The 144,179-nt window shown below is 42.7% G+C and overlaps 1 protein-coding gene and 1 long non-coding RNA gene across 4 annotated transcripts; both read right to left on the bottom strand.

Annotated features, from left to right (window-relative positions):
• Window positions 1–83,809: 83,809 nt before the first annotated feature.
• On the bottom strand, window positions 83,810–87,985 carry LOC115162722 (uncharacterized). The gene is made up of 3 exons (XR_003869625.1): window positions 87,939–87,985; window positions 87,345–87,540; window positions 83,810–83,895 (listed from the first exon to the last, which is right to left on the bottom strand). It is a non-coding gene; the product is annotated as an uncharacterized LOC115162722 (long non-coding RNA).
• A 17,333-nt stretch (window positions 87,986–105,318) lies between these two features.
• On the bottom strand, window positions 105,319–137,966 carry LOC115162230 (protein jagged-2). 3 transcript variants are annotated; one of them, XM_029713344.1, is made up of 25 exons: window positions 137,581–137,966; window positions 136,658–136,978; window positions 126,908–126,968; window positions 120,183–120,437; window positions 119,984–120,044; window positions 117,258–117,388; window positions 116,792–116,911; window positions 116,001–116,114; window positions 115,795–115,908; window positions 114,592–114,705; window positions 114,140–114,186; window positions 113,833–114,006; window positions 113,582–113,732; window positions 113,196–113,360; window positions 112,897–113,010; window positions 112,580–112,807; window positions 112,309–112,425; window positions 112,188–112,215; window positions 111,429–111,514; window positions 110,957–111,070; window positions 110,682–110,797; window positions 110,331–110,588; window positions 110,030–110,161; window positions 105,996–106,155; window positions 105,319–105,879 (listed from the first exon to the last, which is right to left on the bottom strand). In XM_029713344.1, exons 1-25 carry the CDS (start codon window positions 137,647–137,649, stop codon window positions 105,377–105,379), a joined length of 3,753 nt encoding a protein of 1,250 aa, XP_029569204.1. In that variant the 5' UTR covers window positions 137,650–137,966; the 3' UTR covers window positions 105,319–105,376. The 3 variants fall into 3 exon arrangements, with proteins under 3 accessions (XP_029569204.1, XP_029569206.1, XP_029569207.1); XM_029713346.1 differs by lacking the exon at window positions 114,592–114,705; XM_029713347.1 differs by lacking the exons at window positions 126,908–126,968; window positions 136,658–136,978; window positions 137,581–137,966 and adding an exon at window positions 123,632–123,790.
• Between the last annotated feature and the right edge of the window lie 6,213 nt (window positions 137,967–144,179).

The raw sequence follows: 144,179 nt of genomic DNA, 5'->3' as shown, positions 1-144,179 counted from the left end.
TCAATAATCATCTGTCTTATTGAACCATACCAAACATATCATACTAAATGGAGCATCTCGGATATACGTACAGAATAATACAAAATGCTCCGAGACCAGGTTGCAGCGTTAGGTGCCTGCACACTTGAATTAAAGTGGTCCACTTATGTGGTTCAAGCACTGTTATGGGAAAACAAAGTGTGACTTTAACAGTGAAAATCTGTAAAAATGGGGGAAAATCTGAAACCTGTTCATTTCTGACCTAGTTGACGGCCTCATTTATCTGTTTCGATAGTAGGCCTACTATTAGCCAGTACAGCTTGGGTTGGCCTGACTGTGAAAGACCATTATGGGATTAATGATTTTAGATCATTCAGAGTGTATGTCACTGTTTCTCATAGAATTTGTCACACTGGGCGCCTTTCCTTCATTGGGCGGGCTGTTGGAATTTTTGGGGTACAATTAGAGTATACACACTTCTCCAAGCACCTCTTCACTACTGCCCATAGGCCTACATGTTTCGATAAGATTTGTTTCACAACTAAAGTGGCTAAATAGCTCCAAATGTAGCCTATAGGCCTAGGACCCCTGGAACACAGTTGGAGAGCCCATAGCCTACAGAGCCCAGTGTTCTTATAAGCCCAGTCACTGAGCAATTGCGTGTGAAAATAGAGTTTTGACTGGCCAGTATTTAGAAGACGATCCCAGCTTTCTTGTGCTGCTATATTCATTTATCAATTCTTAAAATTAAGCAAATTCATCCACTTTACAATCAGTGTAGTGTACCAGGCATATTAAAAACGTAACTGCACATAACCTCCATTCGCAAGAAACAGAGCAGAATGCATGCCTTTCATGCAACATTTTTTCAAATCATAATTTGAGTTGCATCATGCAGCCTTAGAATGTAATAGAAATGAAAAGATATACCCTAACGTTTGTATCACAACTAAAGTTGCATAAATAACTCAAATTTAAGCAAATAGGGGGACCTGTTTATTTGTTAAACGCTCAACACACAATAGCCGCATGAGCGCACTCACTCGGAAATTGTTTAGGAAAAACATCCTTTCTATTTTATTCAGCTATGTTCAATTGTATTCTTCTTAAATAATATTAAATAATGCCACAGGAATTATAAGCAAATCTTGTCTGCTAAATGAACTAGTGTACCCACAGCCATACGACATAGCCAGATCAGGGCCAAACATAAGGATGACTTAGAATATGCTATTCTGTTCTTCTGAAACAGACTACATTTTCTTAATATCATAATGTTTCTTTATACCTGCTTAAAATAAATAATATATATATTTTGATGGTGTAGGCAAAGTTTCCCAAACTTTTTAGAGTCCCATACCCTTTCAAACATTCAATCTCCAGCTGCGTACCCCATCTAGCACCAGGGTCAACACACTCTCAGATGTTTTTTGCCACCATTGTAAGCCTGCCACACACACACTATATGCTACATTTATTAAACATAAGAATCAGCGTGAGTTTTTGTCACAACCTCACTCATGGGAAGTGACAAAGAGCTCTTATAGGACCAGGGCACAAATAATAATATAATTACAATCAATAATTTTGCTCTTTATTTAACCAACTTACATATAAAACCTTATTTGTTCATCGAAAATTGTGAATTACTCACCACAGGTTAATGAGAAGGGTATGCTTGAAAGGATGCACATAACTCTGCAATGTTGGGTTTTATTGGAGTCTCGATCTTAAATAATTTTCCATACGTTCTGTGACTGTATTTAGTTTTCATGCTAGTGAGGGCCGAGAATCCACTCTCATATAGGTACGTGGTTGCAAAGGGCATCAGTGTCTTAACAGTGCAATTTGCTAAGGCAGGATACTCTGAGCGCAGCCCAATCCAGAAATGTGGCAGAGGCTTCTGATAATAATTTTCACAGAACCGCTTGTTGCAATTTCGAAGAGGCTCCCTTGTTCAGATATCGGTAAGTGGACTGGAGGCAGGGCATGAAAGGGATGACGAATCTAGTTGTTTGTGTCATCCGTTTCGGCAAAGTACCTGCGTAATTGCGCACCCAACTCACTCAGGTGCTTTGCTGTATCACATTTAAAGTTGTCCGTAAGCTTGAGTTCATTTGCACACAAAAAAATCATACAATGATGGAAAGACCTGTGTGTTGTCCTTGTTAATGCAGACAGAGAACAGCTCCAACTTCTTAATCATAGCCTCAATTTTGTCCCGCATATTGAATATAGTTGCGGAGAGTCCCTGTAATCCTAGAATCAGATCATTCAGGTGAAAAAAAAGACATCACCCAGATAGGCCAGTCGTGTGAAAATTATGGTCAGTAAAGAAACTTTAAGCTTAACTCTCAATTAAAACGGTTGGTGCGACTATTCACAAATGGAAGAAACACAAAAGAACTGTCAATCTCCCTCGGCCTGGGGTTCCATGCAAGATCTCACCTCGTGGAGTTGCAATGATCATGAGAACGGTGAGGAATCAGCCCAGAACTACACGGGAGGATCTTGTCAATGATCTCAAGACAGCTGGGACCATAGTCACCAAGAAAATAATTGGTAACACACTACGACGTGAAGGACTGAAATCCTGCAGCGCCCGCAAGGTCCCCCTGCTCAAGAAACCACATATACATGCCCATCTGGAGTTTGCCAATGAACATCTGAATGATTCAGAGGACAACTGGGTGAAAGTGTTGTGGTCAGATGAGACCAAAATGGAGCTCTTTGGCATCAACTCAACTCGCCGTGTTTGGAGGAGGAGGAATGCTGCCTATGACCCCAAGAACACCATCTCCACCGTTAAACATGGAGGTGGAAACATTATGCTTTGGGGGTGTTTTTCTGCTAAGGGGACAGGACAACTTCACCGCATCCTTTGACCGGGCCATGTACTGTCAAATCTTGGGTGAGAACCTTCTTCCCTCAGCCAGGGCATTGAAAATGGGTCGTGGATGGGTATTCCAGCATGACAATGACCCAAAACACACGGCCAAGGCAACAAAGGAGAGTGGCTCAAGAAGAAGCACATTAAGGTCCTGGGGTGGCCTAGCCAGTCTCCAGACCTTAATCCCATAGAAAATCTATGGAGGGAGCTGAAGGTTCGAGTTGCCAAAAGTCAGCCTCGAAACCTTAATGACTTGGAGAAGCTCTGCAAAGAGGAGTGGGACAAAATCCCTCCTGAGATGTGTGCAAACCTGGTGGCCAACTACAAGAAACGTCTGACCTCTGTGATTGCCAACAAGGGTTTTGCCACCAAGTACTAAGTCATGTTTGGCAGAGGGGTCAAATACTTATTTCCCTCATTAAAATGGAAATCATTTTATAACATTTTTGACATGCGTTTTTCTGGATTTTTTTGTTGTTATTCTGTCTCTCACTGTTCATATAAACCTACCATTAAAATTATAGACTGATAATTTCTTTGTAAGTGGGAAAACGTACAAAATCAGCAGGGGATCAAATACTTTTTTCCCCCCACTGTATATACAGGAAATATTTTAAAGTCAGCTTCAAAACCATATTTGCAAGTGCAGGGATACTGGAGCGATGGAGGTGTATATATGTATAGGGGTAAGGAGACTAGGTAACAGGATATAAGATCAACAGAGTAGCATCAGCTTGCATGTGAGTGGGTGTGCTGGTGTGTAGTCAGTATAAATATGTGCATATTATGTTTGAGTGAGCAAATTATGGAGTTAGTGTTTGAGTGTGTAGGGCCCTGCGAGTGTGCAAATACTGAAATAAAAGGTCAATTAAAGATACAAGGTAAACTCGGTCTGTGTAGCTATTTTGTTAGCTATTCATCAGTCGTATTGCTTGGGGATAGAAGCTGTTCAAGAGCTCGTTAGTGTCAGACTTGATGTACTGGTACCTCTTGTACTGGTACTTGAAGCTGTCTACCTGCTCCACTGCCGCCCCGTCGATGTGGATGGGGGCGTGCTCACCCCCCCCCCCCCCCCGTTTCCTGTAGTCCACAATCAGCTCCTTGGTCTTGCTGACGTTGATGGAGAGGTTGATGCTCCGGCAACACGCTGTCAGGTCATTCATCATCGCCGTTGATCAGGCCTACCACAGTCGTGTCGGGGTTACGAAACTCCACTTCATAATGATGTGTAATTACTTTAATATTTTTGTTAGTAATATAACCTGTTGGGGCTAGGGGGCAGTATTGTCACTTTCGGATGGAATACGTGCCCATATTAAACTGCCTCCTACTCAAACTCAGAAGCTAGGATATGCATATTATTAGTAGGTTTGGATAGAAAACACTCTAAAGTTTCCAAAACTGTTTGAATGATGTCTGTGAGTATAACATAACTCATATGGCAGGCAAAAACCTGAGAAGATTCCAAGCAAGAAATGAACATCTGGTTCCTGTAGTTTTCTCAAGTCCTTGCCTTTCTGACACACTGAGTTAGGACTCAAATAGCACTTAGAAAGTTGTTTGAGCCTTTTGCGGTAAACACAGACCGAAGGAGAACGCTGGTAATCAGGTGAACAGAAAATCCCTTCAGTTCATAGGGCGTGTTCACGTTAGAAGATACCTGCGTTCCAAAACTTTTTTTCAAGACAATGCATGGGTCCGGTTGGAATATTACTGAAGTTTCACGTTCTCAAGGCCCTAAAGATTGATGCTATACAACGTTTGACATGTTTGAACGAACGTAAATAGTACTTTTTTTACTTTCCGTCGTGAAGGTTTCCTCCATTTTGAGTAGCCTACTGAACGCGCAAACAACATGGAGTTATTTGGACATAAATTATGAACTTTATCGAACAAAACAACATTTATTGTGGACCAGGGATTCCTGGAAGTGCCTTCTGATGAAGATTATTAAAAGTAAGTGAATATTTATAATGCTATTATGCGTTTAGATGACTCCAAGATGGCCGGTGTCTATAATTGCCTGCTGTTTTTTTCTGAGCACAGTACTCAGATTATTGCAAACTGTGCCTTCCCAGTAAAGTTATTTTGAAATCTGTCAACGCGATTGCATTCAGATGTTAATCTATAATTCTTTGAATAACAGTTTAATATTTTATCAAGGATTCTGAATAGTATTTTTTTAATTTGTTGTGCTGATTCACCGGCATTTTTGGAGGCAAAATATTTTCTGAACATCACGCGCCATTGTAAAATGCTGTTTTTGGATATAAATATGAACTTGATAGACAATACATGCATTTTTTTGTTCTAACATAATGTCCTAGGAGTGTCACCTGATGAAGATTGTCAAAGGTTAGTGCATAATTTTAGCTGGTTTTCTGCTTTTGGTGACGCCTGTCCTTGTATTGAAAATGGCTGTGTGTAATGTTTTGTCTATGTACTGTCCTAACATAATCTAACTTTATGCTTTCGCCGTAAAGCCTTTTTGAAATCGGACAACGTGGTTAGATTAAGGAGATGTTTATCTTTCAAATGGTGTAAAATAGTTGTATGTTTGAATCTGAATTATGAGATTTTGTTGTTTTCAAATTTGGCGCTCTGATATTTCACTGGCTGTTGATAGTGTGTACCGCGGGACGCATAGAAGATAACATTTCCTAAAGTCATACTACAGATGTAAGATCTTAATTTGAGCCAGTTTGCTACAGAAGGAAAATAATCCTGCAGCAACAGGAAATGTGAATTACTATGTTGATTATAATCAGAGCTTAATTTGTAAATCGGGAGGTCACGGAACACATAGTGAGCACGAGGGAGGGGGGCTCTGAGGTATCGGAACAAGTTGAGAAAAAAAGTGACAAACACTGTAGCAGCTGAAGAAGACAGAGTAAACAGCCAAGTAGCCTACTATCTATGGTGGTGAAATGGAGGGCACTCTCCAAAGTGTTGATTTATTCAAAGCATTTTTAGACCTCGCTGCAGTATGCCCATGTACTTGATTGTAGCTGCGGGGCTTACACAAGTCTGAATTTCTTATAGCCTAATTTTCTAGACACCAGTGTATATCAACATTTTTAGACGTTACTGCAGAACACCCGCCATATGCATACGCACACATACTCAGCTGTGGGGCTTACAAGACGCGAATGTCATATAATTTTCATGTGATCAATGTAGCAGTAAAACAAATATCACAAATATCCAAGGCCCCACGCTGTTCTCAATATACATCAACAACAGCTCAGGCAGTAAGAAGCTCTCTCATCCATTTATTTGCAGATGATACAGTCTTATACTCAGCTTTCTTAATGTCCAACAAGCTTTCTCTACCCTTAATCTTGTTCTGAACACCTCCAAAACAAAGGTCTTGTGGTAAGAAGAATGCCCCACTTCACACAGGTGTTATGACTATCTCTGAGGGTTTAGACCTTAAGAAAGTCACCTCATACAAATACTTGGGAGTATGGCTAGACGGCGCACTGTCCTTCTCTCAGCACATATCAAAGCTGCAGGCTAAAGTTAAATCAAGACTTGGTTTCCTCTATCGTAATCGCTCCTCTTTCACCCCAGTTGCCAAACTAACCCTGATTCAGATGACCATCCTACCCATGCTAGACTACGGAGGCATAATTTATAGATCGGCAGGTAAGGGTGCTCTCGTGCGGATAGATGTTCTCTACCATTCGGCCATCAGATTTGCCACTAATGCTCCTTATAGGTGTCACGTCCTGACCCTAGTAAGATGTCATTTTCTAAAGTAGAGTAGGTCAGGGCGTGAGTGACAGGGGGTGTTTGGGGTTTTCTATTTCTATGTTTTAGTTCTAGTTTTTCTAGTTCTATGTTGGGTTTGTTTGGGTTAATCTCCAATTGGAGGCAGCTGATCCTCGTTGCCTCTGATTGGAGATCGTGTTTAAGTAGGGGGTTTTTCTTCCTGGGTTTTTGTGGGTAGATTTCTGTTTAGTGTATTTCACCTGATGGAACTGTTGTCGGTCGTTTTGTTTTGTTAACCTCTTACATATATATATCAAAAACCAGCTTTTTACATTAGCATGTTTTGTTCAGAACTAGCATACCCACCGAAAACTTCCGGTGAATTTACTAAATTACTCACGATAAACGTTCACAAAAAACATAACAATTATTTGAAGAATTATAGATACAGAACTCCTTTATGCAATCGCGGTGTCCGATTTTAAAATAGCTTTTCAGTGAAAGCACATTTTGCAATATTCTGAGTAGATAGCCCGGCCATCATGGCTAGCTATTTAGACACCCACCAAGTTTGGTACTCACCAAACTCAGATTTACTATAAGAAAAATTGGATTACCTTTGCTGTTCTTCGTCAGAATGCACTCCCAGGACTTCTACTTCAACACCCAATGTTGTTTTGGTTCCAAATAATCCATAGTTATATCCAAATAGCTGCGTTTTTTTCTTGCGTTCAAGACACTATCCGAAGGGTGACGCGCCGGTGCATATCGTGACAAAAGATTTCAAAATATTCCATTACCGTACTTCGAAGCATGTCAAACGCTGTTTAAAATCAATTTTTATGCGATTTTTCTCGTACAATAGCGATAATATTCCGACCGGGAGACGTTGTATCCGTTCAAACACTGAAAGTAGAAAATGGAGTCATCACATGCACACGTGCGCCAGTGTCATTGTTCTCAGAACGTCCACTTTCCAAAACCCCTACTGTTTTTCGCCCAGGGACTGCAGAGTTATCATTCCACGTTCTGGCGCCTTCTGAGAGCCTGTGGGAGCCTTAGAAAATGTCACGTTACAGCAGAGATCCTGTATTTTCGATAAAGAGGCTACAGAAGGCCAAGAAATGGTCAGACAGGGCACTTCCCATATAGAATCTTCTCAGGTTTTGGCCTGCCATATGAGTTCTGTTATACTCACAGACACCATTCAAACAGTTTTAGAAACTTTAGGGTGTTTTCTATTCGAATCAAACAACTATATGCATATTCTAGTTTCTGGGCAGGAGTAATAACCAGATTAAATCGGGTATGTTTTTTATCCGGCCGTGAAAATACTGCCCCCTATCCTAAACAGGATAATTAAAAGTAAATGAGCACTATACACGCTGCGCCTTGGTCCCCTTTATATGACCCGTGTTACAATAGGACACAACACTGCACTCTATACTCCTCTGTAAACTGGTCATCTCTGTATACCCGTTGCAAGACCCACTAGTTGATGCTTAAATATAAAACCCTCTTAGGCCTCACTCCCACCAACCTGAGATATCTACTGCAGCACTCATCCTCCACATACAACACCCGTTCTGCCAGTCACATTCTGTTAAAGGTCCCCAAAGCACACACATCCCTGGGTCACTCCTATTCAGTTCGCTGCAGGTAGCGACTGGAACGAGCTGCAACAAACACTCAAACTGGACAGTTTTATCTCAATCTCTTCAAAGACTCAATCATGGATACTCTTACTGACAGTTGTGGCTGCTTTGTGTGATGTATTGTCTCTACCTTCTTGCCCTTTGTGCTGTTGTCTGTGCCCAATAATGTTTGTACCATGTTCTGTTGCTACCATGTTGTGTTGCTACCATGCTGTGTTGTCATGTGTTGCTGCCTAAGTCTCTCTTTATGTAGTGTTGTGTTGTCTCTCTTGTTGTGACATGTGTTTTGTCCTATATTTATATTGGATTTTAATTAAATTGTTTTAATCCCAGGCCCATCCCCGCAGGAGGCCTTTTGCCATGCCATCACTGTAAATTAACTGACTTGCCTAGTTAAATAAATAAAAAAAATGGGAAAATGTACCTTCAAATAAAGTAAATCAATGTATGCTATAGCAGAACAAACATATGAGAATATATAGGCATCCTGCCTATGTGATAATATGAAGAACATATTCAAATTAACTACAGAGTACAAAACATCTTTGTAAAGCAATTTTCCCACCTTAGTTTTCCAAACCTCTCACAATGGCTCTTCCCATGTCAAGTCCAATTAACTCCTGACAGTTAATTTCTTGCTCAAAACGATGAGCAGGCCTTTGGCTGTGACATTTACTCTCCTAAAATGCTGACCACACCGCTCGCATCGCAAAAGAAATGTACACATACATGTTATTCAATCATTGCACCCACACTGCTCGCGCGCCTCAGCGAGCGTCTGCGTGACCAGGCGCCAAAATTGAAATAGGTTCTATTTGAGACACTCAACGCACTGCAAATCCGACCTCTCCCATCTCCTCATTGGTTTTTAAGACATCCGTTGTAGTAATGCACCGTAAAGTTTGTTCCAACCACCATATAAAGTACAAAGAAGTAAATAAGCGGAAGGAGGAGAGATGATGAGAAAGGAATTCGGTTTACTGTTTTATCTGTGGATTAATTGTAGGAGTAGAGGACCTTGTGCATTTCAAGTAAAATACACACCTAATGTTTATATCCCATGAAAAATTAGCTAGCAACAGCAAGCTAGCTAGCTAAATTGGCATAAATGTTTAATGCTTTTCGACCTGTTCCCAAATTAATATAACTGGTTCAGAGATGTTTTGATATTTCAACCTGCGTGTCCTGATCGTGTCTGGTGTGGGGGTACAAAATCAACATGCACAATTAGTTGATAACTACAAAACAAAAATTCTGGATATTGTAGAGAATCTGGAACTATTTATTGATCAGCATTTTGATATACTCGAAAAAGAAACGGACACATCAAAGCAAACAAGAGAAGGCCTTTCCTCAAGTTCTGTGAGCGAAACCGGAGGGAAGCCGCCATCTAAAATTCCTAATTTACATGTAATAGAAATAATAACAGCACAATCGTATAAATGCGTACTCGTATTAGAAAGTCCTAGCATGGCTATAAACTTGTCAGCCCAGCCTGCTCAGTTCATTGGATTAAATTGTTCGGTTTTTTTAAAGATATGAAGAGAGAACTTAAATATATAGCAAGACCAGTCCTTTTTTATGTCCATTTACATGCAAGACATATTTCATGTAGTCCTCATTATATCCTGTTGTAGTCCGACACAAAAAAAGGAAACAGATTCTAACGGCTGCTAATGACTGCAAGTAAAAATTTGTCTTAAGCATCACATCCTGTTGTATCGTGCCATGGCTGTGCCAGAGCCGACCGCAAGCACCCCTTCATGGGAAGGCATACCCAAGTTCAACTCACAATCGATTTCGATACAGCCACGGCACGACACATGCAGTACTGACAATCCAGAGCGAGTAAACCTGTAAAACGAACCCTCTCTCCACCCACAACACATTTAGAGCAACCACCCTGGAATAAAAAACTATCACCTCGGCTGTTTTACACCTAGGCCTATATCATTAGGATCAAGAATTTAAAAGGTAGCTTATATAGAAATATATAATATACCTTTCTCTCGCTTAGAGAAGTGCTTCCATAAGCCAGTTATTGTATTAGTTCTACCGTTAACTTTAATCACTTTATCCCAGTGTTAACCAGCCCGCCACACACTAGAGACAACAACCCTGTTGACAATAGCTAATCCATCAATTTGCCGGTGTGTATCAGAAGAATAATCATCCTTTACATTTTTTATATTGAGATTTATTTTTTAAATGTAAAAGGGTAATAACACCAATTATTTTAGGATCATATAGGCCTATTGCAATAGAGAACATAGGCAGGTTTTTAATTATATAGTTAGTCCTAACCCTATAATAAATCTATTCATATTTATTACGTCTTATTTTAAAAGCTAATCGTTCCGATTCACATCGGCGAACATGGGCCGCACTATATAACAGCTTTTAAGTCATAATATACCTGACCTCTACAACTAGGCCATATTATATTAAACTTAAAAAAACAACCTTGGTATTTCTAATGTACAATGTTCAAATTAAATAAACAAAAAATCATAAAGAGGTAAGGCTGACCTTTTTTTATCTTCGCCTTCCCTTAAATCAAAACCTGATATTACGTCCATATAGTCCAAAGTTCCATATTGCCTAAATAGAAAAAGGATGAATTTATCATACCCATTCTTCATTACCATAAATCCCACCTTATTCTAAATCCACGGTTCCATACGGCATGAATATAAAAAAAATCAAACAAGTTTATGCATTCATGCAAAAAAGTTTTTGTAAAAAACAAATTAATCCATATTTCTACTGTGTAATGCGGTTCAAATATGTATCCGGGACTACTTCAACAAGAGGTAGCTACACTCACAGCCACGTTGTAATCTTCGAGTCCTTGAACATTTGGTTGTTTACACATAATTTATCTACCACTAGACGAAACATTCTGCTTCTCTGCTCAGAGCCTTTTGAAAGTGGGGTACAGGGTACGTCGTCTCTCCACTATTTCATGGGGAAATGATTCATTAATAGAGAAGGGGGTGTTCTTCTATTCCCAACCCTGTTGTAACAAGTCAATTTTCATGTTGTAGTGGGTTAGCATAGCTACGATCCGACGTGGATCCCCCAGTAGCTCAGGCAATAGATCCAGATTTTTAACTGCTCGCTCATGCGTGTAAGCAATGCTCTATTTTCTGGAGACAGTTATAAAAACGTCCCCCTCCGATGTTAGTTTTTCTCAATTGGTTTGGCTCATTTCTTGAAACAGAAATTACATTCTCAAAACTCTAAGATAATTTGGCAAAACAGTCTTACAGTTCAGCACAACACTATAGCTCACTTGCAAAAGCTCATATCTCTCCTAAAACTGTTCACTCATGCTTCAAAACTAAATTCCTTTCCCACATAAAGAGTCAGTGCCACGAAAATGGCAAAGATCCTTCTCAATTGCTTTGGCTCATTTCTTGAAACAGACCGGATGTTCTCAACACTCTTGGTGCTTTAACCAAAACTAAATTTCCTTCTCATTTAATAAACAGTCAGTGCCCCCAAAATGCTTCGTCCCTTTGGCATTGTGTAAGCACTGCAAGTCAAAATGTTTAGATGTTTTGTCACTATGGCAGAGGACCATTGAAATATCCCTCATGTCCACCTTTCAGTCTTAGCCCAGTCCTTCATTGACAATGGTTACTGTACTGTTTTTTTGTCCAGCTAACAGAATACAATTGTGTATAAAACTGAAAAAAAGAAATAGGATTTTAGGGTAAGAGTAGCCTCCAAGGTTTGACATCACACATTGCACTCATACTGCCAAGGAAATTGTAACCATTATCATTCACACACATAAAGTAACTTCCATACATCAGAGTAAAAAGAAAATGTATACAGCATAATATACTGTAATATAAACACACAAACAAAAAACAATGAAAATGATATGCAGCCTACAGTGCTGTAAATAAAGCTGGAGTTTCACAACTAACAGTTCTTCACTGGTCGCTGTCCTCACCCTCCCTCTCCTGGCCACCATCCTCACCCTCCTGGCCGTCCACACGCTGCTGTCTGTCTGGCCACAGATTCTCGTCCACATCACAGCGTATATTCTCCCTTGCGATGTAACGAGGGAAGAAACGGCGTGCATGTCGCAACCATCCCCTACACTGATCTCCTGTAATATCCTCACACGCAGCGGCCATTGCATGGAGCAGGGACCTCTGATCTTGAGCCCGATGCTCATACACTCTCCACCTCCAAGCGGAGAAATACTCCTCAATAGGATTGAGGAAAGGAGAGTAAGGTGGTAGGAACACCATGACCATCCTTGGATGAGTAGTGAACCAGGCCCTGATGAGCGGGCCACGGTGAACCAGGCCCTGATGAGCGGGCCACGGTGAACCAGGCCCTGATGAGCGGGCCACGGTGAACCAGGCCCTGATGAGCGGGCCACGGTGGAAATTCACATTGTCCCATACAATGACATATTGTGGTAGGTGAGGCCCTACGAGACCTCTCTCATTTTCAGGGATCAAATCAAAATGAAGGCAGTCCAAGAAGATGAGGAGCTTCTGTGTATTGTATGGGCCAAGACTGGGGATGTGAGTGGCCACACCATTCTCAGATATGGCAGCACATATAGTTATATTGCCCCCTCGCTGGCCTGGGACATCCGCCGTGGCCCGGTGGCCAATAATATTACGGCCACGTCTTCGGCCCTTGGCCAGGTTGAAGCCAGCTTCATCCACAAACACGAGGATGTGATGTGTCTCGTTTCCTTCCAATGCCATCATTCTCTATAATAGCGTAAAAAAAGAAAACATCAAATCAGTCAAATAGAAGAGTCATACACTACAGTTACAGACAATTACATAGGAATGTTCTATGTTCTCCACAAGTTCAATATACTACTGGCCACTACTCCAGTGGTTCCAAACCTGGGGTACATGTACCCCTATGCAGAGGTACTACAGGGGGTATTTGACAGAAAGGGGAGGGGGGAAATCATCAATGACTAGACTTACTGAAATGTTACAGTAAAACCCACAGTATTAGATTTACATGGGAGGCACTAATTGCAGCTCTTTGACCCCTTTTCTTATTGTATGTTATATTCTTCAAAATAAGGATTATAATGATAATTGCATCATACAGTAAGCTGCAGTTTTTAGGCGAAATGTTGAAGTCAGATAAATCAAATACTTCCATACCTGGATTACCTGGATACACAAATCAGGTAAAGTGGGTACTGAAGCCAAAACAAGTTTGGGAACCACTGCTTAATTGTAAAAAGGTTATAATGATGGACAACCAGTAACTGACTTACATGTACATACTGGTACCGCAGCTCTTTCACTCTATCAGAGTTCCTCTCAAATGGTACCCTGTAAATTTGCTTCATTGTCATCTGATGCTTCTTCAATATCCGATCTATTTTGGAGATGCTTATAGAGTTGACATTTTGGAATATGGCATTGTCTTGTAGGATTGCAGCGCGGATCTGTCTCAATGTGATGGCATTATTTGCCATCACCATGTTACAGATCTCTTGTTCTTGTTGTTCATTGAGAAGTTTTCCTCTGCCACCCGTGCAAGGTTGTCGTCCAATCCTAGATATAGAAGTCAAAGGACAACACTCCATTCGTAATGTATACCTTATGTATTCCTTACAGAATTAGTTACCTATGTAATTGTATTGTTGTTTTACTTACAGTAACTTTACCACAATTCTAATGCATCACTGCACAATGACTGGAATACTACTGTAAAAACTGTATATTCCATAGTTTATTTTCTCCAATGTTTTTCTTGTCATTTTTAGTATCATAACATCCCATTGAGGTAAGATATTACTGTAGGCCTATCACACACACACACACTAAATGAATAGGTAAATGTGTAAATAAATATATTTCTTGCTCTATGCACAGTGTCCTGTCCTATACAACATATAATTCCATCATTGACTGACTACATACCTGTTTTCCCTGCGAAAGGTTTGGATGATGGAGGAGACTGTTGAGCGAGGCACATTAGGCTGCACTCGGCGACCTGCCTCCGCCATTGTGAGGCCATGGTTGATGACATGGTCTATAATTGTGGCCCGAATTTCATCCGGGACAGCATGGTGTCTTCGTGCTCCTCGGCCTCTTCCCCCTATTCCACCACCACGCACCCTAACTCCTCCTCCTCCTCCTCTTCTTCCTCCTCTTCCTCTTCCTCGAGCAGGCAGTTGCCCTTGTTCATTTACTTGGCCAGGTGCCTCCATGTTCAGAAATTGTACTGGTCCTGCATGGTCAAGCTCTTTACATACATGTTTGGCAGAATTCACAGTCATGGACAGCACCTGTCAGGTAACTAAACATATACTGTTTGATTGGTCATCTGAGATGTGTGAAACTCCTCCTTCGTTAGTCAAGTTCTAGTTTCACCTGACTGTCAATTGCTGTAATAAATGTACCAAATGTTCCAAGGGATTCATATATGGTATTCATGGTATTATGTTCTTGACTAATTTTGACAATTGAACAGACTATTGTGCATGTGATGACTTATACAATGAAATGACGCTGACACGTTTTGGAACGAACAACCATTAGACTGAGAATCAACAATCAGTTTAGATCGATAAGATCTATTCACTTGGAAATTGTGCTAAATGTAGGCTACATGTACTTAATCATTAGCAAAGATGTACTGAGACATGTACTTAGACATTTGCAATTTGATGAAATGAATGAGAAATTCAATTATGTTGTGAACAATTGCCACGTGGTTTGGAGGTTTGTCCATGTAGTTTTGAGAATGTAATTTCTGTTTCAAGAAATGAGCCAAACCAATGGAGAAAAACTGTAATATTATTTATTTTTACTATTCATTTTTTTTACTGTTTTCAATGTTATTGGGTTAGTTCTCTTAAGCATCTTCATAGATATTTATGTTATCATGGGACTGCCCATATTTCCCTCTGGCCAATGCCAATTGTCGGCCAAGGGTTTGCATTAGGACGCAAAGTGCGTCATGAGTCAGGGAGATGGAATGATGGTCTTAGTGACAAGAGACCTAGATATGGGGGGAGGTTTAAGTGGGTGGAATATTAGGACAATTGGAGGTTTACAAAGTTGCAGCTACAGTATGCCTAACAGTGCAAATTATCATGCTACAACTATATGGACACTTAATCATCATGGTGCTTTTTAATGGTAAGTTTACAAACATTGGTTGTGGTAAGTATAAATGAAACTTGGGTATTATTATGGTAAGTGGGGAAATACGTATAGCAAGTTATAATTGTAATGGCTTAGCAGATCATAAAAAAGAGTTTTACATGCTAAAAGAGAAAGAATATAATATCTATTGTTTACAGTAAACTCATTCTACAAATATAGATGAGGTTGGGTGGAAAAAGGACTGGTGAGGGAGAAATATATTTTTGTCATGGGCAAAGAAACTCAAAAGCTGTAATTATACTAATTAATAAAAATGTTGATCCGATTGTGCAGACTATGCAAACAGATTCGCAAGGATGATGGATTATTTTAAATATGCTATTTGACCAAAAACAGATATGGCTAGTTCATATATATATGGGCCAAATAATGATGATCCACACTTTTTGGGGAAAATATATGTAATAATCTATTGAGCTCACAAGCAATAAAATAATATATTATTATGGTGGGGGATTATAATACGGTTTTAAGTATCTCAATGGATCGTAAAGCAAATCACTTTACAAACTATCCCCGTCAAGCACTTAAGGAGATCACAAAGATCATGGATACATTAGAACTAGTGGATATATGGAGGTTGAAAAACCCTGACCTATTGAGAAATACATGGAGTAGGCTTAGGTGCAGACATGAGTAGGCCTTTGAGGGCATAGGCCCACCAACGGGTGAGCCAGCCCCAGCCAAACAGAATGAGTTTTCCCCCACTGAAGGACTTTATTACAGATAGAAATACTCCTTAGTTTCATCAGCTGCCCGGGTGGCTGGTCTCAGACGATCCTACAGGTGAAGAAGCAGGATGTGTTCACATGTATTTCTATCCCAGTCGTGAAATTGTCAAAGACCCCAGCCACCCCAGTCATAGACTGTTCTCTCTACTACCGTATGGCAAGCGGTACCGGAGTGCCAAGTGTAGGACAAAAAGGCTTCTCAACAGTTTTTACCTGCAACACTCAACAGTTCGGCTATTAAAGCGCTCTCAAAGTTGGCTCCCTGGTCTGAGTGTATACGGCGAGGCATCCCGTAGACACAGAAATAGTTGTTCCACAACTGATGAGCTACTGACTTAGCAGACTGGTTCGGACACAAAAAGGCATGAGCCAATTTGGTAAAGTGGTCAGTAACAACGAGCACATCCAAGGACTTGTTTGAAGAATCTTCTGCAGACCAAAAGTCTATGCACACTAGTTCAAGAGGCTCAGTTGTAATTATGCTCTCAAGAGGAGCTCTTGCTTCCGGATCAGGAGTCTTGCTCACGACGCATCTCCTGCAGCACTTCACATATGCTTTAACCTCCCTCTCCAGGCCATGCCAGAAGAACCTCTGTCTTGTCAGGTAGACTGTTCTCTGTTGGCCCTGGTGGCCAGCTTCATCATGGACACCCTTCAACACCATTGCTTTCATGGAGGTTGGAACCACATACAGATACATTTTCCTCTTTGTAACCACATTCTTCGAAACACGATACAGTACACCCATCCTCATGGTCAACTTGTCCCAACTTCTGAGAAGACACAAAACCTCAACACTCTCATGGGCACGCTCTCTCCGGGATGGTCTTCTCCCCCTCTCCACAAAGAAGATCACTCTGCTGATCACGTTGTCATCACGCTGCTTACTCATCAGTAGGTCGTGTGGCAGAACATCGACATCGGTCTGCTCTGATGGCATAACAGCCTGTGGAAGCTGTGGCAACAGTAGTGCATGTGAGTCCACTTCACCCTCCCAGCACATGTGTGAATGAAGAACAGCTGCAACTTCATGTCTTGATAAAGCACCAGATGGGGGTCAACAGTAGTCTGACAGCTAATGACCACTTCATTGGAGTCAGAGGCTTTGTCAAAGGGGTGGCTGGACCAGCGAAACACATCTTGCACTCTGTCTGTGTGCACAGCTTTAGCTTCAGCTAGTAAGTTCTCGTACGGGACCCTTGTCAGGCGATGGAGTGCACTGGGTCGTATGAAGGGCTCTCTGCTCAAAGCATCTGCAACAACATTTATTTTTCCAGGGATGTACTTGATGTCAAACTCATACGGTGCCAGCTTGGCGACCCATCTCTGTTCACAAGCATCAAGCTTTGCTTTGGTCAAAATGTATGTCAAGGGATTATTATCCGTCCATACCGTGAACTGCTGTCCCCGTAGCCAGTGGTGGAACTTGTCACAGATAGCCCATTTCATGGCAAAGAACTCGAGCCTGTGCGAAGGATACCTCGACTGCGCATAACTGAGGGACTTGCTCGCGAAGGCTATAGGTCTCGCTGTAGCTCCCTGCACCTGGGACAGCACAGCACCTAAGCCGTTGCTGGACGCATCCACCGAGAGTATAAAGGGTTTGTCGAAGTTGGGGTGGGCCAACAAAACCTGGTCCAGTAAGGCTTGCTTTAGCTGGAATAAGGCCTGTCTGCATTCTGGTGTCCAGTCGGCAGCCGTCAACTTCCTGACTGGTGAGCATTGCTTCTTTTTCCAGCATGGAGCCTTGTGTCCAGTAGTCAATCCAAAGAGAGGCTTTGCGATGGTCGAGCAACCTTCAATGAACTGTTGATAATACACCACCATCCCAAGGAATGACCTCAATTTCTTCTGAGATGGAATGTCAGTGCCATCTTCCATCAGATCAGCTTCTGTTACTCCTGTAATGGCCCTCACCTTCTCAGGGTCTGTAGCTACACCATCCGCACTAATGATATGCCCCAGAAACTTCACAGACCTCTGCAGAAAGTTACACTTTTTAGGCGCCAACTTCAGGTTGTGAGCCTTGAGACGCTCAAAAACCATTTCCAGGCGCTGTATAGCTAGATCTTCAGTGGGTGCATAGACCAAGACATCGTCAAGGTAACAAAGCAGGCTAAGAAAGTTCTGATCCCGAAAGATGTTTAGCATCATCCTCATAAAGGTTGCAGGACTATTACATAACCCCTGTGGCATACGATTGTATTCGTACAATCCAAATGGTGACGTAAAAGCTGTGAATCTCCGTTCATCCTCATGCACTTCCACATTGTAGTAGCCAGAGGTAAGATCCATTGTCGAGAAAAAGGTATTTCCACCTAAAGCAGCCAGCGCGTCAGCCTGGTGAGGGAGTGGGTGTGCGTCCTTGATGGTGCGAGCATTGAGCAAACGAAAATCAGTACAGACTCTCAGGTCTCCAGACTTCTTCCAAACTCACTACTAGACTTCCTTATGATTTCACGTTCTTCCATCTCATTCAATGCTTGCTTGAGCTTCTCATAATGAGTTGGTGAAAGGCGTCGGTAGGGCATCCAAAAGGGTTTCTCATCACTCAGTTGAATGCGGTGAAGACATCCAGAAGCTTTTCCACAATCCAACTTGTGCCTGGAAAAAATGGACTGGTACTCAGCTATGAGCTGGATGAGTTTCTTCTTACCAGCAGGAGACACTGGACAGGAGTCGACATCAATATCAGTCAAACCTAAGTCACGTAAGACCCTCAGGACTGCTTGAACTGTCAGGTCCGTCAGTTGGCTGAAACCGTCATCAGTCAGTGTCAAGTCATCTTGGCAGTCAGTGAGTATATCAGCCGTTCTCTGCACTTTCTGCTGATGAATCATCATTCACACACGAACAGTCAAAGTCCTCTAGAGCCATGCAAGGAAAGACATCGGCTAGAGTGGCGTTTCGTCTCAATGTCACTGTCTTCTGAGAAGGGTTTATCACTCTAATAGGGAGCCACCCATCCCCCCGCAATAGAGCTACTGTCCTCCCTACCAGGATTGACCTTGGTGTTGACCTTGAACTGCTGGGCTCAATGAGAACAGCACTGCCCGCTGATAGATTCTGAGTGTTTCGTAGTCTGCCCCAGACTAAGTGCACCTGCATAGGCTCTAGAGTCACAGCCCCTTTTAGTCTCACAGTTCCAACTTTGTCAGGTACTTCACTGTCTCTCCATCTCTCCACATTAGCCATCATGTTGATTAGCTTGCTCTCCTCACCCCCATCACACACAGGAGTATGAGCCCTCTTCCAGAGATCTCCATTAGTCTTCAGATGGCGAATCAAGTGCTTTAGGAGATTGCTGCCCAAGATGAAGTCATCACTCTGGCATTCAACCACCAGTGTAGGCACAGAAACTTTACAGCGTACACCTCCATCTCATTTTTTTATATTTTAGTAATTTAGCAGACGCTCTTATCCAGAGCGACTTACAGTAGTGAATGCATACATTTCATGCATTTTATTTTATTATTTTTTTGTACTGGCCCCCCGTGGGAATCGAACCCACAACCCTGGCGTTGCACACACCATGCTGGCATTGCAAACACCATGCTCTACCAACTGAGCCACAGGGAAGCCAGCTCACATACTCCCAAAGGCCTCGTCTTCAACCCACCACAACCAACCAAGACTACCTCTGTAGGACTCAATGATGGACTTTTCAACACTCCTGCATGCAACAGTTCAGGTAAGACCCTAGAGCTCAAGGTACAAGCCATGGACCCACTGTCAAGCATAGCTCTCACTTCTACTTCTCCAATTAACGCCTTGGCATTGAATAAATCATCATATGGGGAAAGTCTCTGTGTGTTCTGCATTATGATAAACTTCTCAATCTCCATTTCGTCACAAACAATTATATACAGACTCCAAATCAACAGCTCTCACCGATGGAGACTCTACAAAAGGCCCAACACTCTCCCCTTCTACATGCAGGCCTGCTAGTTTTCCGGGAGCTGAGCAGTGATTACTGTAGGAGCTCCACCAGCTGTGCTCAGAGCTGCGGCCTTGGGGCACTGAAAGCGTGTGTGGCCAGCTACATGACAAAGAAAGCAGAGGTGATTGGCCCTGCAGTGCAAGTAGAGTGGGGGAGAAAAGTATTTGATCCCTGCTGATTTTGTACGTTTGCCCACTTACAAAGAAATTATCAGTCTATAATTTTAATGGTAGGTTTATATGAACAGTGAGAGACAGAATAACAACTAAAAAATCCTGAAAAACGCATGTCGAAAAATGGTATAAATTTATTTTCATTTTAATGAGGGAAATAAGTATTTGACCCATCTGCAAAACATGACTTAGTACTTGGTGGCAAAACCCTTGTTGGCAATCACAGAGGTCAGACGTTTCTTGTAGTTGGCCACCAGGTTTGCAAACATCTCAGGAGGGATTTTGTCCCACTCATCTTTGCAGATCTGCCCCAAGTCATTAAGGTTTCGAGGCTGACTTTTGGCAACTCGAACCTTCAGCTCCCTCCATAGATTTTCTATGGGCATAAGGTCTGGAGACTGGCTAGGCCACTCCAGGACCTTAATGTGCTTCTTCTTGAGCCACTCCTTCATTGCCTTGGCCGTGTGTTTTGGGTCATTGTCATGCTGGAATACCTATCCACGACCCATTTTCAATGCCCTGGTTGAGGGAAGGAGGTTCTCACCCAAGATTTGACAGTACATGGCCCGGTCAAATGATGCGGTGAAGTTGTCCTGTCCCCTTAGCAGAAAAACACCCCCAAAGCATAATGTTTCCACCTCCATGTTTAACGGTGGAGATGGTGTTCTTGGGGTCATAGGCAGCATTCCTCCTCCTCCAAACACGGCGAGTTGAGTTGATGCCAAAGAGCTCCATTTTGGTCTCATCTAACCACAACACTTTCACCAGTTGTCCTCTGAATCATTCAAATGTTCATTGGCAAACTTCAGATGGGCATGTATATGTATTCTTGAGCAGGGGGACCTTGCGGGCGCTGCAGGATTTCAGTCCTTCACGGCGTAGTGTGTTACCAATTGTTTTCTTGGTGACAATGGTCCCAGCTGCCTTGAGATCATTGACAAGATCCTCCCGTGTAGTTCTGGGCTGATTCCTCACCGTTCTCATGATCATTGCAACCCCAGGCCGAGGGATATTGACAGTTCTTTGTGTTTCTTCCATTTGTGAATAATCGCACCAAATGTTGTCACCTTCTCACCAAGCTGCTTGGCGATGGTCTTGTAGCCTATTCCAGCCTTGTGTAGGTCTTCCCTGTAGCTCAGTTGGTAGAGCATGGTGTTTACAACACCAGGGTTGTGGGTTCGATTCCCACGGGGGGCCAGCACAGAGAAAAAAAAAAAAAAGTATGATATCTATGAAATGTATGCATTCACTACTGTAAGTCGCTCTGGATAAGAGCGTCTGCTAAATGACTAAAATGTAAATGTAAAAAATGTCTACAATCTTGTCCCAGGCATCCTTGGAGAGCTCTTTGGTCTTGGCCATGGTGGAGAGTTTGGAATCTGATTGATTGATTGCTTCTGTGGACATGTCTTTTTTACAGGTAACAAGCTGCGGTTAGGAGCACTCCCTTTAGGAGCACACTCTTAATCTCAGCTCGTTACCTGTATAAAAGACACCTGGGAGCCAGAAATCTTTCTGATTGAGAGGGGGTCAAATACTTATTTCCCTCATTAAAATGCAAATCAATTTATAACATTTTTGACATGCGTTTTTCTGGATATTTCTGTTGTTATTCTGTCTCTCACTGTTCAAATAAACCTACCATAAAAATTATAGACTGATCCTTTCTTTATCAGTGGGAAAACGTACAAAATCAGCAGGGGATTAAATACTTTTTCCCCCACTGTAGTATGCTTACCTACTTTATTGTGTATTTCATATTTCTTATTATTTCTCATGTTTTTTTTCTTTCTACTATTACAGTGTTATTGATTATTGCATTGTTGTGTTTTGAGTTTGCAAGAAAGGCATTTCACTGTACTTGTGCATGTGACATTAAAACTTAACTTGAAACCAGATATTTATATAAACACTCACTATACTTCCCAGATTTGACTGATTCACAGGGTATTTTTTCTTTATAGTTTGTAAACTTACTGTAACACCCCTGCTGACCACCTAACCCTTTGTGGCTCAACAGTGACGACACGACAGTCAGGGAGTTAGCCAGAGCCTCCCTCTTACTTGACCTACGGAGGAGGAAGGTCCCACTGGCCACGGACATTGAGGACAACTTCCTGCGCTTCTGGAGGAAGGCCAAGGGAAAATTGGACACTCGTGCTTTGGAGTCTGGTCAGACTGGCTGGACCTCAACGACCTGTGCAACCGGACTGGAGTAGAGCTCAGATGGACACGGACTCACTATTAAGATGAGGCTGCAAGTTCAAACAGCAAAATATAATCTAGCACTGTGGTACCCTGGAAATAATGACCCATTTTGTATTCTACATGAGTCATATGTAATGGAGTCTGTTGCCCATATTGTGATTGGTTGCTGTTCATAAAAGGATTTGTACATTGTTAGACATGACCGCATTGTTGACCTGATAGCCAGCGAGGTGACACGGGTACTCTCACTAACAGCACACACCAATAAACATTCATGTGGAAGCTGGTTTGATGTTGATGATGTGCTTTTCTGTGTGCCAAATACACCAGATGTTGTTGTGAGGGGAGGCCAGGGGGAGGTGCTCATTTTGTAAATGGGCTGCTCATTTGATGGCTACATGGAGCAGGTATTTGCCGACAAGCTTCTTAAATACCAACCCCTCATGGCATGCTTTGACAGCCTCGGGTGTAGTTGCAAGCTGGTGGCGCTGATATTTGGCATGAACACCGGTAGGTAGCCTAGTGGTTAGAGTGTTGGGCCAGTAACCAAAAGGTTGCTGGATTGAATCCCCGATCTGACAAGGTAAAAATCAGTCGTTCTGCCCCTGAACAAGGCAGTTAACCTACTGATCCCCGATAGGCCGTAATTGTAAATAAGAATTTGTTCTTAACTGACTTGCCTAGTTAAATAAAGGTTCAATTTTTTTTTTTAAGTGCGTGTCCTCTACATTGAGGCCTGCCAAAAACTAGGGAAAAGCAGGTGGCTAGGTACTGCTCTGTTTCAGCTGTTGTGGGCAGACTAGCTGTTTGAAGAAGGGGGTGCTTTCTGTACCCTACAGTGCCATGCATACAGGGACCTTTTTTAATGTCAATTTGATTGGTGGTTTCAAATTCAAATGGTGTGCAATGTCCCTCTTCCAAGCCCTGTTGTGCACCTATGATTCACTGATGCAATCCGGACAGACCATGCAACTGTTTCATAAATGACAAACTGATTGCGCCGTATCACAACTTTACTTCACATATCACAGACTGACTTGGCATCTCATGGAGGAAACCACATGGAGGAAAATTGACAATGGAGAGGCTCAATTGCTCCCTCTACTGAAACCACATCCTGAGATCTCATCTCAGCTGATTTGTTTCTTGTACATTTATTTTTTTGATTATTCTTGACATTTAAATGAATCCTGCATGGAAAGCAATTCACAAGAAATATAGGTTGCAGAGGATTACATTGTTTCATCTCTGTGTTTGGTACCATTCTAAAAATCACTTGCATTAGGATGAGCTTCCTGGAAACAAGGAGCAGACCAATTACATCCAGAATTATTCAGCAGACTACCAGACTGGTTGGTCCGTGAACCCAGAACTGGAACAAAAAACAATCGCTTCACTCCACAGTGTCACACAGACAAATAGGTTGCTGGCCGCTCTCTAATTAGGCCTACAAGAGAGGCTACACTCTCAATGGGGACTCACTAAAAATAAAATAAAATTGTATTAGTCCCGTACACATATTTAGAAGATGTTATCATGGATGTAGAGAAATGCTTATGTTCCTAGATAAAACAGTGCCGTAATATCGAACAATACAAAACAATATAAATATGTATATGATGTCGTGTATAGACATTATGGCCGGTTTATGAATAGAAAAGGTGCGTACAGCAGTAGTTATATAGAATGACTAGAATACAGCGTATACATATGAAGTGGGTAAAACAGTATGTAAACATTATTAAAGTGACAAGTGTTCAATGACTATGTACAGTGCCTTCAGAAAGTAGTCACACCCATTACCTTTTCCACATTTTGTTGTGTTACAGCCTGTATTTAAAGTACATTCATTAGAGATGTTGTGTCACTGGCCTACACACAATACCCGATAATGTCAAAGTGGAATTATGTTTTGAGACATTTTAAACATGAATTAAAAATGAAGAGCTGGAATGTCTTGAGTCAATACGTATTAAACCCCTTTGTCACAGCAAGCCTAAATAAGTTCAGGAGTAAAAAAGTGCTTAAGTCACATAATAGGACTCGCTCTATGCCAGCAGCATACCACCCTGCATCCCACTGCTGGCTTGCTTCTGAAGCTAAGCAGGGTTGGTCCTGGTCAGTCCCTGGATGGAGACCAGATGCTGCTGGAAGTGGTGTAGGAGGCACTCTTTCCTCTGGTCGAAAAAAATATCTGCCCTGCCCTGTGTAGGGTGCTGTCTTTTGGATGGGACGTTAAATGGGTGTCCTGACTCTCTGAGGTCATTAAAGATCCCATGGCACTTATCGTAAGAGTAGGGGTGTTAACCCCGGTGTCCTGGCTAAATTCTCAATCTGGCTCTCATACCATCACGGCCACCTAATCATCCCCAGCTTACAATTGGCTCATTCATCCCCCTCCTCTCCCTTTAAACTATTTCCCAGGTTGTTGCTGTAAATGAGAATGTGTTCTCAGTCAACTTACCTGGTAAAATAAATAAAAAACTCTGTGTGAAATAATAGTTTAATATGATTACCTCATCTCTGCACCTCACACATACAATTATCTGTAAGGTCTCTCAGTCGAGCAGTGAATTTAAAACACAGATTCAACCACAAGACCAGAGAGGTTTTCCAATGCCTTGCAAAGAAGAGCACCTATTGGTAGATAAAAATATATATAATTTGAAAGCAGACATTGAATATCCCTTTGAGCATGGTGAAGTTATTCATTACAATTTGGATGGTGTATTAATACACCCAGTTACTACAAAGATACAGGTGTCCTTCCTAACTCAGTTGCCAGAGAGGAAGGAAGCCTCTCAAGGATTTCACCATGAGGCCAATGGTGACTTTAAAACAGTTACAGAGTTTAATGGCTGTGATGAGAGAAAACTGAGGATGGATCAACAACATTAGTAGGTACTCCACAATACTAACCTAAATGACAGAGTGAAAAGAAGGAAACCTGTACAGAATAAAACATATTCCAAAACATGCATCCTGTTTGCAATAAGGCACTGAAGTAAAATTGCAAACAATTTGGCAAAGAAATTAACTTCATGTCCTGAATACAAAGCTTTATGTTTGGGGCAAATCAAACACAACACGTCACTGAGTACCACTCTTCATATTTTCAAGCATGGTGGTGGCTGTATCATGTTACGGGTTGGCTTGTCATCGGCAAGGACTAGGGAGTTTTTTTAGGATAAAAATAAATGGAAAAGTGCTAAGGGCAGACAAAATCCTAGAGGAAAGCCTGGTTCAGTCTGCTTTCCACCAGACACTGGGAGACAAATTTACCTTTCAGCAGGATAATAACCTAAAACACAAGGCCAAATATACACTGGAGTTGCTTACCAAGACGACAGTGAATGTTCCCGAGTGGCCTAGTTACAGTTTTGGCTTAAATCAGCATTAAAATCTATGGCAAGACAGATGTCTAGCAATGTTAAACAACCAAGTTTACAGAGATTGAAGAATTTAAAAAAGAATAATGTGCAAATATTGTAAAATACAGGTGCGCATTGCTCTTAGTGACTAACCAGAAAGACTCACAGCTGTAATCGTTGCAAAAGGGGATTCTAACATGTACTGACTCAGGGGTGTGAATACTTATGTAAATGAGATATAGCTGTATTTCATTTTCAATACATTTGCAAAATTGTATTAAAACATGTTTTCACTTTGTCATTATGGGGTATTGTGGGTAGATGGGGAGAAAAAATATATAATTGAATCCATTTTGAATTCAGGCTGTAACATAACAAAATGTGGAAGCAGTGTACATACTGTAGGGCAGCAGTCTCTAAGGTGCAGGCTTGAGTACCCGGGTGGTAGCCGGCTAGTAACAGTGACTAAAGTTCAGGGCAGGGCAGGGTACTGGGCGGAGGCCGGATAGTGGTGACTATTTAACAGTCTGATGGCCTGAAGATAGAAGATGTTTTTCAGTCTCTTGGTCACAGTTTTGATGCACCTATCTCCGCCTTTTAGATGGTAGCGGGGTGAACAGGCTGTGGCTCGGGTGGCTGAGGTCCTTGATGATCTCCTTGGCCTTCTTGTGAGCAACATGGCTCAAAGACTACTTTGTACGGTCACTGACAACTGAAGAGATTCTGGAGAGAATTCAGATATAACATCTTGGCTAGAAAATATAAGTAACCATATTGAATGTAGAAGATTTCTTGCAAAAAGCTCAGTTTTTATATTTTGTTTAACCTTTTTTGGATAATTGCAAAAAAAAGTGTGTTGTTTTAATCAATCCACCTTTGTTAACTCAAACATTATGCATTTCATTTGTTTAATTCCAGGATTTTTCTGATCATTTAAAAAAATGTGGGAACAAAATCACACAATTAAGCTTCCAGATTCTCAAAAGAAACGCTCATGATAGAAGATGTGTTACTGAAACAAAGGAAGATTATTAAAGTGTGTGTGTGTGTGTGTGCCCCAAATGTTTATTAATCTCCCGAGAAAACATAGATGTGTTAGAGAAGATTTCTAGAAGACTGTATCGACCAAAATCCAACACTAGAGGGAAGCCTTTCCATACAGAAAATTAATATGTCTATACAGTTCATTAGGAGAGTATTCAGACCCATTGACATTTTCAACATTTTATACGTTACAGCCTTATTCTAAAATGGATAAAAGTCAATTTTATTCTCATCAATCTACGCACAAACAAAACATTTCTGCAGCATTGAAAGTCCCCAAGAACACAGCGGCCTCCATTATCCTTAAAGGGAATAAGTTTGGAACCACCAAGACTCTTCCTAGAGCTGGCCGTTTGGCCAAACTGAGCAATTGGGGGAGAAGGGCCTTGGTCAGGGAGGTGATCAAGAACCCGATGGTCACTCTTACAGAGATCCAGAGTTCCTCTGTGGGAATGGGAGAACATTCCAGAAGGACAACCATCTCTGCAGCACTCCACCAATCAGGCCTTTATGGTAGAGTGGCCAGACAGAAGCCACTCCTCAGTAAAAGGCACATGACAGCCCACTTTTCAGACCATAGAATACAATATTCTCTGGTCTGATGAAACCAAGTTTGAACTCTTTGGCCTGAATGCCAATCGTCATGTCAGGAGGAAACCTGGCACCATCCCTACAGTGAAGCATGGTGGTAACAGCATCATGCTGTGGGGATGTTTTTCAGTAGCAGGGACTGGGAGACTAGTCAGGATCGAGGGAAAGATGAAAAAAGCAAAGTACAGAGAGATCCTTGATAAAAACCTGATCCAGAGCTCTCAAGACCTCAGACTGGAGTGAAGGTTCACCTTCCAATAGGACAATGACCCCCAGAGAGAATACAGTAGACGGCATGTGTCCGAAAGTCATTGATCACCTATTTTATGTGTCACGTGGTTATGCCCATTTACAGTTGAAGTCAGAAGTTTACATACACCTTAGCCAAATACATTTAAACTCAGTTTTTCACAGTTCCTGACATTTAATCCTAGTAAAAATTCCCCGTCTTAGGTCAGTTAGGATCACCACTTTATTTTACGAATGTGAAATGTCAGAATAATAGTAGAGAGAATTATTTATTTCATCACATTCCCAGTGGGTCAGAAGTTTACATGCACTCAATTAGTATTTGGTAGCATTGCCTTGAAATTGTTTAACTTGGGTCAAACGTTTCAGGTAGCCTTCCACAAGCTTCCCACAATAAGTTGGGTGAATTTTGGCCTATTCCTCCTGACAGAGCTGGTGTAACTGAGTCAGGTTTGTAGGCCTCCTTGCTCACACACGCTTTTTCGGTTCTGCTCACAAATTTTCTATAGGATCGAGGTCAGGGCTTTGTGATGGCCACTCCAATAATTCCTTGACTTTGTTGTCCTTAAGCCATTTTGCCACAACTTTGGAAGTATGCTTGGGGTCATTGTCCATTTGGAAGACCCATTTGCGACCAAGCTTTAACTTCCTGAATGATGTCTTGAGATGTTGCTTCAATAGCCGCTGAGCGTTGGATTAGTAACTGAACGGTTGCAAGATCGAATCCCCGAGCTGACAAGATACAAAATCTGTCGTTCTGCCCCTGAACAAGGCAGTTAACCCACTGTTCCTAGGCCGTCAATGAAGATAAGAATTTGTTCTTAACTGACTTGCCTAGTTAAATAAAGTTAAAATCAAATAAAAAAAATATATCCACATAGTTTTCCTACCTCATGATGCCATCTATTTTGTGAAGTGCACCAGTCCCTCCTGCAGCAAAGCACCCCCACAACATGATGCTGCCAGACCCGTCCTCCAAACATAACAATGGTCATTATGGGCAAACAGTTCTATTTTTGTTTCATCAGACCAGAGGACATTTCTCCAAAAGGTACGATCTTTGTCCCCATGTGCAGTTGCAAACCGTAGTCTGGCTTTATTTATGGTAGTTTTGGAGCAGTTGCTTCTTCCTTGCTGAGCAGACTTTCAGGCTATGTCGATATAGGACTCGTTTTACTGTGTATATAGATCCTTTTGTACCTGTTTCTTCCAGCATACTCACACGATCCTTTGCTGTTGTTCTGGGACTGATTTGCACTTTTCGCACCAAAGTACGTTCATCTCTAGGAGACAGAACACGTCTCATTCTTGAGTATGACGGCTGCGTGGTCCCATGGTGTTTATGGTACCTTCAGGCATTTGGAAATTGCCTGAAATTGGCTGATTTCTTTTGATTTTCCCATGATGTCAAGCAAAGGGGCAGTGAGTTTGAAGGTAGGCCTTGAAATACATCCACAAGCACACCTCCAATTGACTCAAATGATGTCAATTAGCCTAATAGAAGCTTCTAAAGCCATGACATCATTATCTGGAATTTTTCAAGCTGTTTAAAGGCACAGTCAACTTAGTGTATGTAAGCTTCTGACCCACTGGAATTGCGATACAGTCAATTATAAGTGAAATAATCTGTCTGTAAACAATTGTTGGAAAAATGACTTGTGTCATGTACAAAGTAGATGTCCTAACCAACTTGCCAAAACTATACTTTGTTAACAAGAAATTTGTGGAGTGGTTGAAAAACGATTTTTAATGACTCCAACCTAAGTATATGTAAACTTGTAAACTGTATGTAATTCTGTCCTTGAGCTCTTCTTGTCTATTCATGTTCTGTATTATGTCATGTTTCATTTTTTGTGTGGACGCCAGGAAGAGTATCTGCTGCTTATGCAACAGCTAATGGGGATCCTAATAAAATACCAAACTGAGACTCTCCCCCTCAGAGCTAAATCAGTCATCTACTGTATCACTGTCTCATCTTCACTCCTGACCGAACTGTTTGTATCTTGTGTAAGCCTTTGATAGAGACAGATCTGGCATCAGTACCCTGCACTAAAAGTACAGCTCTAATGTACTAACCCTAACCAAACGTTTCCCAAAATAGGAGTTGCTTTACAAATGCGGTTACGAGAGAAACTCTGAAAAAATTAAATCAAATCCTGCTTAGTTTGCGGTTAAATGAGCAACCTTCGATATTCACTATTACCAGATGGAACAAACAGAGTGGCTTCTGTTCTCTTCCTACAATTGTTTGCTCTATCCTTTGAACAGTTGAAGCTATTATCAACCCCTATAAGCCATTATGATCCCATTCCTGAAAGCTAAGACTCTCAGAAACACGTATGCGTCTGTTTCCCTACGACCTTCATAAACCAAGCAGGACTTGTTAGAACAGAGTGGACAGCACCAGGCACGAAATGGGGGGGTTATTTTCTACACAGAAGATCATACATAATTATTGTCTGATGATTTCCTTGGTGTTTTCCTAAACTTCCCAATACCTTTTAGATGCATTTCAGTCAGTTCAAAGTTAAACTATACTTCCTTCAGATTAAATACTGTCAAAAATACTGTCTGACTGATTCGTAAAAGACTGGCTTAGCACAAAATAAAAAGGTAAACGTTAGCTGTTGTTTCCAACAACCTTTTTCACATGGTGGGGTTGTGAGAATTTTCTGATATCCAGATTTTTTATATCAAAGCCTTAACCTTAACCGCAGTACAATGGTAGACAGAGAATCCAACCCACAGACAACACAATGTATAACGTTTGAGGAATAAGAATATACTGTATACCCCACTCTGTTCTCCTGGAATGTCAGCATGCACGTTCAGTCTGATGAGAAAACACACAAGCACAGCAAACGTCAGCCTCGAAACCTTAATGACTTGGAGAAGATCTGCAAAGAGGAGTGGGACAAAATCCCTCCTGAGATGTGTGCAAACCTGGTCAAATACTTATTTCCCTCATTAAAATGCAAATCATTTTAGAACATTTTTGACATGTGTTTTTCTGGATTTTTGTTGTTGTTATTCTGTCTCTCACTGTTCAAATAAACCTACCATTAAAATTATAGACTGATCATTTCTTTGTCAGTGGGCAAACGTACAAAATCAGCAGGGGATCAAATACTTTTTTCCCTCACTGTACCCTCCTGGCCCCTAACTCCACCTCCCTCCCTCCTTCACATCCCCTTCCCCTCTCTCCAAGTCTCGCTCTCCCTCTCTCTCTTTCCATATAACCATCACCTGTTCCCCTCTCTCAAGCACACCTCTCAAGCTTAAGTCACACTAACATGATGGTGACTGTTATGACCACAGGATCCAGAAGCTAACAGGGCGGCGATGTGATCAATCTGCCAGGAGAATGCCAGCCTAGTATTGGTCAGACTGGGGCAGGACAGCTTACTATGGGTGTGTTGGATCAGTGTGTAAGCTCTTTAACCTGAAGTGAGTTAGCAGTAGTATGTATGCGTCCCCCCTCCCCAATTCCCACCCTGACCCATAAACATAGCCATGCTAACATAGTTGGGTTTGGTTAATAACAACACAAGCACACACACACAACATTTCCCACTCTCTCTTTCCTTTCCTGCTCCAGCTAAGCAAATCTAATTTGCCCTGTGCTGTTCCATATGCTGAAGAGAAAATGACAGCCTGTCAAATCAGACAGCATAGCAATCAAAATAAACACTCTCTGCTTCTTCCCACACTCAATCAATTGGTGGGTATCACTGGATGAAGGCAGAGCAGGGTTATGCAAGGCCAGAAATGAAGCCAAAAACACAGAGGTGGTATAACAGAGGAGGAGGAGGACATGGAGGAGATGGAGACCTGGATAAAAGGAGAGATAAATGATAAAGATACGAAGACGTTAGTAAGAGAGAGAGCAGTTGTGAGAGAGAAGTGGGGGGAGGAGAGATGCAGAGAGAGACAAGGATGGAGAGAAAAAGGGAGAGTGAGGGAGAGTGCGATAGAAAGAGAAGTGGAGAGAGAAGGAGTGGTACCATTTGTCACCCCAGCTGTCTGTGGTGAGAGGATATCCGCTTTGTCTGTATTGTTTGTACTTTTTTATGTGGTTTGGAACCCCCAGGATATAGGAAAACATTGGGATATCTTTACACACTTCCTGTACATCACAAATCAGCACTGCATGGCTGCAGAGATCACCAGATTATTCCAGCACTTGGGCTGTGGATTTAAGTAAGCCCCAGAAACATGAGCCCGGACAGAGTTTGAAATCAAACATTAAGATCATGTCCTTATCATACGCTGTACCTGCCGTACTACCCCATTACAGTGAGTGTTAGTTACTGCCATGACATGGCCTGCACTGTTCAACACGTCAGACGTTGAGGGCGTTGAGAACGGTGCGCTCTCTGAAAATTGCATCTGGTATAAAAACTCTGTGATCAGTGTGGTAGTCATCTTTGTTCAACCTGCTCTGATACTGAGTACTGACTTGTTCTACAACATCCCTCTAACCGAGCACCTGGGTGTCCTGAACTAGAAGCTCCATCACAACAGCCTATACACATCTCAAACCACCACAGTCTAAGTTGACTTATGTATTTGTGTGGCTGATTATAGACACTTGTTAGGTGCACAAAGGGATCTGGTAGCTACTATTGCTAAAGATTACAGGCAGAATCGCCTTACTCCTCCATTGACAGAGGGGTCATTGATATGGGATTGTGTGTCATGTGGAAGAAATATTTTCTGAGGACATCCCCATTTTTTCAGGTCTTTGTGAAGTTATACTCTGGTGTCACAGCATATTCAGTTTCTTAAGAAGCCTTTTTGCAACAAAGGCTTTTAAAGCTACATAAACACACACACAGAGAGAAATGCTCTCATTTGGTGGTTGTTGGTGGTTTGCGTTGAGCAAAAACAACCCTAGACAAAGTAGTGAGAATCATAGGGTTACAGATCTCTTTCTAAAATAACTTTTCTGAGAGGGTTAGGCCAAAAGTGTCTCTAACATGGGAATGACAGTATTTACTGCTAGTCTGTAAGATATGGAGAGAACATGACACAAGGACAATTATAGGGTCTTTGCGTTGGTATGTTTCATGAAATGACTCAATGCTTGGCTTAGGATTTGGGGCTTGGAGGCATAGAGAGTGTCATTTGATGAATACTGAAGCAAAACCTTTTAAATTGGTCACCACACAATCCACTCAAACAAACGTATTAACGAGGTAATAGTTACAAAAAAAAATGTATCACTCATAAATTGAGAGGATTATCAATAAAGTGGGGTTAAATGAAGGACATTCACAGATTTCTATAGGTAGTGTGTCCTTTAGTTGGTGTCTGACCCCTGAAGGAACCTCCCCAATGGCCCACATGTCTTTCTGGCACTAATTGATTCCAGTGCTAAACACAGTTGTGTTTGCCTGAACCAGCAAAAATTTAAATCATCCAAGACCATACTGTTCCATGCAGGCTACAACACACACACACACACACACACACACACACACACACACACACACACACACACACACACACACACACACACACACACACACACACACACACACACACACACACACACACACACACACACACAAACATGCCACCACACAACCAACTGCAACACTCCTCCTCCAGAAGAGAATCAATAACTTCTCAGCGCCCCCCTTCCTGACCCCCCCTCCCTGGGACTGAGGAACAGGTGATCAGCCTCAAACAGGAGGGAGGGAGGGACAGGGAGCAGGAAGGGGCTATTCATGACCCCAGGATAGAGAGTCTGCTTGCTTCCGAGAGCCACGGCCATCTCAAGTTAAGATAACTTTAACAACAGCTAAACAAACTCAGCCCCTCAGGTCAGTTAGAGCACACAACTGTTTTTTAGAACATGTCCTACACACTGCCTCCCTTTAGACCACACAGTTCAAAGGGAGAATTTAGAGTAAACCACTCACCTTTACTGTTCTGTTGGGGCTGATGGAGAAATAATCATTTGTTTGTTTGATTTTCAGAAAGTTGCATGAACAAAAGTTATTTATCGTAGCCAAGCGGCTAGGAGTGTTGGGCCAGTAACCGAATGGTCGCTGTTTGAATCCCTGAGCCGACTAGGTGAAAAGTCTGTTGATGTGCCCTTGAGCAAGGCACTTAACCCTAATTGCTCCTGTGAGTTGCACTGGATCATTTTTTATAATTCAACCTGATGTAGCCTCACATCACCTTGATGTCCTCTTATGTCTTAGTCTATCTCCTCTTCCATCTCCAGAAAGAATCAAGACAGACATCTATCTCCACCCAGGGAGCACTGAGCAGTGTTTTGCCAGACCATTTTTGAATAGAGACCTGTGACTGGCTCCTTCTGAGTAACTCAGTCATTGACCATGACCAACTTCAACCAGAACTACTGCAGATAACAAACTGCACAGGGCTTAGAACACAAGAAGTGATTAAAATAGCAACAACAAAAAAGTTAAATAAATGTTTCCATTAAATGTTTCAGGAAAAACACAGACCCTCCTTCATCAAGCTCCCAGATGTACAGTTGAAGTCGGAAGTTTACATAAACCTTAGCCAAATACACTTAAACTCTGTTTTTCACTGTTATTTAATCCTAGTAAAAATGCCCTGTTTTAGGTCAGTTAGGATCACAACTTTCTTTTAAGAATGTGAAATGTCAGAATAATAGTAGAGAGAGGGATTTATTTCAGCTTTTATTGCTTTCATCACATTCCCAGTGGGTCAGAAGTTTACATATACTCAATTAGTATTTGGTAGCATTGCCTTTAAATTGTTTAACCTCTCTAGGGGACAGCCAGTGACAAATCAGAGCGCCAAATTTAACCTGTTTGGGCTAGGGGGCAGTATTGAGAATTTTGGAAAAAATATGTGCCCATTTTTAACTGCCTCCTACACCAACTCAGAAGCTAGAATATGCATATTATTGTTCAGGTTTGGATAGAAAACACCCTAAAGTTTCTAAAACTGTTTGAATGGTGTCTGTGAGTATAACAGAACTCCTATGGCAGGCAAAAACCTGACAAGGTTTCATGCAGGAAGTGGCCTGTCTGACAAGGAGTCGTGCGTCTTGCATCTGTTTATTGAAAAGTAAGGATCTTAGCGGTAACGTGACAATTCCTAGGGCTCCAATAGGCTCTCAGAACCCGGGAAAAACCTGAAGGATGACGAGGCGGCCTCTGGCTGAAACAGATTATCGCCTTTGGTAAGTGGCCGATCAGAGGACCATTGAATGAGGCGCGTGCATGATTCGCCCCCGTGGAGAAATTTCATTCGGCTGTTTAGGCTCATTGCAGTTTCCCGGTCGGAATATTATCGCTTATCTACGAGATAAATTGCATAAAAATTGATTTTAAACAGCGGTTGACATGCTTCGAAGTACGGTAATGGAATATTTAGACATTTTTTGTCACGCCATGCGCCATGCTCGTGACTGTGATGTAGCATTCTGATAGTGTCTAGAACTCACGAACAAAACGTCGCTGTTTGGATATAACGATGGATTATTTGGGACCAAACCAACATTTGTTATTGAAGTAGAAGTCCTGGGAGTGCATTCTGACGAAGAACACCAAAGGTAATACAATTTTTCTTATAGTAAATCTGACTTTGGTGAGTGCTAAACTTGCTGGGTGTCTAAATAGCTAGCCCTGTGATGCCGGGCTATCTACTCAGAATATTTCAAAATGTGCTTTCACCGAAAAGCTATTTTAAAATCGGACATATCGAGTGCATAGAGGAGTTCTGTATCTATAATTCTTAAAATAATTGTTATGCTTTTTGTGAACGTTTATCGTGAGTAATTTAGTAAATTTTTTGTAAATTCACCGGAAGTTTGCGGGGGGTATGCTAGTTCTGAACGTCACATGCTAATGTAAAAAGCTGGTTTTTGATATAAATATGAACTTGATTGAACAAAACATGCATGCATTGTATAACATAATGTCCTAGGTGTGTCATCTGATGAAGATCATCAAAGGTTAGTGCTGCATTTAGCTGTGGTTTGGGTTTTTGTGACATTATATGCTAGCTTGAAAAATGGGTGTCTGATTATTTCTGGCTGGGTACTCTGCTGACATAATCTAATGTTTTGCTTTCGTTGTAAAGCCTTTTTGAAATCGGACAGTGTGGTTAGATTAACGAGAGTCTTGTCTTAAAAATGCTGTAAAATAGTCATATGTTTGAGAAATTGAAGTAATAGCATTTCTAAGGTATTTGAATAACGCGCCACAAGATTCCACTGGCTGTTACGTAATGAACATGCTCCCGTGGAATGGTTGTTTAGACACTAACAGCTTACAGACGGTAGGCAATTAAGGTTACAGTTATGAAAACTTAGGACACTGAAGAGGCCTTTCTACTGACTCTGAAAACACCAAAAGAAAGATGCCCAAGGTCCCTGCTCATCTGCGTGGAGGCATGATGACAGCAGATGTGGCCATGTCCGTACTGTGAGACGCCTAAGACAGCGCTGCATGGATACAGGATGGACAGCTGATCGTCCTCGCAGTGGCAGACCATGTGTAACAAAACCAGGAACGCACAATCCCTCCATCAGTGCTCAGACTGTCCGCAATAGGCTGAGACAGGCTGGACTGAGGGCTTGTAGGCCTGTTGTATGGCAGGTCCTCATCACGGGCAAAAACGTTGCCTATGGGCACAAACCCACTGTTGCTGGACCAGACAGGACTGGCAAAACGTGCTCTTCACTGACGAGTCGCGGTTTTATCTCTCCAGGGGTGATTGTCGGATTCGCATTTATCGTCAAAGGAATGAGCGTTACACCGAGGCCTGTACTCTCGAGTGGGAGCGATTTGGATCTCCCGGATCTCAATCCCATTGAGCACGTCTGGGACATGTTGGATTGGAGGTTGAGGGCTCGGGCTATTCCCCCCAGAAATGTCCGGGAACTTGCAGGTGCCTTGGTGGAAGAGTGGGGTAACATCTCACAGCAAGAACTGGCAAATATGGTGCAGTCCATGAGGAGGAGATGCACTGCAGTACTTCTTAGGGATAGGCATCCCGATAGGCGTCCCGCTTCCATTGAAACTGGAGGGCGTGCAATTCAAATAAATTATCATAAAAATTATGGATATTAAACATTTAGGTGCATATAAGTGTCTTATATCGGTTGAAAGCTTAAATTATTGTTAATCTGACTGCACTGTCCGATTGACAGTAGCTTTTACAGTGAAAACATGCCATGCGATTGTTTGAGGACGGCGCCCCACATCAAAATATTTTTCCACCTGCACAGGTTTCATAAATTCAAAAATAGCGATAGAATTTTCACGTACTTTTTGAAAATCTTCCTCTGATTTGTCATCCAAAGGGTCCCATCTATAACATTTAGTGTGGTTTTGTTAGATAAAATCCTTCTTTATATCCAAAAAAGTCAGTTTAGTTGGCACCATCGATTAGAGTAATCCACTTGTTCAACATGCAGAGAAAGGAATCCAAAAATCTACCCCTAAACTTTGTTTCAACAAGTCAAAATACATTTCTATTTACTCCTCAGATACCCTAAAATGTAATCAAACTATAATATTTATTACGGAAAGAAGTATGTTCAATAGCAAACCAATTTTAGCAGGTGTCTTCATGGTGGGCGCAAACATGAATTTCCAAGACTGTATCCCTGTACTAAAACTGATATTTCTTATTTGTTTCTGAAGTTACAAGCCTGAAACCTTGAACATAGACTGCTGACACCCTGTGGAAGCCATAGGATTTTTATCCAGGGAGCTATTATTCAGTATGACCTTATACTTGGCATTCTAAGAGGATGGTCTCTCCGACCATATCAATTGTGTAATATTCTCCTACATTATTTTAACATTTCTACAAACTTCAAAGTGTTTTCTTTCCAATGGTAACAATTATATGCATATAAGCAACAGGGCACATACTTTGGGCACATCATTCAGGCGGAAATTTAGAAAAAAAGGAGCCTAGCCCTAAGAAGTTTTAATGCAGCTGGTGGCCACACCAGATACTGACTGTTACTTTGATTATTTTGACCCCCCCTTTGTTCAGGGACACATTATTCCATTTATGTTAGTCATATGTCTGTGGAACTTGTTCAGTTTCTGTCTTAGCTGTTGAATCTTGTTATGTTCATACAAATATTTACACATGTTAAGTTTGCTGAAAATAAACGCAGTTGACAGTGAGAGGACGTTACTTTTTTCTGAGTTTAGAATCACAGCTTTAAGAGTGCAATCAACAGATTTGGCTATAGCCATGGCAAACCAAGAGAGTTAATCAAAACACAGTTTGTCTACTTTAAGTAGCATGTGAATCTACACCACTATCATAAGAGATAAGCTCTCAGCTGCTAATGTAGGTTATTACGAAGCCTATAGCATGTGTTAGGGTGTGTGTGGGAACAATCCCAGTGAGTAAGCTACGTGAGGCTCTAGGCCCCCAGTGCAGAGCGTGCCTGTGACATACACCTGCGGTCAGGTTACCTGCCTGCCGGCTTGGGAGTCTCTGGGTGTTTGGCGTAGCTGAAGAGAGTGTACGGCACAGTCTGTTCCCTGCCGACACAGGGTGAGCCTCCCTACCGGTACTCACAGCCATTCTGGAGGCAGCCAGGGCAAGCCCATGCATGCAAGCTGACCCTGTTGGAGATCTGTGTGTGTGTGCATGTGTGTGTTTGTGTTTAGGCGTGAGTGAGAGACAAGGTTTATCTACACACAGCACCAGTCAAAAGTTTGGACACACCAACTCATTCAAGGGTTTTTCTTTATTTTTTACTATGTTCTACATTGTAGAATGATAGTGAAGACATCAAAACTATGAAATAACACATATGGAATCATGTAGTTAACAAATCAAAATATATTTTAGATTTTAGATTCTTCAAAGTAGCCACCCTTTGCCTTGATGACAGCTTTGCACACTCTTGGCATTCTCTCAATCAGCTTCATGAGATTGCATTTCAATTAACCTGTTGGGGCTAAGGGGCAGTATTTGCACGGCCAGATAAAAAACGTACCCGATTTAATCTGGTTACTACTCCAGCCCAGTAACTAGAATATGCATATAATTGTTTGATTTGGATAAAAAACACCCTAAAGTTTCTAAAACTGTTTGAATGGTGTCTGTGAGGATAACAGAACTCATTTGGCAGGCCAAAACCTGAGAAGATTCCAAACAGGAAGCACTCTCTCTGACCATTTCATGGCCTTCTTGATCATCTCTAACTAAAACAGGGGATCTCTGGCATGACGTGACATTTTCTAACGCTCCCATAGACTCTCAGAAGGCGCCAGAAAGCTGAATGGTGGCTTTGCAGGCCCTGGCTGAAAAACATTAGCGCATTTTGTAAGTGGTCGATCTGAGAACCAGGAGACTGGGGCGCGCGTGCCCGAGCTGACACCATGTTTACTTTCTCTCTCTTTGAACGAAAACAACCACTCCCGGTCGGAATATTATCGCTTTTTTACGAGAAAAATGGCATAAAAATAGATTTTAAACAGCGGTTGACATGCTTCGAAGTACGGTAATGGAATATTTCGATTTTTTTGGTCACGAAACGCGTCGGGCGCGTCACCCTTATTTACCCTTCGGATAGTGTCTTGAACGCACGAACAAAACGCCGCTATTTGGATATAACTATGGATTATTTGGGACCAAACCAACATTTGTTATGGAAGTAGAAGTCCTGGGAGTGCATTCTGACGAAGAACAGCAAAGGTAATAACATTTTTCTTATAGTAAATCTGACTTTGGTGAGGGCTAAACTTGGTGGGTGTCTAAATAGCTAGCCCTGTGATGCCGGGCTATCTACTTAGAATATTGCAAAATGTGCTTTCACTGAAAAGCTATTTTAAAATCGGACATAGCGAGTGCATATAGGAGTTCTGTATCTATAATTCTTAAAATAATTGTTATGTTTTTTGTGAACGTTTATCGTGAGTAATTTAGTAAATTCACCGGAAGTGTTCGGTGGGAATGCTAGTCACATGCTAGTCACATGCCAATGTAAAAAGCTGGTTTTTGATATAAATATGAACTTGATTGAACAAAACATGCATGTATTGTATAACATAATGTCCTAGGTGTGTCATCTGATGAAGATCATCAAAGGTTAGTGCTGTATTTAGCTGTGGTTTGGATTTATGTGACATTATATGCTAGCTTGAAAAATGGGTGTCTGATTATTTCTGGCTGGGTACTCTACTGACATAATCTAATGTTTTGCTTTCGTTGTAAAGCCTTTTTGAAATCGGACAGTGTGGTTAGATTAACGAGAGTCTTGTCTTTAAAATGCTGTAAAATAGTCATATGTTTGAGAAATTGAAGTAATAGCATTTCTAAGGTATTTGAATATCGCGCCACGGGATTACACTGGCTGTTGAGTAGGTGGGACGCAAGCCCATAGAGGTTAACAGGTGTGCCTTGTTAAAAGTACATTTGTGCAATGTCTTTCCTTCTTAATGCGTTTGAGCCAGTCAGTTATGTTGTGACAAGGTAGGGGTGGTATACAGAAGATAGCCCTATTTGGTAAAATAACAAGTCCATATTCTGGCATGAACAGCTCAAATAAGCAAAGAGAAACAACAGTCCATCATTACTTTAAGACATGAAGGTCAGTCAATCTGGAAAATTTCAAGAACTTTTAAAGTTTCTTCAAGTGCAGTCGCAAAAATCGAATCCAATCAAATCAAATAAATGCCATTGGTCACATACTGTCACGACTTCCGCCAAAGTCAGTTCCTCTCCTTGTTTGGGCGGTGTTCGCGGGTCGATGTCACCGGTCCATTTTTCATTTTCCATTTGTTTTTATGACTTGACTTTATTCTGCACTGTCAACTCTTTATTCAAAACTTTTATAAGCCATAAAACGCCCTCTCCCTATCCACTCGTGCTACAAAGTGTATCGATACTATTATTATTAGCGGCTTGTGTTTTGTGGTATCGAAGAATATTGCACATTCTCTGGTAAGAACATGAATTGGTGCATGAGTCAGAAAAAATGAAGTGCAACTCGAGTTTGGCCATCAGCTGGAAGACGGTGTGTTTTTGGTCAGTCAGCACTCAGCGGATGGAGGGATAGCTAAGGGGCGGGGAGAGGCAGCCTTTCCTCTGCTCTCTCTCCCACTCCCACTGAGACTGAACATAAGATACAAACAGGCACCATTAGTCCAGTAAAAAAAAACGAATTATTTCAATTTATGCCTCACGATTAGCCTAATACAAAAAATAATCTATTACCAGTGTGATCATATACATTACTGAGAAGAACAACATTGGAAGGGAAATTCAAGACTAGCCAATATGCAGTGATAACCTTTTGAGCCGATAGCCTACTGCACAAACCTAATTTCTACAGAACTGTTTTTAATAGGTTAGTAGGCTTCCGTTTTTCTGAGCGGTAGGTCTCGGCCTGTATTTTGACTCAGAAAGTGATCTCAGCTTAGAAAGGTTGCTGACCACTGCTCGACATGAACCAACCCTCAGTCATAACCATGCCAATGATTGATTGCATATTCTCTATGTTCAGCATAAAAAGCAAGAAATCAGCGAGAGTACATCTCTTATGTTCACTATGTTTAACCATCTACTTTGGACACAGTGAAATTCACTCCAATAACAATATAAATACACAGCACACGCCAAGTCTCTGCTATTAATCCCAGGATCCATGGTGGGACCGGGTAGTTTAATGTTGTGGGTGGGTTTGAAATGATTTTCCCCTCTGATAATTAGCTCATTTACGCGGCTCAGAATCATTAGCACCAATTGAATAACAAAAAATAGATGAGCCACATAAAAGATAGCAGCACTTTAAGCTATTCCATAACCCACTGTAATTGTATCTGGAGAGTATACAGTAACAAAGAAGTCCCATTGAGAATTCCCTGTATGGGCATCCTGGCTACGCTCCTAATGCGACCTCCTGTATTTCAACGGGATTGACCTGCACGACCGCTGTTGACCATTGTTGACATGCACTTACAGTCAGAGACTGTCTCGCTCTATGCTGCATGACTTCAGTGAAGTGACGTGAGCAACTGTTTGGTCTGACGGTAGAGTAGGTTACAGTCTGGGGCAGCTGGAGCAACACACACACACGCACACACGCACACACACAAACAGACTGTGGGGTGAAGGTAGACGGGGGTAGTAAGATGACCCTGGCCAGCCCCTTGGCCTTATCTATGTCCAGTCGGTTGCTGGTAAAACCCAAGCTGAATTTAACAACTGCAGCCATAACTCAGGCTGGGTCAGTAGATCTCAATGTCTCTCAGGTTAGTTACACAGTCTGTCACCCACCACTGACACTGTCTACCACCCACACTACTCACACTGACATGGTGACTGTTTGAAGGTCTGGGAATGGAAAATCAGAGGCTTAAAGGATAATCCAGTCTGAATCCAGTCTCAAGTAGTCTTATAAACTAGGTATTGAGAATGTTCTTTAACCGTGTTCCAAACTAACATAAAGAATACATTCAAATGAAACATGGTGACATCAGTGGCATTGTAGTGGAGTGCATTGTGAAGATTGTCAAAGTGGTGGGGATTTAGTGGAGGTAAGTGTTGGTGTGAGCTGCGTTGAAGGAGAGACAGGGAGGGCTGGGAACTGCCTAATGACAGGCCAGGGAGATAGCCCCAACTGTGAATCATACTCCATCAGGTTCCCTTCGAAGTCTCTTTGTTTGATGGTAAAACATAGCGAAATAAACACAAGCTAAACTAGCCAGGCTTTATTTAATGTGTGTGATAAGAGAGTTGTAACACCCTTAGCTGGAGCTCAGCTGTAACTAATGAGGCAGAGTGAGGCCAGCCGTTCAGGTCACACACAGAGTACTAGAGTAGGGGGGGGGGAGATTGACTGATTGACTCTGACTGGGGTCACCAGCAGGCTCCATGTACATACCCAGCTGCACTCACACTATCATCAGGACAACCCACACATGCATGCACACGCACACACTCAAACAGCATGGTCATTAGTAAGTTGTCTCAGCTGCTCTATCAACAGCCTGAGAGAGAGAGAGAGAGAGAGAGAGAGAGGAGAGAGAGAGAGAGAGAGAGAGAGAGAGAGAGAGAGAGAGAGAGAGAGAGAGAGAGAGAGAGAGACCACCTCTACAAGGCAGCAATCCCAACTTTTGCCTGACTCTGACTGGGGTCACCCTCAACCGTAGCCCCAGCACCTCACACAGGAGCAACGGACACCATGCCCAAACCAGCAAGACACCCTCCCAGACCTGCAGGACCCCTTCCCAAAAGACCTGCACTGAGAGAACCCACACCAAGAGGACCGACACCCAGACCACAGCATCACCAGCCATACCCCAACCAGCTAAGACCACCTCAAGCAATGACACCCCTGGCTACACCCTATATAGCCCCTCCCATATCAGACCTATGCCCCTTCTGCCCACCCCATGACCCCTGCCCCTACGGCAAGGACCTCAACATGAAAGCAGGACATATGCTCAGGCCGCGCCCAAGCCCCATCCTGCGAGCTAAGAGTTATGTATCAGATGCTCAACATGCTCTGCTCACACCTACTGTGATGGTCCGGGCCTAAACCACACATAAACAACACTAGACATTACGGAAAACAAAGCTTTTGCAATCTCATCCTGGAATATACAAGGTCTGAGGTCATCTGCCTTTGGCCTAAAGAGCAGGAACCCAGACTTCATCAAAGAAATTGGAAATACAGACATTGTCATCCTACAAGAAACATGGTATAAAGGAGGCGGACCCACTGGTTGCCCTCTAGGTTATAGAGAGCTGGTATTCCCATCCACAAAACTACCAGGGGTGAAACAGGGAAGAGACTCAGGGGGTATGCTAATTTGGTGTAGAGCAGACCTAACCCACTCTATTAAATTAGTCAAAACAGGAACATTTTACATATGGCTAGAAATTAATAAGGAAATTATCTCAACAGAGAAAATGTCCTCATGTGTGCTACTTATATCCCCCCAATAGAATCCCCATATTTTAACGATGACAGCTTCTCCATCCTAGAGGGGGAGATCAACAATTTCCAGGCGGCTCAGGGACATGTACTAGTCTGTGGCGACCTAAATGCCAGAACTGGACAAGAACCCGACACCCCCAGCACACAGGAGGACAAACACCTAGCTGGAGGTGCCAGCATTCCCTCCCCCATATGAACCCTAGACACAACTACGACAACATAACCAACAAAAACGGGTCATGACACCTGCAGCTCTGGGTATGTACGTACATAGTCAATGGTAGACTTCGAGGGGACTCCTATGGTAGGTACACCTATAGCTCATCTCTTGGCAGTAGTACTGTAGACTACTTTATCGCTGACCTCAACCCAGAGTCACTTAGAGCGTTCACAGTCAGTCCACTGACACTCCTATCAGATCACAGAAAAATCACACTTTACTTGAACAGAGCTATTTTCAATTATGAGGCATCAAGAAAAAATAACTGAATACTATTAAGAAATGCTATAGATGGAAGGAAAATGGTGTGGAAATCTACCATAAAACAATTAGGCAACAAAAAATTCAATCCCTTCTAGACAATTTCCAGAACAAAAGGTTTCACTGTAATAATGAAGGTGTAAACTTGGCAGTGGAAAACCTATGGTGGGATGGTGTTCTTCGGCTTGCAAGCCTCCCCCTTTTTCCTCCAAACATAACAATGGTCATTATGGCCAAACAGTTCTATTTTTGTTTCATCAGACCAGAGGACATTTCTCCAAAAAGTACAATATTTGTCCACATGTGCAGTTACAAACTGTAGTCTGTCTTTTTTTATGACGGTTTTGGAGCAGTGGCTTAATCCTTGCTGAGCAGCCTTTCAGATTATGTTGATATAGGACTCGTTTTACTGTGGATATAGATACTTTTGTACCCGTTTCCTCCAGCATCTTCACAAGGTCCTTAGCTGTTGTTTTGGGATTGATTCACACTTTTTGCACCAAAGTACGCTCATCTCTAGGAGACAGAACTCGTCTCCTTCCTGAGCGGTATGGTCCCATGGTGTTTATACTTGCGTACTATTGTTTGTACAGATGAACGTGGTACCTTCAGGCATTTGGAAATTGCTCCCAAGGATGAACCAGACTTGTGGAGGTCTACACATTTTTTTCTGAGGTCTTGGCTGATTTCTTTTGATTTTCCCATGATGTCAAGCAAAGAGGCACTGAGTTTGAAGGTAGGCCTTGAAATAAATCCACAGGTACACCTCCAATTGACTCAAATTATGTCAATTAGCCTAATAGAAGCTTCTAAAGCCATGACATCATTTTCTGGAATCTTCCAAGCTGTTTAAAGGCACAGTCAACTTAGTGTATGTAAGCTTCTGACCCACTGGAATTGCGATACAGTGAATTATAAGTGAAATAATCTGTCTGTAAACAATTGTTTGAAAAATGACTTGTGTCATGCACAAAGTAGATGTCCTAACCGACTTGCCAAAACTATACTTTGTTAAACCTGTTATTTCTTGATCCCGTTAGCGGGATCGATATGACGACAGCCAGTGAAAGTGCAGGACAGCAAATTCAAAACAACAAAAATCTAATAATTAAAATTTCTCAAACATACAAGTATTATACACCATTTTAAAGATACGATTCTCCTTAATCCAACCACAGTGTCCAATTTCAAAAAGGCTTTACGGCGAAAGCATAACATTAGATTATGTTAGGACAGTGCCTAAACAAGAAAAACCACACAGCCATTTTCCAAGCAAGGAGAGGCGTCACAAAAAACAGAAATACAGCTAAGATGAATCACTAACCTTCGATGATCTTCATCAGATGAAACTACCAGGACTCAATGTTACAAAATACATGTATGTTTTGTTCGATAACATTCATATTTATATATTGGCACGTGATGTTCAGAAAATGTATTCCCTCCAAAGCTTTCGGTGAATGAGCACATCAATTTACAAAAATACTCATCATAAACATTGTTAAAATTTACAACAGTTATTGAAAGAATTATAGATGCATTTCTCCTTAATGCATTCGCTGTGTCAGATTTTAAAATAGCTTTACGGCGAAAGCACATTTTTCAACATTCTGAATACAGAGCTCAGCCATCAAAGCAAGCTATACAGTTACCCGCCAAGTTCTGGAGTCAACTAAAATCAGAATTAGTATTATAAATCTTCACTTACCTTTGTTGGTCTTCATCGGAATGCACTCCCAGGACTCCCACTTCGACAAGAAATGTTCTTTTTGTTTGAAAAACTCCATATTTATGTCCAAATACCTCACTTTTGTTCGCGCGTTCAGATCACTAATCCAAAGGCATAACGCGCGAGCGCAAAACCCGAGACGAAAAATCAAATAGTTCCATTACCGTTCTTAGAAACATGTCAAACGATGTTTACAATCAATCCTTAGGGTCTTTTTTAACATAAATCTTCGATAATATTCGAACCGGACAATAGCATATTCATTACAGAGGAAAAAGGAGGAGCGGCGCGCCTTCGTGAGTGCGCAGTAAACAACTCACTGGTCCACCGGTTTAGACAGCTCCTATTCTCTGCCCAGTAACAGTAGAAGCATAAAACAAGGCTCTAAAGACTGTTGACATCTAGTGGAAGCCTTAGGAAGTGCAAAATGACCCCACAGACACTGTAGTTTGAATAGGGATTAGATAGAAAACTACAAGTCACTTCCTGGTTGGATTTTTTCTCAGGTTTTTGCCTGCCATATGAGTTCTGTTGTTCTCACAGACATCATTCAAACAGTTTTAGAAACTTCAGAGTGTTTTCTATCTAAATCTACTAATAATATTCATATCTATAGTTTCTGGGAGTGAGTAGCAGGCAGTTTACTCTGGGCACGTCAGTCATCCAAGCTACTCAATACTGCCACCATCCATAAGAAGTTTAACAAGAAATTTGTGGAGTGGTTGAAAAACAAGTTTTAATGACTCCAGCCTAAGTGTATGTAAACTTACGACTTCAACTGTATATCAACAAATTGGCGAGGGCACTAGAACAGTCTGCAGTCAAATGTCTAGAATCTGAAGTCAAATGTCTACTATTTGCTGATGATCTGGTGCTTCTGTCCCCAACCAAGGAGGGCCTGTAGCAGCACCTAGATCCGAACAGATTCTATGAGACCTGGGCTCTGACAGTAAATCTCAGTAAGACAAAAATAATGGTGTTCCAAAAATGGTCCAGTTGCCAGGACCACGAATACAAATTCTATCTAGACACCGTTGCCCTAAAGCAGACAAAAAACTATACATACCTCTGCCTAAACATCAGCGCAACAGGTAAGGACAGCAACACAAGGACAGCAACACAAATAGACCCAACCAAATCATGAGAAAACAAAAAGATAATTACTTGACACATTAGAAAGAATTTACAAAAAAACTGAGTAAACTATAATTATATTTGGCCCTGAACAGAGAGTACACAGGGTCAGAATACCTGACCACTGTGACTGACCCAAAATTAAGGAAATCTTTGACTATGTACAGACTCAGTGAGCATAGCCTTATTATTGAGAAAGGCCACCAAAGACAGGCTATGTGCACACTGCCCACAAAATGAGGTGGAAACTGAGCTGCGCTTCCTAACCTCCTGCCAAATGTATGACCACAGACACATATTTCCTCAGATTACACAGACCCACAAAGAATCTAAAACAAATCCAATTTTGATAAACTCCCATATCTGTTGAGGGAAATACCACAGTGTGCAATCACAGCAGCAAGACCTGTGACCTGTTTCCGCAAGAAAAGGGAAAACAGTGAAGAACAAACACCATTGTAAATACAACCTATATTTATGTTTATTTATTTTCCTTTTTTTATTTTAACTATTTGTGACCGACAGGCTCAAATCGGTCTTATGTAGCAACATTTTAAATTGTGTATTTTACATTGGATAAAAGTAGAGACTCAGAGCTACAAAATTGTATATCATACACTACAGTTGAGGAACAATGAGGAAGTAATTTTTCTTTGAAAGTTCATAAACTTGTAAACTCACTTTTGAGAAAATGGCCTTTGAATGTTTTGGTACTACTACTAGAGCCATTCTTTGTCTACACCCATTCAGCATCGTTCACACCCTCTTAAGCTTTAGCCCCACCCATCTCTTTAAGGGTTGATCAGAGCGTTCTGTACTAACAACAGCAGTCAAGCACCCCTGTAAAGACCTTTACTATAGACTAGAGGTCGACCGATTATGATTTTTCAATGGCCATACCAATTATTGGAGAACCAAAAAAGCCTATACCGATTAATCGGACGATTTTTTTTATTTATTTATTTGTAATAATGACAATTACAACAATACTGAATGAACACTTATTTTAACTTAATATAATACATCAATAAAATTTATTTAGCCTCAAATAAATAATGAAACATGTTCAATTTGGTTTAAATAATGCAAAAACAAAGTGTTGGAGAAGAAAGTAAAAGTGCCATGTAAAAAAGCTAATGTTTAAATCGGGTACGTTTTTTATCCGGCCGTGAAAATACTGCCCCCTAGCCATAAGAGGTTAAGTTCCTTGCTCAGAACATGAGAACATATGAAAGCTGGTGGTTCCTTTTAACATGAGTCTTCAATATTCCCAGGTAAGAAGTTTTAGGTTGTAGTTATTATAGGAATTATAGGACTATTTCTCTCTATACGACTTGTATTTCATATACCTTTGACTATTGGATGTTCTTATAGGCACTTTAGTATTGCCAGTGTAACAGTATCACTTCCGTCCCTCTCCTTGCTCCTACCTGGGCTCGAACCAGGAACACATCGACAACAGCCACCTTCGAAGCAGCGTTACCCATGCAGAGCAAGGGGAACAACTACTCCAAGTCTCAGAGCGAGTGAGATTTGAAACACTATTAGCGCACACCCCGCTAACTAGCTAGCCATTTCACATCGGTTACACCAGCCTAATCTTGGGAGTTGACAGGCTTGAAGTCATAAGCAGCGCAATGCATTGCGAAGGGCTGCTGGCAAACGCACGAAAGTGCTGTTTGAATGAATGCTTACGAGCCTGCTGCTGCCTACCATCGCTCAGTCAGACTGCTCTATCAAATCATAGACTTAATTATGACATAATAACACACAGAAATACGAGCCTTAGGTTATTAATATGGTCGAATCCGGAAACTATCATCTCAAAAACCAAACGTTTTTCCTGTCATTGAAATACAGAACCGTTCCGTATTTTATCTAACGGGTGGCATCCCTAAGTCTAAATATTCCTGTTACATTGCACAACCTTCAATGTTATGTCATAGTTATGTAAAATTCTGGCAAATTAGTTCGCAATGAGCCAGGCGGCCCAAACTGTTGCATATACCCTGACTCTGCGTGCAATGAACGCAAAATGACACAATTTCACCTGGTTAATATTGCCTGCTAACCTGGATTTCTTTTAGCTAAATATGCAGGTTTAAAAATATATACTTCTGTGTATTGATTTTAAGAAAGGCGTTGATGTTTATGGTTGGGTACAGTCGTGCAAAGATTGTGCTTTTTTCGCAAATGCGCTTTTGTTAAATCATCCCCCGTCTGGCGAAGTCGGCTGGCTTTGTTAGGAAGAAATAGTCTTCACAGTTCGCAACGAGCCAGGCGGCCCAAACTGCTGCATATACCCTGACTTTGTTTGCAAGAGAAGTGACACATTTTCCCTAGTTAAAAGAAATTCATGTTAGCAGGCAATATTAACTAAATATGCAGGTTTAAAAATATATACTTGTGTATTGATTTTAAGAAAGGCATTGATGTTTATGGTTGGAGCAACGTGTACCTAAGCGATTATATGCAACGCAGGACAGGCTAGATAAACTAGTAACACCATCAACCATGTGTAATTAACTAGTGATTATGATTGATTGATTGTTTTTTATTAGATAAGTTTAATGCTAGCTAGCAACTTACCTTGGCTTTTTACTGCATTCGCATAACAGGCAGGCTCCTCGTGGAGTGCAGTGAAAAGCAGGTGATTAGAGCTTTGGACTAGTTAACCGTAAGGTTGCAAGATTGAATCCCCGAGCTGACAAGGTAAAAATCTGTCGTTCTGCCCCTGAACAAGGCAGTTAACCCACTGTTCCTAGGCCGTCATTGAAAATAAGAATGTGTTCTTAACTAACTTGCCTAGTTAAATAAAGTTCAAAAAAATATATATTTTAAAACGGCCAAATCGGCGTCCAAAAATATAGATTTCCGATTGTTATGAAAACTTGAAATCGGCCCTAATTAATCGCCCATTCTGATTAACCTGTTATGGCTAGGGGGTAGTATTTTTCAAGGCCGGATAAAAAACGTACCCGATTTAATCTGATTATTACTCCTGCCCAGAAACTGGAATATGCATATAATTATTGGCTTTGGATAGAAAACACCCTAATGTTTCTAAAACTGTTTGAATGGTGTCTGTGAGTATAACAGAACTCATATGGCAGGCAAAAACCTGAGAAGATTCCAAACAGGAAGTACCCTCTCTGACCATTCCTTGAGCTTCTTGGCTCTGTTTATTGAAAACTTAGGATCTTTGCTGTAACGTGACACTTCCTACGGCTCCCATAGGCTCTCAGAACCCGGGAAAAAGCTGAATGATGTAATTCCAGCCGCTGGCTGAAAAACATTAGCGCCTTTGGTAAGTGCTCTATCAGGGGCCCATCAGACTGAGGCTCGTGCACGAGGGGATCCCATGTTTTTATTTTCTCTCTCTTTGAACGTAAACACGCTTTCCCGGTCGGAATATTATCGCTTTTTTACGAGAAAAATGGCATAAAATTGATTTTAAACAGCGGTTGACATGCTTCGAAGTACGGTAATGGAATATTTAGAATTTCTTTTGTCACGAAACGCGTCGGGCGCGTAACCCTTATTTACCCTTTCGGATAGTGTCTTGAACGCACGAACAAAACGCCGCTATTCGGATATAACTATGGATTATTTGGGACCAACATTTGTTATTGAAGTAGAAGTCCTGGGAGTGCATTCTGACGAAGAACAGCAAAGGTAATAACATTTTTCTTATAGTAAATCTGACTTTGGTGAGTGCTAAACTTGGTGGGTGTGTAAATAGCTAGCCCTGTGATGCCGGGCTATCTACTTAGAATATTGCAAAATGTGCTTTCACCGAAAAGCTATTTTAAAATCGGACATAGCGAGTGCATAGAGGAGTTCTGTATCTATAATTCTTAAAATAATTGTTGGGTTTTTTGTGAACGTTTATCGTGAGTAATTTAGTAAATTCACCGGAAGTTTGCGGGGGGTATGCTAGTTCTGAACGTCACATGCTAATGTTAAAAGCTGGTTTTTGATATAAATATGAACTTGATTGAACAAAATATGCATGTATTGTATAACATAATGTCCTAGGGGTGTCATATGATGAAGATCATCAAAGGTTAGTGCTGCATTTAGCTGTGGTTTGGGTTTTTGTGACATTATATGCTAGCTTGAAAAATGGGTGTCTGATTATTTCTGGCTGGGTACTCTGCTGACATAATCTAATGTTTTGCTTTCATTGTAAAGCCTTTTTGAAATCGGACAGTGTGGTTAGATAAAGGAGAGTCTTGTCTTTAAAATGGTGTAAAATAGTAATATGTTTGAAAAATTGAAGTTTTTGTATTTTTGAGGAATTTGTAATTCACGTCACGCCCATCATTGGCTATTGGAGCAGGTGTTCCGCTAGCGGAACGTCTAGATGTAAGAGGTCGGTCGACCTCTACTATAGACAGATTCAAAATAGCTATTGATAACAAATGTTTATTTTGTGGTTGTGACCCAGAGACTCATGACCATTTATTTTGGGACTGTTCTTATGTCAGAATATTTTGGAGTGATAAGATTTTATTTTAAAAGAAACTACTATTAATGTTAATTTGAAAGACTCTGATATTATTTTTTATTTTGATCTAAATTATATGGACGCAATTTAACCTCTCTGGGGTATGCGGGACGCCAGCAGCCAGTGAAATAGCAGGGCGCCAAATTCAAAACAACTAAAATCTCATAATTCAAATTTCTCAAACATACAACTATTATATCCCATTTTAAAGATACACTTCTCGTTAATCCAACCACAGTGTCCGATTTCAAAAAGGCTTCACGGCGAAAGCATAACATTAGATTATGTTAGGACCGCGCCTAGACAAGAAAAACCACACAGCCATTTTCCAAGCAAGGAGAGGCGTCACAAAAAAACTGAAATACAGCTAAGATTAATTACTAACCTTTGATGATCTTCATCAGATGGCACTCATAGGACTTCATGTTACACAATACATGTATGTTTTGCTCGATAAAGTTCATGTTTATATCCAAAAAACCCATTTTAAATTGGCGTGTAATGTTCAGAAATGTTTTGCCTCCCAAAACTTCCGGTGAATGAGCACATCAATTTACAGAAATACTCATCATAAACGTTGATAAAATATACAACTGTTGTTCAAAGAATTATAGATACACTTCTCCTTAATGGAACCGCTGTGTCAGATTTCAAAAAAGCTTTACGGCGAAAGCAAACTTTGCAATAATCTTAGTACAGCACTCAGACACCAAAAGAAGCCATATAGATACCCACCATTTTGGAGTCAACAGAAGTCACAAATAACATTATAAATATTCACTTACCTTTGATGATCTTCATCGGAATGCACTCAGTTCGAATCTCAGTTCGACAATAAATGTTTGTTTTGTTCGATAAAGTTCATATTTATGTCCAAATACCTCCATTTTGTTCCTACCTTCTGGGCCTGAGTGGGAGGCAGTTTACTACGGGCACGCTTTTCATCCGGTCGTCAAAATACTGCCCCCTACCCAAGAGAGGTTAACTTTCATTGTTAATTTGTTTATTTTTCATAGCGGATTTTTATCCATAAAATTAAGTGGGTGAAGAACAAACCCCTCTTCACATTGTTTAAGATATAATTTAAATATTATTTTGAAATGATCAGTAAGTGTAAAAACAAAAAAGTAATACATACCATAAAACTTTTTGACAAATTGTCACACCCTGATCTGTTTCACCTGTCTTTGTGCTTGTCTGCACCCCCCTCCAGGTGTTTCCCATCTTCCCCATTATCCCAAGTGTATTTATACCTGTGTTCTCTGTTTGTCTGTTGCCAGTTCATTTTGTTAGTCAAGCCTACCAGCGTTTTTTCACTTGCTCCCGTCTTTTTCTAGTTCCTGTTTTCTAGTTTTCCCAGTTTTGACCATTCTGCCTGCCCTGACCCTGAGCCTGCCTGCCGTTTTGTACCTTGTCACCCGACCCTGGATTATTGACCTCTGCCTTCCCTGACCCTGAGACTGCCTGCTGTTCTGTACCTTATGGACTCTGATCTGGATTATTGACCTCTGTCTGCCCTTGACCTGTTGTTTTGCCTGCCCCCTGTTCTAGTAGTAAACTTTTGTTACTTCAACACTGTCTGAATCTGGGTCTTCTCCTGAAACATGATACAAATTGAAAATGTATCTCGATATGTAATACCCCTGTTTGTTAGGTTTCTGTAGTCTGGTTTGTATATTTCTGTTTTTCTATTTGTTTTGTTCATAATAATAATAACAACAATAAAAATAAAAAAAGCAGTCAGGCACCCAAGCTAACTTGCTGGCTACTTCCAGACACAAATGAGAGAACAGCTCACTGAACATTATTCGGCCTAGCAGAGCTGGTTAGGCTGTTATGTTATCCAGAGTGTTGGTGACTGCAACTGTGCTGTCAGATTGTCAGTTCGTAAATTCAGAGCGTATCGCTCTCGGAGCATTCAAGCGCACACTGGACGCTCTGGCTGAGGAGTAGGGTTGATTCGAGCGTTCTGACCTCACATCGGCAGTCAAGGACCCAAGCTAACTGGTTAACATTGGCTAGCTTGCTAGCTACTTCCAGACACATAATGAGTGAACACCCACTCTGACCAAGTAGTGAGGTGCGACATACGCCTAGTTTCCTGAAACGGGTCACATTTGCACATCATTACAACGCTGTATATGGACATAATATGACATTTCAAATGTCATTATTCTTTTGGAGCTTTTGTGAGTGTGACTGTTCATTTTTTATTGTTTATTTCACTTTTGTTTATTATATATTTCACTTGCTTTGGCAATGTAAACATACAATGTAAACCATTCCAATAAAGCGCCTTACATTGAAATTGAGAGAGAGAGTGTCAATGACAAAGAGAACCGCCGGGTTCCTCCATTTGGGCTGAGTGCTGAACTGGGCTGGGGCAGGGCTTGGGATGGGTGTTGTACCGGGTGGGAGCAGGCAGATCGACATCCTTGAGAACAGGAACATGAAAGCAGGGGTTGATAGTGGATCAGGAGCTACAGTGAGAGTCAGGAGAACATAGAGCTGTGTTTTCTCACAGTCATTTCATTAACCTCTCGCTCTCGCAAACAGAGAATTAGTGAACATAAAAGTTCAATCAGGAGAAACAACAGGGATTATCCAGTCGCAGTTCATTTTAATGACATAAAGCATGGCATTTCTACCTTTAGATTTTGTGGCATAGAAAAAGTTAAGATATCAGACAGGGGAGGTGATATTAATAATACTCTGAGCAAAAGAGAATGTTTTTTGATTTTCACCCTCCAGACATTATTTCCTAAAGGACTTAATGATGAAATTCCTATGTATGTTATGTTGTGAATTTGAACATGAATTATGTGCCTATTTAAGATTACTCTGATGTTTTTCGTACGATGTACCCAATCGTTAATGAAAACTTGCAATGTCCTCATTGTGGTTTTACAGACGTGTCTTATTTATACACTTTTGTAATATTTATGAAATGCATATTGTTATATTTGGTAGCACTTATTTGTTTTTCCTTTGCCTCCAACCCCTTTCCATGCGTGGAATGGATGGTCTACGTAAGAGTGCTAATTTAAAAAAATTCACAAAAGCTCTGACGAAGGCCGTGAGGCCGATACGTAAGCTTATTAAATACCAGTGATACTATCAAGAGCAGTTTGCGGTTTCCTTTTTCCTTCATTAGTTTGTGGGTGATAGCTCTTAGCACATGCAAAGAAACACATTTATAACTCAGAGGGGCACATACAGTATACAACAGTACACATATAAACAGAGCCCATATACAGTGCATTCAAAAAGTATTCAGACCCCTTGACTTGTTACTTTACAGCCTTATTCTAAAATTGATGAAACAATTTTTTCCCTCATCAATCTACACACAATACCTCATAATGACAAAGCGAAAACAGGTTTGTAGAACTTTTTTCTCAGGTGCATCCTGTTTCCATTGATCAACCTGGAGATGTTTCTACAACTTGATAGGAGTCCATCTGTGGTAAATTCAATTGATTGGACATTATTTGGGAAAGGCACACACCTGTCGATATAAGGTCTCACAGTTGTCAGAACAAAAACCAAGCCATGAGGTCAAAGGAATTGTCCATAGAGCTCCGAGACAGGATTGTGTTGAGGCACAGGTCTGGGGAAGGGTACCAAAACATTTCAGCAGCATTGAAGGTCCCCAAGAACACAGTGGCCTCCATCATTTTTAAAGAAGTTTGGAACCACCAAGACTCTTGCTAGAGCTGGGCGCCCGGCCAAACTGAGCAATCGGGGGAGAAGGGCCATGGTCAGGTAGTTGACCAAGAACCCGTTGATCACTCTGACAGAGCTCTAGAGTTCCTCTGTGGAGATGGAAGAACCTTCCAGAAGGACAACCATCTCTGCAGCACTCCACCAATCAGGCCATAATGGTAGAATGGCCAGACGGAAGCCACTCCATACATGAAGGGAACATTTCGGCATTTGCTGAATGGTTGATGAGAAAGTCCATATTGCAAATGTACGGTCCCTTACTAGACGTCCGCGAACGTTTGTAAAATTCGCGGACGGCGTCGGGCCGTGCACCGGGGCCGGATCTTCCACGAAGTCATCGAACGGAGTCTCTCGGACATTCGGTTTCCGTTTTATAAAATTTCTGTCATTTTTCACCTGTCCCGGATTATACCACAGGAGGGCGAATGGAATCATATTGCAAATGTAACAAACATCACCAATCACGACGTGGCCTTTTCTCCTAAACGGAAAAGACTTTGAAGACAAAACTTGGTGAGCATTGGTTTGGCATAATGGGCAGTTGGCCCCGAACAAGATGGAGTCGAGGGCTCAACGCTTTTTGAGTTAAGGCCATTTTCTGGGATTAAAGGTCAAAAATTAAAATAGAGCGCTAATTTGACCACTTCAGGTCAAAGTACATGAGCCTACGGTGTCAGGAAAAAAAGAACCAGACATTTATCTATCGTCATTTAAGAGAAATCGTACAATGTCAAATTGGTGATATTCAAAAAAAAAAAAATCCAAAAAACAATCCATACTGTGAGGTCTACCTGTGTCAATTCTAAGCTTCCTGGAGCAACCGGAAGATGTTTAAAACACCCTAAATGTGTTTTGATATAACCAACCTACTGATTGTGAAAATCACTGAATTCAACCCTGTGTAAATCAGTCAATTTTTAACGTAAAGACTTAAAACTCAGGATTCTGTGAAAGCCTACCCCAATGACAACGTGTGCCGATTCTACGCCCGGAAAAAGTGGATTTTCAGCACCAATTAAGGTCATTGCTTGGGCACCGAATGACCTATTGAGCCAAAACTTGGGATTTGGGGTTGCCTCATATAGGCCTACACATAATGTCAGAGCTGGACCCGCAGCTAGAACGTAACTATGTGTTTTATGTTTTTTGTTATGGTTTAAACGCTGTGAATTATGGGCCTGCTCTGAAATATGTGATAGTGGGCTTCTAAACGAGTTGGAAAAAGTGGATTTGGTGTCAGATGGTATCAGTTTGGTATCAGAATGACATCTAATTGACTGATGGACTCTGACTTGCTGGGTGACGAGCGATGGAGAGGAACCAGGGTCACTGCCCGGCCATCCTGAGTTCATTGGGACAGTCAATTTTGCATTTCTGCAGTATTTTTGAGCATGTCAAATTTGTGATGTAATGGTCATTTTGGACGTTTTTCAAAAAATCGTTAAAAAAGTCCCACTTCTCCCTAATCATACATGACAAATAGACCATCTAGGTTGATTCATAGCTTAACATAGGGCTATATATAATTTGGGCAGTATAAATGCCATTTGGACATGGTTCACTGACTTTTGGGTTTGGAAACCGACTTCCTATGATCGTACATGGCAAATGGACAAATATCCTGATTTGGCACATTCAATACTTTCATACATGTATAATTGGCAAAAAAATAATTGGACATTTCATTTGGACATTTTTTATGGCATTTGGCAACAAAAAAAGAAAGAAAAGTCACTTTTGACTTCCTATGAAATATATTGCAAATGGACAAAACATATGCCTTATGTACAAGCAAAAACAAACAAAAAAATGATGTCAATGAAATATGTTAAAAATATGTTCATACAGTTCTTATACATGTGTAATTGACAAAACAAATCGAAAGAATTTTGAAAAACGGTCCAGAAAGCACTTTTTTAAGGGGGTGATAAGTTTTCGGGAAAAAAATCATTTTTTCAAAATTTGACTCTTGGGTCTTGACTTGTGTTACATTTGCAATAAGAAAATTCAAGGTGGAGCGCGCTCACATCTATTGGATATTTGCTGTGATTTGGCACATTCAATACTTTCATACATGTATAATTGACAAAAAAATTATTGGACATTTCATTTGGACATTTCTAATGGCATTTGGCAAAAAATGAAAAAAAATCACTTTTGATTTCCTATGAAATCATATTGCAAATGGACAAAACATATTGTAACCTCTCTGGGCTAGGTGGGACGTTTGCGTCCCACCCTAGTCAACAGCCAGTGGAATCCTGTGGCGGATATTCAAATACCTTAGAAATGCTATTACTTCAATTTCTCAAACATATCACTATTTTACACCATTTTAAAGACAAGACTCTCGTTAATCTAACCACACTGTCCAATTTCAAAAAGGCTTTACAACGAAAGCAAAGCATTAGATTATGTCAGCAGAGTACCCAGCCAGAAATAATCAGACAGCCATTTTTCAAGCTAGCATATAATGTCACAAAAACCAAAACCACAGCTCAAATCAAATCAAATGTATTTATATAGCCCTTCGTACATCAGCTGAAATCTCAAAGTGCTGTACAGAAACCCAGCCTAAAACCCCAAACAGCAAGCAATGCATGTGAAAGAAGCACGGTGGCTAGGAAAAACTCCCTAGGAAAAACTCCCTAGAAAGGCCAAAAACCTAGGAAGAAACCTAGAGAGGAACCAGGCTATGAGGGGTGGCCAGTCCTCTTCTGGCTGTGCCGGGTGGATATTATAACAGAACATGGTCAAGATGTTAAAATGTTCATAAATGACCAGCATGGTCAAATAATAATAATCATAGTAGTTGTCGAGCGTGCAACAAGCACGTCCGGTGAACAGGTCAGGGTTCCGTAGCCGCAGGCAGAACAGTTGAAACTGGAGCAGCAGCATGGCCAGGTGGACTGGGGACAGCAAGGAGTCATCATGCCAGGTAGTCCTGAGGCATGGTCCTAGGGCTCAGGTCCTCCGAGAGAAAGAAAGAAAGAGAGAAAGAAAGAGAGAATTAGAGAGAGCATATTTAAATTCACACAGGACACCGGATAAGACAAGAGAATACTCCAGATGTAACAGACTGACCCTAGCCCCCCGACACATAAACTACTGCAGCATAAATACTGGAGGCTGAGACAGGAGTGATCAGAAGACAGCTAAATGCAGCACTAACCTTTGATGATCTTCATCAGATGACACTCCTAGGACATTATGTTATACAATACATGCATGTTTTGTTCAATCAAGTTCATATTTATATCAAAAACCAGCTTTTTACATTGGCATGTGACTAGCATTCCCACCGAACACTTCCAGTGAATTTACTAAATTACTCACGATAAACGTTCACAAAAAACATAACAATTATTTTAAGAATTATAGATACAGAACTCCTTTATGCAATCGCGGTGTCCGATTTTAAAATAGCTTTCGGTGAAAGCACATTTTGCAATATTCTGAGTAGATAGCCCGGCCATCACAGGCTAGCTATTTTGACACCCACCAAGTTTGGTACTCACCAAACTCAGATTTACTATAAGAAAAATGTTATTACCTTTGCTGTTCTTCGTCAGAATGCACTCCCAGGAGTTCTACTTAAACAACAAATGTTGGTTTGGTTCCAAATAATCCATAGTTATATCCAAATAGCGGCGTTTTGTTCGTGCGTTCAAGACACTATCCAAAGGGAAACGAAGGTTGACGCGCCCGGCGCGTTTCGTGACAAAAAAATTCTAAATATTCCATTACCGTACTTCGAAGCATGTCAAACGCTGTTTAAAATCAATTTTTATGCAATTTTTCTCGGAAAATAGCAATAATATTCCGACCGGGAGTCGTTGTTTTCGTTCAAAGACTGAGAAAGTAAAATGGACTCTTATCGTGCACTCCCGCGCGCCCGTCTCATTGTTCTCAGATCGACCACTTACCAAATGCGCTACTATTTTTCAGACAGTAACTGCAGAGTCATCATTCAACGTTCTGGCGCCTTCTGAGAGCCTATGGGAGCCTTAGAAAATGTCACGTTACAGCAGAGATCCTTTGTTTTGGATAGAGATGAGAAAGAAGACCAAGAAATGGTCAGAGAGGGCGCTTCCTGTTTGGAATCTTCTCAGGTTTTGAAAATATACAGGGGGGGTTGAACTTGTTGAGTATTGGTGTAGATATACATTAAAAAAATTAACAGACTGAAATCCCGCTAGGTTTGAACTTGTTGAGTATTGGTGTAGAGATACATTAAAATAATTAACAGATAGAAATCCCGCTAGGCTTGAACTTGTTGAGAATTGGTGTAGAGATACATTAAAATAGTTAACAGATAGAAATCCAATTAAAAAGGGTTTAGGATTATTCTAAGAACACGCGTAGGTAAATAACAACCATATAACCCTATACCGTATAGGATAATTTTCTAAAAACCAATAGAGGATACCATGGGTGGCAAATCCTCAAAAGAGGTCCCGGGATTAATCGGGGATGAGAGATATATGGAGTCAAAGGACAAAAGAAATGTATATTATGGCCCAAAATGGAGAAAGAGGTACGGGTTAGATCAGTTAGAAGCCATGATCAGACAAATGCATAATGCAAATGCATAAGAATTGCAGGGATAATGAGGGAAAACAGCAGGTAGAAGGATTACACACAGCCAGGGTGTGGCTATCTGAAGCCCGAAAGAGAAGTAAAGGAGAGGGAAAGAAGGAAAAGGTATGTGAAAAGGGTAAAGAAATATTTCTGACAACTCCTCCAGAAAAAAAACAGAACCAGAAAGACAAAGATTATATCCAGTCTTGGCAGAACAGGCGTGGAGAGAAAATCCAGATGACGAAATAGTAGTAGTACTCAGGCAGAAAACAGTACAGGTGGCTGACGAATTTAAAGCAAGAAACCAGATATTAGCAGTTTGAGTCAAGCATTTTCTGATGGTCAACTCTCAATAAGAATGTAGATTGGATAAACTATATTTATTATAATCAACACCGTTTCATCAACTATACTAGAGATGCGATAAAAGGGTTAGCAGAGCAGACAGAGGCAACTAGTTTGATGGCATGGCAGAATAGAATAGCACTGGATATGTTACTGGCTGAGAAGGGTGGTGTGTGTGTGTGATATTTGCATCAATGTGCTGTACTTTCATCCCAAATAACACAGCTCCAGATGGATCGGTGACCAAGGCCCTGGCCGGTTTAACCACATTGGCTAACGAGTTAGCGGAGAACTCTGGGGTGGATACCTCACTGACGGGGTGGTTCGATAGTATGTTTGGAAAATGGAAAAATGTTATAATCACCGTGTTGTGGGCCGCTTTCACCTGTATGAGTGTGTTGATGTTGTGTGGTTGCTGTTTGATTCCGAGTGTGAGAGGTCTAATCACCAGGACTGTAGAAATGTCAAAGACACAACAGATGGTGAGATACGGACCGATTCCCAGCTCCGACCAGCGGGATGACAGATATATGCCTCCAAGCCTAGTAGATGATTCGGATCACTTCAATTCCGAGGACCCCATGCTGGATGAGTCTATCTTCAATGTTTAGACAGACTGTTTATTTAATGAAGATTATAATGAAAATCCTAAAAAGAAGAGTTATAATTGGAAATAGGCCTAGAACAGTCGTTGATGAGTATATGATGTAAATACATGTATATTGGTTTTGTTTGATTTTTGTGCGACATTTATAATTCCAATCACAATCGAGGTTGACGTATCAGTGTGTAATATTTAGTCAAAGGGTGGATTGATAAAGAAATGTAGATGTGTAAAATAATGACTAAAGGATTCCACCCTGAAACATATTTAACGGTGTGAAATGTATTAGAATAATAAGACTATAATCAAATATTAGAAAATAAGACTATAATCCAATAATGTGTGTGTGGGACAAGTTAAGAGGGAGAAATGTATGGTTGAGAAAACATTACCTGGTTATAACTCTGAAAAAGCTGACAACAGGAGGGCCCTTCCAAGGCCTCTCTAATCTAGAGAGGAGAGGAACGGCGAAAAACTGCCAAGGCTGGTAGAAAAGTGATAAAACTGTGTGTGTGTGTGTGTGTGTGTGTGTGTGTGTGTGTGTGTGTGTGTGTGTGTGTGTGTGTGTGTGTGTGTGTGTGTGTGTGTGTGTGTGTGTGTGTGTGTGTGTGTGTGAGTAGGTGGGGGTGGGAGTTATAAAATGACTGAGTTGCCATTTTTTACTTCAAAACGTTCTCTGAATAAAGAACCAACCTATTGCAGAAATCTGGGACTTTACCTAATTCTTATTAAACCCTTTACAATGAAGATCTGTGAAGTTATTTGGATTTTTACAAATTATCTTTGAAAGACAAGGTCCTGAAAAAGGGACTTTTCTTTTTTTGCAGAGTTTATTTGAGAAGGTCCAGTGACACACATTTCCGAGGTAGTAAAGGTCCGGATAGTTATCGTCCTTCATCGGCGCTGTGGTACATCATAGTAACAAACATAATCGTCTACGACTTAGGAAACATGTTGTTAGATAAAATGTACATTAAATACATTAATGCAACCGCTGTGTCAGATTTCAAAAAAACTTTACAGCGAAAGCACACTTTGCAATAATCTGAGTACAGCGTTCAGACACGAAACCAAACCCGCCATTTTGTGGAGTCAATAAAACTCAGAAATAATATTAGAAATATTCACTTACCTTTGATGATCTTCATCTGAATGCACTACTAGGAATCCCAGGTCCACAATAAATGTTTGTTTTGTTCGATAAAGTCCATCATTTATGTCCAAATACCTCCTCTTTATTCGCGCATTCAGTCCACTACTCCAAATGCAGGAAGCACGCAAAAATGTCACGATGAAAAGTCAAAAAAAGTTATATTTACATTCGTAGAAATATGTCAAACGATGTACAGCATCAATCTTTAGGATGTTTTTAACATAAATCTTCAGTAATATTCCAACTGTACAATTCCAATGTCTTCAGAAAAGAAAAGGAACACAGCTCACACTCACGTGAGTGCGCACCTCTGAGCTCATGTCATTTCCTCACTCATCTGACTCCAGGCCCTCTCGTTCGCTCAATATTCACAGTAAAAGCCTGAAACAACATTCTAAAGACTGTTGACATCTAGTGGAAGCCTTGGGAAGTGCAAAATGAACCCTAAGTCACTGTGTAGGCAATAGGCAATCACTTGAAAAAACTACAACCCTCAGATTTCCCACTTTCTGGTTGGATTTTTCTTAGGTTTTTGCCTGCCATATGAGTTCTGTTATACTCACAGACATCATTCAAACAGTTTTAGAAACTTCAGAGTGTTTTCTATCCAAATCTACTAATAATATGCATATCCTACCTTCTGGGCCCAAGTAGCAGGCAGTTTAATTTGGACACGCCTTTCATCCGGACGTCAAAATACTGCCCCCTAACCTAGAGAAGTTAAAGACCATCGTGTCTTTGTCAAGGAATTAGATATTCACTGTATTTTTACCCAAGCTTTTTCTATATCAGACAGATGGCTTGGGAAAGAGAGATTTTAATCTAGATACACAACAAAAATATGTGTCCTGGAACTAGTATGTTTTGAGAAACTAGTGTAGTGTAAAGAGGCTCTTGCACATTAGCTGTGTGTGTGAGGCAATACCCTCCTATTTGAATGGTCTGTGACTTACTGAAAGCCTTTCCCGGTCAGGGCAACATGAAACCTCAGACAGTTAACACACACAGGGTACTTTATTGCCATGCATGGGTATGGACATGGAAATGTTTTTTTTTACCCACGCACTCCATAAACACATACCAAATATCCACTTCTGATCTGCACTGAAAGGCAATGGCCAATGGGAGTCCATTTATAGGGATGCAAGAGCATGCATTGAGCCTGATTAGCCAGTGTAGGATCAGCTAGATGCTCTTAGCCAATCAGAGGCTGCTTGATCAGCTCATGTCCAGCATGTGGGTGACAGCTGATGGCTGAAACCACGGGCTGTACACTGATCGATATCTCCTTATATAAGGAGAGCCAGATTCAGCGAGACTCAGAGGAGCCAAACATAAACAATTTCATACACAAAACCTGTCCTGTAGCGCCCTCTGTAGGACGAATTATCTACACTGTGTGTATGACATGATACTGTTCACACACAGGTGAACCAACACTCCATGCACACCTGTGACGTCTGCTCAGGTAGGAATGTATCTTTGAGCTAACAGAACAACTGGTACCAGTGAGGAACTAACTCATGGGGAGCTTCCTTTCTTATATAACGACCAATGTCTCATAAATCAATGAATACACAAGGCACCATTCTCTGGCATTGGGTCTTCAATGCACCATTCTTTCAGCCTGTGATACAGAGTAAAATGCATGTACACACATAGCCCGAGCTGAACACCTCTGTATTGGTCCACTAATGCAGGACTAGTAAAAGCCCAATGCACTACTTTTGTCAAAAATGTTTAACTAAATGTATTTGAGTGTTTACCAGCATTTTGTAACTTGAGTCTGATAATTATCTGTACAAAACATTTATTCTTATAATACTTGTGGAATTTAAAAATACTTGCAAGATATACAGTACCAGTCACAAGTTTGACACACCTACTCATTCAAGGGTTTTCCTTTATTTTTACTATGTTCCACATTGTAGAATAGTGAATACATAAAAACTATGAAATAACACATGGAATCATGTAGTAACCAAAAAATTGTTAAACAAATCAAAATATATAGTAGCCACCCTTTGCTGTGATGACAGCTTTGCTCACTCTTGTCATTCTCTCAACCAGCTTCATGAGGAATGCTTTTCCAACAGTCTTGAAGGAGTTCCCTCATATGCTGAGCACTTGTTGGCTGCTTTTCCTTCACTCTGTGGTCCAACTCATCCCAAACCATCTCAATTGGTTTGAGGTCGGGTGATAGTGGAGGCCAGGTCATCTGATGCAGGACTAAATCACTCACCTTCTTGGTCAAATAGCTCTTACACAGCCTGGAGGTGTGTTATTGAAAAACAAATGATAGCCTTACTAAGCTCAGATTTCCACCAGTATAATGTCCATTGCTCGTGTTTCTTGGCCCAAGCAAGTCTCTTATTATTATTGGTGTCCTTTAGTGGTGGTTTCTTTGCAGCAATTTGAACACGAAGGTCTGATTCACACAGTCTCCACTGAACCGTTGATGTTGAGATGTGTCTGTTACTTGAACTCTGTGAAGCATTTATTTGGGCTGCAATCGGAGGTGCAGTTTACTCTTATGAACTTATCCTCTGCAGCACAGGTAACTCTGGGTCTTCCTTTCCTGAAGCAGTCCTTATGAGAGCCAGTTTCATCATAGTGCTTGACGGTGTTTGCGACTGTCTTTGAAGAAACTTTCGCAGTTCTTGACATTTTCTGGATGTCTTAAAGTAATGATGGACTGTCGTTTCTTTTCTTGCCATAATATGGACTTGGTCTTTCACCAAATAGGGCTATCTTCTGTATACCACCCCTACCTTGTCACAACACAACTGATTGGCTCAAACGCATTATGAAAGAAAATAATTCCACAATTTAACTTTTGACAACCCACACCTATTAATTAAAATGCGTTCTAGGTGACTACCTCATGAAGCTTGTTGAGAGATTGCCAAAGGTGTGCAAAGCTGTCATCAAGGCAAAGGGTGGCTGCTTTGAAGAATCTCAAATATAAAATATATTTTGATTTGTTTAACACTTTTTTGGTTACTACATGATTCCATATGTGTTATTTCATAGTTTTGATGTCTTCACTATTATTCTACAACGTAGAAAATAGTAAAAATAAAGAAAAACCCTGGAATGAGTAGGTGTGTCCAAACTTTTGACTGGTACTGTACATATTTGGTGCATTTTTTTTTCAGGGTTTGCTGCAGCATCATCAGCGCCCCTACTTCCCGTGGCCATGCGTACACACAGGTAAGGGCTTTGTGTGGTTGTTTGTTATCAGTAGGAAGTGGGTCGACAAGCGAGAGGAAATGTTACTGGTTCCCGCCGTAACTCAGAAGGTACTAGTCAATAAAGGGCTTGATGAATGGATCAGTAAAGAGTGGCTTCGTCACTAACTGTAAACAAAGAGCAGTAGGTCTATCCAACAATTACAAGCTGTGCTTCAGTACTCTTTACATAACCAACGCGGTCGGAATCTCCCACTTAGAGTCAAAAGAGATCAGTGGAATCTGACATTTAGACCCAGTGATGTGGTTGGAAATAACAGCCTCCCACACATTGACTGAATCACTGTGGGAGTTATAGGTATTCCACTGTATGTAAATCAGAGGATGGTTACTGCTGTAAAACTCCAGCTGTAGGCTAGGCACCACCATCTTAGGCCTCCAAAACCCATATGAATCAAAGCCCTCCCAACCCCAGGCCCCTCTATGACTGATGACGGGGGGGACCCTAAAATAATTGCAACAAATGACACCTGGCATTAGCCAGAAGACATCAGCGGGCGTCTGCCAAGTCCCAGTGCCGGGCCACAGGGGCCTTTCATAAACACTGCAGGAATGAGAGCCCCACCGAAGCCTGCGCTAAATTTAGCCCCCACACAGAAAGGTGATCGTGTGCAGATAGCCGGCTGTTGTGGCGGGCGGTGGGAGAGAATCTCTCCTTTTCCATTCATGTCATCATCGACAGATCTAGAACCAGGGGCAGACATGTCAAAGCCAGTGCATGAGAGAATGTTAGCATGACACTATACTACTGTGTTGTCGTGAGTTGTTCCTGACCACGTGACCTGACCAGTTGTCAGGCTATAATCATAATCAGTCAATCATGAATGTTTCCAGCAGAGTCCCAACAGTAGTCCCAACATCTTACCACTGCTACACCTGGCGGTCAGCTAAGCCTTGTCTAGCAGCGAAACAGTTCATTTAGCCTCATTTACTGCCTTTTTAAAAACATAGCTGATATGGTTGACTTGTTTAAACAAATGTGGTTTCTACTGACAATTGAGATGTACAAACTATGGCATAAGGGAACGACGAGCGGATAAGAGGCAAACCGTAATTCCGATTAGGACATTAACGAGCGAGCTAGGATGGACGTTGTCAATATAACTATTTGTTCAGCACTTTTGAAATGTAAAGGGACAGAATTCAGAACATGGGCCGTTCTTACAGTATTCTCCCTGTACACCAGTCAGAACCATAGGATAATAACGAGGTCATATAAGCAGACAATGAAAGCTCTTACAATATTCTATGATTATATTTCTCTAAAACAGGCTATAAGCTACATGTGCACCACCAAGTCAGAACAGTAGGCGAAAGAGGGGAAAAGGGACCAAATTATTAGGGTGAGGCACATGGGCTACTAACAGCTTACTACACAACATACACTTAGAATTACTTTCTTAGCTATGGTATACATATCTCCCTGGCATATTACATAATTTATGCAGCAGCAGACAAGACATTTTTGGACTCATGTTATTGTGCTCACTTCCTTCCAAACCACTCATTGTTGAATTTGCGATTTCCAACTTGTTGTGTAATGTTTATGTCCAATGGCCAATGAGCACCGATACATTTTATCTATAATTTCTCTTCATTATTTATCTTCATATGACAAGGACTGAAAAAGATTTGCCAGTAGATTGTCGACTTGATTCATGATGATGACTGCTAGTGTAATGCTTTTCGTTAGGAGAAATATCGGAGTCAGGCGCAGGACACAGGGATGAGTGCAAACAAAACGTGTTTACTCAAAACAATAATCCAACTTCTCCCACAGCAATAAAACATAGTAGGGAGAAACACCTCCAACAACTACAAAACAGGAAACAATCACGGACAAGACAAACAGGAAAGCCAGAGGGTTAACTTGTTATGGATAGGGGGCAGTATTTTCACGGCCGGATAAAAAACGTACCTGATTTAATCTGGTTATTACACCTGCCCAGAAACTAGAATATGCATATAATTAGTAGCTTTGGAGAGACAACACTCCAAAGTTTCTAAAACAGTTTGAATGGTGTCTGTGAGTATAACAGAACTCAAATGGCAGGCCAAAACCTGAGAAGATTCTGTACAGGAAGTACCCTGTCTGACCATTTCTTGGCCTTCTTTGTCATATCTATCCAAAACAAAGGATCTCTGCTGTAACATGACATTTTCTAAGGCTCCCATAGGCTCTCAGAAGGCGCCAGAACGTTGATGACTTTGCAGCCCATGGCTGAAAAACAGTAGCGCATTTGGTAAGTGGTCGATCTGAGAACAATGAGACGGGAGCGCGCGTGCACGTGAAGAGTCCATTTTAGATTATCAGTCTTTGAACGAAAACAACCACTCCCGGTCGGAATATTATCGCTATTTTACGAGAAAAATCGCATGAAAATTGATTTTAAACAGCGTTTGACATGCTTCGAAGTACGGTAATGGAATATTTTGAAATTTTTTGTCACGATACGCGTCCGCATGTCACCCTTCGTTACCCTTCGGATAGTGTCTTGAACGCACGAACAAAACGCCGCTATTTGGATATAACTATGGATTATTTGGAACCAAACCAACATTTGTTGTTGAAGTAGAAGTCCTGGGAGTGCATTCTGACGAAGAACAGCAAAGGTAATTGTCATGACGTTGGCCTCTTTGGGTACAGGAAGGACAGTTGACCCCCTCCCCTTTGTACCATCACCCAACCTACCTTCCCCCCAACCCAGGGTTGTAAAAATTCCAAGAGGAGAATCTACTACAACATGTTTCATAGAGAGACAAAGGAAATTCTTCCAACTCATATAATTGGAGAACCGAGCGACATGTGTGTTCTGGAGAGGATATGGAAGATTGATGAGGACTCCAGCTACGAACTGGTCCGCTTGGTACCATTTTGTGATACTCAGAAGAGACAATATAGCCATATTACCATAAAACTGTTTATATAATAGCCTCAGCGATGAGACAAACATCATAATGGTTGTATAAAATGTATTAATAAGGATAAAGCTATTTGTAATACATTGAGATGCTATGTACTGATGTTAATGTGATAGAATTGTATTTCTGTAACTAAGTCTAACTCAGTCATAGGCACGCCCCAGGGACACATACAGGACCAGGCGTCATTTGACAAGCCTGTTCTATGGGCACTATAAAACACCCCCTGATTTACATTTCTTCAGACCAGGCCTACACTCCATTGCGAGTTGGCTCATTAGGTTTTATCATCCAAGTACTCTACTGAAAGTGAACCATACCACGTGGTTAACTTTTAGACTATTGATATCGACAGAATAAGAACAAGTCTTTGATATTAAGTATTAGTCTGCAGCTAAGTAAATTATATCATCGAACGCGAAGACCAACCACATCCATTCTATGACGACATTAATGAATGTCGCTCTGAAATATCCATTCTAACCGAGAGAGAGAGAGAGAACGCGGACAAACTCTCCATCAGAACATAACTCTTCCAAAGGGATCCCGACGACACATGAGCGTAAATATATATTGATTGCAATTGTTCCCGAATGAGTGAGCCTTCAATTGTCAATTGTTAATATTAATGAACTCTGTGTAACTTCTCAGCTTACCGTTTATGACCCATTGTCTAACAGACCAGCCATGCTTGTTAGCCATTAGGGCACATTACTATACCAATCCTTTGGGACGATAATTACTGTTTGTATGTTTTCTGTTAATTACTTAGTGTAGTAAATAAATGATTTTAAGACAATTGATGTATGGATGATTTTAGTAAAGACTGGGTTCGTGCAGATACAACAATTTACGACGTTTGGGAATGAGACTGGACGCGAGGTAAAATACACCATTCAAACCAGAAGATAATCGGCCTATATTATAATATAGGAAAGTTATATTAGGAAAATTATAACTTTGTAATCTGAATATTTTTCTTGGTGCCCCGATCTCCTAGTTAATTACAATTAAACGATTAATCAGTTTAATCGCGTGATAATAATTACAGGGAGTTAATTGATAAACCTATCTTCAGTTTAATGGTACCCAAAGACACGACATAATCGAATTTTTCTTATAGTAAATCTGACTTTGGTGAGTACCAAACTTGGTGGGTGTCTAAATAGCTAGCCCGTGATGGCGAGCTATCTACTCAGAATATTGCAAAATGTGCTTTCACCGAAAAGCTATTTTAAAATCGGACACCGCGATTGCATAAAGGAGTTCTGTATCTATAATTTTTAAAATAATTGTTATGTTTTTTGTGAACGTTTATCATGAGTAATTTAGTAAATTCACCGGAAGTGTTCGGTGGGAATGCTAGTTCTGAACGTCACATGCTAATGTAAAAAGCTGGTTTTTGATATAAATATGAACTTGATTGAACAAAACATGCATGTATTGTATAACATAATGTCCTAGGAGTGTCATCTGATGAAGATCATCAAAGGTTAGTGCTGCATTTAGCTGTGGTTTTGGTTTTTGTGACATTATATGCTAGCTTGAAAAATGGGTGTCTGATTATTTCTGGCTGGGTACTCTCCTGACATAATCTAATGTTTTGCTTTCGTTGTAAAGCCTTTTTGAAATCGGACAGTGTGGTTAGATAAAGGAGAGTCTTGTCTTTAAAATGCTGTAAAATAGTCAAATGTTTGAAAAATGGAAGTCTTCGGATTTTCGAGGAGTTTGTATTTCGCGCCACGCCCATCATTGGATATTGGAGCAGGTGTTCCGCTAGCGGAACGTCTAGATGTAAGAGGTGAAATAATGAACATAATCAGGGAATAATAAACAGGTGTGTACAATAAAGACAAAACCAAACGAACAGAGAAACATAGATCGGTGGTAACTAGTAAGTGACGTCGACCGCCGAACTCTGCCCGAACAAGGAGAGGGGCCGACTTCGGCGGAAGTCGTGACAGCTAGCTAAGGTTTTAAAAGTATGATGTTGACATGATCAGTCCAATCAAAGCTACTGTACATATAATGTGATTTGACATAATTTTATCTGTGGCCAATGACCTTGAGCCTTCTTGGATGGACACTTCTAATGTATCTCTATGTCAATACCCAAAGGGCTTGAATTCTCGAGGTCTCCCCTTAGACTTTGAAGTGACGTAGTTTCAACTGAGCCAATCACGGCGCGACGCTCTGTATTTTCTGCTAGCTTGCCCCACCACCACAGAAAGCACTGAGCTGGGCTGAAACACCTGCATTTTGGAGCTGCCTTACTCAAGAAAACAAAAACGAGACCATGTTTGTATGCAGCTTTATTAACTCAATGATATATACAATTGAAGTCGGAAGTATACATACACCTTAGCCAAATACATTTAAACTCAGTTTTTCACAATTCCTGACATTTAATCCCAGCAATACTTCCCTATCTTAGGTCAGTTAGGATCACCACTTAATTTTAAGAATGTGAAATGTCAGAATAATAGTAGAGAGAAGGATTTATTTCAGCTTTTATTTCTTTCATCACATTTCCAGTGGGTCAAAAGTTTACATACTCTCAATTAGTATTTGGTAACATTGCCTTTAAATTGTTTACCTTGGGTCAAACATTTCAGGTAGACTTCCACAAGCTTCCCACAATAAGTTGGGTGAATTTTGACCCATTCCTCCTGACAGAGCTGGTGTAACTGAGTCAGGTTTGTAGGCCTCCTTGCTCGCGCACGCTTTTTCAGTTCTGTCCACAAAGTTTCTATGGGAGGGAGGTCAGGGCTTTGTGATGGCCACTCCAATACCTTGATTTTGTTGTCCTTAATAACCTCTTACATCTACACGTTCCGCTAGCGGAACGTCTGCTCCAATATCCAATGATGGGCGGGGCGCGAAATTCAAACTCCTCTAAATCCGAAAACTTACACTTTTCAAACATATGACTATGTTACAGCTATTTAAAGACAAGACTCTCCTTTATCTAACCAAACTGTCCGATTTCAAAAAGGCTTTACAGCGAAAGCAAAACATTAGATTATGTCAGCAGAGTACCCAGCCAGGAATAATCACACAGCCATTTTTCAAGCTAGCATATCATGTCACATAAACCCAAACCATATCTAAATGCAGCACTAACCTTTGATGATCTTCATCAGATGACACACCTAGGACATTGTGTTATACAATACATGCATGTCTGTTCAATCAAGTTCATATTTATATCAAAAACCAGCTTTTTACATTAGCATGTGACGTTCAGAACTAGCATTCCCACCGAACACTTCCGGTGATTTTACTAAATTACTCACGATAAACGTTCACAAAAAGCATAACAATTATTTTAAGAATTATAGATACAGAACTCCTCTATGCACTCGATATGTCCGATTTTAAAATAGCTTTTCGGATGAAGCACATTTTGCAATAATGTAAGTACATAGCCCGGCGTTACAGGGCTAGCTATTTAGACACCCTGCAAGTTTAGCCTTCACCAAAATCACATTTCCTATAAGAAAAATGTTCTTACCTTGCTTGTTCTTCATCAGAATACACTGCCAGGACTTCTACTTCAATAACAAATGTAGGTTTGGTCCCAAATAATCCATCGTTATATCCAAACAGCGACGTTTTGTTCGTGCGTTCTAGACACTATCCCAACGCTAAATCTCGGCCACGAGCATGACGCAAAATATGACAAAAAATTTCTAAATATTCCATTACCGTACTTCGAAGCATGTCAACCGCTGTTTAAAACCAATATTTATGCAATTTATCTCGTAGAGAAGCGATAATATTCCGACCGGGAATCTGCCTGTCTGTAAACTGAGGAAAAAACCGAAAGCCGGGGGCGGGGCGTGTCACGCGCCTAAGGCTTAGTCCATTGACTGACCACTCAGCTTTTGCTCTCGTGTGCTTCAGCCAGGGCTTTGAATTACGTCATTCCTGTTTTTCCCGGGCTGTGAGACTCCATTGTTGACGTGAGAAGTGTCACGTAAGAGCAGAGATCCTTTGTAAACGATAGAGAGAATCAAGAAGGGCAAGAAATGTTCAGACAGGGTACTTCCTGAACAGAAGCATCTCAGGTTTTTGCCTGCCATAGGAGTTCTGTTATACTCACAGACACCATTCAAACAGTTTCAGAAACTTTGGAGTGTTTTCTCTCCAAAGCTAATAATTATATGCATATTCCAGTTTCTGGGCAGGACTAATAATCAGATTAAATCGGGTACGTTTTTTATCCAGCCGTGAAATTACTGCCCCCTAGATGTAAGAGGTTAAGCCATTTTGCCACAACTTTGGAAGTATGCTTAGGGTCATTGTCCATTTGGAAGACCCATTTGCGACCAAGCTTTAACTTCCTGACTGATGTCTTGGGATGTTGCTTCAATATATCCACATAATTTTCCTTCTCATGATACCATCTATTTTGTGAAGTGCAACAGTCCCTCCTGCAGCAAAGCACCCCCACAACACGATGCTGCCACCCCCGTGCTTCACGTTTGGGATGGTGTTCTTCGGCTTGCAAGCGTCACCCTTTTTTCCTTCAAACATAACGATGGTCATTATGGCCAAACAGTTCTATTTTTGTTTCATCAGACCAGAGGACATTTCTCCAAAAAGTTAAATTTTTGTCCCCATGTGCAGTTGCAAACCGTACTTTGGCTTTTTTATGGCGGTTTTGGAGTAGTGGCTTCTTCCTTGCTGAGCGGCCTTTCAGGTTATGTCGATATAGGACTCGTTTTACTGTGGATATAGATATTTTTGTATCCGTTTCCTCCAGCATCTTCACAAGGTCCTTTGCTGTTGTTCTGGGATTGATTCGCACTTTGCGCACCAAAGTACGTTCATCTCTAGGAGACAGAAAACGTCTCCGTCCTGAGCGGTATGACGGCTGCGTGGTCCCATGGTGTTTACACTTGCGTACTATTGTTTGTACAGATGAACGTGGTACCTTCAGGCGTTTGGAAATTGCTCCCAAGGATGAACCAGACTCGTGGAGGTTTACACATTTTTTTCTGATGTCTTGGCTGATTTATTTTTATTTTTGAAGGTAGGCCTTGAAATACATCCACAGGTACACCTCCAATTGACTCAAATTATGTCAATCAAAAGCTTCTAAAGCCATGACATAATTTTCTGGAATTATCCAAGCTGTTTAAAGGCACAGTCAACTTAGTGTATGTAAACTTCTGACCCACTGGAATTGTGATATAGTGAATTATAAGTGAAATAATCTGTCTGTAAACAATTGTTAGAACTTGTCTCATGCACAAGGTAGATGTCCTAACCTACTTGCCAGAACTATAGTTTTTAACAAGAAATTTGTGGAGTTGTTGAAAAATGAGTTTTAATGACTCCAACCTAAGTGTATGTAAACTTCTGACTTCAACTGTATATATATTTTACATTGTTTGCAAACTGATATGTGACACATATTAATGCAAAAAATGCCCCACCTCCCCTGAATGATGGTGTCACGGATTGCGATCGGTACTGTTGCTCATTCCGTTCACCCGTTCACCAGCTCCAGGTCTACGTCACCGGTCTTCTAGGCGTCACTGAACTGGATCATTACCACCAACCCGGGACTGTCTTGTCTCATTACGCACACCTGGTTCCCATTCCCCCTGATTAGTATGTTTATATATGTGCCCTCTGTTCCCCATTGTCCTTGTTGATTACTGTTCCATGTCCGTTGGTCTTGTGAGTACCTGTGCTCTGTTGTGTCGGCTTGCGTGTTAATGTGCACTTGATATTAAGCATCTCGTCCCGTGTATTGTTATCACAGGTCTCATACAGTGTATTTATTAGAGGTTTACACCTTGCACTTTGTTTGGGTTACAGCCCTGTGTTATATATATACATGTTTGTTTTGGGCTTCATCCCCATCATGTTCATGACGTACGCTATTTTGGGTAGTGAAATAAAAAAAACTATTTTGTATTCCTGCGCCTGTCTCCTATCATTATACAACATGACAGATGGGTCGCCACTGGGTGGTGTTGTGGGGTTGACTCACTCCATACTGTTGCGGTGCTGACAAAGAATCAGGGACACACTGTATTTATTGCATTAGCCTGTTGGTTCAGTGCTGGAGTGTGTTGGTAGTAAGAGGGATGAAAGGGAGTGTGTGAGTGTGCGCTAATGACAGTGAAATGTGTGTGTGTGGTTTATTTAAGGGCTTGCTGAGGAGACTGGCTCCTTTGCTAAGGCTGGGAGTCTGACTGGGGGAGACAGTCTGGCCCTGGCCTCCTTGTCTGCCACTCCCACAGACAATCTGGAGCTATACCCCCACTCCCCCTCCACCTGAACAAAACCCACACCCCCTACAATGCCACACCCAAAGCCTTCCCAAGCTGCTACTGCTGCTACTGCTTTACAATCAACTGAAACACAGAAAGGTATGCACACACAAAAACACACCTCCCACACTCAAAAAGCTCAACATGTAAGTACGGAGTCCATTGTGGGGTACAGTAAAGTCAGTCTGAGAGGTGAGTACCTCAGATGTCCACCATTGTTCCTGTACCCAAGAAAGAGAAGGTAACTGAACTAAATTACTATCGCCCCGTAGCACTCACTTCTGTCATCATCAAGTGCTTTGATAGGCTAGTTAAGGACCATATCACCTCCATCTTACCCAACACCCTAGATCCACTGCGATTTGCATACCGCCCCAAATGTTCCACAGATGATGCAATCACCATCGCACTGCACACTGCCCTATCCCATCTGGGTAACAGGATATAAGAATGCTGTTGATTGACTACAGCTCAGCATTCAACACCATAGTAGTCTCCAAGTTCATCATTAAGCTTGGGGCCCTGGGTCTGAATCCCACCCTGTGCAACTGGGTCTTGGACTTCCTGATGGGCCGCCCCCAGGTGATGAAGGTAGGCAACAACACCTCCACTACACTGATCCTCAAAAAAGGGGCCCCACAAGGGTGCGTGCTCAGCCCCCTCCTGTACTCCCGGTTCGCCTTCTAGATGGTAGCGGGGTGAACAGACCGTTGGCTCGGGTGGCTGAGGTCCTTGATCATTTTCTTGGCCTTCCTGTGACACCAGGTACTGTAGATGTCCTGGAGAGCAGGCAGTGTGCCCCGGGTGATGCGTTGGGCTGACCGCACCACCCTCTGGAGAGCCCTGTGGTTGAGGACGTTTAAAAAATATGTATATTTCACCTTTATTTAACCAGGTAGGCCAGTTGAGAACAAGTTCTCATTTACAACTGCGACCTGGCCAAGATAAAGCGAAGTAGTGCGACAAAATCAACAACACAGAGTTACACATGGGATAAACAAATGCACAGTCAATAACACAATAGAAAAATCTATATACAGTGTGTGCAAATGGAGTAAGGAGGTAAGGCAATAAATAGGCCAGAGTAGCGAAGTAATTACAATTTAGCAAATTAACACGAGTGATAGATGTGCAGATGATGATGTGCAAGTAGAAATTCGGGTGTGCAAAAAAGTAAATAAAAACAATATGGGGATGAGGAAGGTAGTTGGATGTGCTATTTACAGATGGGCTATGTACAGCTGCAGCGATCGGTAAGCTGCTCAGATAGCTGATGCTTGAAGTTAGTGAGGGAGATATAAGTCTCCAACTTCAGCGATTTTTGCAATTCGTTCCAGTCATTGGTAGCAGAGAACTGGAAGGAAAGGCGGCTAAATGAGGTGTTGGCTTTGGGGATGACCAGTGAGATATACCTGCTGGAGCGCGTGCTACGGGTGGGTATTGTTATGGTGACCAGTGAGCTGAGATAAGGCAGAGGTTCAGTTGCTGTGCAAGGCAGTGATACAGCCCAACAGAATGCTCTCGATGGTGCATCTGTAGAAGTTTGTGAGTGTGTGTGAGATCCACAGTGTCTCATTATTTCCACTGTTGAACGATGAAGGCCCCTGATACAACGACTTTGATTCCATGACACACCACAGACTAGACTAGAGAATTGTAGTACGCAATGCAAAAGTATTTCATCCATCAATGCAAACAATCTATATACGATGGGCCCGGGCTCTCCTGTTTGCCTAGACAAGCACAGGTAGGCACGTACTGTAGATGCATGTTTAGGCAGAAAGCGGCCTAGCATTGACAGTAATGTGTGAGAGGGGAACAAAGGAGAATTTACCCCTTCATGTATTAATGGTTCAATAGCATCTTATAGTTTCTCAAATGATGTCCTCCTCTCACAGCCTTTTGAGATCAGTAATGAGATAAGAGTGTTTATTTTAAGTAATGGCAAATTCTTTAGGCCCAGGCTGGAGATGAGAAGAGATGGGTTTGTGTTGGCAGGGACAAGCTGAGCTGGGTAATCACCAAGAGAGGAGAGACCCGGATGTACAGTAGAGACAGGCACTCAATACCAACCAGCTCCAATCTCCTGTCTGCATATCCTGACACCATCAGCTCACGTTTCACAGCATGATAATACACAGCCCCATGTCGCAAGGATCTGTTCACAATTCCTGGAAGCTGAAAATGTCAGAGTTCTTCCATGGTCTGCATACTCACCAAACGCATCACGCATTGAGCATGTTCGGGATGATCTGGATCGACGTCTACGACGTCTACGATAGTGTGTTCCAGTTCCCGCAATTATCCAGCAACTCAAATCACATTTTATTAGTCACATGCGCCGAATACAACAGGTAGTTTGCACCCGGTGATGCGTTGTGCAGACCTTACAGTGAAATGCTTACTTACAAGCCCCTAACCAGCAATGCAGTATAAAAAAGAAGAATAAGAATAAGAAATAAAAGGAACAAGTAATTAAAGAGCAGCAGTAAAATAACAATTGTGAGACTATATACAGGGGGTACCGGTACAGAGTCAATGTGTGGGGGCAACAGTCAAGGTAATTGAGGTAATATGTACATGTAGGTAGAGTTATTAAAGTGACCATGCATAGATAATAACAGAGAGTAGTGGCATAAAAGAGGGGGTGGGCAATGCAAATAGTCTGGGTAGCCATTTGATTAGTTCAGTAGTCTTATGGCTTGGGGGTAGAAGCTGTTCAGAAGCCTCTTGGGCCTAGACTTGGCGCTCCGGTCCTCCTTACAGTGCGGTAGCATAGAGAACAGTCTATGACTATTGTGGCTGGAGTCTTTTAAAATTTTTAGGGCCTTCCTCTGACACCACCTGGTATAGAGGTCCTGGATGACAGGAAGCTTGGCCCCAGTGATGTACTGGCCGTACGCACTACCCTCTGTAGTGCCTTGTCAAATCAAATCAAATTGTATTTGTCACATACACATGGTTAGCAGATGTTAATGCGAGTGTAGCGAAACGCTTGTGCTTCTACTTCCGACCATGCAGTAATATCTAACAAGTAATCTAATCTAACAAATTCACAACAACTACCTTATACAGACAAGTGTATAGGAATGAATACGAATATGTACATCAAAATATATGAATGAGTGATGGCCTGAACGGCATAGGCAAGATGCAGTAGATGGTAAAGAGTACAGTATATACATATGAGATGAGTAATGTAGGGTATGAAAACATTATGTAAAGTGGCATTGTTTAAAGTGGCTGGTGATAAATTTATTACATCCATTTTTCCATTATTAAAGTGGCTAGTGTTGAGTCAGTCTGTTGGCAGCAGCCACTCAATGTTAGTGATTGCTGTTTAACCTGTTATGGATAGGGGGCAGTATTTTCACGGCTGGATAAAAAACGTACACGATTTAATCTGATTATTACTCCTGCCCAGAAACAAGAATATGCATATAATTATTAGCTTTGGATAGAAAACACTCCAAAGTTTCAAAAACTGTTTGAATGGTGTCTGTGAGTATAACAGAACTCATTTGGCAGGCCAAAACATGAGAAGATTCTGTTCAGGATTACCCTGTCTGACCATTTCTTCCCCTTGTTGATTCTCTCTATCCATTACAAAGGATCTCTGCTGTTACGTGACACTTCCTACGGCTTCCATGGGCCCTCAGAGCCCGGGAAAAAGCTGAATGACGTAATTCAAAGCCCTGGCTGAAACCCACGAGCGCTTTTGCTAAGTGGTCTATCAGCAGACAAAAGGCTTAGGCGCGTGCCCGAGTCGACCCTGTGATGTATTTTCTTTCGGCTGTTTACCTAATTGCAGATTCCCGGTCGGAATATTATCGCTTTTTTACGAGAAAAATGGCATAAAAATTGATTTTAAACAGCGGTTGACATGCTTCGAAGTACGGTAATGAAATATTTAGAAATCTTTTGTCACGAAATGCGCCATGCGCACGACCCTTATTTACCATTGGGATAGTGTCTAGAACGCACGAACAAAACGTCGCTGATGGAACATAACTATGGATTATTTTGACCAAACCTACATTTGTTATTGAAGTAGAAGTCCTGGGAGTGCATTCTGACGAAGAACATCAAAGGTAATCAAACTTTTCTAATAGTAAATCTGATTTTGGTGAGTGCTAAACTTGGTGGGTGTCTAAATAGCTAGCCCTGTGATGCCGGGCTATCTACTGAGAATATTGTAAAATGTGCTTTCACCAAAAAGCTATTTTAAAATCGGACATATCGAGTGCATAGAGGAGTTCTGTATCTATAATTCTTAAAATAATTGTTATGTTTTTTGTGAACGTTTATCGTGAGTAATTTAGTAAATTCACCGGAGGTTTGCGGGGGGTATGCTAGTTCTGAACGTCACATGCTAATGTAAAAAAGCTGTTTTTTTATATAAATATGAACTTGATTTAACAAAACATGCATGCATTGTATAACATAATGTCCTAGGGTTGTCATCTGATGAAGATCATCAAAGGTTAGTGCTGCATTTAGCTGTCTTCTGGGTTTTTGTGACATTATATGCTAGCTTGAAAAATGGGTGTCTGATTATTTCTGGCTGGGTACTCAGCTGACATAATCTAATGTTTTGCTTTCGCTGTAAAGCCTTTTTGAAATCGGACAGTGTGGTTAGATTAACAAGAGTCTTGTCTTTAAAATGCTGTAAAATAGTCATATGTTTGAAAAATGGAAGTTTTCGGATTTTAGAGGAATTTGTATTTCGCGCCACGCCCATCATTGGAAATTGGAGCAGGTGTTCCGCTAGCGGAACATCTAGATGTAAGAGGTTTTAACAGTCTGATGGCCTTGAGATAGAAGCTGTTTTTCAGTCTCTCGGTCCCAGCTTTGATGCATCGGTACTGATCTCGCCTTCTGAATGATAGCGGGGTGAACAGGCAGTGGCTCGGGTGGTTGTTGTCTTTGATGATCTTTTTGGCCTTCCTGTGACATCGGGGGGTGTAGGTGCCCTGGAGGGCAGGTAGCTTGCACCCGGTGATGCGTTGTGCAGACCTCACTACCCTCTGGAGAGCCTTACGGTTATGGGCGGAGCAGCTGCCGTACCAGGCGGTGATACAGCCCGACAGGACACTCTCGATTGTGCATCTGTAAAAGTTTGAGTGTTTTTGGTGACAAGCCGAATTTCTTCAGCCTCCTGAGGTTGAAGAGGCGCTACTGCGCCTTCTTCACCACGCTGTCTGTGTGGGTGGACCATTTCAGTTTGTCCGTGATGTGTACGCCGAGGAACTTAACTTTCCACCCTCTCCACTACTGTCCCATCAATGTAGATAGGGGGCTGCTCCCTCTGCTGTGTCCTGAAGTCCACGATCGTCTCCTTTGTTTTGTTGACATTGAGTGTGAGGTTATTTTCCTGACACCACACTCCGAGGGCCCTCACCTTCTCCCTGTAGGCCGTCTCGTAGTTGCTGGTAATCAAGCCTACCCCTGTAGTGTCGTCTGCAAACTTGATGATTGAGTTGGAGGCATGCATGGCCACACAGTCGTGGGTGAACAGGGAGTACAGGAGAGGACTGAGAACGTACCCTTGTGGGGACACAGTGTTGAGGATCAGCGGGGTGGAGATGTTGTTACCTACCCTCACCATCTGGAGGCGGCCCGTCAGGAAGCCCAGGACCCAGTTGCACAGGGTGGGGTCGAGACCCAGGGTCTCGCACTTAATAACGAGTTTGGAGGGTACTATGGTTTTAAATGCTGAACTGTAATCGATGAACAGCATTCTTACATAGGTATTCCTCTTGTCCAGATGGGTTAGGGCAGTGTGCAGTGTGATGGCGATTGCGTCGTCAGTGGACCTATTGGGGCGGTAAGCAAATTGGAGTGGGTCTAGGGTGTCAGGTAGGGTGGAGGTGATACGGTCCTTGACTAGTCTCTCAAAGCACTTCATGATGACGGAAGTGAGTGCTACAGGGCGGTAGTCACTTAGCTCAGTTACCTTATCTTTCTTGGGAACAGGAACAATGGTGGCCCTCTTGTGGTCCTAGGCCGAGTAGTTACCATACTAGGCAGTGATGCAACCCGGTCAGGATGCTCTCGATTGTGCAGCTGAAGAACCTTCTGAGGATCTGAGGACCCATGCCAAATCTTTTCAGTCTCCTGAGTTGGAATAAGTTTTATCGTGCCCTCTTCACGACTGTCTTGGTGAGCTTGGACCACGTTAGTTTGTTGGTGGAACTTGAAGCTCTCAACCTGCTCCACTACAGCCACGTCGATGAGAATGGGGGCTTGCTCGGTCCTCCTTTTCGTGTAGTCCACAATCATCTCCTTTGTCTTGATGACGTTGAGGGAGAGGTTGTTGTCCTAACATCACACGGCCAGGTCTCTGACCTCCTTCCTATAGGCTGTCTCACCATTGTCTGTGATCAGGCCTACCACTGTTGTGTCATCGGCAAACTTAATGATGGTGTTGGAGTCATGCCTGGCCATGCAGTCATGAGTGAATAGGGAGTACAGGAGGGGACTGAGCACGCACCCCTGAGGGGGCCCCGTGTATCAGCGTGGCGGATGTGTTGTTACCTACCCTTACCACTTGGGGTGGCCTGTCAGGAAGTCCAGGATCCAGTTGCAGAGGGAGGTATTTAGACCCAGGGTCCTTAGCTTATTGATGAGCTTTGAGGGCACTATGGTGTTGAACGCTAAGCTGTAGTCAATGAATAGCATTCTCACATAGGTGTTCCTTTTGTCCAGGTGGGATAGGGCAGTGTGGAGTGCAATAGAGATTGCATCATCTGTGGATCTGTTAGAGCGGAATGCAAATTGGAGTGGGTCTAGGGTTTCTGGGATAATGGTGTTGATGTGAGCCATGACCAGCCTTTCAAAGCACTTCATGGCTACAGACATGAGTGCTACGTGTCGGTAGTCATTTCGGCAGGTTACCTTAGTGTTCTTGGGCACAGGGACTATGGTGGTCTGTTTGAAACATGTTGGTATTACAGACTCGGACAGGGAGAGGTTGAAAATGTCAGTGAAGACATTTGCCAGTTGGTCAGTGCACGCTCGCAGTACACGTCCTGGTAATCCATCTGGCCCTGCGGCCTTGTGAATGTTGACCTGTTAAAGTTCTTACTAACATCGGCTGTGGAGAGCGTGGTCACACAGTCATCTGGAACAGCTGGTGCTCTCATGCATGTTTCAGTGTCATTTGCCTCAAAGAGAGCATAGAAGTAGTTTAGCTCGTCTGGTAGGCTTTTGTCACTGGGCAACTCTCTTCTGTGCTTTCCTTTGTAGTCTGTAATGGTTTGCAAGTCCTGCCATATCCAACGAGCATTGGAGCCGGTGTAGTATGATTCAATCTTAGTCCTGTATTTACGCTTTGCTTGTTTGATGGTTCGTCGGAGGGCATAGCGGGATTTCTTATAAGCTTCTGGGTTAGAGTCCCGCTCCTTGAAAGCAGTAGCTCTAGCCTTTAGCTCAGTGCGGATGTTGCCTGTAATCCATGGCTTCTGGTTGGGGTATGTACGTACCGTCACTGTGGGGATGACGTCATCGATGCACTTACTGATGAAGCCAATGACTTATGTGGTGTACTCCTCAATGCCATCGGAAGAATCCCGGAACATATTCCAGTCTGTGCTAGCAAAACAGTCCTAGCTTAGCATCTACTTCATCTGACCACTTTTTTATTGACCGAGTCAGTGGTGCTTCGTGCTTTAACCTGTTGGGGATAGGGGGCAGTATTTGCATGGCCGGATAAAAAATGTACCCGATTTAATCTGGTTACTACTCCTGCCCAGTAACTAGAATATGCATATAATTAGTAGATTTGGATAGGAAACACTCTAAAGTTTCTAAAACTGTTTGAATGGTGTCTGTGAGTATAACAGAACTCATATGGCAGTCAAAACCCTGAGACAAATCCTAACAGGAAGTGGAAATCTGATGTGTGGAATCACTTTCAAGCCTTTGCCATTGAAACACACAGGGACTTATTAATCATTTAGCACTTCCTAAGGCTTCCACTAGATGTCAACAGTCTTTACAAAGTGGTTTGAGTCTTCTATGGTAGAAACTGACCCAAAGAGAGGCTTGGGAAGTTGGTCACAGGGGGAGGGCCATTACTACTATGACGCGGGCGCCCATGGGAACCCTTTTGTTCTGAAATGTTTAGTAAGACAATGCAATCGTCCACCTTGAATATTATTGAAGCTCTGGTTGAAAAAGGCCCTAAAGATTTATGTTATACAACGTTTGACATGTTTGAACGAACGTAAATATATATTTTTTGCACATTCGTGACGACAAGTCCCGCGCGCTTCAGTACATTATGAGTAGCTTTCGGAACGCGCTAACAAGAAGGAACTATTGGGACATAAATTATTAACTTTTTCGAACAAAACTACATTTGTTGTGGACCTGGGATTCCTGGAAGTGCCTTCTGATGAAGATAATCAAAGGTAAGGGAATATTTACAATAGTATATTTGATTTTAGATGGTTCCAAGATGGCGCTAACATGTATCGCCTAGCCTATTTTTCAGAGCATACCACGTAGTTTATTGCAAAGTGTGATTTCCCAGTAAAGTTATTTTTAAATCTGGCAATGCGGTTGCATTCTCGAGATGTTAATCTATAATTCTCTGAATGACAATATAAAATTTTAACAATGATTTTGAATAGTAATTTTGGAAATTGTAGCGCTGCTTCACCGGAAGCATTTGAGGGACAATATTTTCTGAACGTCACACGCCGATGTAAAATGCTGTTTTTATATATAAATATGAACTTTATTGAACAAAAAATGCATGTATTGTGTAACATGATGTCCTAGGAGTGTCATCTGATGAAGATTGTCAAAGGTTAGAGCTGCATTTAGCTGTGTTTTGGGTATTTGTGATGCATGCTAGTTGCTTTGAAAATGGCAGTGTGATTTTTTTTGGCAGGGTACTCTCCTAACATAATCTAATGTTTTGCTTTTGCAAGCGTCCCACGTTCCCAGACAGGTTAATTTTAGCTTGTAAGCAGGAATCAGGAGGATAATATTATGGTCAGATTTGCCAAATGGAGGACGAGGGAGAGCTTTGTACGCGTATCTGTGTGTGGAGTAATGGTGGTCTAGAGTTTTTTTCCCTCTGGTTGCATATTTAACATCCTGATAGAAATTAAGTAAAACGGATTTAAGTTTCCCTGAATTAAAGTCCCCGGCCACTAGGAGTGCCACCTCTGGATGAGCGTTTTCCTGTTTGCTTATGGCGGAATACAGCTCCTTGAGTGCGGTCTTAGTGCCAGCATCGGTCTGTGGTGGTATGTAGACAGCTACGAAAAATACAGATGAAAACTCTCTAGATAGATAGCGTGGTCTACAGCTTATCATGAGATACTCTACCTCAGATGAGCAAAACCTCGAGATTTCCTTAGAAATCCTGCACCAGCTGTTGTTTATAAATATACATAGTCCGCCCCCCCTTGTCTTACCAGAGTCCGCTGTTCTATCCTCCCGATACAGCGTATAATCAGCCAGCTGGATGTTGATAATGTTGTCGTTCAGCCACAACTCTGTGAAGCATAAGATATTACAGTTTTTAATGTCCCGTTGGTAGTTTAATCTTCCTCGTAAGTTGTCGATTTCATTTTCCAATGATTGCATGTTAGCTAGTAGAATGGAAGGCGGTGTGGGTTTATTCGATCGCCTATGAGTTCTCAGAATGCAGCCCAGCCTCCGTCCACTTTTTCTCCGCCTGTTCCCGGGAAAGCAGTATGTCCTCCACGTTGGGCTCATCGGACTCGTTAACCTCTCTAGGGTATGTGGGACGAAATCGTCCCACCTACTCAACAGCCAGTGGAATCCCGTGGCGCGATATTCAAATACCTTAGAAATGCTATTACTTCAATTTCTCAAACATATGACTATTTTACACCATTTTAAAGACAAGACTCTCGTTAATCTAACCACACTGTCCGATTTCAAAAAGGCTTTACAACGAAAGCAAAACATTAGATTATGTCAGCAGAGTACCCAGCCAGAAATAATCAGACACCCATTTTTCAAGCTAGCATATAATGTCACAAAAACCCAAACCACAGCTAAATGCAGCACTAACCTTTGATGATCTTCATCAGATGACACTCCTAGGACATTATGTTATAAAATACATGCATGTTTTGTTCAATCAAGTTCATATTTATATCAAAAAACAGCTTTTTACATTAGCATGTGACGTTCAGAACTAGCATACCCACCGCAAACTTCCAGTGAATTTACTAAATTACTCACGATAAACGTTCACAAAAAACATAACAATTATTTTAAGAATTATAGATACAGAACTCCTTTATGCAATCGCGGTGTCCGATTTTAAAATAGCTTTTCGGCAAAAGCACATTTTGCAATATTCTGAGTAGATAGCTCGCCATCACGGGCTAGCTATTTTGACACCCACCAAGTTTGGCACTCACCAAACTCAGATTTACTATAAGAAAAATTGGATTACTTTGCTGTTCTTCGTCAGAATGCACTCCCAGGACTTCTACTTCATCCACAAATGTTGTTTTGGTTCAAAATAATCCATAGTTATGTTCAAATATCCTCTGTTTTGTTCTTGCATTCAAGACACTATCCGAACAGTGACGCGCGGATGCGTATCGTGACAAAAAAATTCTAAATATTCCATTACCGTACTTCGAAGCATGTCAAACGCTGTTTAAAATCAATTTTTATGCGATTTTTCTCATAAAAAAGTGATAATATTCCGACCGGGAGACGTCCTTTCCGTTCAAAGACTCAAAATCTAAAATGGACTCTTCATGTGCACGTGCGCCCCCAGTCTCATTGTTCTCAGATCGACCACTATCCAAATGCGCTACTGTTTTTCAGCCATGGGCTGCAAAGTCATCATTCAACGTTCTGGCGCCTTCTGAGAGCCTATGGGAGCCTTAGGAAGTGTCACGTTACAGCAAAGATCCTTTGTTTTCAATAAAGAGAGTGTAGAAGGCCAAGAAATTGTCAGAGAGGGCACTTCCTGTACAGAATCTTCTCAGGTTTTTGCCTGCCATTTGAGTTTTGTTATACTCACAGACACCATTCAAGCAGTTTTAGAAACTTTAGGGTGTTTTCTATCCAAATCAAACAAGTATATGCATATTCTAGTTTCTGGGCAGTATTAATAACCAGATTAAATCGGGTACGTTGCAAATACTGCCCCCTATCCCCAACAGGTTAAAGGAAGAAAAAGCTTCTGCCAGTTCGTGTTGGGTAATTGCTGTTCTGATGTTCAGAAGTTATTTTCGGTCATAAGAGGCAGTAGCAGCAACATTATGTACAGAATAAGTAAAAAAATAATTTACAAACAATGCAAGAAAACAAACAAAAAAACACATTCGGTTAGGAGTACGTAAAACGTCAGCCATCTTCTCCGGGGTCTTCACAGAGCTGTTGAAGAGGAGTGCGAAAACATTCCACATGCCAATGCGAAGGAGATGTTTCACGCTGCATGAGGCAAACGGTCATCACATCAGATACTGACTGGTTTCCTGATTCACACCCTTACCTTTTTTTAAGGTATCTGTGACCAACATAAGCATATCTGTATTTCCATTCATGTGAAATCCATAGATTAGAGCCAAGTTAATTTATTTCAATTGACTGACTTGTTTTCCTTATGTGAACTGTAAAATCTTTGAAATTGTTGCATGTTGTATATATATTTTTGTTTAGTGTAGATGAATAAAGCTCAAGATACCCCCCTACCTGCAGATGGTTTAGGGGGAGACAGGGAGTGATGAGTGGGGATTGGAGCTGGTCTGTGTAAGGATGTCCAGCCTGTCAAAGGCCAGTGTTGTCCATCATTCTGCTGCTGAACCTTTGGAACAGCTGGGATTCACACCTTCCCCCCCGACAGACAGACACATCATCTTTATAGGTGGATATCTTTAGACTGGAGCTGCTTTTGAAGCGTGTCCAACTCTCCAGCCTATTCTGTCTAGCCAGTAGGCCTAGGAGTCCAGCCTAGCACACAAGGACTGGCGCTATGATGACATGTCTCCTCCCTGATACTATCCTAGAGAGAGCCGGCGCGGCAGAGATGTGTTTGGTTCAAAGACCTAAGAGTCAGACATCAGCAGAAAGTTGACTCTCAAAATACACTGAGTTCGTTGGTTCCACAGGGTGGGAAAACACAGGTCCTTAATTGTTTCAGACATCAAGGAAACTGCTTTAATGCTGGTCATGTTCATGTGTCAGGTAGATCTGGAGTTAGACAGCTGCTGTGATCAAATCAATTATGTCATACCCTGATACCGCAGCAGCTATATACACTGTGTTTGACTTAATAATCATAATACATTGTTCCTTCTTAAAGGCCCACTCCTTAATTTAAATGATAAAAAAATTCAGTAAATATCACAGTGGGCCTAATGTAAAAAAAAGAAAATGCCTGTATGAACCGTATGAGCTTGTTCTGAACCACCTAAAACATGTCATAATGACTGTGAATATACTGTGTCTATATAGATCTTCTTGCCGTGTTCACTTTTTGATTTAGTAGATGTTAATGCTGTCATGGTGTGGGTTTTTCTCCTGCAGGAATTCTCTGACTTTTCTGGGCCATAGAAACAAATGGGCAGATCAGAACACCTTTGATTAAAATACCAACCCAGATAATCAACATGTGGGGGTGGATTCTAATGATTGACTCAGAAAAAAGCAAGATTTGTATCATCCCTTTAGTAAATATCTTCTTCCTTTGATGCTGTCAGTTATGACCTTTTAGCTGCTACCTGTGGTTGTGGGTTTTGATTAAATCCCTTCTCTAACATAGTCCAGCATGTACAGAAATGTACTCTGACAGTAGCAATATGGATTCTACACCTTACTGCAGAGTGAAAGTAATGTGTTGAAAGAGAGGGAGACAGAGCAGTGGGATAAAGAGAGGCACAGCGAGAGAAGCCCAGAGAAATAGACACAAGATAAGCAGCAGAGCAGAGTGCAGTTTGTAAAAGAGCCTCACCATTCTCACGCTTGACTAGCTCTCCCATAATGACAGGCAATATGGGACTTAATCACGCATTAAGCCTTATTGTTGCACCTCCGGCCAACTGATGACACAGAGCTCAGTCAATCCGGTGGTCCTGAGCCAACCCCTCAGGCACTGGCCACTCCGACCGTCGCGCATGCAATTGGCATGATGTAAGGCCATCCCATCTCTGTGAGAGAGAGAGGAGGGTGAGAGAGAGAGGCAGATACAGACAATGAGAAAGAGAGAGAGAGAGAGAGAGAGGTCAGAAAGTCAACACGTTCGTGCGACTGGGTGGCTGTCTGTGCAGCGTTCACTGATCTGGCGCTGACTAAAAGCTTGCTATGTCTGGACTGAAGCAGTTTAGGGCCATCACGCATTGCTGGGCTTTTTAGGAAATGGATACAATATTGTTACCTTAATGCTTACTAAAATGTTAACAGTTAAATGTATAAATGTACTGACAAAACACTGTAAAACATATACGAGTATATCATTTACAAAATGAATGCTCAAACACTTGTATCACTTTGTATCACATCTACATCAGTATTTGTATTATACATTCACATAATAGCTATACTTTACCCCAATATATCTTCTCCCAGTCGCAGTAAAACATTTACATAAAGAAGATCCAGTCCATTTGTAATGAGGGATGAAGAAAGATATTGAGTTATGGCATTCCTCTATTGGTTGGGGCTTGTCTGTAATAATTTAGCCCAGGGCATAATGTGCATGTATGAGTGGCAGGCTGCATTATAAACACTTAGATCATGATTTTATAAAGTTAACAAGTGGCTGGAACGGTCTGCTGAACCAGGACCAGGTGGATTTTTCAAAAACATACTTTTTTATTTAACTTTTCTCACTGTTTACGGTGCTTGAAGTAAACTAGCCAGTTGATCACTTACAGTAGTCAGTGAGAGCTGCATGTTTTCCAATGCAGAAATTCTAAACCCTTGCACTGCTCTCAGACTGGGCTTTGTTAGAGAGAAGTGACTGGCTGCTTCACCAGGTAGATGTTGTGTTGTTTAATACAGATGTTTTTCTAACAGGACGGGGGACTGACTGACATCTCTGACATAGATAATTACATTATTAGGAGGGGGATGCGGGGGGTGCCTTATGTACTGTAATGTTACCTTTCCTCCTGCCTAAAAATGCATACTCACAGGACATACGAATCAACGTCAACTATTCTGATGTAGGACCCTACCCTCTTATTACTGTGCTAAATCACAGTTTTTTTCTCAGCATGAAAAGCCTGGAGCTGCAGGAGGACGGTAAATGCTCATCGTTTTGAGTCCTCCTCCCCAGACTTTGATGTGAAAGGTCTGGCAGAGGCTCCCTTGTTGCATTTCACGGGAGAATATTCAGTGTCAGGAACATCTGGGATTGCACTAAGTAGGGCTTACTTGGCAGGCGGTCATATTGACACCATCCTAACAATGCCTTTCATCTGTGTTTGAACCTGTGGCTTCAACTCAAACCCTCCCTGGGCCATCACGGAAGGAGTTGTGGACCTGCCGCAAGCACAGACCAAGGTGTGGCAGCAGCTCCCTCTGAGATGAGGAGGAATCTCACTGAACCCAGCCTCTTTCCCTTTCCCACTATCCTTGAGAATCAGGCCTACATATTTCTCTTTCTACGTACACGCTATCCAGGTGTAACGCCCTGGCCATAGAGAGGGGTTTTTGTTATTTATTTTGGTTAGGCCAGGGTGTTACATTGGGTGGGCGTTCTATGTTCCTTTTTTTATGTTTTTGTATTTCTTTGTTTTGGGCCGTGTGTGGCTCCCAATCAGGCACAGCTGAAGCTCGTTGTTGCTGATTGGGAGTCACACATAAGGAGCATGTTTTTCCTTTGGGTTTTGTGGGTAATTGTTTCTGTTCAGTGTGTTTCCTGTCAGTACTGTTTGGCTGTCAGTTTTCCTATTTTTTTGTATAGTGTTCTCTTTGTTTGAATTAAATATCAAGATGAACATTAACTCCGCTGCACCTTGGTCTTCTTCTTCCGACGACAGCCCTTACAGAATGACCCACCAAAAACGGACCAAGCAGCGGAGGAAGGAGAGGCACCAGGAGAAGGACTCATGGACTTTGGAGAAAATGGAGAGGATCGTTCAGGATTCCTGGAGATGGGAGGAATTACTGGACGAAGGTGGACCATGGGCTCAAGCTGGGGATTATCGCCACCCGCAATGGGAGATCGAGGCGGCGAGAGCTGAGAGGCGCTGGTATGAGGAAAGGGAGTGCAGCAGACACGAGAGGCAGCCCCCAATTTTTTGGGGGGGGGTGGCACACGGGGAGATTGGCGGAGTCAGGCGGTAGACCTGAGCCAACTCCCCGTGCTTACCGGAAGCAGCGTGGTACTGGTAAGACACCGTGTTATGCTGTGGAGCGCACGGTGTCCCCAGTGCGCATTCAAAGCCCGGTGCGCTACATACCAGCCCCCCGCAAGTGCCATGCGAGTGCAGGCATCGAGCCACGGCAGATGGTGCCAGCTCAGCGCGTCTGGTCTCCAGTGCGCCTCCTCGGTCCAGGTTATCCTGCGCCGGCGTTGCGCACTGTGTCTCCAGAGTGCTGGGAGGGTCCAGTTCGCCCAATGCCTGCTCTCCGCCCGTGCCGGGCCAAAGTGGGCATTCAGCCTGGAGTGTGGGTAAAGAGCGTCCGTACCAGAACTCCAGTACTCCCCCACAACCCGGTTTATCCTGTGCCTCCTCCTCGGACCAGGCCTCCAGTGGGTCTCCCCATCCTGGTCAGTCCTGTGCCTGCTCCACGGACCAGGTCTCCAGTGGGTCTCCCCATCCTGGTCTGTCCTGTGCCACCTCCCAGGACTAGGCCTCCAGTGGGTCTCCCCATCCTGGTCCGTCCTGTGCCACCTCCCAGGACTAGGCCTCCAGTGGGTCTCGCCAGTCCGGAGCCGCCAGAGCTGCCCGCCAGTCTGGAACTGTCCACCAGTCCGGAGCTGCCAGAGCCGCCCGCCAGTCAGGAGCCGCCAGAGCCACCCGCCTATCCGGAGCCGCCAGAGCCACCCGCCTATCCGGAGCCGCCAGAGCCGCCCGCCTGTCCGGAGCCGCCAGAGCCGCCCGCCTGTCCGGAGCCGCCAGAGCCGCCCGCCTTTCCGGAGCCGCCAGAGCCGCCCGCCTGTCCAGAGCAGTCAGAGCCGCCCGCCAGCCCGGTGAGTCCTGTGCCTACGCCTAGGGCCAGGCCTCTTTCATGTCTCCCCAGCCTGGTGAGTCCTGTGCCTCTGCCCAGGGCCAGGTCTCCTTCATGTCTCCCCAGCCTGGTGAATCCTGGGCCAGAGCCGCCAGAGCCGCCCGCCAGACTGGTGAGTCCTGTGCCTGCGCCTAGGGCCAGGCCTCCTTCATATCTCCCCAGCCTGTTGAATCCTGGGTCAGTGCCGCCGGAGCCGCCAGGGACGCCCGCCAGCCGGGCGCAGCCAAGGACGCCCGCCAGTCGGGCGCAACCAGGGTCGCCCGCCAGCCGGGCGCAGCCATCGCCGCCAGCCGGGCGCAGTCATCGCCGCTCGCCAGCAGGGCGCAACCATCGTCGCCCACCAGCCGGGCGCAGTCAGGGTCGCCCACCAGACCTTCGGCGCGGCCAGGTGCGCCACCTAAGAGGGCGACGCCAAGGGTGGAACAGAGGCCACGTCCCGCACCTGAGCCGCCGCCGTAAGAAGGCCCACCCGGACCCTCCCCTTCAGTGTCAGGTTTTGCGGCTGGAGTCCGCACCTTGGGGGGGGGGGTACTGTAACGCCCAGGCCATAGAGAGGGGTTTTTGTTATTTATTTTGGTTAGGCCAGGGTGTTACATTGGGTGGGCGTTCTGTGTTCCTTTTTCTATGTTTTTGATTTCTTTGTTTTGGGCCGTGTGTGGCTCCCAATCAGGCACAGCTGAAGCTCGTTGTTGCTGATTGGGAGTCACACATAAGGAGCATGTTTTTCCTTTGGGTTTTGTGGGTAATTGTTTCTGTTCAGTGTGTTTCCTGTCAGTACTGTTTGGCTGTCGGTTTTCCTGTTTTTTTGTATAGTGTTCTCTTTGTTTGAATTAAATGTCAAGATGAACACTAGGGCTGTCGTCTTCCGACGACAGCCCTTACACCAGGATCCTCCCTCCACTTTGAATTCCTACCATTATCACTCTTCTCAAGGCTAAATCTGGTGATGCCATTGAGAAATCCCTCCAATAAAAATGTAATGATCAGTTCATTAAGCAATAACCAGTCGTTTTGTGGTAATAAGGTGATGTTATTTGAGACTGTGTTTATTAGGATTGACAGTGAGAGGACCTTGTCCAACAGTAGCAGCTCTGTTTCATCATCCCGTGCCTGACTGCCTGAGTCTGGTCTTCCTGTGTGTGACTGTGATCTGTGCCAATGATCTGGGCAAAAATAGGTGTGTAGAGAGGGACTACTACGAGGAGTGTCGTCGGGTAAAGTCATTAAGGCCTGGGTGGGTTCACGTCCGTGTATCTGGGTCATTGTGTTTAAAAGCAGCAACAGCAGGTCAGCAGATGAGAGAATACCTTGGCTACTCTGGTGCTGCATGAGATACACTGGCACTGGGCTAGCACTCACTACGCTACCCTGGGTTAGTCTATTACTGACCCAGTCCCATGTGTTTACCTGATGTGGTCACTACATTACTCTAGATCATTCTATTACAGACCTGGGTTTGCTATTCATAGGGAAGAGGGTGCCATTTCGAGAAGAGGGTGTCATTTTGGACACACTACTGTTCCACTGACTCACCACCACCACTGTGTTTACCTCATGTGGATACCCCTCACTCGTGAGATCCTGGAATGGGCAGTCCATTTTCCACCAGATGCATCTTCCCCCCGAACAGATTATCCAGCAGAGTGACACTGTGAGGAGGTTAGGAGGCGGTTTAAACTTTGAACAGACCAGATAATCCATCACATTTTGGCTACAGCTTTGTGATAATCATTGAACTAACTGACATCAGAACACAATTACAGGCCAGCCATCTGATGCGCTGTTTTTGTGAGAAAGGATATAGCTCAGCTGCAGTCTTCACATTTGAAAAGTCAGATAATCATCACATACACCAGAATTAGAATGACAATTCGAAATTATCAAATGCAATGTGATTAGTTGCATACATATATTTAGCAGATGTTATTGCAGGTGTAGCGAAATACTTGTGTTCCTAGATCCAACTGTGCAATAATATCTAACAATACACACTAATCTAAAAGTAAAATAATGGAAACAAGAAATATAGAAATATTAGGACAAGCAATGTCGGAGTCTGGAGTATAGATCTATATATACAATACATGTGATGTGACGTATAGCCATTTCGGACAGCATGTGAATAGAATTTATAGTATATCCGAAGAATACGTAGGATAGAATAGTATACTGTATGTTCAGCAATAGTTGAATAAATAAATATGAATTATTATGAAATGGGTAAAATAGTATGTAAACATTATTGAAGTGACCAGTGTTCCATTATTAAAGTGACCAGTGTTCCATGTCAATGTACATAGGGCAGCAGCCTCTAAGGTACAGGGATGAGTAACCAAGTGGTAGCCGGCTAGAGACAGTGACTATGTTCAGGGCAGGGTACTGGGTGGAGGCCGGCTAGTGATGGCTATTTAACAGTCTGATGGCCTTGAGATCGAAGCTGTTTTTAAGTCTCTCGGTCCAAGATTTGATGCACCTGTACTTACCTCGCCTTCTGGATGATAGCGGTGTGAACAGGCCCATGGCTCGGGTGGCTGAGGTCTTTGATGATCTTCATGGCCTTCCTGTGACACCGGGTGCTGTAGATGTCCTGAAGCGCAGGCAGTGTACTCCCAGTGATGCGTCCCAACAGGATGCTCTCAATGGTGCTTCTGTAAAACTTTGAGGGTTTTAGTGGCCAAACAGAATTTCTTCAGCCTCCTGAGGTTAAAGAGGTGCTGTTGTGCCTTCTTTACCACACTGTCTGCGAGGGTGGACCATTTCAGATTGTCAGTGATGTATACGCAGTGAAACTTGAAACTTTTCACCTTCTCCACTGTGCCCCGTCGATGTGGATAGGGTCGTGCTCCCTTTTCTGCCACCTGAAATCCACGATCAACTCTTTCATTTAGTTGACGTTTGCTGATAGGTCATTTTCCTGGCACCACTTTGCGTTAAATGCAAATTTCTCTGTCAGTTCACATATTCTTCTCTCACACACCCGGCTCATAGTAAATCAAATAAAATTGTACTTGTCACACGCACCGAACACAACAGGTGTAGACCTTACAGTGAAATGCTTACTTACAAGCCCTTAACCTCTGTCACATAAGTTGTCATGGAGAGAAGACCAAGGCGCAGCGGAGTTGTGGATACTCATATTTTAATTACCAAAAAAAGGAGTAAAGCATCCACTTGACAAAACAATAAATTATACACACGACATGAAACAGTTTTGCAGGCTCACAAACGCAGTGCAAAAACAACTACCCACAAAACCAAGTGACAAACATAATCCTACATATATGACTCCCAATCAGGAACAACGATCCCCAGCTGTTCCTGATCAGGAGTCACAAGACCAACACAGAACATTCACACACACACAAGACTGCCACGTCCTGACCCCAAAACTACTACAACAGCTCCATCTGCTGGTCAGGACGTGACAACCTCTCTGGGAAATGTGGGACGCTAGCACACTATTCAACAGCCAGTGAAATAGCAGGGCGCCAAATTCAAAACAGCAAAAATCTCATAATTCAAATTTCTCAAACATACAACTATTTTACACCATTTTAAAGATAAACTTCTCGTTAATCCAACCACATTGTCCGATTTTAAAAAGGCTTTACGGCGAAAGCATAGCATTAGATTATGTTAGGACAGCACCTAGACAAGAAAAACCACACAGCCATTTTCCAAGCAAGGAGAGGCGTCACAAAAAACAGATATACAGCTAAAATGAATCACTAACCTTTGATGATCTTCATCAGATGGCACTCATAGGACTTCATGTTACACAATACATGTATGTTTTGGTCAATAAAGTTCATATTTATATCCAATAACCATTTTACATTGGCGTGTAATGTTCAGAAATGTTTTGCCTCCCAAAACTTCCGGTGAATCGGCACATCAATTTACAGAAATACTCATCATAAACGTTGATAAAATATTAAACTGTTATTCAAAGAATTTTGATACACTTCTCCTTAATGCAACCGCTGTGTGAGATTTCAAAAAAACTTTACAGCGAAAGCACACTTTGCAATAATCTGAGTACAGCGCTCAGAGAAGAAACCAAACCCGCCATTTTGTGGTGTCAACAAAACTCAGAAATAACATTATAAATATTCAATTACCTTTGATGATCTTCATCGGAATGCATCCCAGTTCCCCAATAAATGTTCATTTTTTTCCATAAAGTCCATATATATGTCCACATACCTCCTTTTTGTTCGCGCGTTCGGTAGAGTACTCCAAATGCACTGTGCTTGCGCAGTTAAGTTCAGACGAAAAGTCAAAAAAGTTATATTATAGTTCGTAGAAACATGTCAAGCGATATATAGAAGCAATCTTTAGGATGTTTTATCATAAATCTTCCAAAATATTCCAACTGGACGATTCCTTTGCCTTCAAAAAAGAAAAGGAGCACAGCTAACTCACGGGAGCGTGCGCCACTGAGCTCATGTCATTTTCTCAGTCATCTGACTCCAGGACCTCTTATTCTCTCCCCATTCACAGTAGAAGCATGAAACAACGTTGTAAAGACTGTTGACATCTAGTGGAAGCCATAGGAAGTGCAAAATGACCCCACAGACACTGTATATTGGATAGGGAATCACTTGAAAAACGACAAACCTCAGATTTCCACACTTCCTGGTTTACTTTTTCTCAGGTTTTTGCCTGCCATATGAGTTCTGTTATAGTCACAGACATCATTCAAACAGTTTTAGAAACTTCAGAGTGTTTTCTATCCAAATCTACTAATAAGATGCATATCCTACCTTCTGGGCCCGAGTAGCAGGCAGTTTAATTTGGGCACGTCATTCATCTGAATTTCTGAATACTGCCCCCTGTCACTAAAACGTTAACAACAATGCTTTAAGAAGTTTTAAGAAAAAAAGAAAAAAATAGACAAGTAAAAAATACATTTAAAAAAAGTAACAAATAATTAAACAGCAGCAGTAAAATAACAATAGCGAGGATATATACAGGGGGTACCGGTACAGAGTCAATGTGCAGGGGCACTGATTAGTCGAGGTAATTGATTTAATATGTACATGTAGGTAGAGTGACTATGCATAAACCGAGAGTAGCAGCAGCATAAAAGAAGGGTCTGGGTAGCCCTTTGATTAGCTGTTCAGGAGGGGTAGAAGCTGTTAAGAAGCCTTTTGGACCTAGACTTGGCGCTCCGGTATCGCTTGCCGTGCGGTAGCAGAGAGAACAGTCCATGACTAGGGTGGTTGGAGTCTGACAATTTTTAGGCCCTTCCCCTGACACCGCCTGGAATAGAAGTCCTGGATGGCAGGAAGCTTGGCCCCAGTACTGGGCCGTACGCACTACCCTCTGTAGTGCCTTGCAGTCGGAGGCCGAGCAGTTGCCATACCAGGCAATGACGCAACCCGTCAGGAGGCTCTCGATGGTGCAGCTGTATAACCTTTTGAGGATCTGAGGACCCATGACAAATCCTATTCAGTCTCCTGAGGGGGAATAGGCTTTGTTGTGCCCTCTTCACGACTGTCTTAGTGTGTTTGGACCATTATAGGTTGTTGGCGATGTGGACACCAAGGAACTTGAAGCTCTCATCCTGCTCCACCGCAGCCCCGTCGATGACAATGGGGGCTTGCTCGGTCCTCCTTTTACTGTAGTCCACAATCATCTCCTTTGTCTTGATCACGGCACCACAGGGCCAGGTCTCTGACCTCCTCCCTATAGGCTGTCTCATCGTTGTTGGTGATCAGGCCTACCACTGTTGTGTCATTGGCAAACTTGATGATGGTGTTGGAGTCGTGCCTGAGGGGGTCCCGCGTTTGCGTCCCACCCTAGTCAACAGCCAGTGGAATCGCGTGGTGCAAAATACAAATACCTCAAAAATGCTATAACAATTTCTCAAACATATGACTATTTTACACCATTTTAAAGACAAGACTCTCGTTAATCTAACCACATTGTCCGATTTCAAAAAGGCTTTACAGCGAAAGCAAAACATTAGATTATGTCAGGAGAGTACCCTGCCAAAAATAATCACACAGCCATTTTCAATACAAGCATATATGTCACAAAAACCAAAACCACAGCTAAATGCATCACTAACCTTTGATGATCTTCATCAGATGACACTCCTAGGACATTATGTTATACAATACATGCATGTTTTGTTCAATCAAGTTCATATTTATATCAAAAAACAGCTTTTTACATTAGCATGTGATGTTCAGAACTAGCATACCCACCGAAAACTTCTGGTGAATTTACTAAATTACTCATGATAAACGTTGACAAAATACATAACAATTATTTTAAGAATTATAGATACAGAACTCCTTTATGCAATCGCAGTGTCCGATTTTAAAATAGCTTTTCGGCGAAAGCACATTTTGCAATATTCTGAATACATAGCTCGGCCATCACAGCTAGCTATTTTGACACCCACCAAGTTTGGGGCTCACTAAACTCCGAATTACTATTAGAAAAATTGAATTACCTTTGCTGTTCTTCGTCAGAATGCACTCCCAGGACTTCTACTTCAACAACAAATGTTGTTTTGGTTCCAAATAATCCATAGTTATATTCAAATAGCTCCGTTTTGTTCGCGTCAGGTCACTATCCGAAGGGTGACGCGCGAGCGCATTTCGTGACAAAGAAATTCAAAATATTCCATTACCGTACTTAGAAGCATGTCAAACACTGTTTAAAATCTATTTTTATGCTATTTTTCTCGTAAAATAGCGATAATATTCCAACCGGGCAACGTTGTATTCATTCAAAGGCTGAAAGAAAAAAATGGAGTAGTCTCGTGAAGCGCATCTCAGTCTCACTGTCCCCAGGCTGACCACTTACAAATTCTGCTGCTGTTCTTTGCCCAGAGACAGAAGACACCCCATTCCACTTTCTGGCGGCTTTAGAGAGCCAATGGAAGCCTTAGAAAATGTCACGTTACAGCACAGATGCTGTATTTTCGATAGAGATACAACAGAAGGACAACAAATTGTCAGACAGGGCACTTCCTGTATGGAATCTTCTCAGGTTTTGGCCTGCCATATGAGTTCTGTTATACTCACAGACACCATTCAAACAGTTTTAGAAACTTTAGAGTGTTTTATATCCAAATCTACTAATTATATGCATATTCTCGTTTCTGGGCAAGAGTAGTAACCAGTTTAAATCGGGTACGTTTTTTATCCGGCCGTGCAAATACTGCCCCCTATACCCAACAGGTTAAAGTCCCCGGCCACTAGGAGCGCCGCCTCTGGATGAGCATTTTCCCGTTTGCTTATGGCCGTATACAGCTCGTTGAGTGCAGTCTTAATACCAGCATTGGTTTGTGGTGGTATATAGACAGCTACGAAAAATACAGATGAAAACTCTCTTGGTAAATAGTGTGGTCTACAGCTTTTCGTGAGATACTCTACCTCAGGCAAGCAAAACCTTGAGACTTCCTTAGATTTTGTGCACCAGCTGCTGTTTACAAATATACATAGACTGCCACCCCGTGTCTTACAGTACAAGAGGCCGCTGTTCTATCCTGCCAAAAAAGCTTAAACCCCGCCAGCTGTATGTTATTCATGTCGTCGTTCAACCACGACTCGGTGAAATAAACAATATTACAGATTGATTGTACGTTGGCTAAAAGGACCGATGGTAAAGGTAGATTGCCCTCTCGGCAACGGATCCTTACAAGGCACCCGGACCTTCGTCCCCGATACCTCTGTCTCTTTCTCCTGCAAATTACTGGGATGAGGGCCTTGTCGGGCATCTGAAGTAAATCCTTCCTGTCCGACTCGTTGAAGAAAAAGTGTTCCTCCAGTACGGGGTAAGTAATCGCTGTCCTGATATCTAGAAGCGCTTTACGGTTATAAGACACGGTGGCAGAAACATTATGTACAAGATAAGTCACAAATAATGCGAAAAAACATACACAATAGCACAATTGGTTACGGGATCATAAAACGGCAGACATCTCCTTCGGTGCCATTCTTGGGGTTGCAATCACAGCTAAAACAGTGTGATACTATGTGGAGCGGATGAGGGTAACCTGTCTTGGACAGATATCATTGACCATAGCCAGTAACTCGTGGAATCTGGTGTTGACTTACATAATGAATGCTAGGAACACATACTGTACAGTGACATATACTGAACTGGGTGCCATTGGCTCCTTCTCTCCTCCCCTCCTCTCGCTCTCCTTTATTGTACTACCAAGTAGGTAAGTGATCCTGTGCTGTACACACATGTGACTTAACTGATATCTGATCCTGGATTCCAGACATGTTTCCCATCCTTCCCAGACGACTGATGGGTTAACGATCACAGAAAACAACATATCAAACCATGGAGCCTTGCAGAGTCCCTATGCAGCTGCATTATTGCCATCATGTAGTTTATACAGTGAGGGGGAAAAAGTATTTGATCCCCTGCTGATTTTGAACGTTTGCCTACTGACAAAGAAATGATCAGTCTATAATTTTAATGGTAGGTTTATTTGAACAGTGAGAGACAGAATAACAACAAAAAAATCCTGAAAAACGCATGTAAAAAAAATATAAATTGATTTGCATTTTAATGAGGGAAATAAGTATTTGACCCCCTCTCAATCAGAAAGATTTCTGGCTCCCAGGTGTATTTTATACAGGTAACGAGCTGAGATTAGGAGCACACTCTTAAAGGGAGTGCTCCTAATCTCAGTTTGTTACCTGTATAAAAGACACCTGTCCACAGAAGCAATCAATCAATCAGATTCCAAACTCTCCACCATGGCCAAGACCAAAGAGCTCTCCAAGGATGTCAGGGACAAGATTGTAGACCTACACAAGGCTGGAATGGGCTACAAGACCATCGCCAAGCAGCTTGGTGAGAAGGTGACAACAGTTGGTGCGATTATTCGCAAATGGAAGAAACACAAAATAACTGTCAATCTCCCTCGGCAAGATTTCACCTCGTGGAGTTGCAATGATCATGAGAACGGTGAGGAATCAGCCCAGAACTACACGAGAGGATGTTGTCAATGATCTCAGGGCAGCTGGGACCATAGTCACCAAGAAAACAATTGGTAACACACTATGCCGTGAAGGACTGAAATCCTGCAGCGCCCGCAAGGTCCCCCTGCTCAAGAAAGCACATATACATGCCCATCTGAAGTTTTCCAATGAACATCTGAATGATTCAGAGGACAACTGGGTGAAAGTGTTGTGGTCAGATGAGACCAAAATGGAGCTCTTTGGCATCAACTCAACTCGCCGTGTTTGGAGGAGGAGGAATGCTGCCTATGATCCCAAGAACACCATCCCCACCGTCAAACATGGAGGTGGAAACATTATGCTTTGGGGGTGTTTTTCTGCTAAGGGGACAGGACAACTTCACCGCATCAAAGGGACGATGGACGGGGCCATGTACCGTCAAATCTTGGGTGAGAACCTCCTTCCCTCAGCCAGGGCATTGAAAATGAGTTGTGGATGGGTATTCCAGCATGACAATGACCCAAAACACACGGCCAAGGCAACAAAGGAGTGGCTCAAGAAGAAGCACATTAAGGTTCTGTAGTGGCCTAGCCAGTCTCCAGACCTTAATCCCATATAAAATCTGTGGAGGGAGCTGAAGGTTCGAGTTGCCAAACGTCAGTCTCGAAACCTTAATGACTTGGAGAAGTGGGACAAAATCCCTCCTGAGATGTGTGCAAACCTGGAGGCCAACTACAAGAAACGTCTGACCTCTGTGATTGCCAACAAGGGTTTTGCCATCAAGTACTAAGTCATGTTTTGCAGAGGGGTCAAATACTTATTTCCCTCATTAAAATGCAAATCAATTTATAACATTTTTGACATGCGTTTTTCTGGATTTTTTGTTGTTATTCTGTCTCTCACTGTTCAAATAAACCTACCATTAAAATTATAGACTGATCCTTTCTTTGTCAGTGGGCAAATGTATAAAATCAGCAGGGGATCCAAAACTTTTTTCCCTCACTATATGTTACTAATGTAAAGCATTAGGGCAGATGAATGCACGCAAGGGACTTACCTTATTGGTGGTTCTGAATGGGAGTCTGCATGCAAGGGACTTACCTTACTGGTGGTTCTGAATGGGCGTCTGTAGACAGATACCCAATCAGCTACAGAAAGATGAATCCTACAGAAGCAGCAGATTCAGCCCCATTGATAAAGTGAAATCACGTCAAATCAATTTCAGTTGAGTACAGGCTTTACTGAATAGCAACAGAGACATAATGAAATATGGATTTTTATTTAATAGTTTTGGGTAGACCTCGTCTCTGAGGTATGCTCCTCTGAGCCAGATGCTGATGACAGATTGCTCTATGTGGGGCAGTTGGGGGTGGTGGAAAGGTGGAAAGTTGTTGGAAGACTGTCGCTGCAAAACAGCAAGTGAGAGACACAAGATTTAAGTTGACATATGAATACTCCCCTAGATTTATTCCCATTGGTTGAAAGAAAGGAAAGTGATTATTTCACGAGTGAACCCATAGGTAATCATCAAGCATGGTGGAATTGCAGTAGTGTGCCATGCTCATAGGATGAAGTTAATAGATGAATGACATTCCGCACGCTTGCTAATAGTAAAGTAAAAGGAGAGACGTGACCCTATGCTGACGAGGTAACATTATGACACTACCATATACAGTAAATGCCTGCAATGCTGATGAGGTAAAACAAGCGATGTGAATTATATTGTGTTTACTAGATCAATTAAATGTGACAAGCCATTCAGACCAACCTTCCTGATTGAACTTTCATAAAGTACATTTCAACACATTTCAATTTGTTTTCCAGTACTAGAGCTTGTCACGTTGGCAGGAAGGATCGGGAGACAGAAGCAGGAATGCGTAATAGGGTTTTTTATTACACCCAAAATGACGGCACGCCATGTAAAGGCACGGGGACGAAGACCAAACAAACACGTACACAAAACACAGGGTTGAAACCCAAACAAAAGAGCGAGGAGTACCTCGAATAAATAAAACATGATTAACACACGGGACGAGACACATAATCATCTGCGCAATCCACAAGGGCACGAAAGCCCAAAACACACATCACAGGTACTCACATGCACCAACGGACATTGTAACAATAATCGACAGCCCAATGGAAACCAAAAGGCACATAAATACTAATCAGTGGGAATAGGGGACATGTGTGGTAATGAAAGTTCCGGAGGAATCCGTGACAGGCTAATGGTAATAAAATGAAAAAACTGAAACATAAGTTCAAATTCCAATGCTATAAACAGGACAAAACAAAGATATTGGTATAAAATACTTTAATAAATAATTGGATTGTTCTAAAAACAAACAAAAATGTCACTATCAAACCAAGACGCAACTGCTCTTTTGTACAAAATAATTACAATGTTCTGCACATTCAGCCCATTCTCTGGGGCTAGTGGGATTCTGCTGACTGGATATGGGTAATGATTTGAAATATTTTATTTTTGCATCATCAAAAAATAGAAAACACAATTCTTGTCAGAGAATTACAATATTAAACTGTAAAGAACAACAAAAATCCTTTTCACTACCACCACTGAGGTAATGCTCAATAGATTATCTTCCTCTTTCTTAGTGCAGATGCAGAATACAATACAAACACTGGACAACAACCACAACAACAACAATAATAAAACTTGTTCCCTTCATTAGACCAGTAATGTAAGCAGAAATCCAATGCACCACTGTAGGGCTGGGTAACTGAGTGCTCCTGCCCAGACAAAGATTAATCCAATGGATTGCTCTGATCATGAATTTAATGGCCTTGAATTTAGTTACTCCTGATTCTGACCCAAATCACGATGATAAGAGCACGCTAGCACTGCTTCTGTATCAGATCAACACAAACTATCCATGCACTGGTACACCCAATGCCAGAGGAGGCTGGTGGGAGGAACTATAGGAGGACGGGGTCATTGTAATGGCTCGAATGGAATAATGGGACCGAGTCAAACGTGGTTTCCATATGTTTGATACTGTTCCATTAATTCCAATCCAGCCATTACAATGAGCCCGTCCTCCTATAGGTCCTCCCACCAGCCTCTTCTGACCCCTGCATTATAATAGGACATTCTAACGTTCACATACAGTAGCATAGTGAATGGGAGATGGTGAGCCAGCATTCACAAGGGAAACTCCCAATCGATAGCTCCAATTTAAGCACCAGACAAGGACAAGCCTAGAACTAGAACTAACATCTGTGCTTACTGAAAATGTTAAGTGTTGGAACATAATCAAATCAGAAAGCAAAACAAACAAGCACTTAGAATAATGTGTTTCTGTCAGTGCTTTTGTGATTAAGGGGGACCCTGGATATTGTCCATAAATCTGTATAAAACCTGGCCTGTGTCAACAGACACTAATAAAACGGAATGACATCATAAAAAACTAACAAAACATAAACAACCTTATTCTTTAGAATAACTATAATAAAAAGGATTATTTAAGTTACTAAATTCAAATATACACAGACATGTTTATATTTACATATACATTGTTCAAAGAAACACTTTTATGGTAATATAAAGAGTTGTGAAAGGACATCTTTTCCCTTTATATGAATTGTTAAGTTCTGGATCAATTCTTTGAATGAGATGAAATAATAAAAGAAGGGCTAAAGGAACGTTCTACCAAAGCAAATAGTGAAATAATAAAGCATAGGCCTGCAGGAAGTGAGAGAGCAAACGGCATGTTATAGGGATATACATAAGGTCTTTAGAAGCATTGACATGTCATGGAAAATATGTTTATGTTTCTAAACTAATGCTGATGTCAGGTGTTATACTGCTTATAGCTTTCCAAAGGTCTTTTACAACACCTACTCATTCAAGAGTTTTTTGTTATTTTTACTATTTTCTACATTGTGGAATATGGAATCACACATACGGAATCATGTAGTAACCAAAAAAGTAAAACAAATCAAAATATATTTGAGATTCTTCAAATAGCCACCCTTTGCCTTGATGACAGCGTTGCAAACTCTTGGCATTCTCTCAACCAGCTTCATCTGGAATGCTTTTCCAACAGTTTTGAAGTAGTTCCCACATATGCTGAGCACTTGTTGGCTGCTTTTCCTTCACTCTGTGGTCCGACTCATCACAAACCATCTCAATTTGGTTGAGGTCGGGGGATTGTGGAGGCCAGGTCATCTGATGCAGCACTCCATCGCTCTCCTTCTTGATCAAATAGCCTTTACACAGCCTGGAGGTGTGTAGGGTCATTGTCCTGTTGAAAAACACATGATAGTCCCACTATGCCCAAACCAGATGGGATGGCATATCGCTGCAGAATGCTGTGGTAGCTATGCTGGTAAAGTGTGCCTTGAATTCTAAAGAAATCACAGACAATGTCAAGCAAAGCACCCCCACACAACAACACCTCCTCCTCCATGCTTTATGGTGGGAAATACACATGCGGAGATCATCCGTTCACTCACATCGCGTCTCACAAAGACAGGGCGGTTGGAACCAAAAATCTCCAATTTGGACTCCAGACCAAAGGACAAATTTCCACCGGTCTAATGTCCATTGCTCGTGCTACTTGGCCCAAGCAAGTCTCTTCTTCTCATCGGTGTCATTTAGTAGTTGTTTCTTTGCAGAAATTCGACCATGAAGGCCTGATTCACAGTCTCCTCTGAACAGTTGATGTTGAGATGTGTCTGTTACTTGAACTCTGAAGCATTTATTTGGGCTACAATTTCTGAAGCTGGTAACTCTAATGAACTTATCTTCTGCAGCAGAGGTAACTCTGGGTCTTCCTTTCCTGTGGCGGTCCTCATGAGAGCCAGTTTCATCATAGCGCTTGATGGTTTTTGCGAATGCACTTGAAGAAACTTTCAAAGTTCTTGAAATGTCCCGTATTGACTGACCTTCATGTCTTAAAGTAATGATGGACTGTTGTTTCTCTTTGCTTTTTTGAGCTGTTCTTGCCATAATATGGACTTGGTCTTTTACCAAATAGGGCTATCTTATGTATACCACCCCTACCTTGTCACAACACAACTGATTGGCTCAAACGCATTCAATTCCACAAATTAACTTTTAAGAAGGCACACCTGTTAATTGAAATGCATTCCAGGTGACTACCTCATGAAGCTGGTTGAGAGAATGCCAAGTGTGTGCAAAGCTGTCATCAAGGCAAAGGGTGGCTATTTGAAGAATCTCAAATATAAAATATATTTTGATTTGTTTAACACTTTTTTGGTTACTACATGATTCCATATGTGTTATTTCATAGTTTTGATGTCATCACTATTATTATACAATGTAGAAAATAGTAAAAATAAAGAAAAACCCTTAAATGAGTAGGTGTTCTAAAACTTTTAACCGGTAGTATGTGTATGTATATATATATATATATATATATATATATATATATATATATATATATATATAAAACCTTTTACATAATTTTACTTATACAAATGACATTATTATACCAAGAGAACAAAGTAAATGCCCACAGTGCGGGTTAAGGCATATAAGGACTAAATGCACTAGTAGAAATGTAGTAGTGCAGCGCCTGCCTCCAATGGCAGTGCTCTTGCCAAAGTCACATGATACACAATCTTCTCAGTGACACGATGTGAAAAAAAGGGCTCTCCTTTAAAGGGAGCAACAATTTGTAAACCAAAAAAAGAAAGTAACTGAAATTAACTGAAATGTTAATTTGCAATGTTTTAAGTCAATAAGAAGGCTCCATGTTGCAGACAGAGAATAAAGTCAAATGAAATGTAAAACGTCTTAAATCTTTACTATTGGTGCTTGTCTTTTTCTATTAGATAGAGACATCATCTTTAGTTTGAGAAGTCCCACCTCTAGCCGTGCTCATACATAATGATCTTTGACATCCTCACTGAAGCTGGCAGCGCTGAGGTTTTTACACCGGTTGTCTTTGGGACTGTACACTGTCCGGTGAGGGGTTTTAACAGGGGCGCTACGCATCGTACAGATCACCCCCCCTTTGCCCATCACTCTGTCCTGCACTCCTGCCAATGAGCACTTTTGTGTGGAGCACTTGTCTAGCTCCATCCCTCCCCTCCTCAGCTCCTCCTCTCCGTCCTCTTCCTCCTCTCCCTCAGCCCCATCACACGTCCGGTCTGGAGGGCTCATGAGTTTCTTGCATTCATACTGAATGTCTTTGTCTAGGTTGTCTTTGTGCTGTGGCAAGATGACCCTCAGCGGCTCCAGAAGGTTATTGACAGTGCTGTCCTCCACTGCAGACTTTCTCTCATGCTCTTTTTTCCTCTTACGGGTCCACCATACACACACCATGATGCAGAAGATCCACAGCACACTGAACACCACGCACAGCACTGGCACCAGGTGGTCTGGAGACAGAAAGACCATAAAATCATACTTTACTATCATGTACTGTAATGCTACCTAATCGAAGCACAGTATAAAAACATGCAAAAGTTAAACCAAGTCGAGTCCAGTCACTCACCCACAGACTGGGGCATGACCTGCGTCTCCACTTTGACCTCCACCACGGCCAGCATGACGGTGCTGTTGTGTCGTTTGGACAGGGCACCGATGATGGCACTGGCAGCCTCCTGAATCTGATCACGGTTTCCATCCCGCTCCTGACCATCCTGATCATAAGACTGGAGGAGAAGGAGAGAGTAGGAGAAATGGTGAGTCAACACAATAGGTGAGAGAGATTCACTCCTAGTCCTAACTTCTCACATGCGCCCCTGTAGAGCACAATGCAGGTCTAGTTAATTGCCTAATAAGTGGACCAGAGAGTCCAGGGGGAGCAGAGGGAGATTAGCTTGATGCTGTGCACTTTAATTAGGATGAACAATGGAGAACAGGCCAGCTGTGGCTCCCAGGCCAGCTAGCCAGTCAGTGTGAAGAATGATAAGAGAGTGAGTCAGTCAGCAAGACTCCTCTTTCTTCTCTCTGGGAAAGCAGCTGCTCATTCAAACACACACACACTGTGACACAGAGCCCCTCACCCCATTCTGACATCTAACCGCCTCTAGGCTTCAGAGAGGACTAAACCAAAATGGCACCGGAAGAAATGGCAGCAGTTTTACGGGCCCCCAACCAATTGTGCTATTATGTAACTTATTTTGTACATAATGTTTCTGCAACCGTATCTTACAGCAAAAAAGAGCTTCTGGATATCAGGACAGCGATCACTCACCTCGGATTAGACTAAGATTTTTTCTACAACAAGCAGGACTTGTTGTACACCCGACAGGGCCAACATTCCTGTTATTTGCAAGAGGAAGCGACGCAGGTACAGAGGACAAAGAGCCGGATGCCTCGTGAGGACCCGCAGAAGGCGGGTGGGAAAGCTGCCGTTACCGTCAATACTACTCGCCAACGTGCAATCATTGGACAATAAATTAGACAAGGTACGATCACGAATATCCTACCAACAGAACATCAAAAACTGTAATATCTTATGTTTCACGGAATCGTGGCTGAATGACGACATGGATATTCAGCTAGCGGGATGTACGCTGCACAGGCAAGATAGAACAACACACTCCGGTAAGACGAGGGGGAGCGGTCTGTGCATATTTGTAACAACAGCTGGTGCACGAAATCTAAGGAAGTCTCGAGATTTTGCTCACCTGAAGTAGAGTATATTGTGATAAATTGCAGTCCACACTACTTGCCTAGAGTTTTCAGCTATACTTTTTCGTGGCTGTTTATTTACCACCACAGACAGATGCTGGACGTAAAGACCGCACTCCGTCAGCTGTATAAGAAAATAAGCAAACAGGAAACCACTCACCCAAAGGCGGCGCTCCTAGTGGCCAGATACTTTAATGCAGGGAAACTTAAATCAGTTCTACCAAATTTCTATCAACATGTTAAATGTGCAACCAGAGGGAAATTCTAGATCACCTGTACTCAACACACAGAGATGCGTACAAAGCTCTCCCTCGCCCTCCATTTGGTAAATCCAACCACAACTCTATCCTCCTGATTCATGCTTACAAGCAAAGATTAAAGCAGGAAGCACCAGTGACACGGGCTATAAAAAAGTGGTCAGATGAAGCAGATGCTAAACTACAAGACTGTTTTGCTATCACAGACTGGAACATGTTCAAGGATTCTTCCGATGGCATTGAGGAGTACACATCAGTCACTGGCTTCATCAATAAGTGCATCGAGGACGTCGCCCCCCCCCCAGTGACTGTACGTACATACCCCAACCAGAAGCCATGGATTACAAGCAACGTTCGCACTGAGCTAAAGGGTAGAGCTGCCGCTTTCAAGGTGCAGGACTCTAACCCGGAAGCTTACAAGAAATCCTGCTATGCCCTCCGACGAACCATCAAACAGGCAAAGCGTCAATACAGCGCTAAGATTGAATCATACTACACCGGCTCCCATGCTCATCTTATGTGGCAGGGCTTGCAAACTATTAGACTACAAAGGGAAGCACAGCCGCGAGCTGCCCAGTGACACGAGCCTACCAGACGAGCTAAATCACTTCTATGCTCGCTTCGAGGCAAGCAACACTGAGGCATGCATGAGAGCATCAGCTTTTCCGGATGACTGTGTGATCACGCTCTCCGTTGACATCTAGTGGAAGCCTTAGGAAGTGCAAAATGACCCCACAGACACTGTAGTTTGGATAGGCAATCACTTGAAAAACTACAAACCACTTCCTGTTTGGATTTTTCTCAGGTTTTTGCCTGCCACATGAGTTCTGTTATACTCACAGACATCATTCAAACAGTTTTAGAAACTTCACAGTGTTTTCTATCCAAATCTACTAATAATATGCATATCTTAGTTTCTGGGCGTGAGTAGCAGGCAGTTTACTCTGGGCACGTCAGTCATCCAAGCTACTCAATACTGCCACCATCCATAAGAAGATAACAACCTATCCCTCAATGTAACCAAGAGAACAGGGCACACCCCCAACATAACCAAGAGGACAGAGCACGCCCCCATTCTCATCGACGGGGCTGTAGTGGAGCAGGTTGAGAGCTTCAAGTTCCTTGGTGTCCACATCAAAAACAAACTAGAATGGTCCAAACACACCAAGACAGTCGTGAAGAGGGCACGACAAAACCTATTCCCCCTCAGGAAACTAAAAAGATTTGGCATGGGTCCTGAGATCCTCAGAAGGTTCTACAGCTGCAACATCAAGAGCATCCTGACTGGTTGCATCACTGCCTGGTACGGCAATTGCTCGGCCTCCGACCGCAAGGCACTACAGAGGGTAGTGCCTACGGTCCAGTACATTACTGGGGCTAAGCTGCCTGCCATCCAGGACCTCTACACCAGGCGGTGTCAGAGGAGGGCCCTAAAAATTGTCAAAGACCCCAGCCACCCCAGTCATAGACTGTTCTCTCTACTACCACATGGCAAGCGGTACCGGAGTGCCAAGTCTAGGACAAAAAGGCTTCTCAACAGTTTTTACCCCTAAGCCATAAGACTCCTGAACAGGTAATCAAATGGCTACCCGGACTATTTGCATTGTGTGTCCCGCCCCCCCAACCCCTCTTTTACGCTGCTGCTACTCTCTGTTTATCATATATGCATTGTCACTTTAACCATATCTACTGTACATGCACATACTACCTCAATCAGCCTGACTAACCGGTGTCTGTATATAGCCTCGCTACTGTTATTTTTCACTGTCTTTTTACTGTTGTTTTATTTCTTTACTTACCTATTGTTCACCTAATACCTTTTTTGCACTATTGGTTAAAGCCTGTAAGTAAGCATTTCACTGTAAGGTCTACCTGTTGTATTCGGCGCACGTGACAAATAAACTTTGATTTGATTTGTGGCCTCTTACTGAGAACACACCGTTTCTGGGTCTCCATAAAACCTCTGTACTGATACAGATACACAGAGTCAGCTGGATGGGACTACTCTGCCAAACTCAGATCCAGAACACAAGACTCATATTAGGTTGAAATAATACGACTTCACGATACTGTTGAGTTAAGACTATTCCATAATGGTCTAACAAAGCACAACTAACATCACTGTAAGCCTTTAGAGGGTCTATGGAGTTTAATTATTAAACTCAGTACTAAGCTATGAGGACATCAGACACAACACCCTCCATTAAGGGCTTAGTGCCCTGTAGCGCCTGATTTCCTGTGTCTTACTGGAGAGGAGAGCCTGGGTGGCCACGCCAGTCCGAGAGAGAAAGAAACAGTAAGGTGTTCCAAAGTAAAGCTAAATGCCATCCAGATGTTCAGGCGAAGGGCGTCGTACTTCAAAAGGCTCTCCACACTTACAAAGAGGAAAAGAAAAGCTTCCAATTTTACAAGTGTACTCTGGAACCCATTTATAATGACAAATTAAGTATGTGATTTAATAAAGTGAAAGAGAGAACAAAATGGGGCGAGGCCCTCGTGGCTAACTGAAAGAGAGGAGAGAGTGCCTGTTCTGGCGGGTGACAGTTAGAGGTGAGGAGGAGGTAAGAGGGGATCATTGGCAGATGCCAACAGTTCATAGTCTTGAGGTGGGGGGCAGGTGTGAGGCACTCACCATGGCAACCTCCACGGCGTCACTGTTGGAGTAGGACAGGTCACAGAGAATGAGGAGCGTACGTTCCTTAGCCAGGGTCTGGGTGATGGGAAGGTACCTCAGCTCCGAACAGATGTTCTCCACAATGGTACCCTTTGATCAGCACACACACACACACACTCTAATTCTCTGGCAGAGGATGTGGTCGGAGATTCAGGTCTAGTAAAACTAAGTCAATAATCAAATATGCAAATAGAATCGTATATTTTTTAGATTAAATATCTTATTTAATGTTAGTCAGGTAATGATGTCGTGCACTCACCTGTGGAACTTGGTCTCTATTGAAGATGAGTGTGATGCGGGCACAGCTGTTGTCCAAGTAACCACAGTTGGGTTCACACTGAGTGTGGAGGGGCGGTGGGGGGTCAGGGGTAGAACACACACCCCACTGGTGGCATGGCGGGGTGAAGCAGGTGAGGAATTTGTGCTCTACACACTTCTGTCCTCTAGGACAGGGGGCGATGCTGTCTGGACCGGAAGCAACTCTATGGAGCAGACAGGGCCGTCGGCCACACTGCACCTATACACACACACATACACACACACACAGAGGTCGGAAAGGCAGCTCACACACACACCTTCACTGTGAGTAACAAAACCATGCAAGTCTCACCTTAGAACAGCGCACACTGCCGTTGACACACTGGCAGGTATTACACTCCTCCTCCCATCGACTGCCATGAGGGAACTGCAGGCCGGAGTAACGACAGGCCTTCCCGATCCCTATGACTGCAGAGGGGAGAGAGAGGAGCAGGTTTAGGACTAAGGCAATATCAGGCTCAGCCCTTAGAAAATCTTCCTACCACACATGGGTTCAATGGAAGAAAGTTCCCCTACTCCATGGATACAGTAATAAAGGTATTTCCTCTATAGCTGCAGTGTACTCACACTCTTGGCAGCGAGGCCCAGCCCAGCCCAGGGGACACACACAGCGGAAGCTGTTGATCTCATCTACACAGGTGGAACCATAGGCACAGGGAGACGTCTGGCACTCATCTATGTCTGATGGGGAAACGAGAACATTACTACACACATATCTCTAGTCTACTGCAAGGCACCTAGCTATAATATCATCATAACAGGGTAGGGGCTGGTTGGTTCTCATGTCTGGAATCCCCTAGTGAAAAATGGACCCTCTCTGAAAAGGGGAAAAGGAAAGAGGATTGTGTCTGAGAATGTCAGACTGAACTGACCTGTTTGCAAAATACAGCTGACCTGTCCTCACAAGAGAGGCTGGAGGTTAAGATAGGCTTCCTAATCTGTCCCTCACAAACAATCAGCTCATAATTCCCCCGTCACCTTTCACCCCTGAACCCTCCAATCTGACCCCACCACACCCCTCTGGTTCCCAGGGACTCACTGATCCGGCAGTCTGGTCCGGCGAAACCCGGGGCACATTCACAGCGGAACCAGTTTACACCATCCACACAGACACCACTGTTATAGCTGGAGGAAGGAAACAGAACCACACATCAATACATCAGCCCATACCATTGGCACACATGCAGCAGCATACAAAAGGCTGAAGACTCAGACTACAAAGAGAACAAAGCCTTGACAATCTCAGGTCTAGATCCCAGCAGCAGAATCCCAAGGTAGGAGATAGAGACAGAGACTGTGGTCACTAAAGCTGATCCCTTATCAATGTCCAAACTTCAGATGCAAATCCCAAAATGACCCCAAAATGACCCCATACCCCCCCCCCCCCCCCCGCCTAAACCACCCCATGCTCAGGGGTAAGTAATGAAGAATTGGGCGAGGGGCATCCCCCCACCCACTGTCAGTCATTGTGGTGGCGGGAGTCTTTGTCCACTCAGCCCCTCTGATCCAATGGACCCTGGAATACCCAGCTGTCAGGCCCTGTTCTGTAGAGGAGTCAGGGATACACACACTTTCCCTTTCACACATACACCTCCACCGAACAAACTTTAACAGGAAATCTCTAAGCATTAAATTAAATTTGCGAGATGAGCGGTGTGTGGGAGTCATTTGTTCCTGCTTTGAAACCAGAACACTGAGAGATTATGCTCTGATATCGGTGCATGTGGGTCTGTGAAGAGATGGGACAGCCTTATAAGACATTAAAAGTATTTTGGTTTCTTCAATATGTTCAACTTACCAGGGGGTAGGGTTGCAGTCATTAGTATCTGTGAAGAGAGGGGATGACACAGAATAAAAATCAGACATATGTTTTAGTTTATGATTATAACCTGAAGATAATTCAGTAAATTGTGCTTTACTCTGAGCACATGTGGGCCCCTCCCAGCCATCCTTGCAGATGCAGGTGTAGGCATCACCCCCTCCGACACAGGTCCCTCTGTTCTCACATTGGTTAGAGTCACACGTGCTGTTCTTGCCTGACAAGAGAAATCATATAGGATGAGTTTAGAACCTATATTCATGTTTCTTGAACAACAACAACATTACTCCTATGGAGCGTATATGGACCAGAGATCTATTGGACTTTCCCTTGAATGACATAGCTAAAAACAAGCAATAATAGATTCTTACCTGTGTTACAGGTGCTGCCGCCCCACCCTGACAGACAGGTACAGCGGAAGGTGTCCCCGTGGTCAAAGCACGTCCCCCCATTACTACAGGTACTGGAGTCACACTGGCTCTCACGTGAGTGGCAGGTCTTGCCCTTCCAGTTGTCCTGGCATTGACAGTAGAAGTCATTGACCAGGTCCACACAGCGACCTCCGTTCTTACAGGGGTTCCTACTGCACTCATTCACATCTGGAACACCACCACCACGGATCAGTTAGAGAAACACACACACCATGGAGAGATAGAGTAAAACCACCCAGGGACACACACACACATACCCATGACACACAGCGTGCCCTCCCAGCCGTCAGGGCAAAAGCACTGGAAAGAGCTGATCCCGTCGATGCAAGTTCCTCCGTTCTTACAGGGAGACGACACACAGTCGTTCACATCTGGGAGGGAGAGAGGAATGAGTGAATGAGGATGGGGACGATGAGGAAGACAATGATGAAACTGATGAAATCAGTGGTGTGTTACAGTAAGGAATGGGATGTTTAGTCTCATGGTATGATGATGGTGATGATTATGATGATAAAGTCAATGATGTGTGATGATGATGGTGTGTGTGTCTACTCACTCTCGTGACAGTATGTTCCAGTGAAGCCCGGTTCACAGGAACAGGTGAAGTTCCCAGCAGGTTGGCTGATGCAGCGTCCGTGGGGGCCGCACACATTGGACGAGATGTACCACACCCCTTCCTGTGTGTCGTTGGTGGCCACAGCGACAGTACAACTGTCAATCACTGAGATCAAAACAGAAGGAAGAACAAGAGACTGTTGGTGAGATAGACCTGAGAGGATTGGGTTGAAATGAGGGTTGATCTTGAGGTTGACCTGAGGACTAAGCAGCTTAAGATCAGGTTTCAGTTTAGGCTAGAAAGATAACTGCCTGGTTAGTACCTTTACAGGGGTTTGAATTATTTCAGTTGAGATGACATCAATAGGTTTATAGATTGGTTTGTACCTTCACAGGGATTGGTCTTGCAGTGGTCCTTGAGCTCGGAGCAGGTCTTGCCCTCATAGTCATCAGGACAGGCACAGTAGAAGTCTTCCATCAGACTGTGGCACTGGGCCTTGTTCTGGCACGGGTTAGGGCTGCACGGGTTACTCTGCACCTACGAATGGACAGATGGAAAGATGAGTGGATGAATGGATGGATAAATAGATCATTGTTATGTATAAAAGACAAGAGGTCTGGACTGGACCATAGCTCACCTCACAGGTAGTGCCAGTGTACCCATGTGGGCACTCACACATGAAGCCGTCCAGCAGGGTGTGGCACCTGCCCCCGTTTCTACACGGGCCGCTGGCACAGCTGTTCCTCTGGACCTCACAGTGCCGGCCCACAAACCCCGGTGAGCAGGCACACACGTAGCCTCTTCGCCCCTCCTGTACGAAGCGTAAGGGAAAAAGTTGTCACTCACAGGCTCTTATACCCAGAATAATGCTAACCATAGATATAATATGAAAAGAGGGCATCAAACATGATGGCTAGATTGCCTTATTGAATACAATTTCCTACCTTGCAAGTCGCTCCATTCTGACACAGTCCATGGCAGTTGTTGACATCTGCAGAGTGTAAAAGGGAGAACTTACTAATACAGGTCTACAGATAGGACAGGGGAACATGCAGGTGTGGCATGCATGTGATACACAAACAAAACATAGAATGTGCAACTTGGTTAATGCTTAATGCTTCAAAGAAACTCAAAATAAGATTTTTCTCAAGGTGCAGGAAGACATGATGCTGTTGGTTAGTGCATGCCGTGAAAGCCAGCGAGGTCAACTACAAAACCGTCAACGATATCTACAGGATGTGCTTCTCATAGTAATGTAAAAACACTATCCATGGATCTAGATAAGTATTTGTAGGCCATAATAAAGCAGAAACCCTGAGATAGGAACAGAACAGTAGGCCAGTGGCCCAGGTAAGTGTCAGAGCTAGCTGCAGGCAAATGATTAACGGATACTGACTGATATCACAGTTCTGGCCGGCCCATCCTCGATAGCAGGCACAGTGATATCCACCGATCAAGTTTTTGCAAGAGTAAGCATTGAGGCATGGGTTCCCCATACACTCATTAGCGTCTGCGGAGTGAAAACAGAGAGATGAGAGAGATCTAAGAACCAGCCTCCAAGCCCCACCACCAAGCAGATCTCTACAGTGCAAGGCTACACAGAAACTAAAGCCCCTGATAAGAATTCTAACCTTAAACCAGTCTTTAGAAAACTTTCTCAATTCTATTAAATTTAATTTAATAGCATTTTTTTGCAATCTATTTAGCTGGCTCTGCCTCCTACCCTAAACCTTTATTTCAGTTGCCTACCCTATTTCTGAACGGATCTATTCTCTGACGTCCAGAGCTTTCCCAGTGGTCAGTTCACAAGGCAATGGTCACTAACAACCTCTCCCTGGACAGACCAGAACACAACCGCTTTTCCCCAGAGGTGAGGAGCACCTGTTGGGCTGCGGACACCCGACACCCCTCTCTCAGGTACCGCCCGCTCACTGAAAGGGGAACCACCTGCGCACTGAGAATAGCGGACCACGTAACACAAGACCTGGAGCTTGGGTTCCTCCCTGAGCATGTTTACAGGTTATAAAGTGTTTCCTTTCCCATTGCTACTCCAGGGAGCTAAATAGTGGTGTTGGGGTGAGGCCCTGCTCTTGGTGGAGACTAGAGTACATACCCCTTTTATCCCAGTCTGTAGCCAAAGATAACCCACTGTCAGGCCCCAGGTTAGCAGTTGCCAGGCTAGGTGTTATTTATAGTTTTACTCAAGAAACCTGGCTCAGGTTGCACATAATATCCAGCTTTCTCCATGGACATGCATGCACCCATTTTAAATTAGTATCCACACCATAGTAATAGGACTGGCTCAACAGGGTGAGAGACACAAACAACCAGATACTGGACGAGCACGGAGATTCCTGGCATAAGATCAAACACGGCGAGATTCAATAACACTTCAAGTCACATCACATTCACTTCAAATCAAACACAATTTAATTTAGCATGCAAATAGTCTCTAGTTATGCTCCCCAGGACATAATATTAATCTTTAGCCATTTGGACATGCTTTGCTCCAGTTTCCCAGGCAGAGACTGTGCCCTCAGAATTCTCTAGTGTGAATGATAAACTACAGACCCCCGCTACCTCTCCTTCCCAGGCTTACCTATCTGGCAGGTCTTCCCAGCCCACTGTGAGGGGCAGAGGCACTCAAATCCGTTCTCCATGTCGATGCAGGTCCCACCCTGAGCACAGGGGTTAGACGCACACTCGTCCATGTCTGGAACACACACAATGATGTAAGGGTTCAACTTTGTAAAAACATGTGGGCACACACACACCTTAGGAGGGGCAAGATCGTGACTCACTCACCTTTAGCACAGGTGGGCCCTGACCAGCCTGCAGGACAGTGGCACTCAAACCCAGACGGGATCTCATGGCATGTGCCCCCGTTGGCACAGGGGTTGGACACACATGCGTGTTCCACTGGAGATAACAGGATAGACATGGGGAGAGAAATGTGCCACGTGTCAGAGTGACGGATTACATAAATAGCACAACAAAATACACTAGCAAACGATCAACTATTAAACATTGAGTACCTTTACATGCACACTAACACTTGTGGCAGTAGGCCGAGTATGGAAATAGTAATGTAAACACCTCACTCTGCTTATCTTGATCGGCGTAAGGTCAAAATCGAAGTAAGCATACGCCGATTAAAACACAAGGTTTTCAGAGCAATGATTCAAATGATTAGAAAACCTTAATCAGCGTTCCAGCTGTGTGTGTGATCGACGCATGTGCTAGCACCATACGAGCGAGTCTCCCCCTTATTACAAGTGAAGTGAGTTCGGAAAAACTGAAAGTATGCATCTTAGAAAGAGTATTCACATACAAACTTTATTGGTCCGAACTCAGAATCAAAAAGGTTTCGGTCGCTGTGGAAGATTTTCTGCAATTTATCTAAAGTCCCATCAGTAGCCTGACTTCAGATGTGTCCATGAAAACAGAATTATTAGGGAAATTGTTCTTCTTGCAAAGCATGTGAACATTTTAAATGAACTATTATATTAATCTGACTATCCACAATAATTGTATTATTGTGTGCATGTAACCGTGCTCATTGGCACAAACAGAATTTAATTTGTTGACTAACTCACCTATCTCACAGTTCTTGCCTGAGTAGCTGTCAGAACAGGCACAGTTGTATTCATCAGGCTCTGAGTTAATACACCTCCCTCCATTCTTACACGGCTTGTTCGTCCCACAGTAGTTCAAATCTGGAGAGAATCACACAGGAATGATTACATTTACACGCTTTAATGGTCTCATATGAACACATCTAAAGGATTAGGATGGTAAATTCTATGTTACAGATTAAATACATTGTCATCACACGACTTCATAGGATCAGACATGAAAGCACACTGTTACACATTGCTAAATGTAGCCTCTCCATCCACCTCTCCGTCCTGTTACTCTGAAGTGACCTCTGTTGACCACCTGATGCAGAGGGGAACTCAGAGGTGACCTTGTGTTGTGTGACACTACAGGGAGGTCAGAGGTCGCTGTAGAGGATGTGTTAATAGTACAGTGAGCCAGGTCTGGTCTGCTCTAATGTCTCACCTTTGTCACACAGCAGGCCTCCCCAGTTCTTCTCACAGCTGCACAGCCAGGGCTTGACGCAGGTCCCATGTACACAGCCTGGGTAGGGCAGGCAGTCGTCACAGAACGGACCCTGCCAACCGTATTTACACCTGCAAGACATATCAGAGACATCCATTAGAGACACATAGGGAATGGACCCATTGTGTGGTCATAGTGTATGAGAAATACTTTAAAAACATCAGTCCCATGAAGAGATGGCTCATAATTAAGCCAGGACTCATGTAATAGGACAAGGCCTTCTACAATACGTCAACCACATGACAGACCTATGTGTCCATGTAAAAGTCAAGGTGATCTCGATCAGGAGCCAGACAGACACAACGTCTTCATCAAGGTGACTAGTGACACCCCTTCCCTTCTGGGGCTCCTAATCTTTAAACAGAGCACCAGGGACATTCCAGGGCAGTGATGGGGTCAAGCCTGTTCCCATGGCGTGTGGGACAGGGACGGGGATAGAGGAAGTCTAGGAGTGGGGGCCTCCTGAAGCCCCTAGGCAGGCAGCGTTGCGAGCGGAGGCAGCCGGCGAACGGTTAGCTAATCTGTTGGTTTATAGCTGCGCTCTGTTATTCCAAGGCCAACGGTAACCTTGCCCCACCTGTGCTGTCACTTCTCGCCCTGGGTTATTTAAAGACCACTCTCCTGCAAATAGATGCCAACCAAACCCTACACTACTAGTTAATATACTGTACTGGAGTGAGTGTACTGCTGTGTGCTGCGTGCTAACATTTTTGCTAGTAAGCGGCACTGCAGTCAAACACAACACGCAGTGCAGTACAACTTTGTATTGTAGTCTACTAATGTACAGGTATAAAAGTACTGAAGTGTGCAGTGGTGTGCTACTGTATACCAAACTGTATGTTAGCATACTGAGGTTAAGTGTAAAGCCTTATAAGCAGCATTAGCAGCATTGAGAGACCCTGTCCACAGTAGAAATTGGGAGAGACCAAGGTGGCCACAAGGCCAAGGTGGCATTACCATTACCAAACAAACACCTCACCACAGCCCCACAATGGAGGACTCTTTCAGCCCAGCCAGCAACACTGTAAATATCCCCGGCCCAGCCCAGCACAGCCAGGCCCAACTCTGTCAGACCCACACTGTGGAAATAGCCCTTTGAAGCCACACCCTCCAGATCACAGGAGGCTGATGAGGGGAGGACGGCTCATAATAAATGCCGGGTCGGAGCTAATGGAACGCTGCAGCCATGACCACGAGACCGTCCTCCCCAATTAAGTTGCCACCAACCTGTGCTCCAGATCCCTATCACGGTCAGGCTCAGGGGCTCTACCTGCCTGCACATCACCTGCAGCCGCAGTAGCTTTCTATGTCGCTCTCTTTCGCGTTCTCTGTCTCTAAGAATTATTTACAGAAAGACTCTGGGAAATTAACAGTCTGTTGCATGCAGATTGAGGTCCCTTAAAAAAAATAGAAAAAAAAATAGGTTTTTGCAGTTTCACATGTGAAAATTGCATTTTAACACATGAAATCACATTTTCACATGTGAAATAGCTGTTTTCACATGTTGAGCTGTGAAACCATATTATTTAGAGTGTGAATATTTAGAGTTCACATAATATCAAAACGGCAATATTCTTGTAATGCTTTTTGTATAAAGAAATCTAAAATTACAGGTCAATTTGAGCAATTATGAATTTGGAGGATTTTGACATGGATAAATTAAATTGTGATTGATCACAACAAATCCTTTGATACACTCAATTACATTTTGAATTGTTTGACAGCCCTAGTTGACATTAAAATGTGAAATGTTACATGTGTCCGAAAACCATTTTTAGATTACATTTTTTTGTAAGGGGGAGGTAGGTTGTGAATGCTCTGTGTGTAAGGAAACCAGAGACTGTACCACCAACACATTTTTTGTTTTCCTCCGCAGGCACCAGGCATGGAATGTTACTCCAGGAGAAGGTGTGTTGTTTGTTCACGGTCGGGATTCACACAGCCTCCTCCTGAGCTTCAAATCACATGTCGAGGCACATTCCAGTCTTTTCTTGTCTTACGGCAATGAAAATTCATTATTTTATGAGATGAGAACTAAATCTATCCCGTCTCACTCACGGCTATCCCTATTGAACAGATCCATAGGTGTGTTACAGAATGCACCTCAGAGAGCTGTACAAGAAGGTGGTCTTGCAAGAGGATTTGACATGGAATACTTGGTTGGTTCAGCCGTGCAGAATAACATGTACGTGACTAAGGCTGCTGGATGGAGTCCATACTCCCATGAGGGGTATGACAGCCAAAACAGGCCCAGGATAGGAAGAGGCGAATGGGGCTGCAGAGTAGAAATGGGCAGAGGGGCCCTGACACACCGCTGGAGGAGGGGAGGAAACGCTGTGTGAAAAACAGGCTACAGCTACAGGCCAGGTCTGGGACAGGAAAAAGAACAATGGCTCCTGAATCAGACTGATGGGGGGGGCTAATACACTGTACGTTCCATAGAGAGGAGGGACAGGGAGGGGGGAATGTGGGGGTCGAGCTCTGGTATGCGATCAACCCCCTGTGTCATCCTCATTGAACACAAAAAGAGCTACTGCCCATTAACCAGCCAATACACCCAGACACAATTCTCAGTCAAAGGGATTTCAATTGAAAAGGGAGTAATATTTCAGTATCTTATTAACATAGACACGATGGTACAAAGAATGAAGTTAACCCAGACTCACGTGCATTCTCCTGGGGCATTGCAGAATCCTTGCAGCAGGTTACAGCCCTGCTTGCAGATAGCTGTGAAACAAAGACAAAAGGACTCACCCATTAATTTCTAGTATCATCAGAGCGATATCTAAACATTAGTTTCAATGTGTGTATTTTGACTCAGAAGTGTCTTGTACATGGATTGTGTCAGCCTGCTCCCCTACTCACCGGTTGTACAGTAAGGCCCCATCCAGCCCTCCAAACAGCCTCTGTTCCCAAACTGGTCACACACGTAGTGGCCATAGCCATCATTGCGTGGCCGGCACTGCTTGTTGCACTTGTTGCCATAGTAGTTCTCGTCACAGCGCACGCGGATGTTATACTCAAAGTTGGCTGTAGGACCGTTGTGTTGGATAGTCTGCCTGTCATCTCCAGGGTTGATCATTCCTTTACGGACACTCCGCTCAATTAACAGATCCTCACCTGCATCAACAAACAAAAACCAAGACATTTCTTCATCATTATATAATGGACACTTGACAATATGCATACAACTAAATAGTCAAAGAGGTAGATCAGGCTAGCTAGCCACTTATTCAATGTTAGAACCAGTATGCCTCAGTACAAGTTCTAGCAGTGTCTAAAAGCAGGAGAAAGTCATCTGAGAGAACACTGGTGTTTATCTGCTGCTGGAGATCAGAGAGGGCAAACCAAAGTCAAACACCACTCTGTTTCCAAGAGCATGAAAGAAAAAATAAGGAAAATAAACCAAACACAAATACAGGGTGTAGGGCCAGGGCTGCAGGAGTTTGATAACCAAATCCTTTTTCAGTTTTCCTGATTTGTGAAATGCTTTTTGTGGCACTCCCTCCCTCTCTCCCCTTTCTCAGGAAATCCAGCTCTGACTCCTCCGGAGCCAGGGCGGAAATAATAAGAGACGGGAACAGACGAGGAAGGGCGACATAGGAAAGGGCCTTTAGCTTTTTCTCAAGGAACAGAAACACCATGACCCAACTGGCTTAGCTGCTGCAGCCACATACACAGCCCAGGACTGAGCACTGAGGAGGGGCCAAACAACAGGCCCTCTTCCCTAGTTGGATGGTGGCCTGTTATTGGACAGGTAGCCAGGAGGAAATCTAGGCCTTTTCATTAGAAGGATTCTGTATAACCTACCTTCAGTTGTCCAGGTATTACTATTTTATTATTTCTTAAAATGTCTATCCTATTTACTATACAGTCCAGTTTACTTCCAACTGTTACCCATTATAAAGGAGTTAAAAAACACAGAAAATGTTTTACTTGCTGTCCTGATTTTCTCAATTTAACTGCGAGTTAATTTAAACTCAAGCACTCACTCTGCTCATTTCCAGCAATTAGATATAAAAATACAGACCAATCATTGTCTCTCTCAGTGCTGAAGGAGACACTCAGAGAGAGGCCGCTGTTACTAGAGAGAGCAGGCGGAGGGGTGTGTGTGGTGACTACGACACGGGCTTACATAAACAATGAGGTGGCTTCAACACTGAGCAGTTGACTAAGTCAAGAGCGACATCATTTTCTGTGCTTTCAAACAGCCACATAATTTAGTCGCGTGTGTCTAGTGGCATTGTTGTCATAAGCCAATGTCTGTTGTCAGGCTGTTTTCAGCATTCTAGACTTGGATATGGACACAACATTAGTAGTCAAGTAACATTAGATCACTCATTAACTGCCCTATCCAACCCACTGCCATATCTAACCCACTGCCCAGTCCAAACCAACCCCATGTCCCCCACTGCCCTATCCAACCCCATGTCCCCCCTGCCCTATCCAACTCCCTGCCCTCACTGCCCTATTCAACCTACTGCACCCCATGCCCTATCTAACTCCATGCCCTCCTGCCCTATACAACCCCATGCCCCCCCTGCCCTATCCAACCCCCTGCCCCTGCTGCCCTATCCAACCCCATGTCCTCCCTGCCCTATCCAACCCCCTGCCCCCACTGCCCTATCCAACCCCATGTCCCCCCTGCCCTATCCAACCCCCTGCCCCCTGCCCCCGCTACCCTATCCAAGCCCATGTCCTCCCTGCCCTATCCAACCCCCTGCCCCCACTGCCCTATCCAACCCCATGCCCCCACTGCCCTATCCAACCCCATGTCCCCCACTGCCCTATCCAACCCCATGTCCCCCCTGCCCTATCCAACCCCATGTCCCCCCTGCCCTATCCAACCCCATGCTCCCACTGCCCTATACAACCCCATGTCCCCCCTGCCCTATCCAACCCCATGCCCCCACTGCCCTATCCAACCCCATGTCCCCCCTGCCCTATCCAACCCACTGCCCAGTCCAACCCACTGCCCTATCTAACCCACTGCCCTATCTAACCCACTGCCATGTCCAACCCCATCCAACCCATTGCTCAGGTCTACATATTAATAGAAGCTGTTCCAAACCAATACAGTGCTCACTCAGCTCACAGCAACTGTGCGGGCTACATTAGCAACAGTCCAAGCTGCCTGCCCTGTCAGTGTATCCAGGCTTACTCAGCAGCATAAATGCCAGACTGCCTGTCCTATCAGTGTGTCCAGGATTACTCAGCAGCAGTCCAGAGCCGCCCTGTAATAGGCTGCCTGTCATTGTGTCAAGGCTATACTGTACCAGGAGCCAACCTGGACTCAGGGGTAGACGTAACATAGCAAAGGTAAATCCAGTACATTTCAATTAGTATGATATGTTACATTTCGTATGGAATGCATTAATTTGTGGATGTCCATCATTCATTTCGTACAATATGTTACGAATTACAATTCGTATGATATGTTACGAATAGCAGTGGGTACGATATGTTACAAATTGCAATTCTTACAATATGTTACAAATTTGCAAAACTTATGATATGTTACGAATTCCAATTTGGTGTGGCTAACTTTAGCTAGGTAGCTAACACAAACGTTAGCCAGGCTAGGAGTTAGGGTTAGGGGTTAGGGTTAAGGTTAGGAGTTAGACAAAATTGTTACGTTTACAGTTAGGAGAAGGGCTAGCTAACATGCTAAGTAGTTGCAAAGTTGCTTATTAGCTTAAATGCTGAAGTTGTCCGTGAGGAGATTCGAACACGCAACCTTCGGTCACGTTATACGTCAACCCATCCATCCTGACCAACCACCCTACTTTTGTTTTTGCCTTAAGTAACTTTGTCTTATGTAACCATAGCAAAAGTGACATATCATGCAATTTGAGTGTCCTGGATTTACATGTACTATGTTACATCTAGTCTATGAGACCAGGCTGAAGCAGCAGTTCAGGCTGTCCTGTCAGAGTGTCCAGGCTGGGATATTGAAATGAAATGCAGTAGCACAGCAACTGCTGGGACAGTAATTAGCAGACAGACATCAGTGGAAAGAAAAAAGGGCTGTAGTCCATAATGAATGGCTTAACTAGGTGATGTGCTCACAGGCTTTATATAGAGACATGGACATGGAGCACAAACAGTCTCCCAGTGAGTCAGTCCCTCAGGCCAGCCGGGTGGGAACTAACCTCACCATGCTAACTATCACACTGGCAATATGAACGGCCAGGCAGCTTGGTGCATAGGAATGTACAGCATCCCAGAGAATGACTGTGTAGATCAACAGGTTAAACATGTGTTATAAATCCTTGTGACTTTTAGAGGGACAGAGGTTTGGTACTATCACTTACCACCACTAAAAGTTAGCCAAGTTGAAAGTGGAGGGGTTACAGCTGACAGACTGACCTGAGATGGGGTCAAACACTGAGACAGAGAGGTGAGCTATACAGTGGCAAGAAATACATCATTTAAACATTCACAGTGTAGGCTGGAAAAAGTATGGGAACCCCTAGCTAATGAATTCTCCAAAAGCTAACTGGAGTCCAATCAATGAGATGAGATTTGAGATGTTGGTTAGAGCTGCCCTGCCCTATAAAAAACACTCACAGAATTTGAGTTTTCTATTCACAAGAAGCATTGCCTGATGTGAACCATGCCTCAAACAAAAGAGATCTCAGAAGAATTGTTGACTTGCATAAAGCTGGAAAGGGTTACAAAGGTATCTTTGAAATCCTTGATGTTCATCAGTCCACGGTAAGACCAATTGTCTATAAATGTAGAAAGTTCAGCATTGTTGTTACTCTCCCTAGGAGTGGTCGTCCTGCAAAGATGACTGCAAGAGCACAGCGCAGAATCCTCAATGAGGTTAAGAAGAATCTTTGAGTGTCAGCTAAAGACTTACAGAAATCTCTGGAACATGCTAACATCTCTGTTGACGAGTCTACAATAGATAAAACAATAAACAAGAATGGTTTATTGGACGGGAGGACAGCACGGAAGAAGCCACTGCTGTCCAAAAAAACATTGCTGTACGTCTGAAGTTCGCAAAAGAGCACATGGATGTTCCACAGCGCTACTGGCTAAATATTCTGTGGACAGATTAAACTACAGTTGAGTTGTTTGGAAGGAACACTATGTGCAGAGAAAAAAAGGCACAGCACGCCAACATCAAAACATCATCCCAGCTGTAAAGTATGGTGGAGGAAGCATCATGGTTTGGGGCTGCTTTGCTGCCTCGGCCTGGACACCTTGCTATCATCAACGGAAAAATGAATTCCCAAGTTTATCAAGACATTTTGCAGGAGAATGTAAGGCTCTCTGTCCGCCAATTGAAGCACAACAGAAGTTGGGTGATGCAACAGGACAACGACCAGAAACACAGAAGTAAATCAACAAAAGAATGGCTTCAACAGAAGAAAATACGCCTTCTTAAGTGGCCCAGTCAGAGTCCTGACCTAAACCAGATTTGAGAAGCTGTGGCATGACCTTGAGAGCGGTTCACACCAGACATCCCAAGAATATTGCTGAACTGAAACAGTTTTGTAAAGACCGTTGTGCAGCTCTGATCCGCAACTACAGAAAACGTTTGGTTGAGGTTAGTGCTGCCAAAGGAGGGTCAACAAGTTCTAAATCCAAGGGTTCACATACTTTTTCCACCCTGCACTGTGAATGTTTACACGGTGTGTTCAATAAAGACATGAACACGTCTAATTGTTTGTGTGTTATTAGTTTAAGCAGACTGTTTTTCTATTGTTGTGACTTAGATGAAGATCAGATCAAATGTTATGACCAATTTATGCAGAAATCCAGGTAATTCCAAAGGGTTCACATACTTTTTCTTGCCACTGTAGTTGTATGGGTCTGTTTGCTGTGGTTGGTATATGGCAGCTCAACTTGACAGTCCATTTCAATCATCTGGAATCTGGGCTTTGTATTAGGGACTTTTCTTCCTCTTGTGCTGCTAAGAAGCTGCTTTGTGTGTAGCTGCATTGTTCCTGGGAATATATAGAGCTGACTCTCTAAGAGTTATGCAGCAGTGAAAACAGGACAGCTTGTTATAGAAGCTTGGATTGGTGTGTATCGCCTGTTCACCGGAGAGAAAAACACAACAACCTTGTCAGGTTAGGTCAGCCATTGATCTCGCCTGAGGTTCAATGTTGCCCTAAATCTAACACACTTGACTTGAGTGATATAGATTACATTCCACATTCCACAATGAACCTTTCTTCCTCTGGGCAGAGCATCCAAAACAAAGACAAACAGGACTGAAATGAGAGAAGCAAGTAAAAACAGGATACAGCTGTGTTCCAAATAGCAGTGACTAGGCACCCCGCGTCCAAACTGGGCCTGACGCGGAAGGAGCTCCCTGTTCCCCCTTGAGACAATTAGTCACCTTTAATGAAGCTCTTCAAACAGAGACACACATCTTCACAAGCCCCATGCCTGCAGTGACTAAGGCTGAGAATTGCTGGGTACCTCACGATATTATCACGATACTTCGGTGCTGATTCGATATGTATTGAGATTCTCACAATTCTCCCAATTCTTTTTGTATCGCTATTCAATACTGCAATTTTATTGCGATTTGATGTTCCAAACATGCTCACGATACGGTATGTCTGCTTGTTATGGATGGGCGCGGCTGGTGGTGAAGTCAGGTGCAGGAGAGCAGAGAGTTGTGAACAGGCGCACACTTTATTTAGCAGGAGAAAATAACAGTAGGACGCAACTGCGTCAAAAACCTCCAACCAAAAATGGCAAAAGTGTAAATGCGCCAAAATAGACACAACTATAATAAAGTTAACAAAGTAACAATCTTCGTGTAAACAATAAACACGGAACAAACCAGCGTAACACAAAACAATCCTACACAAAGACATGATGGGGAACAGAGGAATAAATACATATGATAATTGGGGAATGAAAACCAGGTGTGCAGGGAACAAGACAATACAAATGGATACATGAAAAATGGAGCGGCGATGGCTAGAAAGCCGGTGACGTCGACCGCCGAATGCAGCCCGAACAAGGAGAGGAGCTGACTTTGGCGGAAGTCGTGAGACTAGAAGAGAGAGACTAGAAAAAGCATGAGAAAATTAGTTTTAATCAGTCATGGAAATAAAAGTGTTGAAACCATTTTGGTTCGCTATTTAAAAGAAGATTGAGGCCAAGCTACAGGATGAAAAATACCAGAGTTTTGGCGCAGGTACAGCCGACTTGCTCATTTTTTGAAATATATTTTTTTCAAATCGATACTTGCGGTTAAAGTATCGATATAATATTGTCCAAAATAATTTTGCGATATGTAACTGTATAGATTTTCTTTCCTCAATCACTACAGCTACTAATGAGAGAGGAAAGGTCCTTAGTCTAAATTAGAGTAGATCATCGCATAAATCACGCAGTTCTCCTTTTTGACATCACCTGTAACCTTGGTTCTGAGATGCTGCCATGGACCTCCTCATCTTTTTATGTCAAAGTAAATACCCCTGTCACTTCTAAATAAACACTAAACACATCCTTCTCCCCTCACCTAATGACTTATTTGATGGGAGACACTGAGGCCTGGCCGGCTCTCCTTTCATGTGGTAGTGAATACCTGGAAAAGTGAAGTGTACTGTACATACCACTGCTGCTGTGTGTTCCATTGTCCCAGTCCCACGCTTCCACAATCAAAGTGTACGCCCGCTGGAAGAGAGACACAGGCGGGATCATTAGGGGGTTGTAGGAATTCATACTCCCCAGTCCCACTCACTGACAGACATACACACACAAACAGAATGTGGAATGCATTACACAAGGAACACATGATGATAACACACACACACCAGAAAAGTCTGGTGGAGGAGCTATAGGAGGATGGGCTCATTGCAAGAGCTGGAATAGAATCAATGGAATAGTACCAAACCTATCAAACCCATGGAAACAACGTGTTTGACTCCGTTTCATTTATTCCATTCCAGCCATTACAATGAGCTTGTCCTCCTATAGCTCTTCCCACCAGCCTCCTCTGACACACACACACACACACACACACACACACACACACACACACACACACACACACACACACACACACACACACACACACACACACACACACACACACCGTTTGTGAGTGAATATGGATGCTGCTGGTGAGAAAATAGCTCTTGGTTCCCACACTGCTGTCACTGATTAGCTGGATATAAGCCTGAGGGTAGTTAACAACTACTACTGTAGGGATAACAAATTAAAGTTGAACCACCAGCAGCTCAAGTCTCGCTGCTGTACTTGCTGTACAGTGATATCACTTCCCTGAAGTGGCACACACATACTGAAACAATACAAAATCTAACAGCAGCAGGTTTCTTAAACTGAAACTCCTGGGGAGTTATTTGGGTACCAGTACACCAAAGCCAGAAAGGAGCTGGCTTTCTGTCAGGTGATTGTGGCCAGTACAGCCCATTCCACCAGAAGAAGGTCGGAGAGGTAGATTACACAGTACTGGTCAGGTTAGAGAGAAGGGGTGAAAAAGGAGCTAAACATTTCTGTAATTTTGATTCTTGGATGCTCAAAGCTGTTGGAGGAAACTGTATATTTCACAAATATGACTTCTAATAATGCTAAACTGCTGAGTATATGGAAGGCAGAGAAGTCTTGTTCTTTGATCTCCCGTCCCCCAGTAGTGACTTATACCACAGTCCCCCTTTATCACTTCCAGTCTCTTTAAACACACCCTGTATGTCACTGAAGTCTGCATTAATCTAGCTAGTATGGCCTCCCTCCAGATTGATCCGAAAACACATGCCACTAACTCTGGCCCTTTCCGAATGCAAATAATGAACTCTTTAAAGGTCCAAGGACATACAGACGGCTTTATCTTCACCTTCCCCCAAATGTAAACCTTCCATTGCATCATCAGCTGTCCCAGTAATGGGCCCTCAGTCAGTCCCCCAGGAGAGATAGGAGGAGGAGACACATTCTGACCACAGACGTCTCTTTTACACTGCCACAGATAACTCAAAGATCCAGACCTGAGCCACCTAAACCAGTTCATCACCAGTGTGTGATGTAATACTCCATCTACTTTTATCACATCTACAATACATATTTTTACATCACACAATGAGCATTCTTCATGAAAAGCTCAGTGGAGGGCATGGCACAGTGAGAGGCTGCCTCCCTGCCCCTCTGCTGTCCTCCCGTGTCTCCCCACTACGACTGGCCTTTGACTGACAAATCAGACTACTGCCTCCCATTCTCCTTCCTGGCTATGATTTATGAGGCTGGGGAACCCAAGGCGTCATCTATGATATGGAGTGATAATAAAAGTGTGATATCTTATTCAATCTTCCTTAAATCTTAAATGTCTCAATGACTGGCTTCCAACCAGCCAGTAGTCTCTCTGGGCTCTGACTCATTGGTGGGCTTCCTGTGTGTATGTGTCATTGAGGAGAGACTGGAGGCTGTTCAATTAATGAATTACTGTACCCCTTCCATCGCCTGTGTCCCAACCCACTACAGATACAGTAGTACTGCTTTAACTAGGGGTCTTCTACATTAAAATCAAGAAGATGACTCAACTCAGCATTATCTTTTAAAGTCCCAGTGCAGTCAAAAATGTGATTTCCCTATGTTTTATATACACTGAGTGTACAAAATATTAGGAACACCTTCCTAATATTCAATTGCACCCCCTTTTGCCCTCAGAACAGCTTCAATTCTTTGTGGTATGGACTACAAGCTGTCGAAAGCGTTCCACGGGGATGCTGGCCCATGTTGACTCCAATGCTTCCCACAGTTGTGTGAAGTTGGTTGGATGTCCTTTGGTTGGTGAACCATTCTTGATACACACAGGAAAATGTTGAGCATGAAAAACCCAGCAGTGTTACAGTTCTTGACACACTCAAACCAGTGCACCTGGTACCTACTACCATACCCCGTTCAAAGGCACTTAAATATTTTGTCTTGCCCATTCACCTTCTGAATGTACATATACATAATCCATGTTTCAATTGTCTCAAGGCTTAAAAATCCTTCTTTAACCTGTCTCCTCCCCTTCATCTACACTGATTCAAGTGGATTTAACAGATGACATCAATAAGGGATCATAGCTTTCAACTGGATTCACCTGGTCAGTCTATGTCATGGAATTATTTTTTATTTATTTAACTAGGCAAGTCAGTTAAGAACATATTCTTATTTACAATGACGGCTTACACCGGCCAAACGCGGACGACGCTGGGCCAATTGAGCGCCGACCTATGGGACTCCCAATCACGGCCAGATGTAATACAGCCTGATACAGGAAAGAGCAGTTGTTCCTAATGGTTTGTAAACTTAGTATATATTTTCACACTATGAGGTTGGAATAAAACTGTGAAGTTGGGAAAATGATGATAATGCCCTTTTAGTTTAAGAGCTGTTTTAAAAGACTGCCTGAAATTTCAGCCTGTTAAGGTGGGATGGAGCTTTGGCCTAAATGAGTTAATAGAGCAATAAGAAAGGGTTCCAAACCTTTCTGAAAACAACAGCAAATGTTCAGTTTTCCCCTCTTCACTCAGACCACTTTCAAATAGTCCTAGCAAAAGTATTGCTTGAGAAACTGCCCTTTGTTTATTTTTTACCCTTTTAATTGAAAACAATCACAGTAGGGTACTTAATTGTTGCTCATAAATGATTTGATATTGAGATAAAAACCGCTGCATTGGACCTTTAACACTAATAGCAATAGGGTCTCACAGAAAGAACGCCTGACATCATTCTAACACCCAATTAACAACTTTAGTAAAATTGAGATGAGAGGGGGAAAAACAGCAACACCTGTCATCTCACACCTGTTAGGATATTGAAAGGAATAAAACATGTAGGTCCCAGTAGGGTACAGTGAGGCTGGATAATTTAGCACGTTATTAACAGAAAAGCCCCACTCTAAATAAGGGATCTCCTACACAGCATCCTCATTCTACAAATAAAATCAAAACAAATAAAATTAAAATATGCTAAATGACCCAGTATATTTTTATTAGCCAAGCTGTTGAAACTATTTCTCAGGGTTTCCTTCAGTCACATAAATTAGCTTTCCACATGGTACAGTAGGTCTTCCGTTAACTTTTCCAATTTAGTAACAGGGGAAAAAATAGGTTTTTTATCCTCAAGTGGTTAACACTTTTCATGATTAACATCTCAGATTATTCTGACACCAAGATCACAAGCAATGACAACTTTTGGAGAATGGCAGCATGCTCAAATTCTACATATATTCACCAAGTAGTGAGCGCCCTTGACGATATCCTGGTAAAGACAGCCTGACACACCCTCTGCCATCCCTCTCTATAGAGCAGCATTGTCTTTAGTTTTCCCAGGACATCAATGCAGCCATAAATCAGCCTCCTCTGCCAACAGCCCATCACTTCAGACAGGAAACCCAACACCATCTTCTTCCTCCATCCCTCCACTTGTTTTTATAACACCATAAATGCAGATAAAAGCGTAGGTATAAACTCATTCTTTGGCCTGAAAGGCTCAGTGACAAAAGGGAAGCCTCCTGTTCTCCAAGGGCTTGGAAAACTGATAACCCAGGCTGGGAAAACCCCAATCACTCAGCACAGCAGAGCAAAACTCAGCTGGGTTTAAAACCCCAATCACTCAGCACAGCAGAGCAAACTCAGCTGGGTTTAAGACCCCAATCACTCAGCACAGCAGAGCAAACTCAGCTGGGTTTAAAACCCCAATCACTCAGCACAGCAGAGCAAACTCAGCTGGGTTTAAAACCCCAATCACTCAGCACAGCAGAGCAAACTCAGCTGAGTTTAAGACCCCAATCACTCAGCACAGCAGAGCAAACTCAGCTGGGTTTAAAACCCCAATCACTCAGCACAGCAGAGCAAACTCAGCTGGGTTTAAAACCCCAATCACTCAGCACAGCAGAGCAAACTCAGCTGGGTTTAAAACCCCAATCACTCAGCACAGCAGAGCAAACTCAGCTGGGTTTAAGACCCCAATCACTCAGCACAGCAGAGCAAACTCAGCTGGGTTTAAGACCCCAATCACTCAGCACAGCAGAGCAAACTCAGCTGGGTTTAAGACCCCAATCACATTGGAATCACTATCAAACCATGTATTCTTACATGTATTGATGTGCACCCACTGGACTGGCAAATTGTGAGGCTCTCAAGCTATTTTTTATTTTTATTTCACCTTTATTTAACCAGGTAGGCCATTTGAGAACAAGTTCTCATTTACAACTGCGACATGGCCAAGAAAAAGGCACAGCAATGCGACAAAAAAAACAACACAGAGTTACACATAATAAACAAATGTATAGTCAATAACACAATAAAAAATCTTTAGAAAATAAGCACACACATACACAAACGGCCTGATAACTGCTGGATGATAAATTGGAGTTAAATCCTGACTTTACAGAGGTTCCCTGCAACAACAAGGATTGAGTAACTAGGCTACCAACAATTGAGAAACCCTGATGTGGATGAACCCTCACCCCCTTCACCCCAGAGGAGAGAGCAGTGTTACAACAGCATTCCTGAGTTCCTGTGACACACAGACACGCTCACTGAACCACTCAACTGGGTCATTCCACCAATTCAATGCCTTTTGAGAAGTGGAACTTGGTAAAGTGTTTACATTCTGTCATAAAGAGCACATGTTCAACTTCATAAAAAACATGTTTTCCCATTTCATAAAGAAATGTACATACAAAGTAGTAAGTGCCTATCAAGTGCCAAATAAAGTAACATGGTTGACAATTTCATCTTAAATCAGCCATAAATCCCCTTGTGACAGGAGGAATGGAAGCTAGCTGTGTGCAACAGGGAGTGAAATTGTTCAAACATGTCTATCCTGTCTGTATAGGGTAAGAGGGTTGACGTGTTATGCTTGACCCACTCAGTTTTCAACCACAAAACACCAGAAAATGGCCAAAAAGAGTAGAATCAGCTCACCTGCTTTTACACTATGATTTGACTATTAGATGTTCAATGTTTCTTTTGTAAAAAAAATACTTAAAAATGAATAGTTTCACCATATTAAAACGAGAATTCAATTCACGTAACAGGGTTGACTTTAAAATGAGGGACAGATATAAATTAATAACTAATCAAATGAAATAAATAATAATCTTCAGAAATAACTTTATCAAAGCAACAAAATAACCAGGGCTTTACAATGATGGTGAAACTTGGAGAAATGTTGGGGTTAAGTGGGTTAAAATCTTCCTAGAGGTGACCCAGGGCTGACGGAGGGATAAGTCAAAATGCTGAATTGCAGCACTTTAGCAAGTCTTTATTCCCATGAAAAATCTGATTTATTGAATTCGCCATATGGTCTAAATTAAAGGGCACTTCATTTAATATGACAGGCTTTTAAAATGCAATATTGGTGCACAATTTGTACTTAAAATATCAAAGGGATGCAAAAGATATTAATTTCTTGGAATTATGACCTGACCATTTCACGATCAAAAATACAACCTGATGACAAATTATCATAATATTTCACCACCAAAGTATAAGACAGACATGCATACAAAATGCCAATACAATGCTGTTACAGTGGGCATCTGCTGAGGTATTGGGATAGAGAGATGTGGTGTGTAAAGGGAGGTCTCAGTTAATGATATACATAAAGTCTAGGATTTAATTAGCCCTGAACACAAAGCAGCAGAGGGAGGAAGGGAGGGAGGGAGAAAGGGAGGCTTTGCTGTAGTCCTCCTGGCCTGGTGGGCTGGCTGGCTCCAGCAGAGCTCCATCAGCCATGTGAACAGGTACTGGGGACAAGTGGAAATGAAACTTACTGGCTGTGTAATAACATGCTTTAATCACAGCTGCACTGAGCTCAGCAGCACCTGGTTGCAACACATGCATTTCATTAGCATGTATCACACACAGGCACACGCAAACGGATGCAAAAGTACATACACACAAACACACGGAAGGGGAAGCAAGCACACACACCCAAGCACACATACACGCACGCACACACACACGAAAACAGGCACGCATGCACACACATCCACACACATCCACAGAATAAAACACACAAACAAATAAGAAATTAATCAATCTGCTATCCCTTATCCCAACCTCATAAGAGTGTCTCCAAAACATTAAACATGCAGCCAGTAATCAGATATTTTACACGGCTGGGCTACAGGCAAAATCAGGTAATCTAAAGTGGAACCAGAGGAAGTCACTCGAGTCGGGTCATGGCGGCAGCAGAAAGATGAGCAGGCCTTTCCTGACCACAATTAAAGGAGCACAGGGCTTTAAACAACACTATCCCTCACCTTTCCTTACCTCACACTCACGTAATGTAGCCCTGCTTCTCCCATCTAGAGAAGCGCTACCAATGCTTTAAGGCTTATTAAAGTGACCAAGAGACAGAGAGGAGGGGTAGGAGGCAGGGACAAAGGATGAGATGTTGTGAAGCACATCAACCCAACAACAACACCCCAATACTGTATGGCCTCTGACTGACATCAGCCCTCTGACGAGATTCGCTTCAGCCATCATGGTCATTCAAACTAAACCCTATCACAAGGATAGGAACCCTATCACAAGGATAGGAACCCTATCACAAGGATAGGAACCCTATCACAAGGATAGGAACCCTATCACAAGAAGTGACTTTGTTGACAGGGCTAGTATCGTATAACCGTTTAACCGACGGTTGTGGATAAAGATCATCGAGAAAATACAATTTCAAAAATTTAATTATAATCATTTAGGGGGTGGAATGAACCGCTGACTGAATACAGGACGGCCAGGCATTCGTGCGGTTGAGATCATTTGTGCGGTAACATGGACTTTTAACAACGGGATGAAACTTTCTGGCTCCTTGCTGAAACAAGCAAGGTGTTGTAGCATACCAGTCTTCGGTTGACTAGGCAACGCCCCCCAGAAAGCAGCAGCAGTATTTTTGGTAATGTTAGTTGAATCAATAAATCACATCACATATTGATGGCTACACTTCCTGATTTTACTTCCTGCTTTTACTTCCTGCTTTGCTCCTATAGGTACACTCGCAATGGCCACCAGTACACCCATTATGCCATCATTGACTTGAATGGGGACGCCCTTTCTATTCATTCTATTTCTATGGCAGCATATGCAGGCTGGCCAATTACCCTCTTCCACAATCCCATAACAGTCACAGCCCCACTTGTTGATTCCACTTGAATTGTACTTAGAAAACGAGACATTTTATCCAAATAGTATACAACTAAGCATCAGGATCAGTACTAACAGACCAGAGACGTTATGCACCTCTGTATCATCATCCTTGCCAAACTAGGGTATCTCACTTTGAGTTCAGTGATATTTTCCATCGTCAGTGTCATGTTATTACGCATGAGTTATGCACCCCTTTACAACATGATAGTTAACCAGACAGAAAGGAAAAGAACATCCTTGGTCCAAGACGAAGTTCTACCTCTGTAGCGCCCAAGCACAGCCTGGTTAAAGCTGACAGAGTCACACAGGGAAAGGAAAAATATGGCCAGGGTTAGAGGGGCACGGAAACAACCACAAAAATGGTGAGTAACATATGAATTACTCCCATGGGGGGATGGAAGGACAGACTGCCTCTAAATATACCACGAATAAGAGAATAAGGAGGAGCAGGGAGCAAATTAAATTGATGTTTTTCTTGTGGAGTCAAACACGGAGTCTTAAGTGACTGAGCCAGGTCCTAAAAATATCTCTCCCTCATGAGTCGTGACTGAATTCTCACAGAGGAAAGAGAAGAGGCAGCCTTTCTCTCTTTATCGGCACCCCTCCCCCTCCATTTCATGAGAAAGATTTCACTAAAAACACACACAGGGTGAGAGGTTAACCATGAGGAAATTATCGAGTGGCAGAAAAAAGGCCTTTTTCTCTTTAAATCATGTCAGCAGCTAATGACCCAGACTTTCTGACCATACTGTCATAGGCTACAAGACATGCCTTGATAATATGAACTCTATTAAGGTTATCAGTCAACAACATACCAGTATGCTGTATATGTTGTTTACTACAGAGGTCTGTAATTTGCTTTGAAAGCAAACTGGGAAGCTTTTCTTTTTCATGTAAAAATACATGTGGAAAGAGGGGGTATACTAAGACTATTAGGGGTCTCCTAGCAACTGACAGCAAGCATCAAATCAAATTTAAACTGCAGCTGTCATGTAGTGTTAGGAGTGTGAGGTTGCTGGCCAGCTTAGCACACCCTGATGGTTTCAGGCCCAACACTAAAAGTACACAACACAAGACATGCTGCCACACTAAACCAACAGTTACAGTTATTAATGGGAGAAAACATTATTTACCGTCTTCTGGACTTTTAAAAACAATTTCGAGATCAATGTCTGGACATTGAAAAGCACGTCCAGTAATATGCCCTTGACCGGCCCAACACAACAATGGAAAACTTGAAAGGGTTATCCCGGCACTACAATCCTCTCTTTTGTCCTGTCTACATTGAGGATAATACTGACCCGACTCAGTGAATCTGAGAGGCCAGAGGTAGAGGCATCCCCTAGCACAGATCTATAGGCATCTTCTAGAATCTTCACTTGTTTGAGTATAGTGGTGACACCGATATCCACTCCCTATGTCACACACAACTTAGTGGTAACCGTATCTGCCCAGGGCCCAAGTTACTACTTCCATCTTTCCCTCCCCTGACAGCTGACCACAAGGACTGATGAATGGATAGGTCACACAGCCAACCAACCACACAACAATCCTCACATTTCTAGTCCAAAATGTGCAGAGGGATGTTGTTCATGGGGAGAGATATTTGTTCAATATCACTCTTGATGACTTGCGAGCTTTCATGTCTATGTGCTGGACTGTAGGCCTATCTTTGTTTGGTAGAAGCAGCCAAATATAGGAATTGCAGATTATTACTATGTTACTATGATGATGCAAAAATGAATGATTGCAACCACCATGTGCACAATTGTACTGTGTCAGCAATTTCGATTTTCAGACCTTAGGAGAAAGGCACATTAGCCAGTGATGTATGGAATCAAAGCAAAAGCAAATGTAATGCATGTAATTTGAAAAGTTACGAGTAAAAGTGTATGTGTTCTTGACATTTGTGCTGTGTAAAATAGGCACACAAAAAAATGAGTTTTTGTGGAATGCACTAAGCCAGATACCATGTATACCATGAGAGAACATTTTATACGTTATTATGTACAGACAAGTCTCATAAACTGAGGTGCTCTCCAAAGTTGCCAAGTGGCCACTGGAAATGAAGATGGCACACTCACAACCTCCTTCGGTTTGGACTTGACTAGTGACTATATTTGACTATTCATGAGTAAATGAATAAAAGCAGGACATATGCAGTGGATCAACAGATGTAATCATGACGTATCGTCAACTTACCGGCCAAGCGAACTGGAATGGGATGACAATCTTTCCACCATCGTTGTTTCGGTTTTGGTTGTTTTTGGTGCTCTTAAATTGAAAAGTATTCCCACCGATAACGTTAGTAGATCCAGTTCCATAGATGCACAAGCCTGTGGTCGTGACCTCCGTTTGGTATTCCTTTAGACACACTCTGAAGTACGTATCACACTCATCCCTGCTACAGTGGAGATCCTGCGCGTTCCTTTCTCCGTCGCAGCAGTCCCCGTCCGACAACTGTCCGTTAGCGTTCTGTACAGCAATCAACTGCAGCTCAAAATAGCCCGAAGACTGGGACACCTATGAATAACATTTGAATATAAAATAAATACATGATGCGCGTATCATTTTTAAGTAGGCTACAGAAGGTTACGCATGTTGCACACCTGAACTTTTATTTTTTTCAAAACGTTTAGATGTTTCAGTCTGAATACTTTTCTATACATCATTTTAAGTGATGTTAGTGGTGTTAGACCTACGTGCACATTATATTTATAGTAATTGGAGAGGTTTTGGGCAATTGTTTGTTTTTAATTGAGAATTATTTGATATGATTAATGCTTCTTTATACAACAAATGTATTTTTTTTAAACATCCGATGTTTACCCACGGAAATAGATACCTAGATTAGCCTATAACACAGGCATGTAAGAACACACTGTCTATACATTGCGCTGATTGCCTTGATCCAGGACAAGAAGAATGCAAAACGAATTCATCCATAGGGAAGCTCCAAAGTAGAATTCCAAGATCACATGATTTAACTACGTAATTTCATTAGGAATGAAATTCTAAACATTTAATTCACAAACTGAATGAGACCTCGTTGTGTACATGATACACTCGCGCAACTGCGGATCAATTCGTTTGATCTGTCAATATAAAAAGAAAAAAGTTCTCACCTTAGTCCACACCATCAGGAGAAGACACACTATTGAGAGACACTTCGAAATCCCCATACAATTCCACATGTCTCCGTTTGATTAGTGTATGCTACCATTAGGAAAATGTCTTTGTTTCTAAGAATCTGCAGTTGACCGGTGATTGTATCCTCTTCTCCTGGCATGCACAATGAGAAAGCGTCTATCCCCCTACTATCTCTCCGAATGAAGCAGAAACATAAGATGCGTACTACTAGGGACAGCCGAGGCAGCGCACTGCTGGTCCAGACCAGAAACACGGTCGAATCACTCAACAGCAAGGCAAGCGATAGGTTTCACTCATGGTTTCACTGTTGAAGCCAAGCCCGGGTATGGCTCTTTGATTGACAGCTAAACAAACCATTTGCAAACTCTTGGCTCAAACAGTTGAGGAACCACCACGAGGGAACCATAGAGGCGGGGGGCGGAGTGCCATGCAAATTACGGCTGACTTTGGTACGTTTATGATCAGAAAATATAGTTTGTCTTAACATATATTTGTATGTTTTTCCTTTTCAAGATCAGTCCACAGTTTTATACCTGACTATTTCTTACAAACAATGCTTGCTTATGTTACTACAGAATAAAGCCTGAAGTTACGGTGCAATGGATGATTGTTGCAAAAATAGACTGGCATGATATGTGGCTTGAATCAATTGTCAGTATTTACAATTACAAGACATTGATGTCCAAAGTATGTGGAGAGTGGTCCAAGATACAGGTACAGGACACCTGAGAAGGCATCTTCTCTTACATGTAAGTAGAGAAACACATATCTATCAGCCCCCTCTACTGTTTATGTTGCAGGACCACTGGGTTTAGCTCTATACCCACAATTAATTCATATTCTTTATTATGTCTTATTAGGAGGACACACTAAGTAGCCTGAATATAAGTCAAGAGTAAGACCATACACACACTTGGGACTCAGAAGACACTTATAGTATTGTTGTACAATTAATGACAAATCCTGTACACACTTAAAAAGAGAGACTGGAAATAACAACCCACCAGAAATATTATACATTTCCATTCGGTACTCATGAACTGTATTATGTGCCTTAGGTACATTTCTCAGTTATCTCTTAATGAAATTGTTCAAGCTTGCCGAAGAATAGCCAGGAAGTGCATTCTTGACCCCCGTTCACACATACTCTGCATGCATTCTTGATGTGCAATGACTTGATGACAAAAACCCCTGCTGTTTTTCGCCCAGAGACTGGAGAGCTCTCATTCCACTTTCTGGCGCCTTCCTAGAGCCAATGAAAGCCTTAGAAAATGTCACGTTACAGCAGAGATGCTGTATTTTTGATAGAGATGCCCTAGAAGGACAAGAAATGGTCAGACAGGGCACTTCCTGTATAGAATCTTCTCAGGTTTTGGCCTGCCATATGAGTTCTGTTATACTCACAGACACCATTCAAACAGTTTTAGAAACTTTAGAGTGTTTTCTATCCAAATCTACTAATTATATGCATATTCTAGTTTCTGGGCAGGAGTAGTAACCAGATTAAATCGGGTACGTTTTTTTCCGGCCGTGAAAATACTGCCCCCTATCCCAAACAGGTTAATGAGGGAAATAAGTATTTGACCCCCTCTCAATCAGAAAGATTTCTGGCTCCCAGGTGTCTTTTATACAGGTAACGAGCTAAGATTAGGAGCACACTCTTAAAGGGAGTGCTCCTAACCGCAGCTTGTTACCTGTAAAAAAGACACCTGTCCACAGAAGCAATCAATCAATCAGATTCCAATCTCTCCACCATGGCCAAGACCAAAGAGCTCTCCAAGGATGTCAGGGACAAGATTGTAGACTTACACAAGGCTGGAATGGGCTACAAGACCATCGCCAAGCAGCTTGGTGAGAAGGTGACAACATTTGGTGCGATTATTCGCAAATGGAAGAAACACAAAAGAACTGTCAATATCCCTCAGCATGGGGCTCCATGCAAGATCTCACCTCGTGGAGTTGCAATGATCATGAGAACGGTGAGGAATCAGCCCAGAACTACACGGGAGGATCTTGTCAATGATCTCAAGGCAGCTGGGACCATAGTCACCAAGAAAACAATTGGTAACACACTACGCCATGAAGGACTGAAATCCTGCAGCGCCCGCAAGGTCCCCCTGCTCAAGAATACATATACAGGCCCGTCTGAAGTCTGCCAATGAACATCTGAATGACTCAGAGGACAACTGGTGAAAGTGTTGTGGTCAGATGAGACCAAAATGGAGCTCTTTGACATCAACTCAACTCGCCGTGTTTGGAGGAGGAGGAGGAATGCTGCCTCTGACCCCAAGAACACCATCTCCACCGTCAAACATGGAGGTGGAAACATTATGCTTTGGGGGTGTTTTTCTGCTAAGGGGACAGGACAACTTCACCGCATCAAAGGGACGATGGACGGGGCCATGTACCGTCAAATCTTGGGTGAGAACCTCCTTCCCTCAGCCAGGGCATTGAAAATGGGTCGTGGATGGGTATTCCAGCATGACAATGACCCAAAACACACGGCCAAGGCAACAAAGGAGTGGCTCAGGAAGAAGCACATTAAGGTCCTGGAGTGGCCTAGCCAGTCTCCAGACCTTAATCCCATAGAAAATCTATGGAGGGAGCTGAAGGTTCGAGTTGCCAAAAGTCAGCCTCGAAACCTTAATGACTTGGAGAAGATCTGCAAAGAGGAGTGGGACAAAATCCCTCCTGAGATGTGTGCAAACCTGGTGGCCAACTACAAGAAATGTCTGACCTCTGTGATTGCCAACAAGGGTTTTGCCACCAAGTACTAAGTCATGTTTTGCAGAGGGGTCAAATACTTATTTCCCTCATTAAAATGCAAATCATTTTCTAACATTTTTGACATGCATTTTTCTGGATTTTTGTTGTTGTTATTCTGTCTCTCACTGTTCAAATAAACCTACTATTAAAATTATAGACTGATCATTTCTTTGTAAGTGGGCAAACGTACAAAATCAGCAGGGGATCAAATACTTTTTTCCCCCACTGTATGTATGTATGTATGTATGTATGTATGTATGTATGTATGTATGTATGTATGTATGTATGTATGTATGTATGTATGTATGTATGTATGTATGTATGTATGTGTTGGGCTTTAGCTGAGAGTATATTTGTCCAGGCCTCAATTGTTCCTTGACTAGCACTATTCATTCTCGCTGTTGATAATTCTAATGTTATAACTTCATATAGTAACTGTATCCATTGACGGATTGAGAGAGAGTGGGGTGATTTGCAATCTAAGAGTCAACATCCTTTTCGCAGTAGCGCTGCCTGCCAGTAGTAATTGAGAGATTCAAGGAGCTATCATCGTTAAGTAACATAGCAGATGCAACGCATAGAATATTTCATTCATGCATTTAACTGCAGGGCACTCCCACATCATATGATGGAATGTGCCTACCTGATTTAGGGGACACTGAACAGTTGGGAATTGGGGCCAGTTTCATCATTAAAAAAATGTATTGGTGTTAAATACAGCATGTGAACAAACTTAAAATGTATAAATTGATGGTTTGGATTACGGGATGCCAAGGTAATATTTTTCCATATTCTGTTCCAGTTAAAGGGTTGTTCAGATTCACTTAGATCTGTGGACCATACTTGTTTAATGGCTAGCTCAGAATATGAGCTTTCCAAAAGTTGTTTTTATATTATAGAGATCAGTCCTTTCTGGAGCTCAGATAATGTATTTATAAATCCCATCAAGGGACTCCATAGGCCAGCATACACAGTAGCTGTTATAAATATTTAAAAAGGAGTTGCCTGGGGATGTGTACAGTATGTCTTTCAAATCTTGGAATGTTCTCAGATTCCACATTTGAGTATGTGGCATGCAATTTTGATTCCCAGTTACAATGTTTTAAAATGTTGCACCAAACAGAAATTGTGTGAGCAATAATAGGACCAAAGCATAGTGAGCTCCACATGTGCACTACATGGCCAAAAGTAGGTGGACACCCCTTCAAATTAGTGGATTTGTCTATTTCAGCCACACCCATTGCTGACAGGTGTATAAAATCAAGCACACAGCCATGCAATCTCCAAAGACAAACATTGACAGTAGAATGGTCCATACTGAAGAGTTCAGTGACTTTCAGTGTGGCACCATCATAGGATGCCACGATTACAACAAGTCAGCATCAAATTTCTGCACTGCTGGAGCTGCCCAGTCAACTGTAAATGCTGTTATTGCGAAGTGGAAACGTATAGGAGCAACAACGGCTCAAGGGCGAAGTGGTAGACCACACAAGCTCACAGAGTGGGACCACCATGTGCTGAAGCGTGTAGCGCGTAAAAACTGTCTGTCCTCGGTGGAAAAACCCACTTCATGAAATGGGTTTCCATGGCCGAGCAGCCGCACATAAGTCTAAGATCACCATACGCAATGCCAAACGTTGGCTGGAGTGATGTAAATCCCGCCGCCATTGGACTCTGGAGCAGTGGAAACACGCTCTCTGGAGTGATGAATCTTGCCTCACCATCTGGCAGCCCAATGGACTAATCTGGGTTTGGCAGATGCCAAGTGAACGCTACCTGCCCTTTCATGTTTCGGCATGACAATACCCCCGTGCACAAAGCGAGGCCCGTACAGAAATGGTTTGTCGAGATCGGTGTGGGTGCAATAGAGATCAGTGTTGAGTGCAATAGAGATTACATAATCTGTGGATCTGTTGGGGCGGTATGCAAATTGGAGTGGGTCTAGGGTTTCTGGGATAATGGTGTTGATGTGAGCCATGACCAGCCTTTCAAAGCACTTCATGGATAAACACGTGCGTGCTACGGGTCGGTAGTCATTTAGGCAGGTTGCCTTGGGGTTTTTGAGCACAGGGACTATGGTGGTCTGCTTCAAACATGTAAGTATTACAGACTCTGCCAGGGACAGGTTGAAAATGTCAGTGAAGACACTTCCCAGTTGGTATGCGCATGCTTGGAATACATGTCCTGGTAATCCATCTGGCCCTGCAGACTTCTGGACCTGTTAAAAGGTCTTACTAACATTGGCTACGGTGAGCATGATCACACGGTCATCCGGAACAGCTGGTGCTCTCATACATGCTTCAGTGTTGCTTGCCTCAAAGTGTGCATAGAAGTAATTTTGCTCATCTTGTAGGCTTGTGTCACTGGGCAGCTCGCGGCTGGATTTGCCTTTATAGTCCATAATAGTTTGCAAGCCCTGCCACATCTGACAAGCATCGGAGACAGTGTAGTAGGATTCAATCTTAGTCATGTATTTGCTCTTTGCCTGTTTGATGCTTCGTCTGAGGGCCTAGCAGGACTTCTTATAAGCGTCCGGCTTACAGTCCCGCTCCTTGAAAGCGGCAGCTCTACCCTTTAGCTCAGTGCGGATGTTGCCTGTAATCCATTGCTTCTTGTTGGGGTATGTACATACAGTCACTGTAGGGACAACATCTTCAATGCACTTATTGATGAAGCCAGTATCTGATATGGTATACTCCTCCATCGGATGAGTCCCGGAACATATTCCAGTCTGTGCTAGCAAAACAGTCCTGTAGCTTAGCATGTTAGTCATCTGGCCATTTCCGTATGGAGCGAGTCACTGGTACCTCCTGCTTTAGTGTTTGCTTGTAAGCAGGAATCAGGAAGATATAATTATGGTCAGATTTGTCAAATGGAGGTCGAGGGAGAGCTTTGTATGCATTTCTGTTTGTGGAGAAAAGGTGGTTTAGAGTTTTTTTTCTCCTTTTGTTGCACATGCTGGTTGAAATTAGGTCAAACAGGGTTAAGTTTCCTTGCATTAAAGTCCCCAGCCACTAGAAGCACCGCATCTGGATGTGCATTTTCTTGTTTGCTTATACCTCTATACAGCTCGTTGTGTGCGGTTTTAGTGCCAGCTATCAAACCTCAGGATAAGACCCAGATGAAGACAGTTCAAAATAACAAATGTTTATTCACGAAACAGGGGGCAGGCAAACGACAGGTCAAGGGCAGGCAGAGATCAGTAATCCAGGTCAGAGTCCGTAAGGTACAGAACGGCAGGCAGGCTCAGGGTCAGGGCAGGCAAGGGTCAGTAATCCAGGGCAGTGTCAAGAGGTACAGAATGGCAGGCAGACTCAGGGTCAGGGCAGGCAGAATGGTCAAAAACCGGGAGAACTAGAAAACAGGAACTAACAAGAAACAGGAGTACAGGGAAAACCGCTGGTATGCTTGACGAGCCAAGACGAACTGGCAACAGACAAACAGAGAACACAATGCACTGGGGATAATGGGGCAGATGGGCAACACCTGGGGGGAGGTGGAGACAAGCACAAAGACAGGTGAAACAGATCAGGGTGTGACAGCCAGCATCGGTTTGTGGTGGTAAATAGGCAGCTATGAAAAATACAGATGAAAACTCTCTTGGTAAATATTGTGGTCTACAGCTTATCATGAGAAACTCTACCTTAGGCGAGCAAAACCTTGAGACTTCATTAATATTTGATTTTGCGCACCAGCAGTTATTGACAAATAGTCACAAACCGACACTCCTTGTCTTACTGGAGGCAGCTGTTCTATCTGGCTGATGCACGGAAAAACCAGACAACTGTATATTATCCATGTCGTCGTT

Source organism: Salmo trutta, chromosome 25 (genome assembly GCF_901001165.1).
Source record: "Salmo trutta chromosome 25, fSalTru1.1, whole genome shotgun sequence".
Lineage (NCBI taxonomy): Eukaryota > Metazoa > Chordata > Actinopteri > Salmoniformes > Salmonidae > Salmo > Salmo trutta.
Note: the sequence above shows the minus strand (reverse complement) of the source record. Positions and strands in the feature narration are given on the sequence as shown.

What these genes read in the sequence shown, in the direction of transcription:
- LOC115162230 (XM_029713344.1), bottom strand. Translation starts at nt 137,649, where the DNA reads ATGTGGAATTGTATGGGGATTTCGAAGTGTCTCTCAATAGTGTGTCTT. An exon ending in CATTCCAGTTCGCTTGGCCG is followed by an intron (nt 126,969 to 136,657) that starts GTAAGTTGACGA and finishes TCTCTCTTCCAG; the next exon opens with CGGGCGTACACTTTGATTGT. An exon ending in CAAGACCAATCCCTGTGAAG is followed by an intron (nt 113,361 to 113,581) that starts GTACAAACCAAT and finishes TTTTGATCTCAG; the next exon opens with TGATTGACAGTTGTACTGTC.